The sequence below is a fragment of the Anopheles cruzii genome, chromosome 3 (genome assembly GCF_943734635.1).
Source record: "Anopheles cruzii chromosome 3, idAnoCruzAS_RS32_06, whole genome shotgun sequence".
NCBI lineage: Eukaryota > Metazoa > Arthropoda > Insecta > Diptera > Culicidae > Anopheles > Anopheles cruzii.
The window spans coordinates 6,857,573-6,995,646 of NC_069145.1; the positions used below are offsets into that span (position 1 = coordinate 6,857,573).

Below are 138,074 nucleotides of genomic sequence, written 5' to 3' on the forward strand. Positions count from 1 at the left end.
GATCCGGCCCTGGTACGGAACGTGTTTCAACGGAAAGGAGGTGGAAAACATGAACGGTGGGGTGACTTTCATGCGACGGTGCAGGCAATCAGACTACGTGGACTGTCTTCGAAAACTGTCCCTCCAGTGTGTTTGACTAAAAAATGCATTAAAAGTAGGGTGGAAAGCGCGGCGTGTCCTTCCGCTATTACACTTCCTCTTCGCTTTCCACCTTTGCGCCAATCAAAGGGACAGATCGCTGCGGAAGAGCGAACACGTGTTCGGAGAGACAATAAATTTCATATTAAACACCCGGCGACACGCCGCCAGCCAAAACAACAACGCCGATCGGGGTCCTGTCCTGTTGCCGGTCCTGGCCAAACGGTATCAAAAGTCAGCACACTCTTGTTTCCTGCAAATTGTTATTTAGTTTGCGTAATGCGGGAGCGTGGCGCCGCTTATGGCGCACAACGCGATTAGCTCGATGGCTCGCTAGGTGCCACTTCCTTTGAAGTGAACGAACCAAGATGCTGACGATAATCGCTAATTTTCCACTTCAGGCCAAGGTGTGTCCGTTCTATGGCGCGCGTGGACGATCCGCACGCCCGCCGTTTGTTTTTAATTTTGTGACAAATCCGATTGAATCTTTCGGCAAATGAAGACATCCTGGGAATGTCCGTTATTTTGAGATTATCTAACATCAGGCATTTAATTGTGTTTTTTCCGTGGGAAAACTGCTACATAAAGTGCAACGTGTGCCCCGTTTAAGGCTCATATATTTGAGTTATTTAATCAACTTTTAAATATTCTTGCTCCATTAGGTGGAAGTAAACCAAATGAAGGGAAAACATGTCTCCTTCTTTTCAACAAAATGTCTTTCTTCTTCGTCGGGAACAACCGCTGAGCGGTCTTATCCTAGTTCCAGAGACAATGTTAATCTCTGATGCTCGCTGTAACGGTTCATTTTTACGGGCAGGGTTGTTGGTCCTGCGCCAACCCTCCTGCCACGCCGGTATCGGGAATCGAACCCAGGCCGGCTGCGTGACACCGACGAGCGTTACCGACTGCTCTATCATCGGGGGTATGTCTCTCTCTCTCTAACCCTATGTCTCTAACCCAAAATGTCTCTCTAACCTTACGTAATCCTCCAAACATTCATTCCAAGTTTTAGAACGGGCTGTTATCAGTGAAGTCCTCTAAGTTTGTAGTAAATTGTTGATTACCTAACAAAGATTTTCAAATTTGCAACATAAACTAGCCCGTTGCAACTGCAAATGTGAATGTGTCAAAACAATAATTAAAAATGCTCCGATTTTCATTTTATGTGCGTTTACTTTCTGCGTCAACTTTCACGCGTTATTGGATTGTTGGTGATTGACCGGCACGAATATGGGAATCATCCGTCAGAAGAAGTTCTAATTTGACAACAAAAAAAAACAAAAACAATTCGTTACACTAAATGCGAATCGTCTGGGTGCGACTAATGTGCGTGCAGAATCGATTGACGTTACCAACGAACAATAGTGTTACGCCTCATTAGATTTGCCGACCCCAAGGTAAGCCTGCGACTGTGGTCCGTCCAGAGGACGAGTGTTCAGGACCCTTTACTGCGTAGGGAGTGTCTGCACCTGCCGGGTCCGTTACTGCTGGTCCTGCCTCAAGTACGGCACGAGGGAGAGCCACAACCCTCGCACGATGATCACCTACGATTTACGGCGTATTACGCCAAATTAGTCGTATCATCATTATTGGATTTGCTACAATCGGTTGACAAAATATTTTAATAACGCACATTCCAACCTCACTTTGCTTCTTCCGGTCCCGCCCGATCCGGTTTCCACTACGCCGGGTTTTGCTGTTCTTCCTCCCTGCGCTGGTCACGCTTTACGGAGCGGTACGTGGCTCAACGACCCTCGACGGACGACCAGCAGAAGTCGTTCGTCAAGTTCTTTGTTGTTGGCCCGTCGACGCCAAGGACACTACCTGCTTCCGGCTGCGGCTCCGGCATTCTTCGTTCTTTTCGCTCTCATGATGACGCTGCCGGTTGGGTCGCCTGGATCCTATTCGAAGCCGAAGCGAGGGAAGAGCGACCCCACATTAGTGCACCCCAAATTGGCTTCCTTTTTGTTGGTGTTTATCAGCGCGACCATTTGAGGGTGGGCCATATAGTGTGATGATGGGAAATCAGATTGAATGTAGCGCAGATTATGTGTTTTATGCTGCGAATTATAATGAACATATTGAAACTGTTTGCTCTCCAAACTCTAACTAGAATGGTAAAAACCTTCTTTATAAAACGTGAAACGTGAATTCCCGAACGCAAGTATTACGCCAAATCGTTGATCGATCAAATCGTACCTCGAATATTGAGAACAGAATAACATTTCATCTCACGTCTTATTTTCTACAGATTTTTAGACAATCGTGACTTGTCTAGACTTGTTTCATCAGTCGAATGGAATGGTACGAAAAATATTTTTGTACACTCACAAGTAATTTAAAAATAGTACTTTAAGTAGCCCAATGATTTTGCTTTCTTTCGTTTGGAATAAATTTGAATTTATTACTTTCGGAGGAAAAGCATTTTAATATTTGGGTTTTAATAATTCTAAAATGTTCAAGCATTTGAAACAATCGTTTTTAGAAGCCGCCAGGAATCTCCGTTATGTTTTCTGCTCTCGATGGACACTATTTTGCTGCGTTACTCTGTTAATCCTGCGCACCGCCCACTCTCGAACGTTAATTATTTGTTTATCAGCGTAATACCCTCATCGTAGTCATTGGACTCGTTCGTAGCCGATCGTTAGCCGGCGTGCCGGGCGCGTAAAATTATCTATAAAATTTTAATTAAACTTTGCGATATTAATTATGACAAAATAACAACATCAAACCCATTATGCTTTTCGGCAACCCCCTCTCGGCCGACGAAAAACCGCACGAAGGAAGGGACCACCAGGAGCCGCCGGGTATACAGTCGCTAAAACAATAGACAGGATCCATAGACCATAGACGCTTACTGCCGGAAATGGTGCCCGCCGCCGATGAGGCCGATTATGAACAACAGCTCGTGACCAGATCGGTCGAAGCATGGCACGGGACGGCATCCCGAATCGCACTCCCCGTTGCTACCCTTCTTCCCGGTGACCGACGATCTCACGCCGAATTATCGTCATCATAATGGTGATAACAATTACCGGCCCCGGACCCGTCACGACGCTGCGATGCTGCAGGGGCAAATTTTAATTAATGCGTTAATTAATTACCGGATCGCTTGGGCGCGGCCCGTTAGCGGGTGTCCTGTTTGCGTAATGTCACCATCAATGGATAATTTATATCTTCCGCCGAGCGGAACGCCCCCCGGATGCCGGAGGATGGCGCCAGACCGGTGCCCCCATTCGCTAATGGGATAGACTCGGCCTCCCGGGGGGACATAATAATAAGCTGCCGCTGGGTCAAAACAGGTCCTGGCTGCGCCCGGAGGATCGGTGTGTGCGCACCGAAGGACGAATTTTATAATATAATGATGCGAGCGCCATAATAATGCTTTCGAAAGCGATTAAACTCGGGCTCGGTGGTTCATTCGATGGTTCACAGTTTGGTGAAGCCGGCACACCGTGAAGAGAGAAAGAATGTTCTGCTGCTTTTCCCGTTGCTGGTTTCAGTTTTTCCACATTTAACAACCAACTTATAGCGGCTGCAAAGAAGGTCCGTATTTTCCAAATTATGTGTTTTAATGTGATTTTACCAACCCTGTGGATTTTTTAAAAATGTTTACACGGTATTGATATTTTGCGTAGAATGTAAATAAAATCATTCATGTGACATGCAGTAGATTTAGATTTTATGATTAGATTAGAGGGTTTCGGCTTCCCGACTCAATGTTTCCTCAACGTATTCCACGGTGGAACTGCCGTTACTAACTTACAACAAATTAAATTTTCTCATTTTCGGTGGGTCCCTGCGCTCCATCGTGTCCAACGTCCGAATACTTGCCAGCGTCCCTGTCATAAAACGGCACATTTTATTTTACGTTCGGAATTTTATCACCGCAAAATGCTGACACAGGCTTTCGTCGATCGAAAGTTCGTGGCCGGTACAGTAACTCTACGCGCCTTGAAACTGTTGTTCAGATTTTCAGCCATTACCGTACGGAACCCTCGTACTGGAAGGATGAGAAAGAAGCGAAAATTCTGCAACGAGCTATCAAGTTTATCATTGCCGTGGCTGCGGATTCTTATGAGGAATGGAATCTGTATCAATAGGATAAAAAATAAGCTACTATAAAGTTGTTTATTTGATCACTTACGCTGTAGCCCTATAAAAAATATCGAAGGAAATATGAAATTCGAAAATTAAAAAAAGAACATTGGAAGATGATCGTTTGCATATTAAGGTTTACTTCAAAGGAATAATTAAACGGAATCGTTCAGCAGGTGAGATGAAATGCCAGACAAAACATTATCATTGCCACAGTTGGCCAGGCGCGGGGGTTTTCCACTCAGTGTTATCCACGTTGCACCCGGAAGGATGCGCGCGGAGAACCACTATCCATTTGTTTTCATTTAATGGGTGCTTCTGGTGGGCCCCCTTCCTCAGGTCCCCAATGTTCATTACTCGTCCTTCTCGTCCCAGTCCGAGCTGAGCTCTTTTGCGACTGAAAACTTCAATGACCACCACCGGGGATTGGAACGAAAACATCAAAACGCAAATATTCTTTCCCCACTTCCTGGAGCGCGCAGGGTCGTGGAGGTGGCGTAGGGTCGGTCAAGTGGTGAATTTCACAAATGGATGGTCGGTTGCATAAATTGCTCCTCAGCCGAACGGACGGTAAACGGTTGGTCGGTCGGTCGGTCGGTGGCCCTCTTGCTGGACGATGGATAAACGAATAAAATGGCGCCGGAACTACGTGTTCGAAAGACAGCTGGGGGCAAATGATACGAAAAACAAATCAACAAAAGCGCAACAATGCCCTCCGGCGGGGTGGGTTGTAGTGTGGTCCAAAAATTGCAATTTTATTATTAATTTCGTTTCGGCCATCCTATCACGGCCAATTAGGGGGTGGCCATTCCCGGTCAGACCCATCCCTCAGAGCTCGAAGGGCTAATTCGTTGCAAATTAATATCATTCCCACGAAACCCAGATCATCGTGCGGGGTTAGGCCGATTGAAGCTGGTGGAGGTTTTTGAGGCAATATCTATATCCGCACGAGAAGCACCCAATGTTGCTCCGCATGCGGTTGTGCACTTTTTGAATATATGTTTCGAATTTGTTTCCATATCGCTCACCTTCCCCACGACCGGTTACGAAGCGGTCGGAACGCCCGGTTGCGTTCCGCTCTTCTGGTGCACAGTTGTTTGTACTAATTGTTTGAAATTAGATTTTGATTCACCGGAAGCGTATATTTTCCTGCCGCTAGGCTGACGGGCACGGTGCGCTGCGGAGTCCCGAGTTATTGCCACTAATTCATCACGGTTGATTGCATTAAATATTGTAATATTCTTTTGCCGGTGCACGGAGCCGCGTGCCCCTGGGGCCAATCCGCAACGTTTGAGCGACGCGCATCGAAAAAGGACGCGAACGATTGTAAAAGAATGCCGACCGCAACCGACCGGTCGTTTGATGTTTCAAACAAATTGATACTTGAAATATTCGTTAGGTATTCGGACGAAACGGAAGGACAGCGCGCGCCGAACAGTGAAACAAAATACGATCGTTGAATGATATTGGTTATCCACCGAACGGCCGAACATTCCGTTCCCCGTCAATCGGTGGCGGCGAATCGAATGCCTTCCTGTTCGCGGACCGTTCGGAAGGTCCAAACAGCCAAATATGACGGAATTAATCGCTACCAACAACTTATGACAGGTGGCCTTTGCATTCTCGCAGGTATAATCTCTAAATAATGAAACAATTCCTATCGTCCACTCTCTTAGCCTCGAGCGGTGTTAATTACTGCGTCTCTTTCGGAACATCAAAAGGACCAAATCACAAGGACCAGTACCAGAACCGGTGCAGCATTTTAGTTTAGACAAACAGCTTAGGGAATTCATTAAAAAGTGCTCTACTGTTACAAAAACAAACGGAAACACCTCTCTGGAGCACTGGTCAGGCTGAGCGAGCAAAGGGATTATTAGATTTAATCGCCATCGCCGGCAGAGTGTTGTCCGAGCCTTGCTGGAACCGATCTCGTTAGAGGCGGCTTCCGTTTCCATGGCTACCGAAATTCCCGGACACTGGCGATTTTATCAAACAATCTGTAAAAATAACAAGCCTCGTAATGAGATAAGTGAGTCGCCGTGGCTTGACCAGTTCGTTGGGAACAATGTCAGCCGTGCGGGAATGGGTTGTTCCACTCGTTGTAAATACTTTGACTTCTTCGGTCCCATTTCAGATCATCTATCGCCTGCTCGCGAGCTCATGTTCGAATTAAAATCACTGTTGGCCCTGGTACGGTTTACTCGGGTTTCAGGACACTTGTATGGTCTGGTCTCGTTATTAATTTAAAATTAAATAGTAAACAAGTTCATTTATGTAGAATAAAATATTTGGTATTCAAAAAAATGCTCAACAAATGTTTACAGTTTCCAATGGATTCGTTTCTTGCCATTTTGTTGGTTTTTTTTGCTTCAATTCTCGTTGCATATACATAGATACATATATAGGTTGCGTACATTTGCATATTTTATTAAATTTTTTCTACTCCAATTACACTTTAATACACATCTGAATTGATGCTCAAAATGATCGGCACGAATAAGGACCACCACAGCGACGGCAATACGACGGCTGATGGAGTTGTTATTCCAATATAGTTTATTTAGTGACAGACCTTAAAGGCAACGATGGGTACCACAATCGCGGCCCATTACAGCGCGAACATTACGCGGGGCATTCGGGAACATCAACGTCCACGGCTGTCCGCCGTACTGCTCTGAAGACGGCAAAAGGTACACTGAACGCCAAACGGTGCCTCACCGCGGCCGCAGCAACCTCCGGTTGGTAATAAAAACGTGGGCGGAGCTAAAACCACGATAGAGGAATGGCCATTCCACCCCCTTCCGGTTGCGGGCGGAAGTAGGAAAAATCGTTGATCCATTTTCCTTCCCCGCGGAGCAGCTTTTCCGACGGCCATTGCGACGAGATATTAGCGCTTGATGGCTTACTTTGGGGGCGACGATATCACCATCATCAGCCTGTGTCCTGGTGGTGGTGGCGGTTGACGGGCAGGTCGCGTGTATGAACGTTTTATGAAGACACGCGTTTACGCGCCATCATGAAGCGTTCGGTTGTTTGTCCATTTTTGTGGCGCCATTTGAAAATGGTTCAACGAGTTTCACTTTTTTTTGGCTACCGGAGCGAATGTGTCACCCGACGCCGGCCCGGAATTAATCGGACCGGAATGGCATTTCCGGTTCCGGGCGAGGGTGTTGGCGACTTTCCGCTGCCGCAGTCCGGCAGTCGATGGATGGAGCCTTAATGTGTGAAATCTTAATTAACTCCACCGCCGGGCGGTGCAGCCGCTATCGGGCCGGCTATCGATTGCAGAATGCAAAATTAAACCCCCGGAGCCGGCTGCCGGAAGTTCCTTCGGGAGCACTCGCGGGTCGGTATTTAAGACGCAGCCGTCCCACTCAATTGGCAGCTCAATTGGACCGCCGGCAATTAGAGTAGCGTGAAGTGCGAAGAAGTGCTACACTGCCGCACCGCGCTGCTCGCTCCTTACCTGGCAGCCACCCCCGCCGGGGGGAATGTCACCGTGTCCACCGTGCGGAATGCTTCTCCCGCAGCGCGGTCGGCCGGCGAACGATTTCTTGTAATGGCGCGCCAATTGTCGAAGACGCGCAATGCAATTAACGTCCGTTTGCCCAGTTCATTTGCTTCCTGCGGGCGTCGTTGCGGGTGGGTTGGTGCTTCGCCCGACGGGACGAGCGGCGAATTTCAAGCGAATTTTCCATCCACCCACCCTCCGTCATTGGGGCCCGCCATGGAGACGCCTGGTCGGCCATCGGGTTCATTAGCCCTTAGGGTGCCAATCGGTGCCTGGGCACACAACCGGTGGCTTCGGTTACTCTGGATCTCTGCTGCCGTCGGCAAAATGGACCGGTTCGGTGCCGCGAATGGCTCGTCTAGGGAACGTCGCCATTTTTGCCCGCCCGGGGAAAACGTAATCTTTTTACTTTTAAGAGTCAATGAAACAACTCGTAACTATACCTATTTCGGGTGGCCAAACACACCCAAACGACACCGATCCGACATCCGTTTGATTTTACACCGACGGCGGTGACCACGGCAAATAACCCGTTTGCGTACAGGAAACGCAGCATGAAAAGTATTTCAATTCGAATTCCTTCGGAACTCCATCGCCCTTTTTATTACGTACAACCAACCGGCGGTTGGTGGTTCGAGCGAACGAAGGTATGACAATGTGCTGTTACAAGGTTTTCCCTTCTTTTTTTCATCCGTTTCGCATTTAAAAGAAAAAGTTAAACTGTTTTTGACCTGTATTTCGGAACTTCCTTGGAAGTGCGCAAAATGCTCTTCGAAACAGCTTCACCGTTGGAATCCCTCGGAAAACGGGGTCCGTCTTTTCCGTCGGCGGTCGCGCTACGCTTCATTTAATTTAGCCTTGCACTACCTCACACACAGAATTGGCAGCCCCATCTTCCGTGTGCGTCTGGCGAAACCCGAACCAGGCCGCGCATCTCGCTGGGTTCGTCCGGCCGGCATCTTTCGGTTGTTCTTACTGTCAATTAAATTTCCGTTAAGAAAATGAGCCCGAAAATTCGCAGCAACTTAATCAGCCCGCCCCGCAGCCGGGGGTGGGCGACCGAGAAGGGTGCTCTTAATGGAACCTCAATGGATGGCCAACGATGTGCCGTTCCCGCCTGTGCGCCTCGCAGGGACTCCGCAGAATCTTCCTTTTTTACATAATCAGCTCAATCCACAGTGGTAGAGAGAGAGAGAGATAGAGTAGGAGAGAACGAGAGACACACCGCACGAACTGGGTAGAGAGCGAGATGGCACTCGAAAACAATGTAATGGCCGCGCTCCCACTTTCAAGGAGCACCAGGAGCACGGGAAAAGAGTTTCCATCGGTTCCAGCTCCGGGGTCTGGTAGCTTGAAAAATGGCCGACTCGTCGGGAGGGTGACCGTGTGCATGTGAAGCGGAAGTGGCACCGCGCATGCGCACTTCCGGAAGGGACATTCGGGCCCGGCGGATCGTCAGGTCGTCTCGTTCGCACCACGCCAATGGGCTCCCGTTTGGGCGACGCGCTGCTCTCTGTCCTCCGAGCCACGACCCGGACCCGCGGAGAGAGGGGATGGAAATCTGTGGCCCGCCGAATAGTCCACATTCTGGTGCTAATATTGTTGTCAAGTGTTATGATTTTATTCCAGCTTTCCATCCTTTTCCCTCGCTGAGCGACGCTTTCAGGCTGCCTTTCGCCCTTTTCTCGCTCACACACGGAGCACCGCACCGCATCCTGCCACGCCACGCGGGATTGTGGTTGCTGCGTGGGTTAGAGGGATGTCTGTGCGGCGGCCTCTCCCCTTGCCCTCGGCCGGCACGTGGCACGTTCTTGTTGATAGTATTTTCATTGGCCTCGTTCCGAGTTACAGCACGGCCGGGTGCGAGAGTGAGCAGGGAGGTGGTTTTTATTTATTGCTCCCGCGGCGGTCGGGGTCTGGATTGTCTGGTCGAATTAACGAAGCCTGACCCGTGAAGCCACGGCGGGTTGGGATGGTGCGGTGCGGTGGGTAATCCACCCTATCTGATACACCTGCAAGCACAACATCATCATAACCACCTGCCTTCGCCAGCCGCTGGTAGGTGGTCCTGCGAGTGGCACGGGTCGGGGAGGTGGCCGGGATCGCCAGGATCTTGCCACCGTCATCAGCATCATCAGCGGCAGCGGCCCGATAGCCCAAGTCCTGATGCTGCTGCCCGTCAGTCAGTTGTTGGCATTGGGCCGCGCGCTATCGTCCGTTTCCGTTTCGGGCCGAACCGATTCGAATTAAAGAGAAGAATCTCAGTTAATGAACCATTGACAGTCCGAGGTGACAAGTTTGTAATGAAGTCGGACAGTCCATCGGAAGCGACACTATTTGGTGAGGTGCGTCCTGCGCAAACTTACTAGTGTTGCCCGGTTTCAAGCCGTCGGCAATCGCGTGGTCAACTCCAAGAAAAGAGCCTGCCGTTAATCTGTGCAACCAAACGACATCATCGTCGAGCCATCAGCAGCCGCTGAGGGAACCCCTTTCGGAATGGAAGGCACACCGTTGGCTGGCCTCGCATCGACGGTTGGAGGATAGGGTGTGTATCAAGTTACTGGCTGCCCGGTGTCGGTGCCTCAACGGCGAGTACCGGGGTTCTGACCGATCTGCAGCCACCGACCGTGGCTAGTTGGGGTTCGCTTCTGGAACGTTGCAGTAATTAGCAGCTTCAGGTGGGTCCCTACCGGGGGAGTCGATAGCCGTTGGACTGACGAAGAATTTTTCAAAACATTCCTCATTAGAAGGTGATCAGTTGGTGGAGCGATGAAGATACTTTAAAACAAGTGCAAACCAGTGTCGATCGTGTCCTGAATGTCAAACAGAAATTGCCATGAGGTGCCGCTCAGTGTGTCAGTAATTGGAGCGAAGTGTGCTCTACTTTTAACGGCCTCAAGAGGCCGAAGCTCTTTGGCGGTCGATACCGCAGTGTGTGTCGTGTGTGGCATATGAGTGAGATTAAATTAATTCATTTCATTTTCAATCCGGCCGGCAGGTGCGTATCGAGGTGCCGTGTGCAGCAAGGGTTTGGTTCTGAACACTTTTGCACAATTAGTGAGTCTGCGGTGAACTTTTACCGTGTCGGAAAAACATTCGGTCGCTTTCAATCCAGTCAGTTTGCGGTTTATCGGTGTTTGCGTTTGCCTCCTTCGGAATTTATGGTACCAGACAGAACGGGGTGATCGATTGTATACAAGAGATTGTATTTTTGCGGTAACTCACCGCATTTTAACAAAACAGGTACTTTACTAGTATAGCGTAACATTGGAGCACGGAAAACATGCCGTTTTCTTGAAGAGAATTAGAACACAAAATGAATTAATGTTATTAAGGTATCAATGGAAAATATTGGGAAAATATTCGTCGTTTGTTATTAAAATGCTAAAACATTACTACAGACAATAAAAGGTATTATTCACGTTTTAGTGTGTCGATAGGAAGACGAAAAAGTAGCCCGTAAGGGCTTTCAGTAAGGTTGATTGGCTGTTTCTACAATAAACATTCGACGAGTCTCAGTCTTTCTAGTTTTAGTCTTTTTTTTTAAGTTCGCCAATTCATTAAAAGGCCCCGTATTTGTGAAGTCAGTGAAGTCTTCATGGAAAAACGTTTTGGTGCCTTTCGTTGAATTCCAATTATTTGAAAACACGTTTATTAAAATTAATAATATTTGATGTTGAACGTTATTTGTTAAAGATTATTTATTACTCCTTTAATTAAAAAAAAGTGGTATAAACACTAATCTATTTTTTCATTTTATTTTGGTGAAACGCAGCCCAGCCTTGTAGCGACAGTAGTTTTGATCATTGACAACACTAAAATCGAAGGTTATACAACAAATAATCACGGCCATAAAATCCATGTTTATGTTAAAAGATAGAAGCTCTTCATCGTTTGACAAGGCTGATTCGGAAGATTATTAATTTTCTCGTTGAAGTAATGGTTTTCGGATGGACTCAGACAATAACACGCCATTTGCAGCTTTTAAAATTTTTGCACCCATTTGTTGCTCATAACGCATTGAAAGGTGATAGGCCGCCCCATTCGGAATCGGGTTTCTTTACTTGCCTCGTTAGTGCACCGTGCACTCAATTGCAACCATATTGAATGACATACGCTCTGTACGAACAGATAGTTAAACGGAGCATTAAGTTTCAAGCGACACAATTTAAGCCGAGATTTGTTTCCGCCTCCGTCACGGTGGCCGATCGCATTATCAAAGAGCATTATGAAGCGGCTCTGCATCCTCAACTGTCGGGCTTCATCGCAAGGCATGCCTCGCGTAGGATGACACAGGTGGTGGTTTATGCCTCCAGCAGTGATCGGTTGTCGAGTGCTCCCGGTGTCCGTTGACCCACGATTTTTCTCGACCGTTAAGAAGCACTACAGTCGATCAACAATGGTGATGTGGTTTGTGCGGGCCGTTCCTGTTCGCGTATTGTTCCTTCATATTAAATTTCCAACCAACCACACTCTCTATCGCTGGAAGAAGCACAGTGAAGCTAAACGCACCAAAGAGACCCGAGCAACCTGAATTTGCATCTTTTATAACCTCGATAGCATAACATTGCGCCAGTGGACCGGAAGTATGCTGTCCGTGCTGAACAAAGGACTGGTGGTAGATCATAAGTGACCTCATAAAAGGGACATCTGATACAGGCCACTGGTTGACTGACTGGCTAGACTAGGGTGTGTGTAAATGTATCCCAATCTTTTCTCTTTTTGGGTTTTTAAATAAAGTGCATAGCTGTACAGTTGCGTATCAGACACAGTGAAGAGAGTAAAATACGTTCCGCACACAAGTATAGTTATTTCGGATTGACGTAAAAAACGTTGCTTTCGTTCGTTCGGACTTATGAAAACTTAATTTATTCTTTAAAAGGATACGAATCTCGAGCAATTCTGGTGACGCTCTGGCTGGCTCATGAGCGACACTGGAGCACCTTTTCCACTTCGCTGAACCGGGGGATAAAAAATGGCTTCGGAAGATGTGTCCCTCCTCTCGCGGTCGTTCGAGTTGAACCAAAAGTACTCCTCGGTCGGCGGTTTCGAGAGATAGTAAATTAAGTGCAAACTACACATCAACTACAGAACCCCAGAAGGGAGGCGTGAGGTTCATTAAGTGGGGTTGAAGATGGGTCTGCTCATCGATGTGGTCCCCGTGGACAGCAAGAGCTTGGTTGGCAAGAGTGCAAAAGTTTTGCTACCTAATTTGTCATCCACCTAATGTCCACGAGAGACACCATCGTAAAGAGCTCACCTTGGCACAGTGGCGCTTCAAAGGGTAAAGTTTGGGCTTTTTTTTCCCTATAACTTTTTTCCCCGAAAGGTGTCGCCATTAAAGTGAACTTTCAACCACCAACACCACATTGAAGCTCGTTCAGCGTTCGACGAGCGTTCGACCCTAATCTTCTTTTTTGGCGCTACAACCGCTGAGCAGTCTTGGCCTGGCACCAGAGACAATGCTAATCTCTGATGCTCTTCTGTAACATTTAATTTTTACGGACGGGATTGTTAGCCCCGCGCCAACCCCCCTGTCACGCCGGTATCGGGAATCGAAACCATGGCCGGTTGAGTTACAACCGATCCCGGGATTCGAACCACGGCCAGCTGCGCTGACAGCGAAGAGCGTTACCGACTGCTCTATCAGCGGGTCGACCCTAATAGTGTCCGATTTTTGTTCTTCCTTTCTATCCTACAGATCGTGCAGTGAACGTAACGAAAGGGGAACTGTAAGCTAATCGGTCCTAATTCCGTTGTCATTTGGGAGCCACACGCCGAGGCGATTAAAATGATCCACCATCAGCCGACAAAGTATCACCATCACTCCGCGAACCCTTTGAGCCACTTCCTCAACCTGCACACAACGCATGCGACGGCGGCGGCCGCTGCTGCCCTGGCGCTTGCCACCGATGGCTTAGGACACGGCCACCCTCACCATTCCCACCAAGGGCCGGTGGGACCAACGGCACCACCACCACCGCAGCATCATCAGCACCATCAGCAGCATCAGCATCCACAGCAGCCGCCACAGCTAATGACTGGCTTTGAGCCGCTCCGAGCGGATCGTCGGGCGACCTCCGTGATTGACCACCGCCGGAGACCTTCGCATCGATCAGCAGCGGAAGACGATGAGGAGCACGACGAGAGCAGCAACGAGAAGAGCTATCTCGGCGAAGTGTCCAGCGTCCGTCGAGAACCCTTCGACGCGCTAACCGAGCCAAGTCTGGGCGAGGTCAGCGACTCGGACCCCAACATCGACATCGATGTCGACGATCGCCGGGATGGCCGCGAGGATGAGAGCAAGGACGACGAAGAACGGAGACCGGCAGCCGAAGGTGGTGTGTTTGAGCGACTAAGTCCAACGGAAAGGCACGACCACGACGGGGAAGAAATCGCGATCGAGGAGGCCGATTACAAGGATACGGTAGAGGAGCACGATCCCACCAGTCCCGGGGCCGCCGATACAACGGCGGCCGTTCTCGATACGGACGGGTACGTGGGGAAGTCATTCACAATAGCCGCCATTTTGGGGCTAAAGAAAAAGCAAGACGATGCGGCCGCTGCGGCCGTCGCCGCGGCCACCGAGTACGGTGACAGAGTAATGAACCTCTCGACCGGCGCTGGCTACCATCAGCAGCAGCAGCAGCACCATCAGCAGCGGGTGGCGGCTGCAGCGGCTGCTGCCGCCGCCGCCATCGGTAGGTTGCCGCTCGTAATGGCGGCCGCGGCAGCCGGTATGGAAAAACGTGACCGGCCGGACAGTGGCGACAGTGCCGACACGTGCGCAGGACCCCTTGGGGGTTACGGCGTGGGACCACTCGGCGGAGGACAGCAACAGACGGCGATGCAAAATCTGCACCAACTAACGGCACTTCATAGTGGAACGGGAAGCGGCGGGAGCTTTTCGGCGTTCCATCCCTCCTCCGGTGGTGGAGGCGGTGCTGGACATACGCTCCACCCGGGCACACATCACCACCACGGACACGGACATCATCATCAACACTTCGGCAACCACCACTTCCACCATCATCACCAAGCTCAGCAGCAACAGCAGCAGCAGCAGGGACAACAGTCGCACCAGCACCATCATCAGCAGCACCAACAGCAAACCCCCGGCGGACACCACATGGCGCTGGGCCCTCATCACCATCACAGCCATGGCCACAGCAGGGAGAAATTTAAAGGTAAAACTAAAGCGCTTTTTTGTTGTTGAAATGTGCTCCTAAACTTGCCCCCCTGTTTTTGTAGAACTGAGCAAAAAGTCAGCCCTGTCCTCGTCGGCGGCCTCCCTGAAGAGCAAACGGGTGCGAACAATATTCACGCCCGAGCAGCTAGAACGGCTCGAGGCGGAATTCGAGCGGCAACAGTACATGGTGGGCCCGGAACGTCTCTATCTGGCGCACACCCTGCAACTGACCGAAGCTCAGGTGGGTATTCGGGGTTCCGGAGTCCTAAGCGTCCTTCTAATCTGCCTTCTCCATCTCGCAGGTCAAAGTATGGTTTCAGAACCGACGGATCAAGTGGCGCAAGCACCATCTGGAGATAACGCAGCAACGGCTGGCGTTGATCCGCCAGAGGCAGCTAGCGAGCGGTACCGGTGTTCCGATGCCGACCGTAGCGCCAGCACCCGCGCCGGTTCATCTGGGTCAACAGCAGGTGCAGCAAGGTGGCCTGAGCGGTGGCAGAATGGTCAACCCGATCGAGTCACCCGAACTGACGATATGCACCGACTCGATGGAGGCGCGCAGTGGCAGCGAGGGCGAAGACTAGAGACGAAAGCCGACGTGGCGTCGTGTGGATGGTGCCGGGCAGTCTATCATACAGGGAGAGCTAGAGCTAAACATATATGTATATCGCCAACATGTATACAACACCGTAGTTCCTAGGGCACGTGTAGTGTAAGCGAAGTAGCGTGTGAAATTGTGCGGCTTTCGGGTACGCAAAGTAACCCGAAGTGAGCCACGAAACATTACCCACGACAACGACAAGCAAAGTAAACAGGCTGTTAGAGCGCTAGAGCCGTAATGAACTTTTTGTAAATATGTTGTGTATGGACAAAAATATACGATGGCACGTCCGAAGGTGAGTGTGACTCCAATAGGTGTGTTTTTGAAAAGACCCTCGAAAATTAACTTTTGATTTGAATTCAAATGTACCACAGTACATTCCCACTCAAACTCACAGCATCTGACAGCACACAGCTGAGTGCCACAGTTGACAGGCCGTTTGACAGCTCCGCAGCAGATTTCTGGCTGTGTGTGAGTGTGCGTGCGCTTGAATCCTTGGCATTCCGGGTTTAGAGCGTACGCAAAACACAGAGTGGGCATAGAGTGGGCCCAATGCGTGTCCAGACGGTGGGCAAAGCATTTCTTGCTTCTTCGCCAGCCAGCCAGCCTGAGCTAGCTCTCGTGTGTGTGGTGCATGAAAACAACAAAAACTTTTCAACGACCCTCCGGGACGGGCGTACGCGACTCCCGTGGTGGTGACGAAAGGTAGTGAAACACTTTTTCCACCGCAGTCAGCCTAGTGTCCGTCTCACTATGGTTGTACTCCGTCGTGAGTTCACGAGTGTTCTTTCAACGGGAGTTTTGCTAATGCAGTTCGCTTGTTTCTTCAGCTGCCGTCGCTGCCATCGTGGTGGTGGTGGTGGGGCTGGTACGTTTCAATTCGAGTGGTAGTGCGGTGGCAAGCGAAAACGAGCTGCAATGCAAAACAATCGCCAAAGACCACAGCGCGAAGTGCACGGATCCTGGGCGGATTTCGCCACAAATCGCCACATACACTCCGCCCAGCCCTCCGTGGATGGGGCGACCTTTGCTGTCAGTGCGAAAGGGGCTCTTGTCCGGAAACCCGTAACCCTGGCTACTAGACCTCTGCTGAAGCCACTACTGCAGTTTCTGTGCATTTTACAACCCAATTCTTGGGCGTTGTGCGAAGGGAAAGTTCTCTCGGGGGGCGCTTAGAAACCAGCACTTTCCAGAGGTTGTCACCGTGATTCGTATTTGTACACAGCTGGCCGTGAGTGTGCGTGCGTGTGCTATGTCTGGAGTGTGCGTGTGTGTGTGTTTATCGGTGACCCACCCCCCGCGTACGCAACAAGCCCTCACTCGCTCGCGCACAGGGCAAGCTGTGATAACACGTCGTTCCCCCACCCCCCCTTCTTGGGACGCTTTTGTAGTTTTGTTTCGGACCCCCCCGACTTCGGCGCCCGACCCGTTCCGAGTGACGTTTACAAACGAACGGGACTCTGGCGGGACAAGTTTCGCCGTCCGTTTGGCCTCTTTTTCAATTTTTGCACAAACGTTCAACACCTTGCCCCCCCGGCCGTGGTCCGTCGTCATACGCCCAGACGCAGCGATACGGTATGCGCGAAGCACGTTCCAAGGGGGGTCGGTACACTTTTGGTCCCCTTTTTACACTCCTAAACCTATTCTAGAATGGCCAGGGAAAATGGTGTTGTGCGCTGTCATTCCAACAGTTTTCGGCCTACTGTGGCGTTAATCCTTTCGTGGAGCTTCTTACAGCCAGCAGTAGGCGCAGCTCGTATATTGTTATTGTCCCCATCGCTGCTACTATCAATCCGTGGAAGGACTATCAGTGAGACGGACGGACAGCGAAAGAGTGGGATGGCTGTTGAAAGACTGTTTCCGGTGGAGCCAAAGAGGATTATTCGTTTCATTTTAGGTTCCGGTGCCGACCGAAATCTTTGTACCATTCTGTGCTGGGCTGTTTCGAAGATCTGTCACATGGCGCAACTTGCAACAATCATTCCCACAGAGAAGGAATTTGTGTCAATACTTAATTCCAAAAGAAACATTTTTGCTCTAAGCTTTCCGGCCCGGTCACGTTTCTTAACGGGACCGATCTTCTTCATTCTAATGATGGTTCTACAACGCAGCGCTTTTGGCTCTTCTTATGGAGAGCGATGATTTATCACCAATTAAAAGGAATCGATAGTGGCAGCTAATTGCTGTTTTCTCGTTTGCTTGCGTGGTCTGATCTGATTCCTTTTCTTTTCTTTCTTTTTCCCCTATCTCCCGCCGAGCAGGGCGCCGTGCAATGGATTAGATTGTACGCTGGCTCGCTGGCCGTAATTAGAAATGAAAACAAAAAATAACAAATTAGTGTAGCGTTAACCCCCCTTGGTTTACGATTCGAATCGAAAAGTGAATTTCCGGTCATCAGCGGAATTGCGGTGAACAACAGTGCACGACACACAGAGTGAAGGCAAGCGGGGTGGCATTGTTAAGAGCTCCGACGGAAGCCGTCCAGACGACCGAACGCGAAACTGGATGCGTCCGAGATCGGGTTGAGAGAAATGTCGGCCAACCGGAGCCGCTCGATGCTGTCGGTCAACCTCGAGGCGGCCGCAATGGCCAACGATCCGCTGCGGGAACTGTTTGAGGCCTGCAAAACCGGTGATCTGGTGAAGGTGAAGAAACTGATCACCGCGCAAACGGTCAACGCACGGGACACGACCGGAAGGAAGTCGACGCCACTGCACTTTGCTGCCGGTAAGTGTGGGATTTGCCCCCGTTTATAGAGTAGTAGCTGGCCTCCTCCCGAGTTGGTTCAATTTCCGAATTCCCGAAACAGTAAGCAACAGAGATTAACAACATTGTTTATGTTGCAGGCCAAGACCGCTCGGCGGTTTAATTGCCGGATAAGAAGAGTGGGATTTTCTTTCATCAGATCCGTGAACCGGATGTTGGTTCTGTGGTGCATATTTCAGCCTCAAAAATCTGGTTCCCAGCCACTTTTCATTTCGCCTTAATTGGGCCATTGAAATGCTGTCAAAGGTAGCATAAATCTGACGCAGATTAGTGCGCGAAGCGGTTGCAAAATCAGGACCCAGCACACAGATGTAAACTACTGTTCCCATCGAATTGGGTCGATAGAAGTGACATTATTATGATGAAATTGTGGCAGAACCGATCGGGGGAAAAAAGCGATATATTTAATTTCATTATCCTTTCTTCTTTCTTGCGCAATAAGGATGTGCACTGGAGAAGCGATGGAAAAGAGTGCGCGACATAACGAGTGCTGGTGGCCGCCAAGCGCCCCGGTTCAGCTTCCGGTTCAGTGCACTACCCGGGAATGCATTGATAATCTTGGTAGCTTCCGGGTGGTGTGGCTCAGGGTACCCTTTTCAGCATCGAGGGGATGTCATTATCGAGAATATCGCGGTTGAATGAGAATAGGGACAACACATCATCATTACTGATTGACTTCAGTGCGGGCCGAGGCCAATGATAGCGCGACAAATGCCGTGCAGGCAATGAGCAGTCTTTTATGGAAAGCGGATTATAGAGTGTGTCGCCGTTCGGGTTGGGGAACGCAGGGAAAAGTGTAACGTCATACTAGCCCTGCAGTATTAACGTTGGCTCATGGCTGCCAGAACTCTTTTCTCTCTCTCTGTTTCAGGTCCCTACTTTACCCCTTTTTGGTTGCCTTCGCTTTTGAAAGCTTACACCAAGTTTCTTTGTTGGTCAAACCGCTGGGATCACTATCTATCATGGCATGACCTGCAATAGCCGCAGATATGATAAAGATACTACGGCTAAGACACTCTGGCCGTTCTGCTGCGACACTGCTGTGAAAAGAAAACGAAATCCCTGACATTGGACCAGTTTCTGTTCCCGGCGGAGAGCGTCGGGGAAAGATTTATTTACTCGCGCGATGTACCCGCAAATGGGAAAATGCATAATTAAGCTCCGGAACGGCACACACTTCGCCGCTGAATACGGGTCATCTTCGTCATCATCGACCGTGGAAAATCCTCCAGCTGCCCTCCAGCTTTAAATCAATAAGTTTTAGTGGACTGGCAGCAAAACTGAAAAATGGTGCAATACCTAAAAGTAAAAACACTGTATTTTAACCCTCCTATCCCACAGTTTGTAACTCGTTGCACGTAGCAACCGCACTTGAATTAACATTTTGCGATATTCAGCGACCGTTCGCAAAGTAACCCACCAGACCAGCCTGTCAGTGGTTGCTTTGCTGCACTTTAAACCGACCTCTCCCTCTTGAAGCGACTCTCGGACGATGAGGAAATTAGCCTACTACTGTGTACCAGCGATGTAACGAGAGCGCAATAGATGACCATCGGCTTCAATGGTACGTGCCGGATCGCCAAAGCTCAGCTGTGCTCCGCTCATTAGCGCTCTTCCAGCGCTGATGAGTCAATCCAGCATAGGCGCCGGACAGAATGAATATTGAATGGCCTCCGTCCGAAGTGTCTTATGGTTCCTTGTTTGCCTTTCTTGTGCTCATTCGGCAACTCTATCTCTCTCTGTCTGCGGCGACGTGGATCGGAAGCTCACTTGGTGGCGGCTAATTTTCGTCACTTATTGTTCATCGCGGAGCCCATTGTTTTGCTTCTACATGGACACAAAATGGACGCTGTGCTTGAAGTGAAGCAAGGAAAAACTTGCCTTTAATGTTCTTGAAAGTGAGCCAAGCTTCTAGTGTGGCCTGCGAAAGTGAGGGCCATCCCCTCCAACGGCACATCCCCACCAACAATCGTAGTAGCTTGTGGTTGTGCCTGAGAAGTGGCGTCTCGGTCGGAGGATAATTTCTCGGCGAAAAGGCGGCGATTTGGTAACAGATTCGTCGCGAACGCGCGGCTCTTGGCAAGCAAATTGGGAAGAAACAAGAAAAATGCGCACAAGCGTTTGCTCATCTCGTGGTGAGTCATGCTTTTTCATCATAAGCCGTTGATGAGCGTAATACGCGACGGAAAAGGAAGCTTCGACCGTAGGGACGCCTTTCAATGCTAATTTGTTGATTTGGTTGGCTTGTTTGCCATTTCCCTTCGCCAAAAGCGGCACAGGGTACCGGATCTATGTTGGTTGGCTGTGTTGCTCCGGGGCGGCTGTAATATGTAATATGTTGAACACGGATCGCGCGCGGGTGCGTGTGGTTGCGTTATGCGCCGTGAATCATATTCGTCGATCGAGCCGCGCGATCGCGCTGATGATCGTGCAACGCTCGAGCACGCCAAGAGTTGCGTCCCAAAGGTCTCGATCGGCAATGTTTACGAAGTGTTTTACATGCTTTCGGTGCCTGGGCACGATCGTGGCGTATTTTTTCATCATTCGTACAACTTGTTTAACCGAATCATTATCGAATCGATTGTCTACTTGTGCAAATACGGAAAGAGCCACGCACGGTATGGTTTCTCACACAAAGTCGTTTCAGTATTGAAATGACGTCGGTATTTAACAAATTCTACCAGGGGAAAGACTCTAAAGTAATTGTTCAACACTGTTTTGTCACACAAAAATGGCGATGGGCCGGCAAAGTGACCAGCAGAATCTGACTTCCTGCTGCTTATCATCTACCTGGTCACGCAGAATCGATAAGCAAGGTCGGTATTCCTTCTCGATAAGGACGGCTGGCCGTTGAAAATGGGGTTGGGTTCCCCAATTCACTCTGTCCCGCGCTGCCGTACGTTGAATTTAAACTTGGACCTGGTGCGCGAAGTGAAATCGAAACGAAACGTGTCGTTTCGGTTCCTCAACCGGCGCAGCAGGTCTCGATCGATCATTTAGGTCTCGATCGCCGCAGCGCCGAGGAAAAGTTTTAATGAATTATTTAGTATCTACTGCCACACCGCGTCGTTCGGCCAGCAAACAGCGATCAAACAGCTGATAAAATGATTATTCATTAGCCGATCTTCGCCGCGATGCTGGTTTCCCGGGAGAAAATTCGCGTTCGAAATTATGATTGGTGGATTGGTGGGTTTTCTCCTCGATGACCGGCGAACCGGTTGGGAAATTGTGCCGAAATTTGGCACCATGATTAAGAGGATCCGCCGCCAGCTTGCTAATAACAACCGCTTTCTGGCCCGACCCATGATTTCCTCCATAAAGCAAAAGCGGCAAGCGTTTTCCTTCGAATATCGAATACGCTTTTCCGCCTGTAAGTAACTTGGCCGCAACATTTACCCCGATCACCTGCGTTTTGGCTACTGTTGCGCTACGGTTGAGGCAGCAGCTGGTCCTAGAAATTTGTGGGCTTTTTAAATGGCTGAAGGTGGAGTCGATCGTCGAAACCTTCCCAGAGGAGCGAACCGGAAAACCAGAGCGGCAATCAAGAGCTTCGATTGGATTCGATCCGCGAGATGGTCTCGCTCGATCTTCCTTTGTGGGGCCAATACACCGCCAGCTCGCAGCAGCTGCCGCGGGGTCTTTAGGAGGAACTTAGAGAATAGGAGCAGCAACATCGATGCTTTGGAAATAGGGCAGCCGAGATCCGTCAGTCTGCTCTCTGCCATCGGTGGACCCCTAAGTAAGTGGGGGCCTGCTGTGAAAAGAGTGAAACGAAGCCGCGACCCCCCGGTGAGGGGTCTATAAAAAATGCACATCATTGTGGTGTGCGGTGCCGTGGTTCGTTTGCACAGACGGGTCTCTCGCCGTCGCGTCCCAGGCATCGCTTTCCAGCTAGTTCTCCGTTCCGTTCCCAGCCAGCCAGCCAGCCAGCAGATGCTGCTGGTGGTGGGCTGGGTTGATGCAAAACTTCCTCTGTCTGCCTGCCGTCTGCGGAAGATGGGCCAAAACGATAAGTTACCGTGAGGAAAAACAAATAATGGCAGGAAAATTACCACCGGTACTTGCCTTGTGGAGAATAGCGGATCTGGTTTGCTGGTCCCTCTTCGCCGGCCCATTCGGGTTGCTGATGCTGCGATGGCGATGGACCCCAATCTGTCGAAGCCCATGTTCCATTGTAGGTTCCGAACTCCCTCTCGAAGCCTTTCACTATCAAATCATGCCGCCGCCGTGATCGGCTGCCCCATCACAGCAGGGTTATTATGATCGGTGCGATTTGGGGAAGAAACCCTGTTCGTGATTTGAGGCACGTTTCGATCGAAATTCCTAAGCGATACGCGACGACGGACGATATTTACTTCTTCACTTTTTAGAACCCTTCTTCATCAAAAGTCATGTATTTGTTACATTGCCTTGATTCATTCGACAGCTTGTAATTTTTTACGACCCTCTGGCTTCTGGCTTATTGTTTGTAAAATCGTTACTAGAAGTTGCTTCATGGTCAAAGAGGCCCCCAATCAGGCTTGGCAAAATTTATCGCACAGATTAGATTACTGGCCAAAATGGCTTTTCGGTCTTGTGCGCCATCGTCTCGATCGAATTCGACAGATTTTGGGCTCTAAACTGCAAGATAGTAACGGCTCCAGCAATGTTTTGTTTGCCAATCATTGTGCAGCGAACTGATTGTGGATAATTTGCCCACTTTAGGCCGGCCTTGTTCGAGTTCCCGATTAGGTCTTTCTTCCAGACAACTGCCGTTTCGTTACCTTTTCGGAAGCGTTAAACGTCATTGTAAAAAAGGTTGCCCCCTGAGTGCGGCAATCAAACGCGGCAATCTGAAAATATTTTGAGAGATTAATAAGAAACCGATTAAAAGGCGCGACCCGCGGTTAGACCTTCTTTGCTAACACAGCGCAATTGACGGCGATGAATTTGGGGCGACCAATTGCAGCTGTTGCTGCAACTCCCCGTCAAGAATTGCCCGATTTTAATAATCAAAATTGCTGCCCCTTCGCAACTGCTGCCCCTTCGCAACTGCTGCGATTACGATGGCCGCCACCAACACTGGCCAAAACGAGCCTATTGCACCGGGGCACCCTGCTCCGAACGGTCCGAACGCAAACGGTGGTCTCGTTGCTAGCGAGAGAAGGTTAACAAACGAAACTGACAACCGACGGAGGACCCCTCTTGGGTGGGTGAGTGGTCTTAGCGCCCGTCGTGGTTGCATTTCGGGTTTGGCCACAACCAACACCATGAGCACCAGATTGCAGAACTGCACACCAACACCAGGGGCCAGCCACAGCCCGCCGATGGTGTTGCGTGGTGCACACTGAGCTGAGCGGGTGGAGGCTCTGCGTCCTCGGTCGGTGGCTTAGTGGCGCTGCGCAGCGCGTCGTCGTGACCTGGTTTCTCGTGGCGCTACTACGTGCGGAGATTTGTGAACAGAAAAATGGCTCATTTGGCTGGCGCTATGGTGCATGTTGAGGAGAGGAAGGTTTGCGCATCGCGAATGGCCAGACGCTTTCGCTGACCTGAAGATGAGAAGCCATTTTGCTGTTGCAATTGGTTTTGCTCTAACCCGCATTAAATGTTTTGCTTCCACCACACGAAAAAAACGAAACCTCGGACTTACGGCCCCGAATCGGAAGGTGTTTAAAGTTTCATGTAAACCACCCGTATCGCTGTGGACGGAAGCGAAACGGTGGCCGATGCTGGGCTTTCGTCGCACCGCACCGTTGTTTACTATGCGCAACTCGTCTCGGCGAGGCCAATCCCTATCCTGCTGTTATTGGCCATCCATCGGGCCGAGGGCAGCATCGGGGTTTTCACTTGGACACTTTCCAACGGCGCTCGGTTTCTCGGTTTCATGGACAACGACCACGCCGTGTGCCGCTCGATTTATGGTTGTCACGGACACAAGGGTCTCCAATGGCGAAGCAGGAAAAAAGCACCCGAAGAAGGCACGGGCAGCCGGTGTGACCTTCCGGGCACAACGAGCGGAAAGCGGATTTCGTGCCCCATGCCCCGCACCAGGGACCATGGATCTTCTAATTATCCCAGCCCAGCCTTCTAAATTCGATCCGCGGAATCGAATTGAGAAACGAATTAAGTTGGTGGGGCCACCAAATGATGACGATGTGTTTGAGGTGCGGCAGTGTGTCGGTAAATTCTTTGGTTTTTAAATACTTCGCGGAACTTCTAGATTCAGTGGGCCTCCAATAAATCTCTTTTTTAGATGGCAGATGGATTGCGAAAAATTCAAATGAATGTTATTGAGTGATGATCACTAATGAAATGTTGATTAAAGGTCGATTTGGTTCGAACGTTTTACTCTACACTTGATGAATATTCGACTGTTTTAGGCTTCCCTTTATTTTCATTCGCTCCGCGTTCCACAGATCTCGTAAATTTTTATTTTTAAACTCCAAGAGTGCTTGATCTTCTGGCAAAATTGCGAAACATGACAATTGCATACTGTCTGTCGACCTGTCATCGTCACCTCTGCTGCGAGTGAAGCTTACGGCGAAACCGACATAGTAGTCATAGCCGACCCGTCGAAAAAAAACAACCCACAAAGGCTACAAAATCCGAGCTTTCCGCATGGTATGTGGCATCACTTCCTAGGCGTGCGTGCTCACGCACTAATCGTCATTATTCATCCTCGGCCCCCCGGGCAGGCGGCAGTGGAAAAGACAATGCGTTTAATGTTTGATGACATCATAAACAACGGGCAACTCCACCTGGCCAATTGGAACCTTCCCATGGGGGGACTGTGCAGCGGAGCGAATGAAGTGCACGTTTACGCGGGGTCCAAATCCGGGCTATCAAATCTGATGCCGAGCTTTTTTGGCACTGCGGGTTGATAGGAGCCCGAGCCCCGGCACACTGCACTCTTGGTCGTGGTCTTTTTTCTTCCCAGCTAATGGAGCGACAGCGAGTGGCCGCTACATAATACTGTGGGTAACAAAAAAAGGAACATTGACCACCGTGCCGCGGATGCCACACCTCACACACATGGTTCGGTGGCGCGGCGCGTCGCGGTTATAACAGCAGCAGAGAAGAGCTACGCCGCCCCGTCGTGTATAGCGGTTGTTTCGCAAAACTTAATAACGGCACGCGAACCGCCACCGGTTGGCAGTGGGCCAACCGGGTTGTGCTGGTTGGTCCTTTTGCCTACCGCGTCACTGGTGGTGGTGGTGGTGCCCTCTTATGAAATGGTTTTTTCTGGCGCATTCTTTTTGTTCTTCCTATTTCTATGTCCCGTCGGAGCCTTTCATCCGGGTTTTCGTGTACAATGCGGGCCGCGATTGTAGAGAAATGACGTGATAGCCGTTTTGAAATTGACCGTAATAAATCATCGTCGTACCGCGGGGAGTGCATCGGGTTGCAAACGCAGCATGGAGAACCGTGTGTCGAGTAACCACGAACCCGGGGCTCTTGCTTCCGTTACGAACCGTCACGCCGTCTCGAAAAAGGCCCCCGAAAACCAATCTTCTAACTAATATCACCGTTACTGTTCTTTCTGACTGTTCATTTTAGGTTACGGCCGACGGGACGTGGTCGAGTTCCTGCTCGGTAGTGGAGCCTCCATACAGGCCCGCGATGACGGTGGGCTCCATCCGCTGCACAATGCCTGTTCGTTCGGGCACGCCGACGTGGTGCGTTTGCTGCTCGAAGCCGGCGCCAATCCGAACACGCGCGACAACTGGAACTATACGCCACTGCACGAGGCGGCCAGCAAGGGCAAGATCGACGTGTGCATCGCCCTGCTGCAGCACGGGGCCGATCCGAACATACGCAACTCGGAGAACAAGATCCCGATCGATCTGGCCGACCCGTGTACGCGGCCCGTCCTGACCGGGGAGTACCGCAAGGACGAGCTGCTGGAGGCGGCCCGCTCCGGGTCGGAGGATCGACTGCTGGAGCTGCTGACGCCGCTGAACGTGAACTGTCACGCCAGCGATGGTCGCAAATCGACCCCGTTACATCTGGCCGCCGGCTACAACCGTATCCGCGTCGTGCAGATCCTCCTGCAGCACGGGGCCGACGTGCACGCGAAGGACAAGGGTGGCCTGGTGCCGCTGCACAACGCCTGCTCGTATGGCCACTTCGAGGTGACGGAACTGCTGATCAAGCACGGGGGCAACGTGAACGCCAACGATCTGTGGGCCTTTACGCCACTGCACGAGGCCGCCTCGAAGAGCCGGGTCGAGGTGTGCAGCTTGCTGCTGAGCGAGGGCGCCGATCCGACGCTCCTGAACTGCCATAACAAATCCGCGATCGATTCGGCACCGACGCGCGAGCTGCAGGAGAAGATTGCCTGTAAGTGTTTTGACTGTGCCGGCACGGCGCGGCCAATTCCCTTTGGCCCTTTGTGGGTTCTAATTTTGTTTTTCCATACTCCGCTTTCGCTTTTTAGATGAATATAAGGGCCACTGCGTACTGGATGCTTGCCGACAGGCAGATCTGCAGCGGCTGAAGAAGAACCTCACGACGGAGACGGTCAACTTTGTGCATCCGTACTCCGGTGACACCCCGGTGCACGCGGTCGGCCAGTCCGTGTACCCGAAGCGCAAGCAGGTCCTCGAGGTGCTGATCCGCAAGGGCGCACTGCTGAACGAGAAGAACAAAGACTTTCTGATGCCGGTCCACATCGCGGCCGACAACTCGCACTACGAGCTGATGGATGTGCTGCTACGGCACGGCGCCAAAGTCGACGGGCTCGATGGGCTCGGTCAAACGGCACTGCACCGGTGCGCACGGGAAGATAACATCCAGGCGTGCCGGTTGCTGCTGTCGTACGGTGTCGATACGAGCATCGTTTCACTGCAGGGCTACACGGCCGCCCAGTTGGCCACGGAGAATGTGCTCAAGATCCTGCAGGATCTGCCCAGCGATACGGTCGACCTCGAGTGTCAGCTGCTGGAGGCGGCCAAAGCGGGCGATCTGGACACCGTGCGGCGGATCGTGCTTTCGAGCCCGCTGACGGTGAACTGTCGCGATCTGGATGGGCGCCACTCGACGCCGCTACACTTTGCGGCCGGCTACAATCGCGTCCCGGTGGTCGAGTTCCTGCTGGAGCACGGGGCCGAGGTGCACGCCTCGGACAAGGGCGGGCTGGTGCCGCTGCACAACGCCTGTTCGTACGGTCACTACGAGGTGACGGAGCTGCTGGTGAAGCACGGCGCGAACGTGAACGTGGCGGACCTGTGGAAGTTTACGCCGCTGCACGAGGCCGCCGCCAAGGGAAAGTACGAAATTGTTAGGCTTCTCATCAAGGTAAGTGACGCGGGGGTTAGTGCGGTTCCTTCCCTTTACTCAATCTCGCTTTACGGACTCTCAGCACGGAGCCGATGTGACGAAGAAGAATCGTGACGGGGCCACACCGCTGGATCTGGTGCGCGAAGGCGATCAGGACGTGGCCGATTTGTTGCGGGGCAATGCGGCCTTGCTGGACGCGGCCAAGAAGGGCAATCTGGCGCGGGTGCAGCGGCTCGTGACGCCGGAGAACATAAACTGCCGCGATGCGCAAGGACGCAACTCCACGCCGTTGCATCTGGCCGGTATGATGGGCGATCGGTGGTGGTGGAGCGCATCCGATCGCTGATCATACTATGGTTTTTTTCACTCCTTTCTAGCCGGTTACAACAATCTGGAGGTGGCCGAGTACCTCCTCGAGCACGGAGCGGACGTGAACGCCCAGGACAAGGGCGGTTTAATCCCGCTCCACAATGCCTCTTCCTACGGGCATCTCGATATTGCCGCGCTGCTCATCAAACACAACACGGTCGTGAACGCCACGGACAAGTGGGGTTACACGCCGCTACACGAGGCCGCCCAGAAGGGCCGTACGCAGCTGTGTTCACTTCTCGTATGTATTGGCCAACGTCACTATTACCGTGTGCGCTACTACCATTTAACTGCTTGTCTGTCCCTTCGTTCAGCTCGCTCACGGTGCCGACCCGTTCATGAAGAACCAGGAAGGCCAAACCAGTCTCGATCTCGCCACGGCCGAAGACGTCAAGTGTTTGCTGCAGGACGCGATGGTCGCGTCTCAGGGAACCGGCGCCGGCGCTGGTGCAGCGGGAGGTTCCAGTTCCGGTGGGATTCTGGGCGCGAACGGAGCACACCTGTCCACGGCCTGCTCGCCGACGACTGAAACGGTCACACTGCCCACGGGAGCCTCCATGACGCTCTCCGTTCCCGTTCCTCAGGTACGCTCAGCGGGCGATAGGGATCCTCAGGGAGCTTCATCTCATTGGCCCGGGCCGTTTAGCTTCCAATTCGCAGTTGCCTCAGCCCGGCGCAGGGCGCCGAAGCGAACGTCGACGGGATCGTGGTCGATCACGACGACAAGCTGCCGACGGTTTCGATCGAATCGTCCGTCTCGGTGTTCATGGGCAGCCTGCAGCTGGAGCACCTGATCGAGCTGTTCGAGCGCGAGCAGATCACGATGGACATTTTGGCCGAGATGGGCCACGAAGACCTGAAGCAGGTTGGCGTCTCCGCGTACGGGTTTCGGCACAAGATCCTGAAGGGGATCGCTACTCTGCGCGCCACGACGGGTAAGACAAACGGGACACACAAAGCCCGAAAGCAAAGAAACACTGACCCGACGCCCCTTTTCGCTTGCAGGTCTTGGCTTAACACCGAACCCTGGCACACTGCTGGTGGATCTGCTTCCCGACGACAAGGAGTTCCTTGCGGTCGAGGAGGAAATGCAAGCCACCATCCGGGAGCACCGGGACAACGGCCACTCAGGGGGCTTCTTCACACGCTACAACATAATGCGGGTAAGATGGGGTGATCTTTTCGGCTTCTGATCCGTTTTAACATCCGTCCATCCGGTCCTCGGGGTAGATACAAAAAGTGCAAAACCGGAAGCTGTGGGAACGGTACGTGCACCGGCGGCAGGAAATATCGGAGGAAAACGGTCACCAGGCGAGCGAGCGGATGCTGTTCCACGGTTCGCCGTTCATCAACGCGATCGTCCAGAAAGGGTTCGACGAGCGGCACGCGTACATCGGGGGCATGTTCGGGGCGGGCATCTACTTTGCCGAGCACAGCTCGAAGTCGAACCAGTACGTGTACGGCATTGCCGGTGGCATCGGTTGCCCAACGCACAAGGACAAGTCATGCTATCAGTGCCATCGGTAAGGATCCGAATCCTGCCGTTGTGGTGTTATTGGTCACTAATCCGGTACCGGGTACAATATCTCTCTTCCCTGCAGACAACTGCTGCTGTGTCGCGTGGCCCTCGGAAAGTCATTTCTGCAGTTTAGCGCCATGAAGATGGCCCATGCACCGCCCGGTCACCACTCGGTGATCGGGCGTCCGTCGGCCGGTGGTTTGCATTTTCCCGAGTATGTTGTCTACCGTGGCGAACAGGTTCGTGTGTCCGCGGCTCTTTTCGATTCGGTAACGCTCACACGCATTCGACCTTTCAGGCATACCCGGAGTATTTAATAACGTACCAAATAGCGAAACCGGACGACGGGACGGCCGGCGAGGAGCCGGCAAGATGATGGACGATTTCAGCCGTTAGTAACATCAGCCAAAACAACAACATTCTCGTCTCCGTCGTCGATGGTGATGGTGATGGTACTAATGGAAGTGGCACCGGCAACACTGCCGGCAGTCTTATGGGTGGAACGGCCAACAACGGTAACGGTGGTAACGATGGTGGTGGTGGTGGCGGTGGTACAACATCGCCCGGCTCGGGGACTCCCGGTGGCGGTGGATCCAACTTTACGCGCATCCGGTCGACGACCCGTTCCACGATGGCCAAAGCGACGGCGGTGCGTGTTTCGACGGGCAAAAAGTTTAGCCAACTGCTGATCATCACTCCGGCGGTGGCCATCGACAGTAACGGGCACGACGATTACACTGGGCCGTTCAATTCTTCGTCGCTCGACAGTGGCTGTGGTGGTAGCAGCGAAGGCAGTCTGTCCGATGAGCCCGCCAACGGTGCCGGTGGTGGTGATCGGCGTAACAATAACGCAACCCGCTTGCTTCCACTGCTCGGTGGCCGCGCGATGGGCACAGGGGATCAGGGGTCATCGTCGCAATCCGCGGGCGGCGCAGGCGGGACCGCCGGCGGATGGCGCTGGTGTGGACTGATTTGTTCCGCGGTGAAGTGTTTTCGCGCGGCAGCCGGTACATCCGGTGGCGGCGGCAACCGACAGCGGTCGACGACCGGCAGCGGTGATGATCGACAGCGGCAGTACAGTGCCACGGCAAGCACCACGGCCGCGATGCGGAACCCACGGAAGGGCACTCGGTTCAGTAGCGATCGTGTTTACGAGTACACGATCAAAAGTTATCATCCTCCGCAGCGTCCCCGCCGTTCAGCGGGAGACGCGGTCGGGAGCCGCTCCGGTTCGATATCTTCCTCCACGTCGGTAGCAGGAGGAGGAGCGGGAGCGGGGGCCACACACGAGGCCGACCATGACCATATCAACAACAATAGTGCGGCGACTACCGGCAATGGGAACCTTTTGCTCAGCAGCTCCACCGCGCTACTGCCAGGGTCGTCGGGTGCGATCGTCGTCACAACGGCCACCGGTGATGGTGCCGCCGCCGTCAATGGATCGACCGGTGGGGGGGTACACGAGAGAACGAACATCATGTATAAATTGTGACCAAGCGGTTGTCGTCTGCAAATAACGATCGCACTTATCGCGGATCGTTCGAACGAAGCGATTGTGTTCATCGGCGAAACATTAAACTTGAAGCACCAAACGGTGTTCCACTTCTTTTCTTTCTCCGTCTTAACGCGCGTAACATAACCTCTAAGCGAGTAGTGTATCTTCTTTTAGTGGAAAACTATGAATTAGCGAATTCGAGAGCCACTAGTATCGTAATCTTTCTCCCCCCGATAAGCTGAGCCGTGTTCGATCGTATGCTTAATGTACCATTTAAAAATCCCATATCATTACCAACTATCACCATCGTACCATTACCATTAGCCGTTCACGAAGAAATAGACGGAAAAAAGAATAAAAGACCAAACGGGCAAAACTACGAACGTGAACCGTGAAACAATAAACGCGAACGACGAGAGTGGCAAGCATGATGGAACGCGAGGCTTAGGGCCGCGGCGTCGCACGAAACAGAAGGGATGCCGACCTATCGATGGAATAATATTTCGAATTTAAGCGTGGTCAAATCGTGTACGCCACCGTGAGTTTGTGATTCATACGAAAGAGGGAGAGGGTGCCGGTGAGAAAGACCGCGGCGGGCACGACACTTATACATCCTACACCTTTTTTTACTATGCTAAATAAAACGAAGAATTACCGAACAGAATACCCCGAGTTGATGTTTTCTAGCTCTAACGGAACTAGCTGAAACGATTCTCCCTGGCGATCTCGAATGGAATTGCTTTCAAACATTGGGCGGATTTCAAAATTCTTCTCTGTCCGTCCGTGTCCGTTGGAAGCCGATGCAAACGCTTCCGAGCGCGAAACGCTTCAAGAGACCGCGTGCGCGAAAACCTAATCCGCGAGAGAGCGAGAGAGCGAGAGCGCCACAGAACGAAAACGCACTCGCAACAACCATTGCGAGGCCAGCTTTAACCAACACCAGGGCAGATTGCGTTGAGAAATAGGCAAAAACAAAACAAACCGACTCCGACCGAACAGTTTTGACAGTCGCACTCGTGCTGTTCTAGTTCTAGTCTCTTCGCGATAGTTTCTCGAATCTCCGCTTCCATCGCTTGGTCATTTGTTTATTTTCTGTCCGATATTAGGACGCCCGGACGACACAGTAGCTTTGGTTGTCTTTCAACTCCTGTGCAAGTACTTCCTCGTTTAGAAAGTGTTTTTTTGATGTGGAATTTGTCACCGCCAGTGCGCTAAATGTAATGCGTTATTTGTGGACCAGTGACGATCGTTCTGCTTGCGTGCCACTTCCAAGAAGAATCTGTGATCCGTTCCTTGGCAAAAAGTAAATTTGTTCTGCTCTGGCTGACGAAACATCGAGGCAAACCGCGTAAAGGTCACGCCATCGTCAGTCGCTTAGAATAACCGCGGTGTCGTTAAAGCAACAGGCCGTGAATCAGTCTGGTGTTGTCGTGGTGATAAGCCTACGCCGATTCCAACTAAAGGAGGTAATAATTGTAGTTTAATGTAGAAACGGTTTTTGTGCGGGACCCAAGGTGCGGGACACTTGCAGGGCTTGACTCCGTTGTCCACCGACAGAAACACTTGCCCTGATATCGGATTACAGAAGCATCATAGCAGAGTACGGAAAACCCGCATCGGATCGGGGTGCTGCAGTTAGCAACCTCCTTGTTCTTTTGATAATTGGAATTCGTCGCATGCGCATAACTCTTGGAAACATTTTTCAAATTCGTTGCCATCCTGGAGCAACCTGTTGCATGCCACTCCGGAAGTTTCGTAAAACATCACGATTTTTTCCACTTTTGTCTTCAAAGTTTTAATTCACCCAGACGGAGGGAGTTCTGGTTCGTTAATTTCGCAAAATGCATTCATTGTGGCAATTGTTCGCAGGTCAGTGGAACACGTCAGTTTGGAGTGCCACACCGAAGTAGTAAATGCCAGAAAGTATCGCACTTGTGGTATCGCTTATGGAAGAGCACTGCTTTTTAGGATTAAGTCATCATCAAAGTAGCGCTTGAATTGTACACTTTTGAACTATTTTTTGCAATTCCATCTCATTCCTCCTCCTTCGTTGTGATCCGGTTTACAAGCGAATTAGAGCGGTTAAAGCTGCTTTTTGTCGCGCTGTCCAATTTGTATTATCACCATCGTGAAGTAAACGACCGTTTTATTGCAACAACACCAACTGGCGAGGAAAGAGGACGACCGGCCAGAATTTAGTTATAAGTCGAACTTCAATGTAGACTCTGCTTGATAGCAATAGTTTTGGGTCATCGCAAGTTCAACCCGCTTATCAGTATTTCAGGTCCTATCGAATCCTCTTCCATAGATATTGATTGTGCCATTTATTGTGCCCCACAGAATCTACCCGCGCTGCACTGAAAATGGTCTTCCCGACGAGCCTCCAGCAAGCGTCTCCCGAGTGGCGTCGCACATTCGAAACCATCAAAGCTGGCCACGACGAAGCGTACCGTACGATCGAGCGTGCGATCAAGCTAGAGGAGCACGAACGGCCGGATCTGGCGCTGCAAGCGTACAAGGACGGGATCCGACAGATCGACGAAACGCTGGCCCTTCCGGTGGAGGTTCCGCAGGGCCCGGCGGACGTCGGCGACGGTAGCACTCGGCAGCTGACGAGCGACGAAAGTTGGCAGCAAGCGATCGCAATGATACACAAGATGAAGCGGACCCGCGGTGAGGTGCTGCAGCGTCTCGGTCAACTCGGTGGTGGTGCTGGTGATGCTGGAACCGAGGACGGCGGAACTCTGTCAACGTCAGCGGGACAGCGCCCGTGGACGTACACCGAGCTAGCGATGGCACTGCGTGAAATGTCTGCCTCACGGCCACCCGAGGACGATGGCGAGGACGGATCTTCCGCGTCGTCGTCGTCTTCGTCGCCGCACCTGGAACTGCTCTTCTCGTGTCCCGGCGTCCAGGTGTACTACATCGAACCCGATGGCGTTGTGAGCCATTCGATGGCCGACTCTACGCTGCGCATCGTGCGGATCGAGGCCGACGAACGGCGCCGATTACAGGAAACCGTTTTCCTGCAGGTCATCGAGACACGGGCCGCGACACGCATTGAATGCGCCGAGGAACCACTTCTGGTCGAAGTCGAGGAAGTGCAGGAAGCCACTACAGATCCTCCTGCGGCCCGTGTCACCGTCGTTGAAGAAGTGTCCGAAGAGAGAGAGTGTCCTCCACCGGCAGCTTTTTTCCTGTATCCCCTCATTCCGGGCGTTTCGCCCTGTTACCGGACCGAGTACGGTGCGTTCATACTGCCCGACCTGCAGACCACCGGCGGGGAGCAGGACGGCCGTGCCATCGGGTTGGTGGTACCACCCGGTGCGGACGAAGTCGTACTGGAGATTCTGATCGCCCTGCTGCACGGTATCGTCACGCAACCGAGCGATGCGCGCATCCGGAAGCGGTCCCTTGGTCTGCCCGATTCGAACACCGTGTCGGCGGGGATCATCCGGGGCGCTTACTACGTGTCACGTGGATTGGTCCGCGGTGCGGAACGAACCGGGCAGCTGATTGCCACCGGCACACCGTACGTTATATCGAAACTGGGCCCGAAAGCCACCGGCCAATCCGCACCGGAGGGCGAGCCCACCGTGCACGTACCACCGACGGTTCGCACCGGCATTGAGATGGCCCGCAGCGTCACGGGGACGGCGGCCGGCGTGACGAGTTACGTGGCGGGAAAGGTTGGTTCGGCCACGATGGCACTGGGGCGCTTTCTGGCACCGCACATCCAGCGCCACGGGAGCGCACTGCTGGCGTACGGTACCGGAATGAGCGAAGCGGCCGCTTCGGAGCGTATGAACGGAGCGCTTACGATCTGTGCCGGAGCGGTCGAAGGATTCGGAACGGTGTACGAGGGCCTCGAACGTTCGGCGGGCATTCTGGGGAAAAGCTTAAGCTCCAGCACGGTACAGATCGTGGAGCACCGGTACGGCGAGGAAGCGGGCCGGGTGGTGGGCAGTGGGCTCGATACGGTCGGCAACGTGATCAACGTGTCGCACAACATCAACTACATCACGCCGAAGGGGCTCGCCAAGCGGACGGCCAAGAATGCAGGGAAAGCGCTCGTCGCCGGCTATCGGCCACCGGTGCCGGAAGTGGATGCGCTACTGGTCGAACCGGGATCGAGCGGCAATGCGATCGCTTCTTCGAGCGCTCCGGCCATCGTCGGTGCCAGCAGTCAGTCAGTCACCACCGTGCCCGCGGCCGTACTCTATCCCGATCTGGAAGGGCTAGCGAAGCAGATGCGCCAGCTGGATGGCATGTAGAACGTGGCCAGTAAGATGCAAGACAGTAGAATTTAACTTACCTGACAGCCTGACAGGAATCTCCGAACAGAATCTGAGCAAATATATACATTGTTATTTGTGATTGTTATCGTCGCGTGTGGTGATCGGAACACTGAGAATCTCGGAATAGTGGAACTCATATGCTTAGCCTTTATCCATTCGGCCCTTTGGCACTATAGGAGCGGTCGAAACTCAATACAATAAATAGTGATAATGTACAACACACAAACTGAAATAAAAGTTAACCACCTTGGATTTGATTTCATTCTATCCTTTATTACTGTCCTCGACTGCCTCCACTTATGTCCACACAAACAAACGCCGTTTTTTGTGTTTTGCTCGTTTTTGTCACATTCATTCTCTACTTTCTTGCTTCACAATATCTGTTCAATAACCCCACCTCACGGTGGCCGGCACTATTCGCTATTCGCTGTGGACCTAACGCTGTTCGCCGTGTCATCCCGGGATATCTCCCCCGCGGTACTTTCGTGCATGTCATTCATCTAGCCATTCGTCGTGTCACGTGCAGTGTTTTCTTCTTTTTTTATCGACGGGGATTAAAGTGTTTTATCGAGCCTTATCGAGTTGTAACATACTTCTCTTTCTTATCAACGGGGTCCTCCCGAGCGCCACGCCACGACGTGAGCGATCTGTTTCCCGTTGTTTTGTTGGTTAATTTAAATGTACACACATCGTAGGGGTTGCGCTCCTGTACGATCGGATGATGATGACGATGACGATAACGATGATGATGGGGTGTGCGCACGTGCACGTGGATTCCCCCCGCACACACACACGCACTCACATTAGTTATGCAATAAATACGTTAATCAAGGACGAGTTGAGAAGTATCGAGTATCGCCCATAAACGGTCCCCAGAGAACAGCGTCTGCAGCAGTGTGAAAGGGGGATATCTCACTCTCTCTTTTTCTCTTTCATTTTTTTTCGGTTCCTTTCCTCGTCCTTGTCAGTGTTTACGAGAGCAGTTTATAGCAGGCTTTGCTTTTCTAATCGAATTGTTTACCGATCCTGGTTCGATTCTCTAAAGTCCAACGCGCCAAACGTTGATATCCCGGGTTTTTTTTATGTTGTTTTTGTATCAATCAGAGGGGGGCGGCCGCGGCGGATGATCCGCTTTAGTTAGATAGTGCTTTACACGGTAATCATAATTACAGTAATAATCATAGTGTGTAATAGTCATAAAAATAAGTCTAATAACAGTCCGATTAAGCCGCTTCCACTATAACGTTTACTGTCCTGCTGCGTGTGTGTGACTGTTTTTTTTTCTTCCCGTTTTTCTCTCGCCATTCCGGTAAAAGTGTACAATCTACGACCACGACACCCCGACGACGACGACGTGTTTCTTTTCTCTCCCGCTGTAAAATCCTTGCCCGGTGTCAACGTGTTTTTACGTCTTCCCTAAATTAGCGCTCCCCGCCGTCCTATGTGGCCGCGTGCGTATCCCTCGCGACGTATTATTCTTCTGCCTTAATTTACCTTATTCCTGTTTATTTATGGTAAACAGCCGTGTTTTCTTATTCTGTGTTTTTTTTGTTGTTGTTCAATAAACTATGAGATAATCAATACAACCCCACCCGACACACACACACACAACGGCGCCCGAGCAGACTGAGACTGAACGACCGACAGCGAATTGCACAAGGGCGTGGGGCGCGCGCACGATTTGCCATTTTCTTCTTTAAGCTAGCTAAAAGTGAGCCACTACCGCCATGCACTGTTGGCCACTCTCTCATGAACACACTTGCCTGCTTTGCTTGGTAGCGATCAATTTGTTAGGCTGATTAAAACACAAAATCTCACATCCCGCTGTGTGTCCGTTAAAACAGAAAACGAATAACTGTTGAGACTTGCAGTGTCCAACACTTTTGCCGGATTCGGGTTCTTTCAAAACGTTATGTTGTGATGCACATGTTTTCATAAGCAGAACCGAACAAAGAACCAGAACCAGAGGGCCGCCACTCAAGCGACTTTAACTGTGGATTCCTACAGCGGAGGGGAGAGAATGGTGCTGCACTGCGCGGTGTGTGTTGGATCGGAACATTCCGTTTTATTTGCTTAACCTTATTTCTTACGCTTAATCAGGGTGCTGCCAATAAAAAAAAGAAACTACAATCTGTTTTGAGAGGGGCCGCGCGATCGGAACACAATCGAACACAGTTCGGTGGTACCGAGCGCGCTGCCCTAGAAGAGGAATTTTGCGCTACCAATGCCGTCGCATTCGCCGTCGGTCTGCGGTCGTCTCGTCGCGGTGCACTTCGTCTCTCCCGGACCCACCACACTCGCCGGAGCCGTCGTCCGTTTAGTCACTAAGTTCATCGTTTTGATGGTTGTTGTTGTTGGAGTTGTTGTTGTTGCTGTTGCTGTTGTTGTGGAGATGGTTGTTCTGGCCACCACCACCGTTGGCGTTGCTTCCGGCTCCAACAGCGCCACTGGCACCACCGGCACCACTCCCACCGCCACCACCACCACCTCCACCACCAACGCCACCACCCATGCTATTGCCGCTACCACTACTGCTGCCACTGTTGTTGTGGTGGTTGCTCTGCGTGTGAAGGGAAAGGAGAAAGAAGCAAAAAAAACGGAGAAGTCGCAACGGATACGACGGAGGATTGCGGTAATTGCGATCACCGTCACACCAAAGAGTCTGACGATGTCAGGCGTGGCCTATGCACCTGCACCATGCTGCACGACTGGGGCGCCGTCAGGTCCTCCTTCTGCGAGCAGTTCAGGAAGTCCCATATCAGAATCGTGTCGTCGTGCGAACTGCTCACGATCTGGAATTCATCGAACTGCAACCGGAATACGCGACCGGTGTGTTCCTGGAGGGCAAACCGAAACTATAGACTGGTATCAAACCGCTCCTTCGCTAGCCTTCGGCCGCCACCGCAACGGGGGGCCTCCTCAAACACACTTACCACCAACGTTTTGAGGCACAGCGAGTTGGTCTGTGCTCGGATGTCTAAGGCAGCTTGGAGATCCCACACTTTGATTTTGCCATCGTACGCCCCGCTGACGATGCGCTTCGAGTCGAACCGGATGCAGCGAACGAGCTCCTCGTGGCCCTCGAGAATTCGCAAGCACGTGCCACATTCGATGTCCCATAGTCTAACGAAAAGAAATCGTTCCAATCAAGGTCCTTTTTTCCGGGGCCAGGTCCGGGCACCATATTTTACCTAATCGAGTTATCGGAACTGCCGCTGACCACCAACCGGTCGCGGTACTGCAGGCAGGCGATGCCCCGCTTGTGGCCGTTGAGCGTACGGACAAACTCGCACGTCGACGTGTTCCACACCTTGATCGTCCGATCGCCGGAAGCGGACACGATGTACTTCTCGTCAAAGTCCACCACATTGACGGCCGCCCGGTGCCCCACCAGCACGCGCCTCAGGGCAATCTCCGTCGGTGAGGTCATATCCCACACAGCAATCGAGCGATCCTGCCGCCGGGGGGGGAAAAGAAATGTTACTCTGCTGCCTGGCCACTTCGTCCGCCCTTCCACCGTACCGTACCTTTGAGCAGGTGACCATCATGCCGTTGTTGAAGCGCAGATGCAGAACCGCTTCGCAGTGATGTATCAGCGTGTTGACCATATCGCCCGTGTTCACGTCCCACACGCGCACGGTCGAGTCACTCGACCCGCTGATGATGACCTTGTCGTCGTACTGCAAACACAGCACCGATCCCGTGTGCCCCGTGAGAACCTACAACGGCACGGAAAGGATTAATGGGGTACCAGTACCGGGGGCCGCGGGCCGGGGGGACAACCGGCACCAACCTTGCAGCACTGTAACGTCGAACGGTTCCAGATCTTGATCGTGTTGTCGCGCAACCCGGACACAATCTTATCGTCGTCGTACTGCAAACAGTAGACACCCTTGGAATTCTCTGACCGGCAGTTTATCCGCTGTAGGTTGTGATTGCCCGTGCGCCAGTTGTTCTCGATCGCCTCGATGTCCTTCATGATTTTCGGGAAGAGCTCGCGGTAGAATTTGTGTTGCCGGAGCGTCACGCCCGGTCGCGGTATGAACAGATATTTGATCCTGCAAAAGGAAAAAGGACACAAAACAATAGTGAGATATCGACCGGAACGAGGTCTGCTGTGCTGTGACTTACCATCCTTTACGTTCCGCCAGCCCTCGCCACAGTGAATCGGTGCGGACGTTTCGCTCGATCAGCTTCTTCCACAGCATGCCCTCGGAGATGACGCGGGACCACTCCTTGCACACGCGCTCCGCCCGGCAGAGCGACTTGGCGTCCAGATAGGAGAGAATGTTTTCGGCCACGTGATCCAATCCTTTTGCTGCTTTTATTTGCGTGCGTGTGCGTGAAAACGAAAGACAAAGACAAAGACGGTACACCAAAAGAGGTTATAGACAATCACCAAATGGGGCGGCGGGTTGTGGCCAAGAAGAGAGACATCGATTTTTAATTTGTCGCCCCAGCGAAAGTCGCCGTACCACCGAAGGTTCCGCCGACCGGTTCGATTCAGCGGTCACGGACCAAGAGCAAAAAGAAAAAGAGACCCAAAACCTTTATCCCTTGAATAATAGATTGCCCGGGAGGGAAGATAGAGCGATAGAGAGCAAAAAGGATATTACTTGTGTCTGTACCAGACACTCTGCAATCGGAGGTGATCACCTTCGCCGGTAATTGACCAACCCCTCGGGGCACAAAACCGAACGCCGTTTGTGTTTGACCTTCTTGCGGCACATTTCAGGATCTTCGGGCTTTTCACGGGGTGGACGGACGGACAATTTTACGGGCGCAAAAGAGAAGCTTCGTACTCGGGTCAAATGTCGGATCGAGATACGCTTAGCCAGCCAGGGACCCTGTGGGACATTTCTGCACAAAAGTGTCTCAAGAAAAAGGGAAAAACGAAACGAAACATTAGAAGAACCACAGTGACTGCTGCAGTGAATCGATTATTCTGGAACCGTTTTACCATCCTTCGCCTTCTCATCCGGCAACATGTGTCAAATAGTTGGCCAGATCTCGATGTGTGTGTTCCATAAATCACCTCTGGCAGACTGGCCAGAAACACGGACAGAACATGAACAGTGTGCCCTGTTCGTCATCGCGGTTGAAGTTGAACGAACTAAAAGTGTCGCGCCGCGAGGGGCAAGGTTTCACAAACTCTTGCCCGTGCGACTGTTACGGTTCTGGTCGTCGGACACAGTCGTCTTTTCACACGCCAACTTCGTGCCGCCGCCGATCGATCCGTAGCCGTCCCGTAGAGAGAGATTAAGGTCGGCCATATGGTGGGCAGTTTAAAGTGGCGAAGAACGGTTGTCGGCCGGATCAAATTCAACGATGGCGGGCCACGAAAAGAAAGTGGAGCCCAGGATTATCGGTGACCGCGGTTAATCCTTCTGTCACTTCAAACGGAGCGCAAGCAGTTGCAGTTGTCTGTGCAATGATCAATGCGAATTGTGGTATGAATCAATATGAATCTCATGTGAAGCAGAGGCGTGTAAGCGATTGACAACCACTTTCACGTTAATCAGTAGATTATTAGATTGTTGACCACTTCTACTACTTATTCGCGCGCTGGGCGACAACACTGGACACGGCTTCGTCCGGTTCCCAGGCAGCAGCAAGTGGTGATAAGCTGATGGAGGATGACACACCGATAAGAAAGGGAGAGAGAGTCCTTCCCTGGCCAATCCATGATTCATTTGCAACGGTCAACAATTACGTCGCATGAAAAAGATCATTCTTTTCGCTTTGCTTGATGAGCCAAAATAATGGCACTCCGCGCGCCATCTTGGCATCTGAGAAAAGACAGAGAACAACACGCGGCGGCGACAAGTGTCACGAAAACCTCAATTGCCAAACGGTGCGAAAACCTGATCTTAGCTTATCATCTCTCTCCCTCTCTGTTATCTTGGTTCTGATTTAAGGTTAGGCCTCCATAAACCGGTAGAGACCCTAATTGGAAGATGGCGGCGCTGACCAAATGAAGCAATTAGTTAGACGGCATGGCCCCGACGTCGTCGCCATCATCGTGTCTGGTGGTCCCCCCGTATCATCGGTGTCAGTTTTGTTGAAGTATCGACGGGAATGAGGCACTTCTTTCTTGGCAGCTGTTTCATGCGGCAAAATGGAGCAATCGAGCGTACTGGGGCCAAGTCCCAAGGGGAAGCAGCACCCCAGAGTTCCCGTTAGACACCCTTTTGGGCCGCCGGAAGCCACTGCGCCGCTCCCCCAACAATTGGGAGGGTTAATTGAGCGTTAAACGTTCTCTCAAATCGGCAAGCAAGAAGCGCCGTCGGGAGGTGGAACTCGGGAATTTCCCGTACGCTAGCTAGTGCATCCATTAGAGCTACGGTGTGCGTATTTAATCTACGTTTAATCAATGGATGCGAGCGCATTAAAGCAGAGAAACACGGTCCCATCGGCCGTCGGAATTAAGGATCTTGTACGGAATCACTCCTGAGTGTTCCTGAGTCTGACTCCTTAACAAATATTTGCAGAATATTCCACTTTGCATCCAAATCTAGTGCCAATCGGAGAGACCGGAAGCCAAAGCCGTACTGTGTCGTAGCACCCTAGCCCTAGCTACCTGACCTAAAGCCGAGAAAAGGTTGTGGTTCCCGGCCCCGCCCGGCGGGACCGACATAGGAGTCAACGGCGAGTGAGCGGCAAAGCTTTGACCTACTTTCCAGCAGCAGGAATCTCGAACCCCGCACGCGCATCCCTCTGTCTCTCTCTCTCTCTTTCTCTCTCTCTCTTTCTCTCTCTCTCAGTCTCTCGTTGGGCGTCGTGTGTGCGTACAACACAATGACGAATTGGGAACGGGAAGTGACAGTGTGGGAAACAAGTTTCACTCGTTCGCAAGAGGTTCCCAAGGCGGCAGGCCAGCTCCTCGGCACACCATCATCATTAGAGGGAACAGTTCCTGGTTCCTGGACACTTACTGGGCAGCAGTGTGATGAAGTCGCGCTGGAGCATCGGTTTCAGGTAGGCATTGATGTGTCCGTGCTGGTAGTGGCACATGCGGGACAGGATGTGCTCGACGTAGTTCAGCTGGTCCGCCTCGCTCCACTTGCCGAACACTGCTAGGCAGGCATCGCGCTCGGTTTGGTACGACGGTGACGGTTCTTTCTTTCGCGCCGGATCGTACATCAGCGAGGTGGTGAACTGCAATCGAAACGAGAAAAGGGGTGGTCAGACACATATGGTTGGAAGTTTTCGACTAAATTATTCAATATCTAACATGGACCATGGTGTCCAAGGGCCAAGAATAAGAATTCCTGTACGACGTATAAGGCTCCCCGGGGGCAACCATCATTAGACGAGAAACAATGTTGCTATCGTGTGCTGCGGTCTCGTCGTACGGTTGGCACGGTTTAACGATTTTATGGGCCTCGCAAACTCCGCACAACCCAGCAGCAGCGGGTTTCTATCGATTGGCGGCATATAACATGAAAACGCGGAAACTGCATCATCGCGGAACATCCAAGTAATCGTACGTAGTAGAGCATTGATGGCATAACTCGTAGCTATGCGGTTTCGGTCGATCGATCAAGTACTCATCGACGGTTACACTAGCCATGCCGACCGATAAATTACCACCTTCAAAATCAAAGTGCGTTGTCTGAGTATCAATATCCAAGAACCGAATGAATTCCATTCAAAAGAGCTCAAAATTAAGGGACAGGCAGGCGCGTTTTGCAGCATATTCCAGTTGTCTAGCACTGGCACCAGGTATGTCAGTCGGTACAATAAATTAACACCATGCTTCGAACGAGTCCATAAGGCAGGCTCTTCATAAGCACTTTTCGCACAAAGCTGTCGAGTTTGGTGACGGCGTGCAATCTTTGTGAATTGCACCGTAATATGTTCTTCTCCATCCTGTCGTTTACGGCCCCTGTCGATGGGACCCATGCGCCCCACCGTGCAGCGATTGAAAGTTTTAGTGTTTTATGGTTTATTTAAGGTCTTCGAAAAGTGGAGAAATTTATCGTTTATTGAGGGCGGTAAGAAGAATGGGGAAGAATTTTGAAAGTTCAACGGAAACACCACTTGATAGGTCGGCCTAACAATATGTTCGAAACGAAGAAACTTGATTTTTTTAATTTCTCTGGATGAAAAGCACACCTTGTCTATCTTCATTTCACTTCTCTAGTGCCACTTGCAGAGAACGTTTTACGTCAAACGCGAAAAATCTAAGAGTACTTGATGAATATTTTGGAAACTAGGCAACTTCATGAGTGACGAACCATCAAGATCCGAAGGGTTAATGCGCACCCTTCGTTCGACAGCTCTTCTATGTCAGCACCAACCCTTTGAAGCTTGCGTAGTAACCTTTGTAATCTCTATTATGAACCATGCGATGGCCATTATTTGAACATCGTTAAAACGATTTTTTGGAAAGAACAAAATATGGCACCAACAAAAAAACACAACAATGAAAATTAAAATGCAAAGCTTTTATGTTTTCTAGCAATTTATGATTAACGAAAAAAACGCTAGTTGAACATTAAATTAGTCCACAACAAAGCGGCATGGTGCCGTTACAGTCAACGACCGCAAAACCCTTTGGCAGGGAACGCGATTTAATTAACAATTCAAATACCAAGAGCTGCCGTCATCATCATCAGCAGCAGCAGCAGTAGTGGCAACTCGACACTACTAAATCACCATGCGAGAACCCCGCGGTGCGCGTTGGGGTCACGATACATACACACACGGGCAAGACGGGTCCAACGGGGAGGCCCAACGGCAAAGAAAAAAATCGATAGAATCACAGAACGAACAGCGAATTTAACAGCCACTTGCTGGGGGCTTTTATGTGACCATTCCCCCACCGATTTGACCAATGTGGTCCATCTGCCATGGACCAGAAACATTAATCCCCTTTGCCAGATGCCGGAAAAATGAACCGATGCGACCTAAAAACAAGTGCCGGTGGGTGACGCAGATGAAAATGGTGTTCACCCACCATCCATCCATTCCACCCCGAAACTGCGCAAACTGCTGCACCATCCGCGAGTTACGGTGCCGCCAGATTCGAAACCAACGGATCAGGCATCCGGCGGGGCCTCTCCACCGAAAGCTCAATTGTGGCGCGTGACATCATGTGAGCGCTACTAGCATCATCACCATCTTCGTGAATTGGGCGGCCACCGGTGCGCAACACCGTCTGTGGCATAGTTGTTGCACTTTTGATGATTTTCGATAGCCGAGACCATCATCCGATGATGATGATGGCAGAGCGTAGTGGCGCAGCACCGCGTTGGAATTGATTTTCGTGCGTGACCACCACAAAATGGTGCTCAACACAGCGGGTCGGAAGTGGTCCGGATATCGATCGCAGTGAAAGTGGAGTAAGCGGGCAACTTTTGGCAACCGGCCCCTTCGGTTTAGCTTTCTTTCCGATTCCTCGCGCATCGATCGACACTAATTTGAAAGATCAAAAAGTATGAGGTGACTCATGTACAGAGGGACCCCCGTATTTCGACTTTTCAGCTAACGGAATGATTTTTTGTTCCCGCAAGATAGATGATCGCGAGATCGCAAAGTGTTACACAACCCACTGGGCGCGAGTGGCGTTGATTCGTTGCACGCCCTGTAAACACAATAATTACACGCGGCTGCGATTGCATCAGTTCCCCGTCGGGCAGATCGGACCATCGGCCAACAATCGCCGATCGTGAAATTGTTCCCCTTTCAGCAGGACAATTTGTTACCGGTCATCCGGTGAATCATCCACTGGCCACAACAGGTTGTTGTTCCCGCCGCGGGGTTGCTGCACAAAACCTTGTATCCGTTCTGATCCGTCCGAAAACCCCCCTGAGTGCCGTGCCAAGCAATGTGTCCGAAGTTCCAACCAGGTGGATGTGGCGGATCGTCTTCACGTTCTACGGTAAATTGGTAACCAACGAGGTGACGAATTCATTACCGTCAGACAGGCAGCCAGCCAGGAGCCAGCAGAGCATATGATACTTTTAATGGGTGCAGAAGGGTTTAGTTTTTGATTTAATTTCGCACACGAACCCAGCGGCCCACCGTGTGCGCCAGAGAGACACCATCACCCGGACTGACCTTGGTTCACTTTTACGTGCGGCCGCAAAATATGCAGAACGCGGCACCAGCATACCGGTTCTCTCTCCCTCTCGCACGCGGCCGTTGTTTAATGTTGTTTTAATTTCCAACTTCTTCGCGCCACGACCAGAGAGGCTCTGGAGGAGTCCACACGACACCTTCGCTGCGTTGCTGGCCCATTTTTGTTTCCTCCAGCAACAGTGCGCGCGCCCCAAGTTGTTGATCCACGCATTTCGACGCGGTTCGTGTGTTTTTTTTTGTGCGCACCAAACAAGGCCAATGTCACACCACAACGACCGTGCGTCCGTGTGCGTATGTGGGTCGGTCACACGATCGGAGCGGAAAAGAAAGTGGCCACGGAGGACCGCGCGCGATGAACATTCTCCGATCGCGGTTGGGGGGTTCCAGGGAAGCAGCAGCAAACCTGTTCCTACGCAGCACCAACGCAACAACAAAGAAACGCACTCCATTCTACAGACAAAGCCCAACATCACCAGCAGCAGCCCAAGAAGTGACGAAGAAAGAAGAGCGCGCACCTGATTTGGCAGGTCCGGTGACAGATTTGGTAGCCAACAAAGAACACCCAAAGACGATGACGAATCTGCTATTGGCGGGTCAGAATCGATCGGTCTTTTAAGAAAGTAGCAGTTTCTGGCACCATCTTTCAGAACACGTAAATTAGCGTTTGACGATCAAAGGTTGAGGGATCGATCGGGACTCATTTGCATGACGATGGCGCACCAATAATGTCAATGTCAAACTTACATATTTGACTACGGCATTCGTCTTCAGGGTGTGAGTAAAGATGGGTTGCTGCTACTCGATACTTGGGTGATCGCACCGAATGATAAAGAGATCTACACAGTCATATGTGGGTCACAGTAAAACGTAAGCGGATTTAGAGTTGTTGAGCTGCATGTCTTTCATCGTTTTTTTGTTATTAGGAGAAATTAAAAAAATTCGAATCATTGACCGGACACATTGCAGCGATACCGGCACATAATTTAAGAGACACCGCCGGTTACTCGTTCGATCAGTTTTTTGGACTTAGTTAGAACTGCTTCTCGGCGTATGTTATGCTTAGTATACGTGAAGGATCTATTTATCTATTCAGTTATGAGTTTATAAACAGGGTGTTCCATCACGATCCATACTAAAAAATCTGGCTAATTTGTTAAAATCGACTGACAAATAGCAGAGTTATTTAACATTTAAATAGTATGGATCGTGATGGAACACCCTGTGGTAGTGATATACATTTTATTCTGACCTAACCAACCATTTAACCTATCGCCAATGATAATGGTATTGAATTATGCTAAAGATAAACCAACCAGGTTTGATGGCCAAAACGAATTAAGACTTAACCGCGCGTGTTAAATTGGTTCCGCTGACTGGCTCGAGGATTTGAACCATATCTTTCCATGTTGAAGAATAGTTGTGGGAAATAATGGGGATCCGACCGGTACCGACTTTTACAAACTGGTTTTGGTGAAAAAAGAAAATCTAATCCGGTCTGGACCGGCATGATCTGAATGTTGTTAAAATACCGCTCCAAATCTTGTTTCTTTCTTTTCGCGTGAGATTAAAAACTTTACATAAGATGTTCCGGCATGTCCGAGCTGGGCCAAATATGTAATACTATACCGGTAACTGTATTGTATTTACGCCTCACAGTAAGGATGACGCCGATCCAGCAACGGCTGCTCCAGGTGAATTTTGATCACAAACCATGGACTGGAACCGATTAATTAACAAGAAATCGTTGCGAACAAACCAGTCATGCACACGTTGGCACGCCACGTTCTTACATCACAGATCGCCACCCATTCGGCGGCGTGTGGCGCTGGAAAATGGAACACGAAAAACAATGCTCGATCGGTACGCGGGCAGGAAAGTTGGCAATACCAACAACAGCGCACGGAGCGTTAGTTATGAAGCCGAGCCCGGGGTCCAGAGCAGCTCGTGGTGAGAAAATGGCGGTTTCATAAGGCTGCCAGACGTCTGTCGTGTGTTGTCATTGAAGTGTTTTTGGTATTTTTTTCCCCATTTCGGTCCCTATCATATCACGTTATGCAAATGATTTAATGCATTTTATTTAATTAAAAAAGATGACACAATTTTGCCCCCATCGGCCAATGCAATTACGATATCGCTCTTTTCTCACACCTCCTGGCGTAATTTAATTTATGGCCACCAAGTCACGGAGAGAGGACGCGAGCGGGCGCGCGCGTGCACGAAAGTGAAACTCTGCCGAAACAACGCGTATGCCCCGTCGCGATCTTCGACGGGGTAGAAATGTGGTTAAAATTCATGAACGGCACCACGCGGCACAAGATCATGTCCACGAACGGTGGAACTCGGTGCGATCACACAGGTGGGCCACAAACCGGAGCGCACGCAACCGTTTATGCAAGTTAACGCGTAACGGCGCGATGATAACCGGCGATGGTTACTCTATTAGTGCCCACCCGAAAGTACCTACCACAGTAATGCCAGCGCAACTTCTTGTAGGCCTAAGCCCCAAAAAAGGAAGGCTTTCTAAAACGGTTGCGGTTATAAAACGTAGGCTCGGTTGGTGGCATTCAAACAAGGAACGACGCACGCCATAGAGTTCGTGGAGCATCGCCCGTTTTGCAATCGAAGAAGCGACCCCAACTGTCGTCACATTGACACACCTCGACACGGTGGTGCTGCTGGGCGCCTTCCTTTCCGATGCAGCCCCCTGCATTTCCAACAAACCGCAAACCCCGCCGGGCGATCGTCAAGCAATTTTTGCAATCAAAACCTGATCCGAAACCCTGTTTCGGTCTTTATGGCGGAGAGCGCACCACGCAAATCTGCTGCATGGCTTGGGGGGATGCCCTTTTGAGCGAAAAAAAAAAATATGTCTTCACTTTGGTATGTCGAAACTAATGCATCGTGGCGGTGGCTGCGGCTTCTGTGACTAATGTGCGCTGGCTGGAGTTCAGAATCTTGCACCATCATTGCCCCCTTTTTTCTTGGGACGATCGGGAATGAAGCAATCAAATGGCCACAAAAGGCACTTTGCACTTTGCTAAAAGCAAACGCACCCGCAGTAGATCGCATCCCACACGATCGCACAGCTGCCGGCGAGATGAACTCCTTCAGAATGGGGTCGGGTAAATAGTTTTTAGCAAGTTAAGTCTTGTAAATACAGGATGGTCCATTAAAGATGTTTATTTTTTCATTTGATTATAAAACAAAGAACGGCTTTATACTTTTCGCTGGTTGAACATTTAATCGAAAGGTTCATTCATTTAATTTTTTTATGTAAAACAATTTTGGTAACATGTCCACCACGGCCGGCTTAGCAGTAACCCGTTCGATCGACCTATTTTTGAGTACATTTTCGACTATCTGTGGTCTTATCTCGGCAATGGCAATGTGAATTTCGGTCTAACTATTAAGCCGTTTTTGTTTTATAACCAAATGAATAAAATATCTTCAATGGACCAGTACTTTTCTAGCCTTTGTTTATAATGCTGATGAAATTCTGTGCCATGTTTCACACAGCTAATAATCAGGAATAGTTTTATCTAAAAAGAACCTTCTCATCGATTTTGTCGTTTAAAAAAATTATTGACCTCCTCTCAAAGTAGAAATGAAGCGAAGAGAAGCGGCTACCATTGACTACTTCCGCCGAATCCGGTTTGGGTGCTGACTCTCCTCTTGGGTGCGCGATGTTCCCGACCCGACCGACGAACGGACGGACGCACATGATGCCGAAAAGTCACTGGCAGTGTCTGTGTCCCCCGATCCGTTAGCTGGTGTTACTGGTTTTTATCTGGGGTCGTTTCCTGCTTACGATCCCTATCCCCATTCACGCCAAAGCGGAAAAAGCCCGATTTGCCCCCGGCCGGGTCGGGTCGGGTCGATTTGGTGTTTGAGGTTTGAGGCAAACATCTAGGCATTAATGTGTCCGAATGGAGAGTGATTTTATCCTTCAGAGCCCGTCCCGACGACGTCCTGCGTTTCGGTTATTCTTCCCACCGTCATCGTCTTGGGTTCGAAAAACGGGTTTTTCCTCCCGGTGGTCCCGCCGTGTCTTTGGTAGCGTGTTACTGACTGGTAGTGGAACCGCTTCCAGTTGTTGTCGCCCGACTGGCAGCTGAAGGTGGCATTGAAAGGGCTCTATCGTGCACGGAACGGGACACCAACGCAGGACAGCACAACAAATGGGGACAATTTTTCAATGCGATGCATTTCCCGTACACACGGGTGTAATACACGGACTTCGGAGTGCGTTAGAAGAAAACACCATTTTTGGGGGCTCTTGTAGTGAATGGCACACGTACATTGATTGGCCTCGGTGTCACTGTAAACTTTTCGTAAATGTATTTAAATCTCAACTTAGGCGCACGATAACAAATGCAACGATCGGATGGACAGGTATCGGGTTTCCTATTAAAAAAGTATCTAACCGGTAGACTGGCAGAAAACATAATTAATCACCTACATCACAAGTTAACCCGCAGCCATACCAACCAGGTTCCGTATGGAAGGCAACTTCCTCGTGAGCAGGTTGTCGGTGGCGACCACCACACGGCGACGACTATGGACAATGATGCTCGCCCCTGCGCCTGCACTTTCCATCATCCGGCTGACCTCGATTTCTCGTCCAGAGTCCAGACGGTGAGCGCAGGCAGCGAATGAGGTCGCCGGGGCGACCTGAAACCCAGAGCACACAAAGCATCGGCCGCCGGAGCATAGATGCGGACGCGCACAGGTGAATGTTTGAAGGTTTTTCCGAACCCTTCCCCGCTTCCATCCAGCAGAGTGTGTGTGGCTCGGGCCGGAGTTTCAGGCCGCCACGGCCGTAATAGTGTGGCGAGAAAACAATTTCTGAGCCTTGCTGCGGCGGTTAACGATTTTGTTCCCGGAGTAGGATTCTGACATTTGGGGTGCCTTTTTTACCGTTACCTTAACATGGCACGATCGTTGCTATTTCTCCTGTTGAGTAGATTGTTACTCAATTGAAAATTCCTCCTCAATGCCTCCTGTTGAGTCACACTAATGCTTAAAAGTAACGCACAAACATGAGTGCATGAGGGTTGTTGGTACTACTCTACCCTCTAATTGAGCCCCGCATTTTCGTTGAAATGAAATCAAACGAAAACAACGATATGGCACATTCGGTGGGCCGCTTCTATCACACGACGCGGCGACGCATTGCACACCTCCGGCCCGTAAATTGATTTATTTTTGGACCACGAGGTCAGTGGGTCGATGATGATGATGATGGTGAGGCGGCCGAGCGCCTCACGCGACGAACCGTGACGCCGCGGGCCGAAAGCCCGAGAATGCAACTCTCGCCTGCACGACGGGCCCCCGGGCAATTGTGCACCGCGCCAAATGCGATCCTATCACTTTCCGTCCGCAATCTGATTTGGTGTGACAAAGTGTTGGCGCAATCGATCGAAAATTCCGAATGCGAACCGAAACGGGGCTGGTCGATGGTCGTGTGTAGATAAGCGAAGGACTGCGCTGCCAAATTGAGTTGGGAAGATACGCATCAAACTGTCTGATCTGAGATGTTGAAGCACCGGATCTGGATGATGTGCGTCCTTAAGTCGGCAGGCGGGTAGGTGAAAGTGCGATAAAGAGGGATGGAAAAAGCGCACTGTCAATGCAGGCGCAACTGCCGCAGTTAATTAGTTATGGACAGTTTTGCTTTCATTCGCTTTCGCGTCTTGCGTTTCTCGCACGAACTGGAGGTTCGTCATCCATAACGTTCGGTGGCTTCCCGTGTTACCTGCGCCGTTCGGGGCTTTTCAGCGGCGATCGCTTTCAGGATCGGACTCGGACCGCTGCACTTGTGAAACCGACGGCCCAAAAATGAGGAAAAAGTTCCCATTCGGTTTCGAAATGCAACTGCATTACTATAAGGGCTAATCCAATTTCGGGTCCGATTTGGAGAGAAAATTCGAACCTACCGCAACGTCGGTTGCAACGTTCGATTGCATCACTCACAACCCGAACCGACATCCCGCCGTCTGGGACAGGCGTCTCTGACTTCCTCTTTTTGCAGTTCGCCTTTTTGGTCATTGAAAGGGCCTTGACAATCCGCAGAGAGCGAGAGAGAAAGGGTGTGTGTGTGTGTATGTTGTTTTCTTAACGTTGGCACGTTTGGCTGCCCTCGAAACACACACAACGACCAATCGATAGAACCTTTAATGTACTTCGTTGCATGTTTATGTTGCACTTACGGTGAGCAGCAGCAAAAAAGAAATCGAAAACTCACGATCACGCTATACTCTTGTGCTCGATCACGACGGGAAGATAATCGAGTGAATCGAATGGCGACCATGAAACCGGAACTGACTACGACCGGAGGTCATACTTCCGGAGTGCTTAACTCGAGCGATTCGCAGTTCTTGACCCACCACGAACACTCCACCAAGGGGGCACACATCCATTTCCGGAAGCTACGGCGAAAGGAACTGAAACAGATACCGGATCTCGTGCATGTGTGTGTGCCAGACCAGCCATGCTTACCTTGCGCGGACCATGCGGTGACAATGTACCCTATTTCGTCGACCGCGGACCGCAAGGATGAATGCCGGTCGAGCTACGCGAGGCACCGTTTAAAACATAAGGTTGGCTAAAAAGTAATCCATTGTTTTTTAGTGCGTCAAATATGCATCGTTTTGTTAGAAAGTTTGTTGCCTTTTTAAAGGTAGCTTCAAAATGGCTTTCTCATAGATGGAACACAACATCTATTTTTTTTTTGGTCGATTCTGGCCGTTTCTGATCAATCACTAGCTTTAAACGGTGCTATTGTTGACGGTAGAAATATGAATTTAGTGTTTAGCCACACGGCAGCAACTCATAATAAACGATTCCTTTCCAGTCCCACCATAAACCCAGTAGAACCTTCCTGGCCGTGAGTCCTGGTTTGGCCATCGGTTAAGCTGCTTCACCACGCTTAGACCACGATGGTTTTCACACAGTATTTTCGTATGTATCCCACTTTTCATTCCCAGTACATGGGTACTGCCGGATGGCCGTTTAAGAAATGGATCGATTTCGTTCCGTTTGGCAAAAACTGCACAGATAGCAATTCGATCCTTATGTTTTTTGGTGTGGCACCCAAACATCGAGCTTCTTTGTGAATCCAGCTTTGCGCAAATGGCTTAAAACTGTTTGCTGGTTAATCTTCAGCTCCTGATCGATGCTCTGACTACTGACATGCCGATCAACTTTGATGAATTCTGTCATTTTATCGAGATTTTTGCAACGGGTCTACCTGTGAGAGATGCATCTTTAACATAAAAAATCATTGAAAACGGTCAATTAAACCAACATTTTACGTATCTTGCTGTTAGAATATCGGCACCAAAAACACCATGCACAATTTCAGCATCACTGGGCGCCTTAATCGATTACTAAATGACTTTTCGATGTACATACGTACAGTTCGGTTGGGTGACACTGACGGGCAACATCGATCGATTCAAATTGAAAAGCAATTGAAAGCTTCGGAAGGGACGTGTGCTTGGCTGTTCAAAAAGGCATCATAATCAAACTGCATTTATGGCAAATAACGTTATTGGGCCCGTGTCGGGTGTGGATCATCGCACTTGATGGGTGATAGAGAAAAAGGAAACATTGGCGCTGGAAGTGGGTCAAAACTAGCGCGACAAGCGTCGTCTGTCAAGTTCAACAAAAAACCAAGTTCCCACCCGGGTTAAACATGCAAATGAGCAAAACAGCTTTCTCTTTTCCGTCGTCAAGCTGCGTTAACGGGTTTGATTTCCCGGCGCGAAGGGCGTGAAAAGTGAATGAAAATCTTCAAACTAATTTACTGTTCGTTCGCTTCGACCACACACACACACCCGGACACGGTAGACAGAGTGGCAAGAGATTTGATTCATTTAAAGGCTATCGAGCCTCGTTAAAGCAACATATTTCTTGTTACACGGGTACGAATTTGTTTCATCGGCAAAAAAGGTCCGCAAGGGCCGGTTGCTAATCGACCCGTGCACATGTGTGCAGCGGCGGGGCACGCATTTCCGAGAAAGTTCAGCAAGCGCCGTGCGTGGCCGCGAAAAACGCACAGGACGGAACGGAAATTTATCGCCCGCATTGGAGCGGGCAATCGCGAAAGAAAGTGGACGAAAGGAAACTTCGCTGCAACCTGGGGTGCGGGGTGCGGCCAACTTCCTCTCGGCGGTTTCCTTCCTGCCGGCGACGATGAGCGCTCTTCGGTCCGGCCATGAATGGATGGACGCATTATCGGATGGACGATTTGTGGGGTTTTCCCGTAGAAAGTGAAACTAATTTCATTCCTCATTTTCAATTCGCTTGCCAGCACTTTGCCGGAGCCAGGCTTTATGGGGGCAACCACCAATCCGAGCGCAACACTCTCGGGCTCGGGCATAAAATGTGCACATAAACATGAAGGCGGGCGTTATGAAGGAAGCGCGCGCAATTCGCTATCTTGCCCCGTTTGAGGTTGATGGTTGAAAAAATGCTGCCTTTCTCCGTAAATGACATAATGATGTGAGTTGGATCCGACGTTTGGAATGCAGCTTCTGGTCTGAGCCAAGCTACCGGGGTACGCTAGACGCTCCCCAAACGAGGAAGAAGATCCCGTGGATCGTGGACGGATGCGAACCTTACCTGTGTGTTGCTGATCGCGTCGTCCATAATTTTATCCGTTTCCATTTTCATCATATCGGTATCCAGTTTTCTGTTGCGAATGAGCGAGAGCGCAACGATCGATCGAACGCTCGCTTCAGAAACGCCGAAACGCTCTAGGCAATTCCGATATTAGGGACAGCGGCAGCGAAAGGGATGTGCGGATGAGGGTCGGTTGTTGAGTGCGCTCTTCCGGGGCTAATATCCTACGAATCACTGATGTAGCACCATAAAACTGTGTTGCGTTTGCGTACGATACACCGCGTGTGTGTTTATTCCACTAGCGATCGCGGCACTATTAACTAGAGATCACGGCAGAAGATCCTGTCTTCCGTTAAGCACTAACGAATGAATTGAAGGTTAAAAATTTGATCTTACATTTTTGTTTAATTCCAACAACAAACAATGCATTTGTAAAAATAAAACAACCATTCGACGATCACAATGCTAATGTTTACCCCCGATCGCACGGCAATCGCTAACAGCAAAAAATATAAACAAGATCCCAAAAGCTACTACAAAGCTACTAATAAAACAAGTCGATTCTCCGACACGGTTGGGTGCGATAGAAGATCATCAGAAGGACGTTTGTACAGAGAGTGAAAAAAACAAAAAAAGGATCCGGTCGACACTGCGCCAGCTGCACGTGTTGTCATTTGAAGTGCGTCAAAATGCGCTGCAGAGGCCAGTGAGAGAGAGGCGTCCTGTAGCAGCTTTGAGCCCAAAGATCGCTACCGTCGTCTCACTTTTCCTCACAACAAAGCTCACTATGGTGAGGTAGACGCGAAAAGTCTCACTCGGGCTCATCGAAGAGCGAGCGGCGCACTTCTCTTTCTACCATTTTGCTCCACCACAGCAGGCAGCTCGCGAAAGATGCTCTCTCATTGCTTTCCTTTTGGTCATTCACTTCGAACATAAATTAGGATGATTTTTATGCTTATTCGTTCCATTCCACACACAAGAACTACGTCGAAACGGCTCGTTATCGAACCACCGATGGCATCTGTCACCGCCGGGCATTGGAACGAGGGAAAATTTTCATTCTTTTCACGAGACCACAATGCTCATTTGGCACGTACACACACACACACACACGCACAGTTGGCGCTCGCTCGAAAAGATGCTTTCATCTCGCACAACACAACGTTCTATGTATTTATGCTGTGAGCATAACGCACGCACAAACACACGCACACCCATGCACATAATCATGCGCGCGCACTCACACCGAGATGCACTGAACGAACGATGGTCGGTCGAAGGCAACGGTGCTTTGGTAACCAAGGAAAGAGGGAAGGCAGGCCCTTTAGACTTTGACTTTGTGCGATGCGGGCACTTTAAAAGCTCCACCGAGAGGCTGGGCTCACTCCGATGCACACGCACCCTCACGATGCGATGCGATGTTTTGGCCGTGCCAATTCATCAGCATCAGCTCCTCGCGTGAACACTACGGTTTGCGCTTTGTTTCGATCCGTACGAAGGACGGGTTGGGTTATATATTGTTGCACGACCACACCAAACACTCGATGATGATGATGATGATGCACCTGATCAGCGAAACGTGGACCCGGGAACGTCCAGTGAGCACGGATCGTGCAGCACGATGCGCGGCGAGGACAATCGATAAAACGCCACGGACGGCGAACGAGCACACACCGTGGACAGACAATGGCGGCGCGAACACCTTTCTTGCCCGTGCCGTGCCGAGAGAGCCTCTCGGATTAGAATGTCACCTTAGCGTGCAGCGGGCTGGCGGCGGGCCCGTGACGGACGGACGGATGTTGGCTGGCCGCATCGCACCGCAACTCACCTCGAACGGCCGAACGCGGCGGACATGAGTGATGGATAAATGGACTGCTTTGCTACCGCTCGAGAGGAAAAAACACACATTTGCTTTCGCCCAGCAGCATCGGACAGCAGCTGAGGCACACGAAACGCGGAGCAAACGACACCACCGAAACGAGTGACGTCAACTAACTGCGAAAATGGAGTACGGCTGAGCGCAGCGACACCACGGCGATCGAACCGTTTCCTGAGTCGAACCCCACGAATCACGTGAATCACCTGCCGTCGTTGTCCCTGTTCCACGCACGCCCGCCAGAGGCCAGTGCGAGCAGCACCACCGATGACTGGCACTAACTGCGATAGGGCTGTGCGGCAGAAGCGAATGGAATGTTCGAAACTGTGAGCGGTGTTCGAAACTCAAATTGGCTCACAGTCAGCCAAAGTATTGTGCTACAAACAATGCTGGGCAACCTATTAGCATCCCCCGTTCAAACTAAAAGCATCTTTATATAAAAGACGAAACATTTTGAAATTCCGCCATGTGCTCTTCTCCGAGAAACGGACTGCAGGGAAAGTGGTGCTGTCAGTTTTGAATTTTGACGTTTCGCTTGGGTAACTTTTCGTTTTGAGTCACTTTTGACGCTTCGAGCGAGTGTGTTTTGGTTCGCAGAAGCTGGTGTCTAGCGCGCGCCAACAACCTCCGGATTCTGCTGGCCCGTGGCACGCGACAATCCCGTGCAATCCGTCAGTTAACTAGGATAGTCGCGCGTTCAAAGTTCAGCAATAGCAGTGGCATCTGTTTCGGGGCTGCGTTGCTGTTACTTATCTTCAAAACTTCAAACGTGATAGCAGCTCGTTGGTCGCTGATAATCGAACCCTTCCGAGAGGAATCGGCGCGCGAACGAACGGACCCTGAAGTTATTTCTTCGCGCGGATGAGCTCTAAAATAAACCACGCTTCAAGGACACGACCAACCCTGTTTTTTCGGTGAAAACCATCGCGTGGGCAGTGAAAAGTCGGTCATTAAAATCCTAGTAACCTAGTGCGCGGCCCAGTGCGGTTGGTGTTGCTTTTTCTCTCTCTCGCAGTGCAACTGAGATGGTGTGCGTGTGACAGCGAGTGAGCGAGAGCGCGTAAAGGACTGGTGAGCAGTGAGCAAAGAGGAACGATAAACCCACAGCACTGCCGGGTCGACGGGAGCAAGCGAGACGGGCAGAGGTGCCAAGCGCGAGATAATCATAAAAGGATACGATCGTGGTCTGATAAAAAGCACGACCAAAACGACGACGAATTTTGCACAGCAGAGCAGAGAAGAGTTTCCTTTGGGCCGCGATTTGCCCAAGTCTGATCTCCCCCCGGTGCGTGTGACCGTTCTGCTCACGACGTCGGTGGAATTGCAGTCATCTTTATAACTCTCGTTATCGGCCGGACCACAGCGAGGGAAGTCGGTGCGGTTAGGGGGGCGGTGTACAACCTCAACCCCCCGGGAAGAACGGATGAAGGTCGTTGTCTTCGTTGCCGTTGCCGCCGTCATCGTTACCCGTGACAGACCGTGATAGGGCCGGCCCCTGAAGGATCGCCAGACGGTGCGCACCCACTGGGGACTTCCTTCCTTAGGTGCTCGATACCAGCATGGTGGTTAGTTCCGCACTTGCGTCGACATCCAGACGTTCACTTTCCTGTGTGTCCACCAGTTGACAGTAGCGCCACAAGTGAAAACAGAGAAAAAGAAAAAGGACACACGGAAGCAGCTGTTGCTGCCGCTGCCTCTGGCAGGTGTGTCTCTAATCCGGGATATAATCGCATCAGCGCGCAGCCCGGGAGTGGTGGTCGGGCGTTGCACTCTCCGCTGTGGTCACGTTCCGGCCCCGGATTCGCTGGACCGCAAGTTGTTCGACGAGTAAAAAAAACATTGCCCCCAACGAGATGACAACAGCTGCGACCGGTAAGAAGATGCGCGTGGTGGCGCTGGTGAGCGGGGGAAAGGACAGCACGTACAACATGATGCAGGTGACGGCCGAAGGTCACGAGGTGGTCGCCCTGGCCAACCTGCACCCCAAGGATCGGGACGAACTGGACAGCTACATGTACCAGACGGTTGGCCATCAGGGCATCGAGAAGCTGGCCCAGGCGATGGAACTGCCGCTCTACCGGCGGATGACCCGGGGCAACTCGATCAATACCAAGGGCCACTACGAACCAACGGAGGACGACGAGGTGGAGGATCTGTACGAGCTGCTGGCGATGGTGCAACGGGAGCAGCACATCGAAGCCGTCGCCGTTGGCGCCATTCTTTCCGACTATCAGCGCGTCCGCGTTGAAAATGTGTAAGTGTGTGTATACATGCATGTGTGTGTGTGCTAATGGCTTCCGATGCAACTGCGTGCGTATGTTTGTTGCGTCGCTTATCTTATCACGACGGATCATCTGGGATCGAGGCAAATCTCTGCATCGGTGTCTCCGCTCTCTGTCTCTAACAGGCACTCTCTCGCTCGACACGATGCCCGCATATTTGTCTTCTTTTATGGCGCGGCGTCATGCACGTGCTCTATACCAAAGCATGCCGTGCGTTGCGGTTCCACAAATTGTTGAGACACACTCGTGACCATCGTGAAGGCTGTAAAATGTGAATCAAAGCAATCCGTGCTAGGGTGATGAATTCCTCGAACGTGATGCGATTGAATGAAAATAGCAAATCATGCGCGGTCCGGAAAGATGGTCACTTGTTTACTTTTTTTTTGTAGTAGAATAGGGTATTGTAATAGGTGTACGTTACAGCTACACACTGTCTCGTGTTGCACATATTTTTTGTGTAAATCATAGTTTCTTTGGATGAGAAAGTAAATAGCTGCAGAAATATATAGCTTTACAAACTGCGCATATTCTATGTTTGCAATGAGTCACCTTTTCAAACGGCTGACTTTTGAGAGATGTTGCCCTGAAAAATTGCCAAGCGACACCAGAAAAGCCTGATTCAACATGTCTTGGTCGGTTTACTTCTCAATACAATGTTCCACCTGTCGCCGGTACAACGTGTACAACGAACACGGTCCGTGGAGTGGCGTGCTGTTTATGACCGGCCGTTATCTAGCCGGTTTCAATCAGCCGGCTGGCTTATCACCGGAGATACATTTGCTTTGCTTTGCTGCTGTAATCACTAATGACATTTCACTACATTGTTCTCCATGAAAATGTTTCATTGTCGTTTGACCCCTCCTCCCCGGCACAGATGCGCCCGACTGAACCTTGTCTCGCTGGCATACCTGTGGCGCCGCGACCAAACCGAGCTGCTGCAGGAAATGATCGATTGCCAGGTGCACGCTATCATCATCAAGGTGGCCGCCCTCGGGCTCATGCCGGACCGGCATCTTGGCAAATCGCTCAAAGAGATGCAGCCCCATCTGCAGCTGATGCGGGACAAGTACGGGCTGAACGTGTGTGGCGAGGGGGGTGAATACGAGACGTTTACGCTGGACTGTCCTCTGTTCCGCTGCCGGATCGTGGTCGACGACGTGCAAACGGTGATCAGCTCGGCCGATCCGGTGTGTCCGGTCGGGTATCTGAACTTCACCAAACTTCGCTTGGTGCCGAAGGAGCGGATCGAAGCGGTGGTGATTAAAAATTCGCTCGACTTCATCCACGATCTGAACGAGTCGAGCTACAGCGACCTGAGCGATCCGGATCTGAGCGAGACCGAGCTGGAGCTGATCGAGCGGAACAGTTGTAGCGGTGCTGCGATGGTGGCGGCCGTTTCCCGTGGTGCCATGCGCAACTCGTTCAGCAAGGATGATCTGTGTGGTATTGGCGGCGGCGCCGTAGTTCTGTCACGCAGCAATAGCATCACGAAGGAACTGAGCGGTAGTGGCGCTGCTGGAAGCACAAGTCTCGAGGCGTCAGTGGGCGGTTCAGTGGGTCTTTCCCGATCACCCGTGCGCATCATCACGAAAACGCGAGCGAGCATATCGACCAGCGAGGTGGGGTCCGTTTCCGGTGATGGACCCATGCCGGAACTTCCCCCCTTTCACTACGCCCGCGAAAGTCGCCCACTGACCAACACTCCGCGGGCGATCGTCAACTCGAAAGGCTGGATGTGGGTCGCCGGGGTTCAGGGCAACGGCGACGAGGATTCCCGCGAGGCGATGGCCAGTGCCCTACGCACCTTAGAAGGTACACCGAGTGGCGCTCACCGGCGGTCGACAATAATAACAAAGCTCCTCTTGTTCAATAATTTTTCCACAGAAATGGTCCAATCGCGTGGGTTCACGCTCCGACAAATTTGCTACATTACTCTGTACGTGCAAAATATGGCCGAGTACGGTGCGATGAACGAAATCTACTCGACGGTGTTCGATTTTGCCAACCCTCCGACTAGGGTTCGTTTCGACAAAACTCGGTAAATAAGGTTTACGGTGCTGAATAATGTCCTTTGTCCATTCTATGCTTCGCAGGTGTGTGTCGAATGTCCCCTACCAGCCGATTGCGCCGTCGTTCTCGAGGCCGTTGCTTACAATCCCATCTCCAGTGGTAAGTGTTTCGCGTCCGCCAAATGCCAAATAGTTCTCTGCTGTGCTAACGGAGTGTATCGGTCCCGTTTTTGCACCTTGTTTGCAGCTTCAGAGATCGAGCACAGACGCCACACGATGCACGTGCAAGGAATTTCTCACTGGGCCCCGGCCAACATCGGAACCTACAGCCAATCGACGAAGGTAAGCACACACATCACCGCCTGAGATGAAGATATTTTATCCCCGTACTACTTTCGATAGGTTGGCCACATAACGTACATCTCCGGCCAGATCGCGCTGGTACCGGGTAGCATGACCATCATCGAGGGTGGTATCAAGCAGCAGTGCAAGTTGACGCTGCGCCACCTAAGCCGGATAGCGAAGGCGATGAATGCGCAGGGTGGCCAGCTGCGGGACGTGGTGCAGGGTATCTGCTTCGTAACGCACCCGGCCTACATCTACGAAGCGCGGCGCCAGTGGGAACGACGGACAGCGAACGCCATCATCGACTACATTGTCGTGCCGGCGCTGCCCCGTGGCGCCCTGGTCGAGTGGCAGGTGTGGGCCCACTCGCATAACGATAAGTTCGATTGTAAGTTGCGTGGCATCGTTGCGTCTGCTTTCGGTCATCATCCATAACTTTCTATCGCCCCCTTTCTGCCAGACGAAGAAACGGGATGTTCGATCGGCGAGTACTCGATTTCGATCCGGCGGCGGTGGAACTACGAAAACAACTGCTCCTCGATCGTGTGCTACGTTTCGACCGGTCTCGCCACATCGACCACCAAACTGACTGAGCTCACGGATGACTATCTGCATCACCACGGGCAGCTGGCGCAGCGTATCAGCCAGGAGCAGATTCACGATACGATCGCGTATGCGTTGCGCAAACTATTGCAGGACTACGCCGGCCACGGCACGGCTAGTACGAGTCCAACGGCCGGAGGAGCGGACAGCAGTGGGCACAACAATCCGAGTAGCACTAATACGACGAACACTAGCGACACTAACACGAACGACGACTCGGTGGCTGAGCACCGCAACGACGAGGAGCAGCCCCAGCAGCAGCGGCCACCACGGGAGCCGACACCAGTAAAACCAGCCGTCCATTTACGCGTTTTCTATCAGGTTGATGCGATCACATCGGTACAGTTTTTGCTCGAAGCGATCGAAAGCTTTCTGCAGTCGCCCGCGAACGTGGCCCGTATCGCTTACACGGTCATTCCGGCGTGCCATTTGCAGAACTTTAGTACCTTCATCTCGATATGCGGTCTGCGCCATCACGAGTAGGAGATCGATCAGGGCCAGCTGGGAGACGGGCGAATCCTGAAGATTGTATCGACGGCGAAGTAGGAAGGGCGCCAAAGACAAGACGACTACTAACGGTAACACCGATCATACGATGATCACAGCGAAGAACGGGCAGATGCTCATAATCGACGAATGCCAAATGCGAAGTAGAGCGGGGAGAAGGAGAAACGATGAAATTGGCCAACCACCAGAGGCACTAAAACATGGACAGATAGCTTTTTTTTAATATTGCAGGAGACTAAGGTACTTGAAAAGTGTAGAAAGACATCGTAGGACAGATAGCCAGGGCCAGCACAAGTGGCTGAAGAACGAATGATGTGTGCAAATGTGTGTCTGTGTGTGTGTTTCGTGTGTGTGCGTGTGCCGCGGGAGAAGCTTCTTGTCCCCGCACGCACCCTGGAGGTGCACCGTTTTACGTAAGATTAGGCAATAAGTACAGTAGCAGAGCGACATAATCTATCACATTGTTGTTGGCGCGCATGGCGGAAGCGATTTTTTGTTGTAAATTGTTTTGTTTGCTTCTTTGGAGTAGTTAGGAAACGAAAACCCACTATACCGCCGTGACACGGGCTGAGGGGAGGAAGGGAGTACAGCGGGAACGATGGCGCGCGCCGGTTCGAACGCGACGCATCGCCCTACAATGCGTTAATCAGTTTTAAGTTCTCGAAATACAAACACTTTGGATTGCGTTAGAAATAGGGACAACAGAGACAGCGGAGATATTACAATACAAACGAAGCAGAATATGGCCAATGAATGCATGTTGGGTCATGTGAGGTCTTGTTTGATTGAGAAATGTATCTTAATTATTTATGGTGAGCATGTTCGCGCCCGTGTTCATTAAATTTAAGTGGGTCAAACGTTGCTCGTTCAATGCATCGTTCTTAGCGGACCGGTTTCCCTCCGGCGGTTTGTAAAGGCGGTCAATCTCATGGCACGGTCCCCCCCAGAGGGTGCCTTTCGTGTACGCGCGTGTATACGTCGGTGTGTGTGGCACGATAAGCATAGTTTTCGTACACAAATGCATCGCGCACAGTTCTTATCATGTCGTGCGAGTGAAGCGACGAGCAAGAACAACCCATTGAATCCAGTGAATCTCAGAGAGGGATGCTAGGATTGATGGAACGAGTTGGAGCCATAAAGTATTACATGAAGCAGTGCCAATCACAGTTCTCGTTACAAACCGTCGAAACGTAGCAACAGCTGACAGCAGCTGTGGGCGATAAAACGATTGGCAAGGGGCTCGCTTTGCTGACCTCCCGCGGAGAGTGTGGAGCAGTCATTCCGGTGTTGTACGTACAGCCGATTCAAAGTGAACCGTTCGCCCGGTGTTTAAAACGTCATCCAAGATGCCTCCGACTAAGTTCTTCAAGTCGACGAGAAAAATCATCGGTGCCGGTGTTAACTACAAGTAAGTTGGCGGAATTTAGAGCAACAGAAAGGCGGACATTGTATCCGTGATCTGAAAGATGAACCATTTTCATTATTGGCTATTTCAATGTTGGAACATTCATGGCACGCTCAGGAAGCTTTAGAATGAAGTTTTTCTACAACTGTGCTATGTTGACGTTAGCAAACGAAATTCAAAAATGGAACAAAAGCTGCCATCGCGCACTGGCGATGTTCGGGGTGATAATCTGATTGATAGCTTATCAGTCTCGACTCGAGCGTACACCTCAGATACAAACGATGCCTTCTCATGGTCCTATTTACCCGACTCTAGGAATATTGTTAAGTTTTTGTACTCAACACACTGCTGCTATGGACACTTGGGATGGCGCTAGTTCATCGAATTATTTGAACTTTTTTCCGTTACGCTCAGAGAAATTTTGCGGCTCACGAATGCACCGAAGCCGGAAGCGCCGGTGATATTCTTTAAACCAATCTCATCCCTCCTCGACGGCGATCCATCCTCTGCATCCGGTGCACCGGTGATTCGCGTGCCGCGTGTCTTCGGTGGTAAAATCAACTTCGAGGCCGAACTGGGCGTCATTATCGGGCAGCGGTGTGCCAACGTTACTGCCGAGCAAGCGATGTCCTACATCGGTGGCTACTGTCTGGCCCTGGATATGACCGATATGGACTTCATAGTGAACGCACGGCCCCGCGGTTTACCGTGGTGTTTGGGAAAAGGTTTCGACACCTCAACACCGGTCAGTCGGTACGTCACCCGCGAAGAGCTGCCGGATCCGCTTTCGGTGCGCGTGTGGTGCGATGTGAACGGGGCCCGCAAACAGGACGACAACACGGCCAATCTGATCTTCCCAATCGCGGAACTGATCTCGTACACGTCCCGCTTCATGACACTCGAGGAGAACGATCTGCTGCTGACGGGAACACCGGCCGGCGCCGGTCCCGTCGGGCCCGGTGACGTGATCGAGTGTGGACTCGGTGATGGCATCGTGCGAATGAAATGCACCGTGGCCAACGAAGAAGATTCCTAACACCGGGATGTTGTGAAGGGGTTCTTGGTTTCACTTTTGTTTTGTATATTTCTGGATGAAATGGTAAAAATAAAATTCGTTAACACATTCGGAACAATGCGTGACCGAAAGGAGGGAATGGAGCTTCACAGCATCTGATGGCTTGTGACGTTAGTAACACAGTTCGGTTTTGGATGAGTGGATTAGATCCACTTGGCTTCCTTTTGGTCAGGGGTTGGGGACAGCAGGTGCCCGGTTTCGCTGTCGGATCCCTCGTCACCGGCACCGTTGGTGGAGCGAAGCGTCTTGTAGCCGGACGGGCCATCGCTTGGCGGTGATGCCGCCCCGGCCATGCTTTGCTGTGCGGGCCGTTTAAGACCAATGGTACGGTTTGTGCTCGAGTGGGACGGAGAGTTTGGTTCCGTTTGCTGTCGGCCGTAGGGCAGATGACAGTTGCGCTCGCTGAAGCCGGGATAATACTGACGGTAGCAAAGGTAGGACAGGGCGGCCCCGATTAGCGAGCCCACCGTTACATCCTGCCAATGGTGATGATAATCGCACGTTCGACTGATCGCAATCAGAAGCGCAACGAAAGAGGGCAACCCGGCAGCAATCATTCGTACCGATCGACCACGGCCACGCTCGTTGAGTAGGTGCAGCTTCCCGATCAGGTACCAGGTGAGGAAGCCGAGTCCAACGAAGGCAACTGTACGAAGAGGCACGGAAAGTCATAAGTTAACACTGGCGCCGGTACCGGTAGCAGGACACTTACACGACGAATGTCCCGAGGGGAAACTTTTGCGCCCGTCCGCCAGTGCCCACTGATCGGTGCCGGTACAGTGGAGCTCTTCGTTCGTCACACCGTCCGGAAAGCATCGCCAGAAGAAGTCGGGCCTGGGGCGACCGACCGCAATCTTCAGCGTGCTGGTCAGCACTCCGTTCAGACCGAGCCCGAGCGTAAAGGCGAGCACGGTGCACCGAAGATCCTGCCGATCGCGTGACTGTAGGTAGTAGAGCAAGAAGATGAACCCGGGAACCCCCAGTACCACTGGCCACAGCATGGTCAGCGGGACGTAGCTGTTGGTGCGCGGGTTCCGATACATCCACAGTTCTTCCGGTTGCACTTTGCGCATGAACGGGGCCTGAAACTCGAGACCACTAGAGGCCCGTAGATGGGAGCAATGAAACGATGACGGTAAGGATGGTGGGATGCTCTGGCCATAACTTACATGTAAATGGAGGTCAACACAATCCGAACGATGGTCTCCAGCGTAAGATTGAGCCCGGCGGGTTCATTGCGCAGATGTTTCTTCGGCATGGCTGCGGCAGTCACACCACTTCCGTTACCGTAGGGCGGATTCATCGTTTTAGACACTGCTGAAGTCATGCCGATTGCAGGGTTAGCTATGAGATTAGTCAATGATTCCGTTCGCGGCAAACGGGGTGTACTTGTGGCTTCACTTTTCGCGGTTTCTGATGAAACATCGTCTCATTACGTGTATCGTTCGATTCTACCTCAAGCTGGCGCAAGCATGGCGCAAAAAGGGACAACCAGTTGCTCGCCAGCGCTACAGAGTGAAAGAGTCCAATGGTGTACCCCCGGGTGTGTGTTTGTAAACACAATCCGTGTGCGCAACGTGTGTCACGTTGGGTCTCATCCACGGAACACGGGACGGTCACGGCTCAGCAGGCGGCTATCATATCGGAAACAACTCAAACAACACAGAACGCTGTAGCCTACTACTGTACGGATTTACGTTTATTCAAGATCGCAAACACATTCAGGTAGCTGCCGAGCGTGGCTCGGACATTCGCTCGTTCGACTATCGCATCGAGCGAACGGGCAAACTTGTCGCGGGCACTGTTCAGCGTTGGTGGGCGCAGGATGCCGAACCACGAGGCTGGATCGATACGTTCTTCCGATGCCTGGACCGCGTGACGCTCCAGCGTTAGCTGCGGTACGCCCTGGTTGTCCGGGGAAACCGCCACCGTGCTAAGGGCTCGGAACGGGTTGTAGTCTTCAGTCGGTAGCTGCACAACGCTCACCGCGTTCGGGCCCTTCGTGAAGCGGGTGTGTGCCAGATCGAGTTTCCCGTCGGCTATGAGGCGGTTCGTTTCTTGGCTCAGCCGCACGTCTTGCTCGATTAGCTCCAGTGAGCTCAGCAATAATTTGTCCAGCAGCGCACACAAATCGTCCTTCCCGATATCTTCCATCGTTGCTTCGATTTTCCGCGAACGACAATTCTGCTCGGCCCACTGTCACGTGACTTTGACAGTTGGTGTGCCAAGTCAACGTTCAACTGTCAAAGCAGTGGTCCTGAATTGGATGCGTGTCTTGTTTGGTGGCGGATACAATTTTTCGTTACCACAAACTCGTGAACCACAATGTCGAAAGGCGAAAGTAAGGAAACCACCCTACGGCAGCTGTACACGGAGCTCAACAAGCACTGCGGTGCCTCCGAGTTCGACAAAGCCTTGAAGACGGCAAACAAAAGTAAGTCCCTGGGAGCGGAGAGCGTGGCGCGGGGCATCATTTCTCAAACACCTTTTCTACACTACATTTCAGTCCTCGGGCTCGACGCGTCGGAATGGAAGGCGGCCAAGTGTAAGCTCGTGTGTCTGATACAGAGCGGCAAGTTCGAGGAAGTGCTGAAGTTCATCGAGCGTGGCACGCCCATCCCGGACACCACGTTCGAGAAGGCGTACAGCGAGTACCGCCTGAATCGGGCCGAGAAGGCTCTGCGCACCATCCGGGAGGCGGCGGCGGCGGCCGGGGGTGCTGGTGGCGCCGGTGACTGGGGTTCGTTGGCGGCGAACCTGAAGGAGCTGCTGGCGCAGGTCCTGTACCGGCTCGAGAAGTACGACGAGTGTTTCGAGCTGTACCGGACGATCATCAAGAACACGCACGACGATTACGATGACGAGCGGCGCACGAACATGAGTGCGGTGGCCGCGAACCGTTGCATCGTGGCCGGTGGCCCGGTGGAAGCCGCCGGTGCCGGTGCTAACCTGCCCGAGGACACGTACGAGCTGGCGTACAACGCGGCCTGTGCGCTGGCCGGACGGCAGCAGTTTGGCGATGCGGAGCGCAAGTTGCGCACGAGCGAAAAGATGTGCCGCGAGTCACTGGAGGAGGACGGGGCCAGCGAGGAGGACATTATCGACGAGATCACGGTCATCAAGGTGCAGCTGGCGTACTGTCTGCAGATGCAGGGCCGGGTGAAGGAAGCATCGGCCCTGTACGCGGACGCGCTGCGCCACAAGACGAACGACGCGGCGCTGACGGCGGTCGTGAGCAACAATCTGGTGGTGATCAATCGCGATCAGAATGTGTTCGATTCGAAGAAAAAGATGAAGGTGGCCAGCTCGGAGCAGGCGGAACAGAAGCTGACCAGCCGTCAGCGCAAGACGATCGCCTTCAACAACTGTCTGCTGGCGTACTTTGCCAGCCCGTCCGAGTGCGGACTGCTGGCCAGCCGGTTGGCCGAGGCGCACCCGGAGCTAGAGTTTCAGGCGCTCCTGGTACGCGTCAGCCAGCTGGCCCGCGACAAGAAGCACCGCGAAGCGATCGATCTGCTGGAAGGGTACGCCAAGCGGTTGCCGCGCGATCGCACGATCGCCCTGCTGCAGGTACGGTTCGCTATCGTACAGCTGCAGCTGGTGGCCGGTAATCGGAAGGCGGCGATCGAAACCCTTGAAGCGCTCGGGGAGGCCCGTTACCGGCCGGGCGTAGTGTCGGCGCTCGTTACGCTGCACCTTGGGCTGGACAACAAGCAGGCGGCTTCGGAGATCCTGAAGAGTGCGGTCGAGTGGTACAAGCGGCAAAAGACGGGCACCACCAACGCCGGTATCAGCGATGCCGATCTGAGCGATATGTGGCGCCAGGCAGCAAGCTTCCACCTGCGGGGCGGTGAACCGGAAACGGCCGCCAAGAGCCTGGAGGAGCTGCTCCGGACGCACCCGAACGATGTGAAGCTCCTGGCGCAGCTGGTCATCGCGTACGCCCAGTTTGACCCGAAGAAGGCGCAGCAAGCGAGCCGCCGCCTGCCGGCCCTCGAGACCCTGACGACGGTGTCGGAGATCGATGCGCTCGAGGCGACGAACTGGATGATGATCGCGAAGGCCGTCCGTCGCAAGCAACCGACGGCGGGTGGCACGGCCGGATCCGGAACTGCTGGTGGCCGCGGTGCTGCGGACCAATCCCCGGGCGCAGGCACACCGGGGGCTGCCGAGCAGCAGCAGCAACTGGCGGCCGTCCGCAACCAGAAGCGCAAGAAGCGCAAGGGAAAGTTGCCGAAAAATTACGACCCCAGCGCACAGCCGGACCCGGAACGGTGGTTGCCGCGTTACGAGCGAACCGGATATCGCAAGAAGCGCGATCGCCGCGTAAAGGAAGTCATCAAGGGCAGCCAGGGAACGGCCTCCGGACAGGCCGATCAATAGTAAGACTACCCAGGGGCTCAGTAGCTTTTGGGATCAGCCTTTTCACACGCGTCGTTTCCGTTTTTCCTCTTTTTTCAGTGACATGAGCAAGGCGTACAACCAAACGAAGCAGTCACCGGCGACGCCCGGGACGAGCGGTGGGGTATCGCAACAGGAGCAGATGGCCGCCGCAGCAGCCGCCACCCGCCAGTTGCCCCGCAAGAGCCAGCACAAGAAGAAAAAGGGCAAACACTAGGAGAGCAGCGCCGGCAAACGGATCTTAATAAAGAAAACGGTGCATTTTATTGGACACAGTTGATTACATGTAGACCTATGCTAACCATTTCCCTTCTCGGGTGTCGCGTACAAAGTGGTCACTCGTAGATTCAGGCATTTTTACGCCACGGCTGCCTGGGTTTCGGGGCACCGTTGGCCGTTGGTTCCTTGGGGGGCCAATTCACGGCCATGGCACTCCTGTTGCACAGATAGATGGAACCGCGCCAATCCCGACCACGGTGATGGTGGTCACGGGAGGGTGGTAGCAGCTCGACAATGATCTTTGCATAGTTGCGCCGAAATACGATCGCACAGCCACCGTCCGAGGTGCGCTGTATTTTGCCATCCGCTTGCTGGAGCAGCTTCGCAGTGCCGTTGCTCAGCAAATCCTTCAGCGTTTGCGTGATCTGAGCCCGTCCCTCCTTATTGCGCAGCGCGGGCACGAACTGCAACCAACAGGCGGCCCGTTCCGCGGGGCCAAAGGGGAACTTGAGGAGCGAAAAGGGCGTATGCTGCATCAGCCCTCTGGCCATCGCTATTAGCTCATCGTGCAGTATAGCATCGGTACTGCTGCAAACACCTTCGTTTTCTGAGTCCGCTTCTTGGCTAGTTTGCGGAACGAACGTAAGCTGGCTATAACCGTTCATACCAATCTTGGTGCTATCCAAAAGAAGTTGCCGGAAACGGGCGGCAAGTGCTGGCCGCTCTTCAGCTGTCCGTTCCTGGGCCCTATTGAGAGTTTGACAGCTGAAAAGAATGTTGTAGTAGACCTGGCCGACGGTGGCGCCTTCATGGTCCAGGGCGTGATCCAGGGCTTCGGCCAAGGTCAGCGGTTGGGTTTCGGCAAACAGACCGCACAGCAGATCGATCGTTTCAAGCTGCAGGTGGTCCTTGCGAAACGTACGTATCCAGGCGTCCCTGGCACGGTCTAAGAGAGTCGTGTTCTCCAAAGTCGATTCTAGATCTTTACACAACCGCAAGAACCGCTGGTCGCGCAGAAACGTGTTGCTGCGCCACGTCTCACATTGCAGTACGTTACGATCTTGCACCCGTATCGATAATAGTTCGTTGATAAGAATATCGTTTCCATCACCGAAGATGATCTTTTCTTCACCCGTCAGCTCGGATATTTTCAGCAATAACTCAAGACTCGCTCTGTACGTGAGCGTGTGTCCGTATTCAACTGGGCCCGTTATCACCAACCAGTTCAGGAAGGTGGAGTCGTCAACTCTTCCACTCGAGCGCAGCTCGTTCAGCTGCGCAGTTTGCTCCTTGTCGAGATCGACCAGGGCTTTCAGCAGTAACGTGCGATCGTGGGTTGGCAGGTTCCACCAGATCAATAGTGTTTGCACCGTGAACTGGTGACCTTTGCCAAATCGGATGGTTTTGCCCAGCTCGACTGCGGTACATTTGATGTCGCACAGCAACTTGCACAGGTTCGTCACAGCAGTCAGCACTTCCATTACCACCTTGGGATTGTTCAGTATCGTTTGAGTATTGCAAACCGTTCCAACAACCGTCGCCACAGTAGCAGCACCCATCATCAGCTGCTGGAACAGTTGCCGCAGTAAATCCTTGTCAATGTAAATCAGCGTGTGGAACTCAAACGTGTGACCGAAGATCGTGAGCGTAGTGAAGTCGTCATCCATGCTGAACTGGACACCCTCTGAAATGTAGTCCTCAAGGATTTTACGCAAGCCCAAGCATTGATCCAAACGGGGCAGGATCTTGTTTTTCAGGTCGGAAACGCTGGACAGGATGTTGCGGCAGATTGTTTGAAAGAATTTTGCCACACCGGTCGCTTGCACATCGTTAAATAAAAGTACTGCCGTGGCCGAGTGGTAGCTAACCCGGTAAGCCAAACAGAGATTCGCCGCCAACCTCAACCATTCGCACGGTTCGAGCTTCTGCCAACCGGTTGCCGAACTTATGACGGCGGCCACAAACTGCGTCGTCGTCACCCCAATGCTGACATCTGTAACGGGATGAAAAAACGGAAGTAAAACGATAACGCTTCAACTCGGTTCGAATCGCACACTTCGAGGTGCTGTTTACTTTGCATGACCGCTTCAGCCGATTGGAGGTACTTGAGCTGCCCCACTGAAAGCATTTTGCGCACCCGTTCCACCTTCACGGCCGCGATCAGACCGACGTTCGCGAAGGTGACCAAACTGGTGGTCAGTGCGAATCCGCGAACCGCAACCACGGAGGGTCTCTCGTGTCGGATACCGTCGACCAGATCGTTGATAGCGAACCCTACCATTGGCCCGGTGGTACCGGCAACCACCAACGAAGCGGCCAGCGGTGCGAAGGGAATCAGGACCGTTCCGGCAATGCCACCGACAACGCTCCCGACCACCGCAATCGTCTTCAGCGTATTAATCGGGTGCTTGATAACACGGCTGTCGATGCACAGTTTGCCCTCCTCATCGTATTCTTCTTTGCCATCCTTGGGGTAGTGGAGCGTGCAGGCCGGCAATCGGTTCGATTCCAGGAATTCATTGAAGCTCTTGTACCTTCGCTGCGTGAAATCGACGTACTCCTCGGTGGTCTGCGAAATGCGCACCCGGATCAGCATCTGCATCTCAACGCCCTTCCCATCGTTGCGAACTATGGCCAGTGGCAGCAGACAGAACTCGGTACTGCGCATGCACGCCACGATCGGTTGCAGGATTTTTTTGCACTGTGCCGCATCAAACAGGAGGGTTGCGGACCAGTCCGTTTTGGGGGTGGCCGTTTCCAACTGTTCCCAGCCGAGAGCGAAGCCAAGCATATTCGTTACTTCTATGTCGTTGCGCGCCGTGAAGAATTTGTTCGCCAGGTTTCGCCTTTGGCTCAGTTCCATCGGCATGCTTCTGTTGAGGCACTTCTCCATCAGGGAGGCCAATCCATCGGTGGACATTTTGCAAAGGGGCTGGTTCCGCGCAATGCTTCGTCAATTGTAACCAGTACGAACTACCACGGATCACGGATCCTTCAAATGGTCAACACTTTACACGTAGACGCGTGGCACAACACAACAGCAACAATGTTATCGCCAAACGATAAGGTTCAATGTTCATTCACGCTAAGTGATAATCCAGATAAATATTGTGAACTGATAGCAGATCCAAAGTGGCTTACGTTCACTGTTGACTCTTTTTTTCGGGTCGAAACTGCTGCAGGTGTGTGTGCGTGTGTGAATGCAATGGTCAATCGCCAGTGCAACTGCAACACTGACCGTGGTATTCGTAAGCGCAGCCTAAACACCGTACTGGGAATCTGCTCGTTTGAAAGGAAAGTAAAAAAGGTTACGCCGCTAAGAAGACCAAATGGTTATGAGACCAACATAGCGGAACATAAACATCCGCTGGCACGTCGGTCAATAAGCGCCAGCGATATCGTGCCATGGCAACATAAATCGGCCTTCAGCGCTGGTCAACACATCAACAGAAATCCGCAGTGGCAATAACGTCACCCATCGGCGGCAAAGGAAACAGGAACGATCATGAAGATCGATCGTACTAACTCTGAGTCAAAATATTGAATATAAAAAATGTTGGTTTAAACCAAGCTTACAAAACACATTCATAATCCGCAATTCGGGAATTCCGATACCAAAGTGGACTGGAAGTCCGATGGTGAACTGGCTTTCGTTTCAAAACGCAACAAATGCACATGCACACGACAATCCGCTCCAACGAAAGATAACATCCTTAGCCCTCGGAAGTGGCCCAAAAAACATCGTAAATCATTTGATCATCAAATTTTTATTCCTATTCGCGTCATTTCCCAAGCAATTTCTCGTGGTTTATGGACAATCGTTGTATCAGCCATCTGTCATCACAATGTAAAGAACACAGACAAAAAATATTGTTACAATAAACATAGAATGCCGAACGGATCACGCGGAAGTGAACAAAACGGAGATTGGCGCTCTCGCCATTGGGAATGAAACAAACGACTCCTGTTTTCACGGTTCATTAACACACCCTTTAATTGCAACAAATGACGGCCGGAAAGGAAATCGAAAAACCGGAACGAACCGAACGGGGCCTGGCGGACCGGCGGAGGTTGTTGCTGGCCCGCTGTGTCCCCAGCGCTCGTCGGCCACAGGCGCCATATTACCGTGCAATGCACACAGAAATGCAAATGTCTCTAGACTAATACGCGGCTCTCGCTGCCTTACGGCGACTTGGAACTGGGCACCGGAAGTGCGGCAGCGGTCACGTCCTCGGTTTTGCGCTCGGCGTCCGTATCGTTCGCTACCGGCCGCCGACACACGATCAGTCCCTTCTCCCACAGACTGCGGATAAACTCGAGCCGTCCGTCGACCGGTAGGCTGCTGACGAGCACGTACGACGGGTACGTCTTGATCAGCAGCTCCACCCCGAGCGCCGTCTCGTGGTCGAGCTCGAGAAAGTTGGCCTCGTACTGGTGGTACTCGCGCGAGTTGTCCGTATGATAGTAGATGCGCAGCTTGTCCTCCTCGCTGACCAGGCGCAGAATGTTGCGCCGCAGCAGCCGCACCGACGAGTGTTCCTCGATCGGTCGCACGCACCGCACGGTGCCGTCCGGGCGGAACTCGTGGTTACCGCCACCGTACACCGTGTCGTCCCACTCGGTGTAGTCGACCATCGGTGGCAGGGCGTCGTGCTGGAAGCGCTTGGCGAGCTGGTCGACCGCAGCGTCGATCGCGGCGTCCGAAAACAGCCGGTCAAACATGGCCCGGACGCGCACGATCAGCCGCCGCCGTTCGCTGCTCAGCTCGTCCGAGTGCACGATCCCGAAGTGATGGTGCAGGTCGAGCGGTAGGCCCCCGCGCAGCTGCTGGTCTTCCTCGGCCGCGGCACCTAGCGCGAGCGGGAGCATTTGCTCGAACAGGTCGACCCAGCTGTTGCGCTGGTACACGCTGAGCGTCACGTGCAGCGAGTGGCTCCCCGACACGGTGGCCGCCTGGTGGATGCAGCCCCGCGGAAAGTACAGCAAATCGCCCGCCTCCAGCACCACGTCCAGCAGCGGCGCGGCCAGCTCGTCCTGGGCCAGGTTGTCCGAGGAGACGCGCGCCAGCACTTCCTGGGGCCGGCGCGGCGGGTACAGGCGCCAGCGCTTGCGGCCCTCGATCTGCAGCACGAACGCTTCGATGTCGTCGTAGTGCGGCGCAAAGCCCTGGCTGTTGGGCGGGGTCAGATAGAAGTTGGCACCGGTCATGCAGTGGAAGTACTCCTGCAGCTTCACGTTCAGCTCGTAGATCGAGCGCAGGTAGGTCTGGGGGTTGAGCATCCGCACGCTGCAACCCTCGCCGTAGAAGTGCCACATGTCGGGGGGTAGCACGCGCCCCTCCGGGTTGTGCGTTTCCCGCTGCCCGTCCGTGTACGACGTGATGTCGATGTTTTTCGTGTATTCGATGTTATTCGTGCGCAGCATTTCATCGATCATGGCACGTGACAGCAGGCCGGCGTAGTAGGCCCGATCGCTGCGTTTCACCAGCAACGGTTTGCGCTCCCAGTAGGCGTGCATAAACTCCTCGACGGTGATGGCCCCGATGAGCCACGCGAACGTTTGTCGCCCGATCGTGACACTGTCCAGTTCGGCCGTGATCAGCGGGGCACGCTTGGTGCCGCTACTGCTTCCGCTTCCACTGGCCATCGCGTCGTTCTGGCGACCCGCCGCAACCGGTGTCTTTGGTTCCTGCTTAAGGTGCAGCACCCGCTTCAGGGGCGTGAAACTGGTCGAGGGAGGCAACGTGAAGCGGCTCGATGCCGGCTCGGTGCCATTTTTGGTCCCCGCGGGTGCGACTTTGGGACCAGCCTTGGTACGATTCCGCTTTGAAGGTTTTTTGGCCGTACTAACCGGGGTGGTTGGAGCAGGCGGAGCAGACGGAGCAGGCGGAGCAGACGGAGCAGGCGGAGCAGCCGATTGGTCCGCTTCCGATGACGGTGGCGGTGGTGGTCCCGTGGTCTTACTGTTGTTCGCAGCTGTTTGTTGCTGTGGCTTGGCCTTCTTCTTTTTCGTTACGCTAGCCGCGGGGGTCGGAGTGGCCGCCGGTTGTTTCGGGGGGTACAGCTTAATCTGGAACCGGACCTGTTTGGCGAGTTTCTTCGGTTTGGTCTTGCCATTGCCGTCACCGGCAGGTTCCGCGCCTTCGGGGCTGTGTTTTTTCTTTTGCTTTTTCGCAGCCGGTGCCTGCTCACCCTCGGTACTGGCAGTGCCGGCCAACGGAACTGGTACTGGTGGCACCGCCACCGCTCGGTCGCCGTTTACTTCGTCCGCGATGGCATTCTGTAGAGGAAGGAAGAGGGAATAATAAAGCCACGCTGAGATACGAGACAACGGACACCTACCTCGCTGGGGTTTGTTTTCACTTCCGCCGGTGACGATTGGGCGTCGCGACTGATGGCCACCGTCGTCGGTGCTGCCGAAGGGGAGGATGTGGCCGGTTTTTTGCGTTTCTGCGGTGCCTTCTTGTTGTTGCTGCTGCCGGTGCCCGGCTCGGGCGTTGCCCCGGGAATCACGAGTGGCGTTTCGATCACGACGACCGGCGAGCGGGCTTCTACCGTCGTCATCGTGGAAACACGGACACGGGGACACACAGGAACGGTACGTGACACAGGGAAAGCGAAACCAGATTTTAGCACGCGTTTCACGGCACGCTTCGTGCTGCTTCTTGCTGCGTGCTTCTCTGCGCCTACTGAGGATGATGGATTTGTGGTTTGTTGTGACGTTACGCTGAGTGCCCATTGGGCACTCACGAAAGCGCGCGCATATTTTGAAGCTATGAAAATTAATTTTCATCAATCGAACAGTCTTGCTGCATATTTCTGTGCACGTGCGGGCACTACAGTTCTCGCTGAGGGATGTTACACAGTCGGGAGGAGCACAAAAACCACATCAACCGCAAGTGCATCATGGTTGTGCAACGTGCGTGTGCCCAATGGTTGTGGCCAACGGAGTACCGTCAAAGCAACTGTCACTTTGCTGGTGCCATTGGGATTGTAAACAAACTGCTCGCACGTAATCTGATTGTCCGCACGCCAAAGAAAGTGAACCGATCTTCGAAGCCCGGCAACATGTTCCTTACCAATCTTCTGCTGAAAAAGGCCAAGAGCAAGTAAGTAACAACTTTTCCCCTTCGTGCTTAAGCCCATACTTGGTTCAAGCAAACCATTAATCCCCGTTGTCCTGGTGCCTGGTGTGGATTTTCGTTTCCTTCAGGAATGTCCTCGTGCTGATGGAGAGTGCTGTTAGTGGCCACCAGTTCACCACCATCCGGGAGCGTTTGGCGGAAAAAGTGGAAATGTTGCGCTTCGACCCGTACAGTAAGTTGGTCCGAGGAGTGCAAAACGGAGCCAAGTCCGTAACGCAACCCTTTTCCTTGTTTTACAGTTCAAAAAACCTCTCTGTATCGAGAGCGTAAACGCTTGCGGAGCTTAAACTGAACTGGGGGACGTGGCGTGCTAGACATCGTCGCATTTGGTGCTGATGCTGATTGTTTGCTTTTTAGTCCTAGTTTAAATAAATAACTTAAACACAAAACTACAGGTACTCTTGCCACGTCCAGTGATCTTCTGCATGAATACGTCAATCGAATCGAACGGCTGTTTTACGTACCTTCATTCGTAGTTCCAGAATTACTGCCTTGTCATTCGTTTAGCCCGGCCAAATTGTTTCCGGTTCCGTGCGAACGTGATCGAGTTAGTTAAAGACCATTCAAAGTAGGCTTTGAGCGAAACTATTCACTATGAGCCGGAGCCATGAGAATGATTGTTTTCCGTTTACAGAATCATCAGTTACCTATTGGTTCCATAATCCGCATAGGAGAACGCAGAACGAAACGACAACTGATTGACACCGCAGTGTTCAAAACTGGTTGATATTTGTTTTCCGTTGGGGTTTTTATTGATCATTTTTTGTTTGTTTGCTTGACTAAAGAATAAAATACTTCATGTCATAATGCATAACTTTGGAGTTTCCTGCAGATACTGCTCCTGTACACCTATATGGCCTTTCTTTGCTACGCTGCTTTTGTCACTTTTCACGGGCGTACGATTTCGGTCGGGTTTGCTTTGTAGTTTTGTTTTGTTTGTTTGTTTGTTCGTTTGTTTTAGTTTCAGTTCGGAATGATATTATATTGCATTATTTATGGTTGTTTCATTTTCGGCCCGTACCGTCAGTAGGGGTTTGTTGTTCCTTTCTATGGTTGATAATATTTGCCTATTTGCTTCACTACCCACTTCTTACGATACATAATAACATGGCTTAAACGTAACGACTAGAGTGTGTTATTGTTGACGTTGCTTGCGTTGAGATGGACAGATGAAACGAAGGCGCAAACGCAAAGACAGACACACGGGCCACTTCTCTTCGCTCTAAGATTTATATCGATTATGATCCTTGTTACGCGATCCTTGGTTTCGTTTAATTGTCTTCCTCTAAACGATAGTCGGAACAAACAGCAGAGTGCAATTGTAGGAGAGTGTGTTGTGAATGAACAAGGGGCGTGATCCTGCAATCTATCGGCCGAATCCGAAGCACCCTGGTTCAGGGATTTTTTTACGGTTTGCGGCGTGTAGGTTGCAGGACACGGAAACGAGTCAATCGAACCATCCTCGCGGTGGAAGGGTGGAACGTGATTGACTCGAAATAGGCACTAATATGACTCTCATTAGCTCACCGCGTCCGTTTCGGGCGCTGAGCGTTCGACGAACTGCTGTTTCATGTTTGATTTTAAAAATAACATACACACCGTGGCTTGAGTGTTAAGAGGAACACTAATAAATAGTAAAAGGTTTACGTAGGTCAGCTGGGGCTACTGTTGTTACAATTTACCCTAAACTTTTTAACGAAAATGTGATCCTCGTTATAGTTTTTACGCCTGGCGCGTGGACACTGTATCGCAATCAATTCGAAATATTGTGAACATCAAAAAGCGCGAGCGCTGCTTTTCACTGGACCGAACTTCTCCTTTCGATAAAATAGGCTCTACACTTACAGTAGCGGAAGTGGCGTGGTTTGACAGTGTTCTTAGTGTTTTTGCTACCTTTTGCGTTTGATTGTGTTCTTGAGTAGTGGCTTTTTCGATTAGGACCCAGCGTACGTCTGCGTTGTACGATTATTTGCCTGCGCATGCCACGTGCAAGGGCGGACAGACAGTTGAACTACGGGTTTTGGAGATTATTTCTCTAAACTCTAACACTTCTTTACCTTAACGCGGTACTGACTGGCCACAACGACGCCCACAGAGAAGATCATCTAAAAAGGGAAACAAAGTCAATAGGTTCCGGTGTGTTCGACGAGTTAAGGAATCACGTTCGGAAACTAAAGTCCTCGGGCACAGTGTTTCAATAAACTATGCCTATCACGGCAAGTGGTGAATACGTTTTTTTGATTTGGTTCGATGCGATACAGTAACATTGAAGATGTGTGATGTGTGCAGAATGCAGTGCGCATTTAGCGTGAGTTTTGCTGCATAATCTTTCCCGACTGTTGTTGCTTAATACTAGTGCGGTTTCCTATTCGCTGTTTTGGACTTTCATACGTGTCCCACGATGCTCACGATGTGTTGAAGTTGATGCTTCAGCGGGCTGCTAGCGAGAGAGCTACCCCATATATGGTACAAACGTGAAAGAAGCGTCTGTCCCGTTTCGGAAATAAATCGGAAGAATCGAAATTATGATCCTTAAACCTTTACAACTTTACTAATTCGCGATCTTTCGTTTGCGTCGACCAACAAAAGTGCCACCAATGCTCGGTTTCAATTGACAGGATTAGCTAACCGTAACACAATGTCGAGAAAGAAAGGCAAAGTTCAAACAAACCTTAATAAACTATTCAATAGACCAATAAATAGCGCCAACCAAAATCTTCAAAGATCGCAACAACATATAATCTTACGAAATGATGCCGAAGAACCTGAATGTGCATTACCTATTCTGCTAATTACTATCTTACCACGAGATTGGTCGCAAGCGGTTTTACATTGTTCCCACACATTCTCTGGACAGTGTCTTCCTTCATCTCGTCCCTAGTTCTGACGACCGCTCGGCAACCCCGGTCCAATGCTCCTATTCTCCTATTTGGTCGCCTACCTTACTTTGATAATTCTCTGCCTCCTTGATGTGTGTGATTATTTGCGTATTGCGTTTGTCTTCACCCTTTTTGAAATTACCGTGCTCATTTGGTCTCCCGACTGCATTGAAACAAAAACCGGATGTTCCAACTAAGGCTCCGACTTAGAACGTTGGGGTACTTTGGCGCCGTGCCTGAGATCCAGCCAAATTCCGGGCGCCCCGCCTTCGCGACTTCCTGAATGATTTGTCTGTGGTTTGAACAGCTTAATGCAGGTTGTTTTTGAATCCGCCACAATCCGCCAACCATGAGCCGAACACTTCGTCTGCCCAAAAGCTATGCCCTTCGGACGATGCGCGGTACATGAAGGTGATTCAATGACAATAAAAGAAACTTAGGTTTATTTATTTTCCGAGATGCCGTTGTTCCCAACCAGCTTCGATAGGTGCCCCTGGTTTTATGCCGAGGCGCGTGAGTCCCGTTCTTTCGATGAGATGGGTTCACCAAACGGTGCTTAGGCGAAAAACTCATACTTTGAGGCCAGCTTGTATTCCTCCTCGTCCACTTTGTACATTTCGATGAGCTGCAAGGGTGGAACAAGAGGAAAACACAATCAATTATGCCAGCAGTATCGTTACTGTTCGTTTACGGCACGATGGGTTAGAACGACAAATGCGTGTTAGTAGTGTGTTCACAACCTTTACGATATTTCAATGCAGTCAATGCTTTGTTTTAGAGAAATAAAACTGGGTACTCTAAGTCCGTTGAATACCCGGCGCCACGGTGTCAGGCCGACTTCTTGACCGGGTTTGTAGTTATGTCTAAAATAATCGCATTTAGAACTCGCGTGACTAGCAAAGTAATTGGACACTAATTAAATTACGAGACTGTACGTTTAATGAAATAATAAAGAAGTTCTGACAGCAATGTAAGTTGTGAGAAAAAACGATGAAAAAAAAGTAGGAAACAGTAAAAAACGTAAAATAGCTTACATTTACTAAATAATACTTTTTGGGTTCACCATAACAACACAAGCCACCACGCGTGGTTGCTCTCGCAGGCTGGTCGCAAGCTACCCTGGGATCATACCGCCCGGCGGCACCCTTGTTTTCCTATGGCATTGTTGTAGTTCGGCCCATCCGGGTTTCAGGAGCAAATGCAAGGACACTTCTTTTTCACATTATCACGCTTCGCATGGTTGACCGCAGCCGCGGGCTGCCGTAGCAATGGCTGGGAGACTACGGTCGCAGTTTGATTGGTTTGGAATGCTGGAGTGATCGTTTCCGGTAGCGTCCCGCCATGAGTTGCGCCCGTCGTAGTCGTCCCCAGTTGCCGTGATGGATCGTGCTCCACGGGAGAAGGTATCGTTGAGTTGGATTTGGTGCTGGTAAACTTTGCAAGCAAGTGCTCGGTGTCACCCGTACCAATATCCGCCGCGCTACTATCACTACTAACAAGCCTACCGTCGCTAATCGTCAACTAGGTCGGTAAAGGAACGTTGGGGAAAGAAATTTAAAATATAGAAAAACAAAGAAAATTAAAACTCAGATCGTTCGATAGAATGGAATCCAACAAGCAAAGAAAAATAAGAAAGAAAAGAAAATGAAAAACAAAAATCATAAGTCTCACAGAGAAAAACATAAAACATGAGAAAAGGACTAACCAATAAGTATCGACTATTCGAGGAGCGTTCTTTGGCGAAGCCCTAGCTTGCTCGAGCTCGCTAACACACATACATACACCCTACACACATGCAGCAGTAGTAGTAGTAGTAGTAGTAATTGCTAGGCTGCTACGATCGAGGCTTTATCAGAGGCCTGCACCGCCGCACGAAGGAGACACTACCGGAGCAAGAGCGTGAGCTGCAATGCTTTCTTTGATGGAACAATTTTGCCAAAAGAGAAAAGATTTCTGTAAAATGATCGTGGGCTGAGCGAAATGGCTGCAGACACAAACACACACACACACACGCACGTATGGTTGCGTACGCGCGTATACAACAACACAGACACTACTACACAACGGTTTCCATGGTAAGGATCTCCCAGCGGTCGGATGGAGATACCTTTTGCACGTCGTTGGCCAGCTCCTCTAGCTGCTTGTCGTGGGTAACCTTTAGCTTCTCCTTTTCTCGGTTCTGCTTGATGGTGGCAGTCTGAAAGGCGAACAAGCAGAAGAGCGGTGCGGTGAGTACGCTGCCGTACTTGCCCCCATTCTGCCTGGCCTCGGCTGGGGCGCTTACCTTTTTCTCGTCCATGAATCGCTTGATGTTGTTTTGCTTCTTCTCGCGCAATCGCCGATCCTTTTCGCCCTTCGTCTTGAGCGTCTTGTCGTTGTTCACCTCCTTGGACGTTTCGACCGAAATCTTGGCCTGGCGGCTGTTTAGCTCCTTGATCTCGCGCTCGTGCTTCGCCTCCAGCTGCTTCATCTGGCCCGCCTGCGTCGTTTCCATCAGCTTGCGCAGAATGTCCTGCTGGTCGGCGAGCTGCTGCTTCAGGAGGTCCCACTCCTCCTTCTTGTGCCGCTCGGCCATCTCCGTCCACTGGGCGTTCTGTTCCTGGATCAGCTTGCGCACCGCCGGGTCGGCTTTGATCTCGTCCTTGCTCTTGCCTTTGATCAGCCGCTCGATGGCCCCATTCTGCTGCTTCTGAACGCCGGTCCGCTCCTTGGCGTGCTTCTTCTTGACCGCGTCCAGTTCCTTCTGCTGCTTCTTGGCCGTCTTCTGGAAGCCCTTCTCCTGGCGCAGCGAATCGACCGTGATCGGGTCAAACACGAGCGGTGGTTCCGTAACTTCCACTTTCTTCGCCTCGGTTGCCCCGCCACCGCCGCCGCCCGTCTCCTCGATGCCCAGCTTCTGCATGTTGTCCGACCGTTCCTTCGCCGCGCCCATGAACGCCCGCGGATCGGACAGTGCATCCATAAAGTCTTCGAACCCGTCCGGGACGTAGATTTTCAGCTCGATGTTACAGAACAGCATGGGCAGTGACATCGGAAAGTTGGCCTCCGTGCGCAGCGAGATGTGCCGGTAGCCACCCTGCAGACCATCGAGCGGCAGAATGCGCTGCCCGAGCAATTTGCCGTTTTCGTCGTACACCCCGAACCGCAGCACGGCCAGATCGGGCAGCACCACCTTGCGGAACAGGAACGGTTCCTCGTTGTACACCGGGTTCAGTCCGTTCGCCGGGACCATGCGCGTCCGGAACTCTTTGCGCACCGTGTCCGATGGCAGGCCGTACATGTCCACCTCGACGTACGTGCCGACCTTCTTATCCGACAGAAACTGGCCGGCGATCACCTGTACGGCGCACGATGCGGCAATCACCCCGTCGACTGGCGCGTCCGCGAACGGGTCGAAGCTACGATCGGAACGCCGCATAAAGTCCGGCTTCAGCAGGTAGCCACAGTTGCCGTTGTACTCGAACTTGCCCTGGTTCAGCTGCATCGGCAGGTCGGACGTCTGGAAGTTGAGCGACACCATCTGGCAGCCGGCGTTCCAGAACACCTGCGGCATGTAGTTGGACGAGTCGGCCCGCGTGCCCTTCGGGTAGATGCGCGACATCTGGCGCTTGTTGTAGTTGACAAACTCGATGGCCTGCGACTTTAGCAGATTCATGCCCGTCGTCTCGGCGAACGACGACATGTTGTGGTGCACGTTCTTCTTGTCCGCGTAGTCGAACGACTGGAACTTGACTGGCTGTGCATAGTTTACCATTGACGAGAGCCACGGGTGCACGTTGGTGGTGGAACCGGTGTACTGGATGGGGGGCGCTTCTTCGCCACCATCCTGCGAAGCGGCCGCGGCCGCTACCGGTGCAACGGCGGCCGCACCCGCCCCACCACCTACCGCAAGCTCTTCGATCTTCTTCACATCGACCACGGCACTGGCGTCCTCCTTGTCCTCGTCCTCGATCACGAACTCGCCCTGCAGAAACAGTTCCAGCTCCTTCTTCTCCACCTCCGTCTTGAGTCGCTTGTTCTTGATCAAAATCTTGCGCTTCAGGAAGGACGGCGGCGGCAACGCTGCTCCTGGATCGAGCGGGTAGTCCGGGATCGGTTCCTTCAGCAGCAGATCGCCCAATATTTCGTCGCAGTACTTGGCCAGCTTGTACTGCTGCGACTTGCAGCAGTGGTTTTCGAACGACAGGATCACCGGGTAGTCGGACGTAACGAACGCCGTATCGCGCAGTGCGTAGATTACGTCCTTGAACAGGATGTCCGTGCACATGGCCATCCCGTGCGTGATGATCGGTTCCTCGTCCTCGCCCTTGCCGTCCCAGCAGTCGAGCTCCACGCACCGGCAGCCGGCCAGCAACGTCTGGCGGTACATCTCGACCGAGCTCTTGCCACCGAACTGCCGCCCGGACAGGTACGTGTTGTGGGACGAGTTGATGTAGTAGTGCGACAGGGGCTGATCCATGTCCATGTAGATGTCGAGCCGATCGAGAAAGACGGGCGCATTCTCGTCCGACATGAGATACCGGATCAGTCCATCTTTGGTGAGGGTTTCTGCGGGGTTGGGGCGGCCAAAAGAACACAGTAGCTTTGTTTACGGGCCCGCTCAAACTTAGCAAACGACACCGAAACTTACTCGCTTCCCGGGCCTCATCGTTCTGCTCGTACATGGTGATGATTTCCAGGGCACGCTTCTCGTCGTACAGCGGGTACAGGATCTCGTTCAGCCGCGGATCGCGCTGCTTTTCGTTCAGGAAGGTGATAAACTGGTCCAAGTTGATGGAGTTCGCCTTTCCCTGCGTTCTGAAAGTTCAGCGAAGCGATTAGCTTGAGCCTGTCAGGACATCTAGCCTGTGGTACTTACATCGAGCGGAAAAGCTCCTCGATGTCGTTACGGGGACAGATCTTGTGGTACAGCTCGTAGAACTTCTCGAACGTAAAGTCAGCCTTTTCGATCGCATCGTTCTTGCCACTGGGCAACCCCAAGTCGGACAGGATTTGATAGACTAATTTTTCCGTTTTACCTGTCGTGCGAAAAAGGGGAGGATTAGAGTATGAGCAGTTGGCGCTCACTGGTACCAGCTTACCAGACGCGAATGTTCGGGCGACCACCTTTACCGGGACCTTTCCTCGAGGATCAACGAGAAAGCCGAGCCGCATCCAACTGAACGAAAGTGCAAGTTAATCAGAAAATCTTTAGCATATTCATAATGTTTTTGGGGTCGTTTATATCGAAAAATGAAAGCGGTTCAACATGCAAGTGATACAGAACGTGTAAAAGGAAGCATAAAAGATGGTGCGGATATCAAGTACATAAGAGAATAACGTGCATGCTTATATTACAAATTAATTAAATAGCTACTGCGTGGTTAAAATGAATGCATATAATAAAAATTAGACATTTATCTATACACATAAAGGGGGCTCACTGGACGTGACGCAGAATGAGTGAATAGTTACTAGTACAACAAAGCAACGACAAACTACAAGCCTTTTGCGTATAAGAATGCGAACATTTCCATAATAGCTTTAGAGCTAGCAATCTAAGTAATCTATGGAAGATGTTCACTGCACGTCATTAACGGCGTTCTATGGTTTATCAATTTTTGAACTGAATTGGTTAGCGGAAACTTATACCTAGGAAAAGCAGATGTCCAACTATGAAACAGATATTTCATAGGAACATTCTCACATAATTTTTCCCGAGGTTCACAAGTCGATCACAGAAAAAATAGAACCATTTTGAAGCTATCTAACTTTTCGTTCAGGATTTAGGTTATTGGGCTACGCGGTCTATAGTAGGAATTTTCTTCAGCAGCAGTCATTTTGCCATAATCCAGAGCTTAACGACGAAGGGAATTAAAGCTAAGGGATCAAACTGATCAAAAAAGAAACTCCACGATCTCTTCCCGACTTAATCCGATCCTCAATGGCTTGTGGCGGCGCTACAACCACTGGCGGTTAAAATGGCGTTCGCGTGATCGAGATTGAATTACGGAATTACTCATAACAGCAAGCGGTTTGTTCAGTACGCCGCCACGCCAACCCAACCATACTTTACGCGCAGGCGATCAATTTTCACTTTGCGGTGGCAATGAAGTTGCGGGAACGTGGACAAGCGGAAAAAAAATAGTAATAAATTATCATATGTAAATCCCGCTGTGCCGCTCCCGTGGCCCGTGCCGCTCCGAGCACGTGCTCGGGTGGTGGTGGATGTGTGGCTGGTGGCGGACATAATTGAGTGGCATTGCGTTTTAAAGCTGCCACGCGGCGAGCCGAGCTGCGTGCCGAGAGAAGGTGGCCCTCGATTCGTGCCGGGTACGTTGACTAGTTTTGTTCTTTTTCCTAATTCGCGAGGCTCCCTTGCGGCACGAAAGCCGTTTTGTGTTTTAAATCAACTTCTCAATTAAACCCTTCAACTTGCGTGACATAAATCGGTAAATTCCGTCACTTTAAGCGACAAATCGGCGAACGCGCCCCATTATGATGAGATGATGCGGGTTCAGTTACAGATCGAGCGAGGGGAGTTGGGATGAAATTGGTCGGGATGAAGGTCTTGATGGAGGCGCATGGTCGTTGGTGTCTGGCTGACCCGGAAGAGGCAGGCAGGCAGCAGATTGTTTGAGTGTTTGAGCAGAGAGAGAAAGAAAGGGAGAGAACGGCAGTCAGTTGAAGGATAATTGAATTTTGCAGTTCCGCAAAACCGAAACGGACCCGCGTCGGCGTCGCGCTGGCGTTGAACGGTTCGTGAGGTACGCTCCGTTCCGTCGGTAAGAAGGTGTAAATTCAATTAAGAGTGCGACACACACACACACACACACACACGACTCGTTGCGTTGTGGTCAGTAAATGTGTGTCACCCTGGGATGGCACGGGCACGACGGGCACGTGTGCCGATGCGCACGGTGCACTGCTAGTTAGCCCCGCGAGCGCATAATGTGACTGAAACTGATTGATGCGGTGGAGGGCCCTCGCTTACGAGTCAATCATGCTCCATTTGCAACACGCTTGTTACTCGATTTAGCACCCTTAGAGCGGATCGCTGCTGTGTGGCTTTCGTTGTCGTCTATTATTTCTAAGGGTGCAGAATATTACAAGCGCAACAATACTGGACGTTGTTCTTACAAAACAAACCGGATGTTAGTTAGCGCTCGATCTGAGATGATAGAACCACTGCTACAAAAAAAGGCTGGGATTAAGAACTTACTGCTTCATCAGATTCGTGCGGACACACACGTTGTTTATCTTGCTGTTGTGGGTAATATCGCGAAGTCCTTGCTGCCACAGCTTTCGGTTGCGTTCAACAGAAAGTGATTGAAGTATGGAAGCCAAATAAATGCATAGTATAAGAGAAATTAATTGTGCAGCTCGTCCGTTCGTTACAATTTGTCGCCTGTGCTTAAATGAAAATTAGTCCTGCAAAGGTCACTTGCGTCACCTATCTTTTCTGGCCCGCAAAACAGGTCAAGGCCTGTGGGAAATGAAACGGATAGCGGGAACAACGGCGTCCTGTGCCCAGCAAAATTGGGGCATCCCTGCCATGATGGGTTGGCTCGGTCAGCACCGGAACTGCCGTTCCCTCGGTCGTTCGGTTCCATTTGGCTGCAAACTTTATTACAACGAGTGAATGAAACGAGCCACCGTTCGGCGTGCCCGCCCGACAGAGCGTAGGCTGGAGTTGGTTTATCGCAATGCCCGCCAGCAGGACTAATTGCTGTTCCGGTGGAAACAAATTGGTTAATTTTGTAGAGAAATGTTTTAGAAATTGAACTGCTGCTGAACGGAAGGCTGAGCACAGCAGCTACGACGGCAGCGGCACTACGTGTATGAAAGTGTGACACGCTCGAAACAATGGATAGTTTATCATTCTATGGCACCAGCACACAGAGACAACATAGCGTACCGGAACCGAACGTTTCAGGGGGCAACTTTATAGCCAGCCGGGACGGGCCACTTCGGTGCTCTTGACATTCCCATATGAATATTAAATAAAGCCACCTGCTGGCATCTTCATCGTCCCATCATCATCATCATCGGTGGGGGCTTTTTTTGTCTGACCACTTTTCCGCCGTTGTGTCGAAGGTATACTATTATACGACAATTTACGACGGCCTCGGGTTCGGAGGCCGGCAGGCCTGATGGGGCTGATTGTTTTTCGCTCCATTCTCGTGAGAAATTATCATAAATTAAACATTTTTAAAGCCACCCTGGCCTGGGGAGGGGGGCGAGGGTTAAAGCAAACAGAAGCGCCTCGGCACTGGCGGAAAGGCGGAACAATTTAATTTACACTATGTCCTTCCGGTAACCTCGAGTCGTTCAATCGATCAGTTGGCAAGCCATCGTCGTCGGAGCCGTCACCGTTGTCGTTGTTGGTGTGTGACAATTTGCGATCCCATTGTTCCGAGGGGCACGGGAGTGGCCAGCCAGTTGAATTTGTCTACATAAACTATGCGGCCACCCATCAGCGGGGGGTGGGAAGGAGGCCAAAGACAACTTCCGATTAGGCGGTTGATTAATTGATTCCTTTTAGTGGCCTTTTAATTTCCTCCCATTATGGCCCCGATAAAGGTGAAAGGTGGCAACCGGTTGCGAGCTAATCATTTTCGATAGCGGCTTCGGAAGCACGATAGATAAGCGCCGTGGACCGTGCTGGAATGGCGGTGTGTCCTTTGGAATTGCCCTTATTTCCTGAAAATCGATTAAAACGATGGTACGATGGCAGACGGTGCCAGTCTCATTTTACGCCGGCAGAATGATGGATTTACACTAGGGTTAGGTGGTTTTAGTTTTTATATTAACAGTGAACATGCCATGCCAACGCAAGCTTAAGCCATGCAACCCCGACACCGGTAAATCATGCAAGAAATAAGAGAGAACCATCACCCTTTTCGGGCCATTCCGAAAGCGAACATAAAACAAAAAGGAACACGCTTCGATGTACATCGAAGTACCAGAACTTACTGCTTCTTGAGGGCGGTCATAGGGCAGAAATTGTTGGCCTTGCCGTTGTGTGTGATTTTGCGTAAACCATCGACCCAGATCTGCGCGTTAGAAGAGACCGAATGGGGTACAGTGTTTAGAAAGTGGCAGAGATCGGAGGTCAAGCCCGGAGGATTAGCAAATTAACTGAAAATGGTCGAAGGCGAATGGCTACAAAATAGGTGCTTCGCTTTTTAATCTTACACACGCGACCCTCGGCACGTCAAACTGCAACTGCTAGCCAGAGTCAGAAGGGGCTCGGCCAGTACGCCATGAGGAATGGCGAATGCTTTCGCCAAAATAGTGACACTTTGCGAATTAGCACGTCTTGAAAGTCGCGCGACAGAGATATATCCTTCTTCGGTGGTTTCCGTCACTCAACACCATCCGTTTCGATGATGCTCATCGACTCTGACGCGCCACGTACTCCGTAGCTCCGTGACCTCCCGGGAAGAAGGATGCCAACGGGCCCCGCCAGGCCCAGCCAGTTGACAGTTGATTATTGGCAACATTTGAAAGGCCATCCAAAGGGTCGGGAATGAACTCATCCTTTCGTCGCGAGCGTGTGGCTTGGTGATCACCTCCGGTTGAAGGACCCTGCCCCGTACACGGTTCAGGATACGTCGGGGTCGTGAGTGCGTGCTTCGGCTGGTTGTTTCGCTCGCTGGAAGGCTGGGCGCGTTTGGTTGACTGGGCAAATCATCTGCCAGTGGGTATTAATAAGAGCGAACCGTGATGGTGCTGGCGAGGGTGATGTTGTGAACAATGTTATCATCGGGCGAAAGGAGCCACGCGAAAGGATTCTCCCGCACGCAACGCTTGACTTGCAGCGGCTCACCGTCCAACGGGGCGTAGCCTAATCGCCACTTGGATCCCGTGTGTGTGGCCCGCATGAAAGCGTGCCATCATCGTGTTGATCAACCTTCTGACTGGAACCGGGCAGGGTACGGCATCATCTTCCAGGAAATCGCCCGATGTGCATATGACTCCCGGAGAATCCGATGCACACCTGATGGAGCCGTCGCTGCCGTCTTGTCGGTGTTGCCGAAGCCGACGGGTGTGTCACTAATGAACCGAAGGCATCGAGTTTAACCTTCGGTGTTCGGCTTTCAGGGCGTAAATTAGCGTCTAATTAATGTCCGTTCGATCAGGCTGTGGCGCCCAACGTCTTGGGGCCACTGGACACCGTCGTCGTCATCAGACGCAACACGAGACCTTAATTGTAGCGTGCCCGGTAGCCAGCGCAGCAGGACCGTTCGGACCGGCACCAACAGGTCCTAGGGGCCGTGTGCTGGATTCCCTAGCTTCGGTGGCGCCGAGAGCTTGGCGGTACGGTTGGCAGATTGTCAACGCGAAACTATAAACCCAGCTGGAGTCCGGGCTCCGGGCAAAAGGAGAGTTGGCTGGAAAAAAAACTTAAACCGGGCCAAGCAACCGATGAGCCGATCCCCCCCTTCGGGCTTACCTTCGCTGTCGCCGCATCCGGGCAGACGACATGCTGGTAGTTGATGTTGATGTAATCCGTGCCCGAGCAGATGGTCAGCGATTTCTCTTCCACGTTCTCGCCGTGCTTGTTGCACAGCTGATTGTACAGCTTCATGTCCTGCGTCGTCGTCGGCCACGGAGCGGTGTGTAAGAAGCAAGATAAACAAACGATTAGAGTGACACAATCGAGCCGGTCACGGACGTGGTCCCAGCAGCAGTAGCGGCAGCATCAGCGGCCGTGTTCTCCCGGGCACAGGATCTCGGGCGCCTTGACGTCAAGAGCAGGCACCACCGGCCACAAAAATATTTCTCAGGATGCGCGCCAACAGAAGCTTGATTTAAAGTATGCAGAACAGTATAGAATGTTGCTCGTGAAGTTTGCTGACTCGCATTTTAATGTGTCCAAAAGCTCTGAAGAAAACAATCCTTAGCCAACTATGGACTCGTCTTTACCAATTAAGACAGCAGAACACAATGCTCAAGGTAGAATACGGTAGAGGAGGTTCCAAAAGGTTCCAGTGCCATTTGGTGCACTGATCTATGGTTTTGAGTAGAAAATGGCATCTGAAACAGTGACTCAAGACAACCGCTTCATTTCCTAGTAGATAACACTGGGCCATAAACGCACGCACCAACAGCACAGACACTGTGAGGAGTGTTTTCTATCGCAATAATGGGCTATGTGCGGACCCCGCACCTAACTGAGCAAGGATTTCAAATTAAATTGCATGCCGCGTTGCGTGACGCAAGTGAGCGGACAAAAAACAAAACCTTATCATTTATGATTCTCGGCCATCAATTTTATGGGCCTCATCGGAGGGTTATTTGAACGCATAAAAAAAAGTCACACACAAAGCCACAGACACGGCCGTGATGTCACTTTTCCCGGGTAACCCGAAGCTATCGATGGCACGGATTATTTATCTCGCGAACCGTTCGACGTTACCGAGGTGCCAGATAAAGCGACACGATTAATATTGTATCGGTCAACACTTTCCGTGCTTTCACCCATCGTCGGTGGGGCGTTGCGTGGTGATCCAAGTAATCGATGGTGCATTTTCGCAGTGTCAATATGCCTGTTGGGTCGGATCGGACGAATAATATGCCGCGTTTGAAAGAATGTCTTCGTCACAAAAGTGAGAAACGTACTATGCTGCGTCAATTATATGCGTGCTCTAAGAAAAAACTAACTCAAGAAATGAGTAGGAACTCATTTTCCCAGATGTCGTAGACAGAAAAAAACATTTCTTTTAAACCATTGTCGACTGGCGACAACAGTCGCCGGCGTTGCACCACAAAAGGACGCGCGGCAATGTAATTATTCCTTCAATTGCAACGTTTTCCCTGCGACTACGACGGAAGGATGCGACCGTCAGAAGGAGAAAAATCCTTTTTGTGAGTAAAAAGCTTTTTTTCTTCCAAGCGACACACACAATTGCTTCTTGTCGGTTGGTAGCGACATCCTGTGCCCCGCGAAAGGACCGCCGGTCGTGGTCTCGTCGTCGTCGTGTGTTGTTACCGATGCCGTTCTGCTTCGACTGCTGACCGCTGAAGGCACATCGGGCGGCGGCACTTACCTTCGGCATTCCGCCCGCTCTGATATCGCTGACTTGACATAATTCAATAACGTCACCTTCCTGTCAATTGGCGGAAGAGTTGCAAAAGAGAAAGAGAGAGAGAGAGAGAGAGAGAGTGGGGATAGAAAAAGAGATGAATCGGAGTAGGCGATCGCACCGCGGAAGGATAATGATAGAGGCCGTGCCCGACACTCACCCGTCCTTCGCTTTTCCAGTAGATGAAAAACCCATACTCGTCCACCTTGAACGTGCAGTTGGGTTCCAGCTCATTGTTGTCCTTCTCCTCCGTCCACCGGTCGAACACGCAGCCCGTCAGCAGCGGCTCCGGGACCGGAATCTGCCAGTTGAACTCGAACTTCTTCGTCATCGTGCGCGAGGAGCGTGTTGCCTTTGCCGACCTTGGTTCTGCCCTGGCCCAGGTTTATCTGCAAAACACGTCGTGTCGAACACGGTGCGCATTAGAAGGAGTGACACTAATTTGCTACTTTCGCAGGCACCAACAGCTTCTGATTTAAAAAGCGGCCCACCAACAGCGATAATTTAATTTCTCCCCCATTGGCCAGGTGACCGTCGTCGTGGGGGAGAATTTTTATTCGCCAAACAAGAAGCCTCGAGGAGTGGCGGAGTGTGGCAAGACCATAAAACACCCTCAGAGCTCTCATTTAATGGTGGCGCCACGCGTACGGACACAGGACAGATTCCGGTCCTGCTCCGGTTGTGGCTCGTCGGAATCGATCCGTCGTGCCTCCACACCGTGGCCACCACCCGGACACCCGGGCTGGTGTTTGGTGGTGCTGCTGCCGCTGCTGATGGTAGATAATTAAATAAATCAAACAACATTTATTAAATTAAGTGCCACCTCACTCGTGCCACGTCAGCTCGTGCGCGCCATTCGCGGCACATGCCACCGCGCGGGTCGATTAGTGCGACAGCGGGCACACACACACACACACACGGACAAGACGCTCATTACGTGTACGTGTGTTCGGTGGGGAGGGGCACGTGTCTCGGTGCCGCGGAAAGTGCAGCACTTGGGTGCAGTACTGGGCCGTTTTTTCTCTCCCCATTTTGGACAAAACATCTTCCGAAACAGGTTCCCGGGCACCCCGGGGTTACCAGCGACGCACATGTTGACGCTGATTGATTAGAGCCCCGCCGAGAGTGGTGGATAGCGGACACCATATCTGGACCATAGGTGCAAACGAACGTAGGCCAAGATGACGGAGCCAGCGAAGGAAGGCTTCTCGGAGATTAACGCCACGCCAAGGCACAGCTCCGAGTCGGGTCGGGCGAACGGATTTAATGAGCAATTTGTGGCACTCCGCGACTGATTGGTGTGTTGATGTTTTTTTTTCGAACCCTCAGCCCAATAAGAATTCAATTACGTGAGCTGTGGTTCCGATTCCAGTTACATTTACTATTTTTAAACAATTAGTGAAGTAACCTAAAGCAAGTGCGTCCTTCCCAATTCACGTCCCAACCTAAACTCTCATTGTTTGCGGTGGTTTGAGGATTTTGAAATGCGCCAAAGCCAACAGTGACTAGTCAGCTGGAAAAGGGTCCCTTTGCTTCGGATTCCAGTGTTGGAGGCCGCAACGCAAGGCCTCTGGTTGGGCGCCAGGACCAGGGTCTCCGTTGTGCCATAATCTGCACCACTTTATTTTACACTTCGACTGTGCCTGCTGCCTTGCGCCGGGCGACAGGGAGCGAACGAGCGGACGAGCGAAAGAAAGTGGAACGTTGCGGGTGTCATCAATTATTCGCAATCTGTAATGCCATTAGGTCGATGCTCCGCCGTCCCGTGCCGTTCGAGGCCAACGGGCGACGACTTCAAAGCAAGGACTTCCCGTACCCCACGGCAAAGCGTCCGTGATATTTGCTGGGCGCCCTGGGTGCTCTTCTTTTTCGCCAGCAAACCGGGAGTCTGTAAGTAGGACAACGGCGGGCTGCCCCTACTCGGTCCGTATCCGCTGCCCAAAAAGGACCGATCACACCGAGGGGCATCACTGAGGACAGACTCATTTGTCTAAAAATAGACTCTCCATATTAACACTTATCAGTCAGGGTCGGTCGGGCGTGTAGGAGGTCGGTTCCAGGCAGGCCGGTTTTGCGCGTCAAAGTTAGACAACCGAACCGGATGCTTCTAAATTCCTTGCTTCCGTTTCCGGTTTCCACGCTGACAACAGATGGACCGTCGGCTCCGTCGTCGTCGTCGTCGTCGTCGGCACGGTACGGTGCTGGCCTCCAATCGGAAACGGTGCCCCAGCCGGCAACCGGCAACCGGTGGCTTCGTTGCCGAGTTGGTCGCCACGCAAGAGTTCGATTAGATTATTTACATCATTTCACACCCGACGCCGAAGACGGAGACAAAATGACGGCGAAAAATCAGCAAACATCAGGCAGACCCGTCGAATCAGCAGTGCCCGTGGCGTGTCCGGGGCTGCTGCCGAGATTAAGCATCGAAGAACCGAAGAGCGCCTTCGGTTGGCCTCTTGAGACGGTGCAAGGACGGTGAGCTAAGGATAACGCCCGGCGCGCGGATCGGAAGGCGAATCGGGGGGCTCAAAACACATAAACAACGTGTTGACGAGCGCGCGCTTGGTGGTGGCTCGGACCGGACCGGAACAGGCACGAAATCAAACGGATCAAAGCTGATCGATGTTAACATTTCAATCGCACCGATTTAGGATCCGTTTGAAGAAGCGAACGTCAGCCAAGTGACGCACCACCTCGCACCTTGGTGTAGTCTCCTTCAACGGCATGTGTGTTCACCGAGAGAAAATCATCGGGAACTAATCAAAATTTATAGCACCATCCCGTGACGGTACGACCCGACGGTACGGTACGCCAGCAATTGCACACCACGGAATCGGTTGATTCAAGTTAAAACGATTCCACACGGCTCGGTCCTGGCGCCAGCAGCAGCAGCAACAGAAGCCAGGAGCATAATTTCCCCTCGCTCTACCGGTCCCGTGGTACGGAAATAGATTTCAGCTGGACACTGGCAGGACACGGTGGACCGACGGTACAAGTCGAACGAAGTCTTGTTCCGAGACAGCACGCGAGAGAGAGCGGGATAGAGTGAAAGGTTGTGTTTAGTCAGGTTATAGTGGTACCGAAGTGGCAAACCGCACAGTCCTGTTAACACCGCCGGCCTTCTCATCATCATCAACACACTATATCGTGTTTGGTGGCTTCATGTCGATCCTATCACGGCGTGGTCTGGCGAACAGGTTCCTTTCGAACATGGTTTAATGGGAAAAACTGAACACCTGAACACAACATGAAGCGGATTTTTTTGCGGCCATTAGACCATCGGTTGGTCCAGTAACATTTGTGAGATAGAAATATGCAACAAAGAACGAACCGTTCTGTTTAGCGGGAGGGCTTTTGGACATACGGACTGATTGAGAGACCCTTCGAGGGGAGGGCTAAAGTGAAAATCTATTCCCCCTATTTCAGTTCAGTGTGCTCTTCTGAACGATTTGTTTGTTTTGAAGACACATTTATGATGGGCGTTTAGGGTGCTTTTCATAGCACACGGTCAGGAGGTGGTGACAGTAGCCTTATTATTAGCAAAAGTTTGAAGTCGTCTCAAGAATCACCTATCCAGGGTCAAAGGCAATACGCATCTGAGAAATGGATCTTCGAGAGGAAGATGCCCAGATTGGTATTTGGCCTCGTATGTGTGGAGGGACAATGGAAAAGTCGCTATAACAGCCAGTTGTACGCACTGCACACTGTGGCCAGCACACTGTGGCTCGCCAGGCTCCGGTGGGTTGGTAATGTCATGAGGATGGCGGAGAACGATCCAGCCCCCAAAGTCTTCTTGGATCGTACAGATCAGTGATGTGACTCAAGTCGAAGTCTAATTTTGTAAGAAACCGTGTTCCACATATTTTCAGTCACGCGATTCTTTAACCGATGTATTATTTTCCGCGATCGATCAAATTGAGCTGAGCGTTGAACTCAAGTCTTAGTTATTCTCTCTCACGTGGAGCCATTTATTCAACTACACAATTAACTTCAAAGAATATTTCTGTTATACATATTTTGTTTTGTTATGCAACAAAATCGCAATCTTACGACTCATTGTCGTTAGATGGACACACACACGGGTGCAGAAACTAAACAAAACATGCTGCTCACTCGCCATGGTGTCACTATGTGCGGAGGGTGACGGGCTGAGGTGCTACTTTCTTCGCTTCCACCCCTTTTCGACGACTGCTACTGAGACTGCTAATGATTGACCAATTAAACGGTTCAACATCGGCGAACAACACCTACTTCGGTGAGCTTTGTGTGCTTTTTAAGGCTATCCCCATGGTGACTCGAAGCCTAAAGCCTAGAGCCTGCTTAGTGGTCGTTTCTTTAGAATGAAGAGCTTAAATAATGTTGCCCACACACCGATGCACACTGCTTGACCTGAATCACACGGGGGTGGCCACGCGAAGCCCAAAACTAATGCCAATCCAATGGGGTACCTCTTGCGCGCGGTCTGTTCCCGCTTTCCGGTGCACCAACGGTAGAGCAGCGCTAGCACTAGGGCAATGGCAAGGTACGCCAGAAACAACTGCATCTGCAGAGCAAAACTCACTGCGCGAACGTTCGCCGCACTCAAGATCGCTTCCTTTCGCGGTTCTTCGAACCACCGCGATGTAGCTCCCGACGTAGCCTGCGGTTGATGCTCCTTTTCCTTCGGTGTAGCTCCTTGCCACTTTCACCCAAAGCAAACACACACACACGCGCGCCCGCGGCACACTTTTTGCACGAACGTCCGGGAACTGTCTGCCGGCGGAACAGCCGGTGACCGGTGGTTTTGTGAGCCACCGGGCCGGTCCGAAGCCGCCGCGTAGTTTAAGGGTCCCTTTGGACGGCTTCCTGCGTCCCCGTGGGAGGCACACAGCTCCGTTAACTTAAGTACTTGTGGGAATCGGGCCCCGAATCGGGTGGGTGGGTCCAGTGCAACATTTGTGCAACGATCGTCTCCTGTGTGTGTGTGTGTGTGTGGTTACAGGCTTCACGCCGCGGAACAAGGAAAGGTTGCACAACCTTATGGGCTTTCCGCGGTTTTTGCCGTTGTTGTTCTTTGCCCGTGGGTTCGTTTCGAGGGTTCTCCCCTGGGTACTGATTGAAAGGTTAATCCTGTACCGGGTGCGCGTCGCGGAGGTACAGCCACGAAGGGGCCACGAAAAGGTTTCCGCGGCGGCCCACCCGGGTCGCGAAAGTTTCGATTAGCGAAACCCTGCAAGGTCCATGCGTGGCCGGCTCCTGTTCCGGTGCTCCGAAGTGCTCTCTCGCCCAATCGACCGTCGGCCACGGTGCACGACGGACGGACGGTTGCGTTTCCTTCGCCAGCCGTTCCGATTCACTCGGGAACTTCAGGAACATTTCGCTACATTCCACGAGGGCCCATTCCGCCGGAGAGCTGGTACATATTTTAAAACCAGTGGCACAGTAACATAATAATTTGACTGGCTGTCACCGAAGCCACAGACACCGAGAAAGGCCGGTGCGCCGGTCGTGAGAAGTAAGTGCTGGCTGGCGGCAAACACCGGGAACACGTGAGCGACGGCCCAGCAGCGGCACCGAACAACGGCGCCACTTACGCGACACACGGTGGACAATGTTGCGCCGGTCCCGCCTTGGGTTCGGTATCGATTTTTCCTGAGGTCCGTTCCGGAAACGGTGCCGTTGTCGGTGCCGACAAGAAGCATAAGCACGTGGCGTCGTTGGTTGGCTGGCTGGCTGCGTGGCCACAGCGAAGAAGGGAAAAACGGTCTTGCCAAAGTGTTCGGCAAGCAGCACAGCAGAAAGGATGCACAAATGGTTGGGCGGCCTTTCGAAGTCTAACCTCCCTCCGGCATAGGTTTGGGGTTGGCGCTGTTTGACGTGGCTAAAACTGGCTGCAACGTGTTGGTGATTAAATTACTTTCTCTGGGTTTTTCTTGTCACACTCTGTACAAATTTAGGCGCGATGTGAACAAAAACTGTAACGGAAATTGCAAGCCAACAAACGGTCGGTAGGTTGCAGTTGCTGCGTAAACGAGTGGCAAGGGATTGTGCCAAATGTGCGCTGATAAGCGCACATTACTTCTATTCACAAACACGAAGTTACAGTATCGTTTAACTTTTACCTAACATTGATGATCGATGAATCCATGCAACATAATAACTATTACATTCGAGTCATCATCTCTCCTCATGTATTGGGTGTAGAAGTTAATTCCAGCGGTTTTTATTCGACATTTGTGACCTAACTACAACAACAAAACGTATGACTACCTTAATTAAAGTATTATTCGTCGTTACCTACTTCTTTCACCCATCTTTTAGGTAGTTCGTCGATTCCGTGACGATGGAACTTCTTATCTGTATCAGTGATCAACTCAGAGACCCATTTTTCAATAATTTCATAAGAAGTGAACCGCTGGGCTGCCAAATCGTTACTCATCTAACGGAACAAATACTAGTTCGAATGAGCAACATCTGCTGAATAGAACGGGATCGTTAACAGTTCCCGTCCGACATTTTCGAGATAGGTTTTGACCGGTTTTGCCATGTGAGGTCGAGCGTTGTCATTCAAACGCATTAATTGTTGTCGATTTTGTTGTCCGTCTATAATTTCATTAGGTTTTAAAAGCTCAAAGTACACCACACCTTCCATATCCCACCATATGCACAGGATGGTTGCGATGGACCTGGTTCACCAGGCTGTATCCATGCCTTTTTGCGTTTAGGATTCTTGTGGTAACTCCCCTTTTCATCAACAGTGATGATTTGGTACAAGAACCCCTTTTTTTCAGCCACGGAAGTAGAAACTCGCAAACGGTTTTCCTTTGATCAATGTCTCTTTCTGGAGATTCTGGATTTCTGGGATTCACGAGGAACCCAATAAGACATTTTTCTAATCATTCCCATGGCACTTAGGCGTTTGGAAACTGTAGTGCGGTCAACTCCTAACATTTCTGCAAGTCCTTCTTGCGCCTGACATGGATCCTGATCGAGCAATGTTGCCAATTCTTCACCTTCAAACTTTTTTGGCTGTACAGGTCGCTCTTGGTCTTGCAAGCTAAAATCATCATTTTTCAACCGCACAAACCAGTTCTTACACATTCTCTCACCGAGAGCACGTTCATCATAAACTTCCATTAAAATTTGATGACTTTTGGTAGCAGTTTTCTTCATATTGAAGTAATGAAAAAGTACTCCCCGCAAAAAACACTTTACCAGAAACAAAACATAACATGTTCAAATGCTTAAAATAGGTGTTGTTTACACTTTGACCAAACAATTTATACTGCGATAGATGCGTAATGATAGTAGCTATCAAACACATATTTCATTAAAAAAAATTGTTATATGTATTAAGTGAGTAACGTCAACGCCAAAACCGAAACAATTAATTCACACGCCTAATGGTTACGGATCAGCAAGATGATCGTGATCGTGAACCGAGCTGGAAACTTGCGCCCGCAATAGGGGCATCGCGACCGTCCCAAACCCAGACCGTGTCATTCAACAGATCTTTCTTTAAAAAATCCATCTTTCCTAGATTCGCTCCCCGCCTCGCTGCTGCCGGCCAATCCCGCGCACCGGGCCGCACGGCCGGCAGTGGAATGTTCGAGATGATTTATTTATGCTACACCCCATTACGGCATCAACAACATCACGATCAACATCTACCTTTGCCGCCTTTGCTGCCGTCATTATTGATCATCGAAATAACCGTCCGCCGTCGGGCGGATCGTAGCAAAACAGATGCAGTTTGGCGTGCCCAGGCCGTGCCGCACGCTACAGTACATTCCGATGCAATCGGTGCACCCGCTGCCGTGTTTTAGTTGGCCACAAAGTTGGCCCCCAATTCCGGGTTTTGTCTCACAAAACCCGCGGATGCGATCGGCATGCCCAGCACTGTGTGCCGAACGCGCCACGCGGAACCAGAACGAGCATCTCGCGGGCAATTTATTTTCTTCGCTTCCTGTTTGGCAATTGTTTATTTTCCCTAAACCTACCTCTAGCTTTGATTTTCCCCGGGGCCAGTCCCGGGCCGACAGTTTGTCGGCCGAGTTTTGCGAGATACCGACGATAGTCTTCGGCGCGTTGCCGCTCTCTGGGTCGATTGATGGGTGTGTGTGTGTTTTTTGTTCCTGGGAATCCTAGGAACGGAGCACTACTGCCGCCGGCTCAGGAATGTTAAGAGCAGTCCCGATTCATCAAGCTGTTTTCCGTTCCGCGACCGGCGATCTCTGCGGTGAATGAAGTGCGGACGGATCGGAAGCGATTAGCTACGTAGTGTTTTTGTACAATTCGAACCCTTTTCTTGTGCGTTGTTAATGGTACGATTTATTATACCGCATGTACAACCGACAACCGGAAGTGTCGCTACAGCCCCAGTCAACGATGGCCAAACACCTCCCAATTGCTGCCCGGGACTGTCGGTCTCTTGATTATCTCTCTGATGGCTCTGAAAGGGCTGACCGTTGGCCGATTTATTTATACTCCACGGCTCCGCTCCGTAATGGCCCTGATTCGGTGAACCCCTAGCCGGTGTCCTGGCGGGTACATCGGACATCAAATGTACGATGATTGGACATTACCTTATTGGATAGAGAACCCGGCCACCCAAGGCCACCGTTACTGTTACCGCACTAATAGTGCGACGCTGTCTGAGCGGACAGCGTATACTCGTCGATTATGTATTTTGAGCACTCCACAGGACAACCAGAAGGGGGGCCAGAGGGCCATTGTACAGGGTCCAGCCGGGGGGGATAAATTTAATCAACACATGACCCATTTATGTCCGGGGCTCTCTCTCTGCTGGTGGAATCCCAAGCCGAGAGTGGTGCCCGATGGAATCACACCTCCGGGAGCCGTATCTGTTTGTGAGTGGCCGGGGGACGGGACTATATGCTACAGGAATGGAAACAATTGAATTTATGACACAGCGACTCCCATCGACGATAGCTTTCCGGCAGGGCAGGTTCAAGTTCTAGGTCTTTTGGGAGCGTTGTTGGGGGGGCCACAATTATGCCTCATCCTGCAACCTTGACAGTTGCGCGTTGAGGTGGTCTCGGGATGAGCCGGGCGTCCTTAAGGGTGCAGGTGGCACCCTAATGCACCACCTTTGGCCTATACCGTCCCCGGTTGCGCATCCATCCTCAACCTTAGCACCCATCGTTCAGCGTGTTTGACGTCAGACGATTATCGTGACGATTCTGGTGCGCCGTACGTCAGAAACCCACCCCTGTCGAGCCCTGTCCGTACCAGTTCCCGAGTGGAGGCCAGTTTTTGCCGTTTTCCATAGTTTCATGCCCCAGTTATGGGCCGGTTCGAGTGCGCCGGGCGCCAAGGGAATACGGAACATGTACAGGGTGGTCAAATAAGCGTTCTCTTTTTCATTTGGTTATAAAACAAAAACGGCTTAATATTTTTCGATGCTTGAACATTTATTTGAAAGGTTGATCATCAAATTTATGTGTGAAAAACAATTTCGCTCAAATGTCCCCCTCGGGTGGCTTCGCAGTAGCCCAATTGGTCGACCCAATTTTTGGGCACTTTTTCGACTGTCTGTGGTCCTATCTTGGCAATGGCAATTTAAATTTCAGTCTTGATGTTGTCAATAGTTGCTGGTTTGTTGTCTTTCACCGATCCCCAACAGATAACAGTCCAATCGTGTAAAATCGCAACACTTTGGAGGTCAATTCACAACACCATTTGTACTGATTATTCGCTGTCCGAAGACGCGGTGCAACCAATCGATCGTGGCTGTCGCTGTATGGCAGATAGCCCCGTTCTGTTTTAACAAAATGTCATCCAAGTTCTCAGCTTCAATTTCGCCAAAGAACCAATCAGCCAACATGGCTCTGTAGCGTACGCCTTCGACGGTTACGGCGGCTCCTTCTTCATTCATTCATACGGCGGCCGATGATGCCGCCGGACCGAAATCCGCACCGAACAGTCACTTGTTTTTCATGCATTGGCTTCTCTTGCACGACGTATGGGTTTTCCGAACCCCAAGAACGACAATTCTGCTTAATAACATAGCCACCGAGGTGGATATGAGCTTCAACGAAATGAGCTTTTCAAATATCGTACCGTTTGAGATAAGACCTACCACTTTGGAAGTAAGTTTTTAATATTTCCCAGCATTGTTCAAGTGTTTAGCGACCCATTTCGTAAATTTTTAAGTGTTTACTAAATGTCTACTACTTCCAGAATCAAGTTTGACGTTTTAAACGTCAAATAATGGGTAGTTCAAAAAGAGAACGCTTATTTGACCACCCTGTACTTGTAATTTGATTGCATTTCTACGACAGGCTGCAGCGCACTGCATGGCGCTGGTGTGGCGGATGGTTCTTCCACATCATCTCGTCGGTGCATAATCGAGCTTAGGCAGCAGCAGCAGGAGTGTCTGGAAAGTGTGCGCGAAATGTGACTGGGACAGGGACGACTGAAAACATAAGCCGCAGTTGACGGATGTCAAGTTCCGCGTCGCGTAATCTTCTAACCGCGACCGCGACCAGTTACTGGTGCCCTTCGGTGGTAAAGCCGCACCGTGGACGGAACGTGCGGGTTCCCCGGTGCCGTGATCGAATGTCGGAGCCACTCAATCTGGTGACGTGCGTGCTAGATTGGTCCCGTCATGTCCCTGCCCCCTCGCCAGTCAAGGGTACGGAAAAAACGGGCCACACCAGCGAACCGACGGGCAGAGACTTTAAAAAGCATGCGGCTTGCGGTTTGGCGGTCCGTGAAACGCGAGCCCCGGAGAGCCTTGAAGTATGCGGTAAAAATCGAAGGCAATCAGAAGTGCACCACCGGTTCTTGTTCTGGGTAGTGGCGGAGAGTGTGCCTTTTTGTGCTAAGCAAGATGCTCCGTAGGGGACTAGAAACTTAACGGCTAGCCGTCAGCTACAGACCGGCACAGCCGGGGCCTGTGTCTCAGTAAAGCCTCGGGAAACAAAAGAATAGGAAATGTGCGGCTTTTCAATGGCTGGGCATCAAGTGGTGGCCACAGTCGCCGGTCTCAATCCTTTCGGAGGAAAATGATGACACGCTGCAAAACGAAAGGCTGAAGGAAAAGCCCTGGACGTGCAGCGAAACGGTTCATTCGGTTATTCCCGCAGAGCGATTGATGGATACGTTTACAACGCTGGAAAACTGAGTCTCTTTTTGAGAGCCACATTTTTGTGCCCCACTTCGGAAGCCGGCCCAATGTTTACTTTGATGGGCTGCAGCATTAAAAATGCAACGCGTCCTTGACCCTTGCAGCTTACCCGGAGACTAGCGTTGGCTCCGTTAGCCGGTTTACGGCTCACGGTTCCAGTACGTTTGGGAAGTTGCTGGCGCAGCTCATGATCGAGGAGGGCCCCTCGAAAGTGGCACACGGAACAGGCAGAAATCATCCTGTCGGCAACCACAGCGAACGACACCCCGCAATCTTGTGGCCATCCGAGAAAGTATATAAGAAGAGGCGTTAGTGCGATGCCGTGCCGCCTTTCGGGTTAGTTGCACCATTTCACCGCGACACAGCTGCCGGCCACGGCCATATGCGCCGGTCAGGGTTCGGTTCGGTGGTGTGGATTTATTAAAAAAGTTTCTGATGCTCCCACCCGGGTGCCGGCGGTTAGAAGCTAGTCGTGCGCGAGGAGAGAAAAATCTCGCCAACGCGCGCGCGCACGCCCGCGAAATGCTAAATGGGAGTTGCGAAACCCCGCGTTCTGGCGTAGGACAAACATTGTTACAAATGTTTCCACCGTCCAGTGTCGACGGGCCGTCGTCGGTCCAGGGGCCAGCGGCCAAGAAATAGTGGATGCAAGTTTCATAAATCGACGAAGTACAGTGAAGAATTAATAAACATTTAAGCGTCAATTCATTTTAGAATAAGAACCGAACACACACGGGCTGAATAGTCCCGGGCCTAAGAAAGAAGTCCGGGGCTTGAGATTCTCCAATAATCTCTTCATTCGAGCAAACTTGCTTACCGGTGAGCCTTACCATATTTTAAGTAAGTCAAAGGTTTATTCATCTAGTATTGCCATCGTTTTGATTGACTTATGCCACGGTGCGTCTTGATGAAACATATTTTTTTCATTGTCATATGCTGACGTTTCGTTACAACTACCTCCTTCGAACGCTCCAATAACGCTCCTACATAATGTTGATGAAATTTCTCTTCTCAAGATTGTCGATGAATATTACACCACGTGCGTCTCAAAATACTGAGGCCATAACCTTTCCAACCGATTGTTGTGCTTTCGGTCGTTTTGAATGAGGTTCACCACTTGCTCTCCACTCAGATGACGATCATTTCGATTCCGAAGTGAAGTGATGGATCCATGTTTCAGCCATTGTCACATATCGAACGGTTCCGGCGAACCAAAAAATCCGGTATTTTACTGTTGGTCAACAGTGAGAAAACTCGGCACCCGCTTTGTACAGAGCTTTCTCATAGTCTAATGTCAAATACATCCTTCTGATATCGTTGCAATGTGAGCTAATTCAAGCACCTTAACTTTTCGATGATTTCAAACGGTGTTGTAGATTTTTAAAAAATATTTTCTGGTGTTACCGAGTCTTTTGGACGTTCACTGCGTTCTGCATCATCGGTGTCTCGACGACCTCGTTTGAAGTAGGCAAACCATCGTTTTATGGTTGTTTCTGATGGAGTGCAGTCGAGAAGCAGTGTAAAATTTAAACACGATATTGTTTTAGATCCTCTGTTTCGAAATAACAAAAGTAGTGTCATAAGTCACGAACTAATGACTTGAATTATCATTAAATTTTAACAGCTTGTTTAAGGAACTAACTGAAGAAGTGGTGAATGCAATAAGTCTAGCGCCATCTACGTGTTCGGCCCGAGACCTTTCAGCCCATGTGTTACTGTAGGGCGCTTCACAGAGGATTACCTGACGGGAAGTGTTTTTATTTCGTCTGCCACCGGGGCCACCGGGTCTCCATTATAATGCCCCCGGCCGTTGGAGACCACTCCCCTCTTACTGTAGGAGCTATTTTTAGCCGCAGCTTTCATGGCACCGTGTAGTTCACGATCACCTTCATCATCGACATCATTATCGGTGTGAAAGAAAGTTTCCTAATGGCGGTTAGAGTGTGTCCTTCAGGTGACGATGTACTCCGCCCGACGGATGGCGGATCCACGTACGTCGGGAGGTGGCGATGCGATGCGGAAGATTTATAAATGGCCGGTCGGCCCCCGTAAGGTCCCGATTAACGACTAAAGATACACCGACCGACGCCCGAGGCACCGGGGGCCCACACGTAAATGGACGGCCTGGTTTGTATCGAGGGCGCCACCCATTGAACTAGGACACCGTGGTGTCCTGGGGGCAAATGTCCTTTGTCGCTGTAGCATTACAGGCGCATCACCGATACATGGTCTGCTTTTACAACGCAGTTTTCATCTACAGTTCCATATTCGATTTTCCCGAGAAAGTGTTTCCCGGATATTTTTAAAGCATCAGTCCGCGAGTTTTTCCCCTCGCCGCGGGTAGAGCAGGTACAACGATCGGAAAACGATTGCGCCCACTCTCGAACGCAAGCGCTGCAGCTGCACATCAAAATGGGCGCCGTGCGTGCGGCCGCAACCGAAATTAAGCAATAAAACGCGCTCAATCAGGAACTCTTCCGTTAGCTTGCCGGCGTTTGATGGGCCGCGGTGGTTTGCGGCCGACATCCAGACCAGACCGGGCGGATCGCGCTTCTTTCGCCCTTTAACGGCTGGCCTTGGCCGGTGGCCAAGTCGCGGTTCGGGTCGAAAGGAAGAAGCTGTTTACCGCTGCGCTCTGTGCGCCGCGAAAATTAAAATGTGCACCCAGATAGCCGGAGAGTTCGGCCGCAGCAGCAGCAGTGAAAATATCAACACACCAACAGCAGAGTGTTGCGCGCCCGTTTGAAGTACCGGATGCATTATTATTTATTCTAAAACGTGTGTTACATTTTATTGAACCCGTCACGGGGCACGATCGGTCGAGTCGAGTAGACGAGTACACTTCGTGCGAGGACATATCACCATTTAGTTCATCGGAAAATGAAACCCACCATTTAATGGCTCTCGCCCGAGGGTGTCCTTGAAAGCTCTAGCGCTCCGCATCGGTGAGCGAAATTAATAAAAACCCACTAGCCGTGCACTGCCGGAATGCCGAGAATCAAGAGCCCGGAAACACTTGGCCACATGGCCTTTTTCCTGCCCCTGCTCCTGGGCGGCGTGGCAAATCAAAACGAGCCGCTGCGCGAATTGCACGAGCTGCTGCAGTTCTCGTCGAGGGGCGCACCTCACTCGAGCCCGGGCCCGGTGCCTCCAGGGGTCCCTAGACCGGGACCGGCTGAAGCGTGAACTCGTTAAATCCAACACTTTCTCCGTGGAGGTGAGCCTATGGCCCTGCGGGAAGAGCGTCGCCACGGCGACGTGTCAAACGTATTCCATTCAACCGGGCAACTGCGGAAATGAGCCAGCGGCCGGCGAGCGTCGTTAGCGTCAGGATGATGTTGTCGTTTCTTTGGCTGGCTGCTTGCCGTAGGGTGCGTCTTGCACTTGACTCAAAAGAGGATCACTCTTGAAAGCCTCTCGTGTCATTGTCCACTGCTCCGCCCGGGGGGGTGGCAGCGCCGGGAACTTTCGGTTCATATTTTATTCTTTCAGATTGAGACATAAACACACTAGGGCACTCGGCCACCATTGTCGGTGAAGAAGTCCTCTTCAGCCATTAAATTAAACATATAATGGAGAGCACGACGCTGGACCAATGGCAAGTCAACGGGCACGCAACGGGGACCAAAGTTTTCCGGTACTGTGGAACTGGCGCAAAAGATATGAGGAGTATCAGGTTCTGCGCTAATCTTATTAAAGCGCCCAACGAAACCACCGTGACCCAGTTGCTGGTTCCATTAGTGGCGGTATGGTTTTTAGTAAATCAAGTACGTCGAGTTTAGCACCAATCCCAATGCTTTGCCTCAACAACCAAACGGCGGCCGCCTTCACCAACTGACGTCGTTCCGTTCCGTTAGCATCAATGAGCGTGATTAGCACCGGGAGCCCGGGTTCCCGGTCCGCTTCGCTACGCTCCGCGATTATGATTGAGACGCTCGACATGTGGAGTTTCCCCAAAATAGCGCATCCCGCGAATTAGCATTGTGATGGCAACACGTTTCTGGTTTGCCAGGGCAATGCGGTGAGAGGAACGCGCTATACAAGCAGCTAGACCGCCGCCGACGTGGTCTTATCAAGGGCCGACAGCGGAGTACAGCAAAAATGACACATTAGCAGCAGCAGCAGTAGCTGTCAACTTTCGCGCGTAATTCAATTAGAGCCTTCGGTGACATAATTTAATTGGCACCGGTCACCGGAGCAGATCGCGGCACTCGCTGGTCCATTCAACTCGGCGCTCGGAGCAATCGGGCGTAATTGGCTCGAATCAATTTCTTCGGCGTGCGCCGCGCAGCCGACGGCGGCACCGATGCGCGATCGCGCACATTATTTATACTGATTGCCCTTCAACGAGGTCAGAAACCAGCGGCCGTCGTGCCTTGGCTTTGAAGATGCTCCGCCGTCTGTATGCTGCTCCCGGTGGGGGGGCTTCATAGATCATCAGTCGAGTCCGGGCGCGATTTAATCAACCAATAAAAAATCAATCAGTAAAACCGGCCGGCCGGCTCGCGGAAGCTAATGGCGATCAGCTAGAGCGCGTACGCTAATCACTTGCCGGCCGATCACGTTTGATGCGCCGAGAGTAGACTTTGGCCGTTTTAGACAAGGCGCCCGCCAACGGAAAAAAAGGTCGTCCCGCGAACTCCAGTGCAACCAGAGGGTGCGCAAGTAACCGAAAACCGGCAAAAGTTCGTTGGTGACCCCGTTGGCGCACCTTTTTCTCACCGTCGCCAAAGCGTCTTTCCGTCAAAAGGAACGCGACTGTAATCTCCAGCGTGTGGACGCTTGTGGAGAACCGTGTCCGCGGGGAGTAATTGGATCGAATTACTTAATTTGACAACGACTCACCCGGTAACTCGCCTCTGCTGCACTCGACGGCGGCCGGTCGCCTGTGGGGCGATAAGTATCCGTTCCTTCGGCCAGTAGATAAGCCGATGAGGAGCGCACCAAAAAGAGGCCCCTGTTGGCCATGGGCTTTTGATTGGTTAAGTGTTCTTTATCAGCGGGCATGATGGCGGCAGCACATGGTGGTAACATAATCTGCCGAACCAAACCCGGATACTAGCGGGGTGGGAGCGGGGCAGATCGGCAAGACTCGCAAGACCTCCACAAAAAAAAAACCCGCACAAATAGGGCGCCGCTAATTTTCTACTGCAAACGGCTGCTTGTGAATCATCGTGTGGCAGAGACATTAAAAAGGGGCAGAAATAGAAAAAAATCCCGGAACTAACCCGGGCTTTTTGCACCCAGACACCCCACACAGAGAGCCCCACTGTTCTCCGGGGCAGCGTCTCGCAAGACACGAAAGTAAAACGTTATCAGCGTTATGAGCAAACACCTGCGCGCATCTTACGGTTCCGGTGCCGCGTTTTGTTGGGGTTTCGGTTGTTAAGTAAACACACCCACCGATACACCCACCGACGTCCCCCGTCCCCGGTGGGACACACACACCCCGTCTTGGCGGGCGGCGATTGTTTGTTTTGCCTTTGCCACACTGCCACCGGCTGTGGCCGTGTCCGCAACCCGGAACGCGATACTGCACCGTTCGACCGTTTTTCCTTTTTTCCGATTTTCACATACATCTCGTTTTTGTTTTGTTTTTCTGTTTTTTTTTGTGTGCATAATACACTGCTCTGGGCCCCCAAACACACACACACACACAGGGCCCATGCGTCGGAGGCCAATGGAGCAGATTATTTACCTTCGTTTACTAGAATAACTTCTAACAAACAAGAAAAACACACACACAAACACACCAGGCGGTCACAAAAAGGCGTCGGGCGGACTCTAAAATTGGTTCCACCAGCTTCACCGGGCGACGCGAGGGCGAGGAAAACGCAAACGAGTGTGTGAAAAATGTGTTGTAATGTAAACTCACCGAAGCTGCGCTTAACGAACTGTTGACGTGTGACGTGAAGTGCGCGCGGTGCAGCCCTCGCAAACTCGGTGCTCGAAACCTTCTCCTGCTCCTTATGTGACGAAGCTTTTCCACCGAATTCAACGACGATTTTCCACGCGCATAACGGCCGGCCCCTTCCGCCCACTTGGCCCACCGCACCGCCTTGAAAACGGCAGGGACGCGCGATCACAGTTTTACGATCACAACACTACCCGAACCAGCCCGTCCCAGCCCACCGGATGAGATGATGGATTCTCACGGAAGCAGCACCTTCCGCGGGGTGGTTCCGATTCGCATCGGGGTTTCTGCTGTTGCTGCTGCCTGTCTATTTGGCGATCGCGTGAAACCCCGAACCGGACCTTAGCGGATCGCGGGCGCTTAGCTGTCAAACGCTCGTGAGATGTGCGAAAAAAGGCGACGCGTTCGAATCCGGAGAGATTCTGCTCACAGGTTGCTGTTTTCGGGTTGCTGCGATTGCCGCCAGCTGCATGATGATTGTGCGCGGCGTAACGCTCAGTTCGGCGATAAATTTTCCACTAAAACTACCCGCCCGGTGCGTGCTGCTGGGCTGCCTCGGTGAGATGATGATGGTGGTGAGAAAATGAGCGCCCTCAAACGAACGGCGCGGTGAATGTGAGACTGAGTGTCGCGAATGGTGGCACTCGCCGCCCAGTATAGGTGGTGGGCCGTTTCGGCGCTGCGCCGGGGATGAAAACACACGCCGAGAAAGGGGGGGGTGGGCACCACACACACAGAAATTTCCGCGAGTTAATCAAACTCACGCACGCACACACACACACTCACACAAACGCGAACCCGGGAGCTCGGGACACGACGCCGCCACACGCTGGGGAAAAAGTCTGGATTGGAATTTGGTTCCACTTTTTTGTTTTTTGGGGTTTTTCATTCAAGTCATTCTTGGCGAAAATAAGGAACACCACCACCAACACCACCACTGGGTTCGCGCTTTGTGCGTGGCCCGCGCACGCCCTTTTCGCCCTTTCGTCCTGTAGGTGGTTTGGGGTCCACCAGGCAGCACCGCGGGCGCAGAACGAATCGGTGGAAAAACAAAAGGAAAACCGGACGGACACGGACACGGACACGGGGAACCCCACACACGCGCCTACGTGTATCACCGCACTGGTATTGTTGCCGCCATCGTGTGGTGGACGCGATTCGCACTCGAGCACCAGCCCAGGCAGCCAGCCAGCCAGGCAGCCAGTGGAAAAGTGTCGGACGAGTCGGCTGTGTGTGTGTGTGTTTGCGCGAAATGGAACCGAAATATACCCGTGGCGTGCGTTCAATGATCCATTTGACAGCACGTCCGCTCCGCGATTGCACACTGGCGTGAGCAACAATGATAACAACATTGGAGCAGCTCGGTCGCTCGGTATCCGTCTCTCTCTCTCTCTCTCACGTCGCCGTCTAACAATTTGGCAATTTTGGGGTTTCTCACCGCCGCGGTGCGTAGCTTCGGCGCTATGGCGGCGGCCAAGAGTATATACCGACGCGAGACGAACGACCCAAACACAGCACACAATTTTTGGTGGCGAGAGCAGCAGAGTGTGCGACCGAGACGGGAGAAAGAAGGGAGTGAGCGAGAGCGAACGGGTGATTGCTAGATAAGGGGGGCAGATAGGAGAAAAGTGAATCGTTGCGAGACGTTTCGTTCCGTTTTTTCTTTTTTGCTCCCTTTTTTCTTTTCGTGCGTGCGTTGTGAGCATTCAAAATTGTCGATGATTCTAACAAACACTTCAAACAATCGGTTACGATTGTTTGTGTCGCTGCCGAGATGAAAAGTTGGCATCACGAGCAGGCTGCTTGGATGGGAACACTTGGAACATCGGCAGCTATCGGGAAGATGGCTTTAGCCTTAAAGGTGGCTCCAACGAAGGGCTTGAAATCGTCCTATTCAATTGTGGGCTCCGCGATTCGTCGAAGCCTCCCAACGAGGTTTGTCATCCACGACACCATTGACTCATCTCAGCGGGCCTCACAGCGGTGAGACACAGCCTTCAAAACATTACGCTTATTCACCCGCATAAAGGTGCATTTCGATCTATTTAATACTTCCGATTCGACGCCGACCAGCACGAAGTATGGCTCCTGAAACAAGTAAAATGGTTTGCGTTTTGTCCCACTACCACAGCACCAGAAGAAAGTGCAGCTTGCGGCGAGCTGCACCCAGGCACCTTCTGACCCGTTTGGCGTAGCCGAGAATTTCCGATCCGCCAATGGCCGGGGCCCGGGAACCGGCCCTGTGCGAACAAACGACTTGGCCGCAAGGTCGTTCCGGTACCGCCACACGCCATCGACGACCGTTTCGGATGCACCGTTTTCACTCACACACGTGTGCGCAGCTTCTCGCTCACTCGTACGCCCGTTCTCACGGTCCGATGCTTTGGCACACGGACCACGGACTGTTGTGGCCACTACGACGGCCGGCCATCCGACAAGACCTTGAAGTTTCCAACAAACGCCCCAAACGACCAATCTAAACGCTTCACCAGCATACGCGCGCCTTATCGCGACACCGACGCCGATCACTGCGCTCTCACCTTTTGCACCTGGGTTCGCGGGGTTGTCCACTTTGCCCACTGTGTCCAGCACGGTGGTGAGATAACCGGGAACGAGTCTGGGCCAACCCACACCGGCACACGCACCGCACCGTTGGCCCCAACACACGGATCGGCGAATTATTGCGAAGAACAGAGCGACGACGGCCACAAACGGGCGGACGATCCGCACCGACGACGAACCGTGGGAAATCTGTCAGTCCCGGAACCCGCTCACGAACGGCGAACCAGCTGCGCCACCTTGAGTGACTGCGAGCGCCAGTCGGTGCGGTGGTGTGCGTGAAAGCGGCGCAGTGCGAATCACTCCTCCGTCGAGAGTGCTTGTTGGGCAAAGGTTTAATCGCCCGCCCGCCCTGCCGATAGCCCGTGCCCGCAGACACGCGCTAGTGGAGACGCCTTGTATGTGCTGGTACGTGCGCTGTTTGTTTGCGGAAATTGGCAACCGCGGAGTGGGGCGCGGGAGAAGCAATAGACGACCAGAATGAGAGTGTGAAGTATATTTACTTTACGGCCGGCCGTGCGAGACGAGAGGCGGTTTTACCTTAAGCAACACGCTTCTCGTGAGGAGCTAAGCAGGCGGACGGTCAGTTGTTTAGAGAAGCGAACGAGTGGTGAGAAAATTAAGCGGCGAATAATCACGCCGCTCCGGAGAGCGCTCTAAAATCTCCCGAACTCGGCGCTCTCCTCCATTCTAAGCGCTCTCTCAGTTTGCCTAATCCGCCACTAACCCTTAGGTGCGCAGATACGTTTTGTGTTGCAGTGTTCAATGAGATTCAAAACCACTTGCAGGAAACATTTTGTGACATTCTTTTGAAACTCTAAAAAACATGTTTACTAAAAAAATATTCAGAAAACTTTCAGAAACTACTAGCTGGATTTTCGCGATAAGCGGCCATCTGGTAACCCGATTTAAGTTAACTCACAGGGTGGTTCAGTGGTGAGACCGCGAACGGGACAGTTTCTGCTCCGTTATGTACTCCTGTTACAAATCTGCGTTTGCGGCGTTCTGGACCCGGAGGCATACCATTTCCAGAGTACGCGCACTTCTCCTTACTCACTGTGTAACTCGTTCGGCCCACCTCTTGCGACGTTATGCGACCCTGTTACTGACAGAGCCAGCAAATTGTGGTACAAATGCCCGCACAGCTTGGACATATCAGGGACATATCGTCACTCTATCGTTTGTTGTTCAGTTTTGTCATCAAGTTTTAGGAAAGTAGTCAATAAAATCACATTAAACGATCTTTTCACCGGATTTTGTTCATCTTTTCACTCACTTTATTTTATCATGGTTTGTGTCGTATATCTGAAATTAGTTTTCATTCTTTCTATTGCAGTACATTTCTCTTTTTCCTTCGGAGGCTCTCGGTATCGTTTCCGTGTCCATTTTTACGTAATATCGTGCACTAAACATGTGTGTGTATCCAACAAGGAGGACATTTCTGATTCTTTCTTACGCGTAAAAAAAATGAAGTATTTTCCATGGAACGATCTGCGTTATGCTCTATTGCCATGCTTCTAGCGATTGATCATTTTGTGGATTGTGAAATACATGATAATCAACTCTTTGTCACTGGATTCTGTGCGTTACGTTGCGAGAGGAAGGCGGAGGGAACCGACTGACCGACCGACGGGAAGGACTTAAAAAACTCTCTAAAGGACTATTAGCACGCTTTGGCTTTTGGTTGCACCTGTTGATTAGCTTCTAGGCCATTGTTTTCATACTACGTCACACACACATACAAACACTCTTCTCGAGCACACAACACACACACACACTACTCCTAACTCTACTATCTGCGCTACTATCCTGAGACGCTTTGGGGGAAAAGGATAGCAAAAAATAACAGCTTCCAAAGTACAGCGCTACAGTACCAACAAAAGCCCGCCAAAAAGGCGGACACGGCAAAAGGTGATCTCAAGGTGTTCTACTTTTGGTGTCCTTCCTACGGATTTTTTCTACGGTTCTACAGGTCCCATTCCCTCCATTCCCGCCTTCCTCGAGGATGTCGTCGCTACTGGTAAACGGAATCAACTGTTTCTCACTGGCCGATTTGTCACACAAAACATTCAAAACCAAACAGGTGGATACGAGGGCCGGACGGCCTCTCGATCGTCGGGAGTTTCGGTTTCGGTATCTAAAACTTTATTACCTACACAACGGGGTTGTTGCGCCCATTACTGTTACTGCCAAAACAGAAAACGTTATATCGTTCACAAAAGTGATCTTTTCCCTTTCTTGTGGTTGTGTGTTTGTTCGTCTTTTACGTGTTAAGAAGTACGGTTATACGGAGTCCCCGATCCTCGTTACACAGAGATTGAGGTGAGATTTACAGTTCTTGATTTTTTGTTTTGTCTGCCCACTCTGGGAATTGGGGATTTTGTGGCTTACAAACTACGCTCGATTTGTTTTAGTATCTGCACGTCTATGACTAATAATTCGTATTCCTGCGGACGACCGTCTTGTATCTTCTTGCCCGTGACCGTGTGGGCTTTGGCCGCCGCTGGCCTATACTTATCATCGTTTAATATTAGATTCGTTTCGATCACAATGGTTTACTGTATTGTTATTCGGTTTTTATCTCTGCTCATCAGGCATCGTATTCTTCCGTGACTGTGGCTCGCTCAGCTCGAATTATCTGGTTGTGTGGTTCGGGTAAACTCAACGAAAGCTTATGATGATTTTTGGCGAATTGATTACAATCGAAATGATCGAATTCATGCTGTGACTACACAAATGACTGATATCGTCCACCGTCTGTGATGAGCTGCAGAAGCCATTAAACAGAGACATACATTTTTAGCAACCTAACTTGCGCCAGACAAAGTAACAAACCTGAACTCTTAATAAATAAACCGCTCGTCGGTGTTTTTGCCTACAAACTAGTGAATTTGGTTCGGGGTAATCGTTTTACAGCTCTTTCGTCCATGTATCGGGGCTTGTCGTTAGTCGTTAGTTGGTACCGGGCTTAAGAATAGGCGACAATAAATGCATAATTAATTTCATTTTCCTGTCCTTTTAGTAATGAGTACGACTAAAACTAAAATTGCTGCACCGTTGCTTTGGCAAAGTGTTAGAGTTAAATGGAGCAGCATCATTCGTTAGCAGTAACGTTGCAAGAACGTTCCAAGTGGCAAAAATGTTTACGTTCTTTCGGATAGTTAGAGGAATGTTTTAGTAGCACGCTTACACGGTAAACTTATTTAAATGATACTCTTTTGTCTATACAATGTCCCGCCTTGCAACCTGTGGTTTGTTGTCTCACAATACACAATACTCTCCTTGTCGGTGATGGGAATAAAAAAAGTCAATTTACACACATGAACGCGCACACACACATCTCATCTCATGGCATTTGTAGTGAATATCGCCTATGAAATCGAGTAAAAGTAAAGAACCAACATGCTATTAGCTGTACTAGAACGAAAATGTCCTCGTGGGACTACACGACTGTCGTCTTAATTTAATCACGGTGATGATGGGTCCGCTTAAATCGAGTGATATTTGTCCGTTAACTAGAAGAAAAACGCCCTACTTAATTTCTGATAACGATGAGTCTGATAAGTAACGACCGAAAGTGGACAATAACCTAGAATATGTAAGCATAAGCTCTGTAGCAGGGATATATTGGAGCCTGATAATGGGAGGCGGCGGCCAGGTGGCGGCTGCCAAGTGGTACCGGAACTCAGAAGAAAAAATCCTACAGCCGAACCGACCGGCCCGGTCGATCGATCGTTCACTTTAACCGCTGATGGTCCGGAGTGCTTTTCAGAATGTCGGGCTGGCCGTGCGAGCTGAGCGTGTGGCTGACGTGCGAATTGAGGGTGTGCGAGTGTGAGGTGAGCGTGTTGTTGGCGTGGGTGGCGTGGGAGTTTAGCGTGTTGTGGGCGGGCGTCCCCGTCAGCGAGCCGGGCATGGCGCGGGACCTGCGAATTGAGAAACACACAAAATGGGAAATGAAAATGGAGAAATGAATCAAACGAAGAAAACAAAAGTTGACTGCAATGCAAAGCAGAAGCGCACGCGCAGAAGCGGAATTCAAAACGTTACGCTAACATAGTATGTGTGATGGGAAGTTTCCCTACCGGATGCTTCGATGGCTGCCATTGCGGGTCAGCGTGTTCATCTGGGGCGTCCCGGGCAGGGTGTGCCCGAGGGCATTCATGTAGTCCGCTATGAGGAGTGTAATTTCGAGGATTTTCGGTTTGCTCATCGCGAACAGAAGCTTCTGCTCGTTGCTGACCGACTGCAGGGTGTCTTCGGCACTGACGACCAGCATGAAATCGTCCTGACACCCACCGAACGTCATCACCGTGCTGTACGGGTAACGGGCGATCGTCGCCATCGACGACAGCTCCAGCACACTGAGGGCGTCCTCCGAAACGGCCAACCAGGCCATCGCCTGATCCGAGTGACGTGGTTTCGCTTGGAAGAGTGCCGCCCCGAAGAACGGCCATTTGCGGGCGCACGTCAGATAAATTCGCACACAGTCTAGCACCGAGCGACTCCGGAGCAGGGTCCATTTGACCGACAGGAGATCCTGCAGCTCCTTCAGACCTTCCTGGTTGAGCGCATCGCGGTAGCGGTAGGGATAGAATTTGTCCAGCGCCTGCAGGGAAGTGGTTTTCGATTTGTCCAATGAAAAGTCTCCCATATCGATCTGCGCCATTAGAGAGGCCAGTTCCAGCGCTAGATCGCGCGACAGAGGAAAGCGTCCTTGCACCACTGGAATGAGGGTGTGAAAAAATTAATAACCCTTCCCGGTTTGGCCACACACAGTCATGCTCTTACCCTGCAGGTTGATTTGATAGCAGAACAGCAACCGCTCCTTTTCCGTCTCCAGCTTCGCGGCATGCTTCCAGTACAGGCGATTTTTGTACGTCAGCTGTATAACGCGCGAGTTTTCGAACTTTCCCGAGCCCTTCTCACGCAGTGCCGTTTCCCACTTCGAGATGACATCGCAGAGCTGCAATCGAGAGATATCGGCATGATTTCGGCCCATTCTACATTTTCGTGGATGAGCTTACCTTAGCCTGCGGGTCCAGGTAGTGCTCGAGCTCCTTCTCGATCGGATCGTCACTGAAGAGCGTGAAACCGTTAGCCGAATCGCGGCAACCGATCTCTTGCGCCAGCGTACAGTGGAACTCCTCGATCGTGGTGGAACCATCGAACGATACCACCTGATAGGTGGCGTTCATCATGTGCACCGGTATGGCGTGCGGCAGTGAGTGGTGGTACGGGTTCTTAAGCAGTATCGAGAGCACCTCCATGCGCGACGGCTTCGTTTCGCGGCCACCGTTTTGCATTGTGCGCTCGAGGGCCCGCTCGCAGTACGCCGCGTACTTACCGCACTCGGTTTTGGAGTCTGCGTTGCGCGAAAGGTGTAGCTTCAAGTACCAAAGGAGACTGAAAGGAAAGGAAAATGATTAATACGGCGATTCCGGTGGCGCAATGCGTCAAACTAGGCCAAACGACTTACCGACTATTTTTCGGCACAAACAGTGACACGGCCAGTGCAAGCAACTGCCATCCCTGGATGAAGGTGTAGGTTGGTGGATTTGATTTGCAGTCGATCGGGGGTACGATTGGAGCCTGCGATCGCGAGTTTGGTGAGAGAGAGAACACAATAATTAAAGTGTACCGACTAGAAACGCTGACAATTTAGCGAAGAATTTTCGAAGACGTATACGATGACAATTTTGAACACGTTTTTGTTTTGCAATTCAGCCAGAATCAAGTCCGATACGTCTTCGAAATCTTCATTACTAGCATGATCATCGATAAACCAATCAAACTGTAATATTAAGCGATCAATAAATTGCCAAAACAGTACCAAATACGATTCCAACAAAACCATAAAACCAAACTAGAAACGGCACAATGGTAAGTTATTGGTGTGTGTAGCTTGTGTGTAAACCGTGCAGGTTTGTTAGCACGCTGGTACTGGCCACTGTGTTGGAGCAAGCTAAGCTTAAAACTATCGAATTGGCACACACACTGTACGGTAAAGTAATTGTGGAACAAGAAACAGTAAGCCGAACTGATACATTCGAAACGGAAGGTCCTTAAAGCACCGCGGTCGGTACGGATGCGTTCCGTCAACGATGATGGTAATGGATGAGGATGCTGCAGCAGGTTTTTGAAACGCAATTTGAAGCACCATAATGCGCAAAAGTGTAATGTGGTGTAGATTAAGCGATAAAATGTAGCCATTGGAACCAATGTAGCTGTGAAACCAAAATGTGCAGAAACTAAACTTGATTCGTACATTTGTTGGTAGTAGCAAAAGGGAAAATATTCGAAAAGGCGAAATTGGAAAAAAACAAATGGAAAAGTAAATCGGCGTGTAGGATTTTGCTACAAAAATAACGTAACCAAATCAGTGAGAGGACAAACAACACAAAAAAAATCAAGCAGAAATCAAAGGCCATCCAACATCAAACCGAAAGAGAAAACCGAGGAAAACAAAATTCAAACCAAAACGGAAACCATAAAACCTCAAATACAACATTTCCTACCTGAATGGAAGTGGGTGAGCTCCCATTCGCTTGGGCAACGCTGCCCTGCTGCGTATCGCAAGTGAACAAACTCTGGGTTGCGCAAAGCAGTAGTTGCTACAGAGAGGAGAAGAAATTGCACGGGAAACAGTGGAAAATAGAGCCAAACCCAATCCGTGGCGGACGTGGAGGAAAAACGTAAAACAAAAACCAAGGTAAGGTTACGGCGGAATGGAAAAAGTAGGACACAATTTGTTGGTGGAAAGGTACATATCACACGCAAATCGCAGAACGAGGATGTGTGTGCGCAGGAAATAGAATCCGATGGTGTCGATACAACCAAATGAAATCGAAAAATAAAACGAGAGAAAGAGAGATAAAAACAATCGATTAATGAAATGTAACCGACTATGATTCATTTGAATTATTCCTACACCTACAGTTACACAGCTAGCTCTGTCTATTGCTGCTCTAAACATTGTTCTAAACAAAAAGAAGGGTTTGATGCAAATGGATGAAGCTGATTGCGGATGAAAGATATGTGAAACTAACTCAAAACATGCTTAAGAATAACAACACGAATTGTTAAAAAAGGTAATACAAGGAAGGCAACAGGAAAGTAACTTTGAACATAAGATAAAAATTTAAATAGAAAACGTCTTGATGAAAATGTTGAAGCATTAGAACAAACAATAGCATTTTCGTTCAGAACAGGCAATTTGAAGTTTAATCGAAGTAAAAAAAAAAGTTAAACAACATGTAGCCGATATTGATCGATGAAGTGAATTTCAAACTACTTCGAAACATTGAGCAAGCATTAGTTTGGGAAAACATGGAGCGTAACCGAAACGAAAACGAACCGAAAAATGTCTGCATTCAAAGAGTGTAAGCCAACATTCAAAAGGATTAAGAGAACTTTCTGCAAACTTTCTGCTAGAAGATGCAAAAATCGAAAGCTCACACACGGTGGACATAGTGAAGAAGAGAATATAATTATTTATGACTTCCAGTGAATCCCCAGACTCGTGTAATGATTGCTGGCCATTAGCTAAGGGTTTCGTTTTATTTCTTTTGCTGCTAGCGATAAAAGTAATGGTAAAACTGAAAGGGAATCAAATCAGGTCTAGGTTGGGAGAGAAACTTAACCAGTATGTGTATCACTCGGCACTACGGAATTGATGGGTTGATGGCCAAAAAGGTGGTTCTAGAGGGTGTATTAATTTTGTAACTTAAAACTAACTCCACATATCACGAGAGCTTCGTTTAGTTCTTGCTAGTAACAAGCTGGTATGGCTGGGTCATGAAGAACTACACGAAGTGATTAGAAAACAAACTATGCGCAACGTACAAACTAGCGTTTCGCACTAAGATACGAACAAACGACAAAGAATTTAGTGAAATAGCCAATCCAGGGAGGAGATGGTGTGAAGTAATCCGCTTCATACTGATTCGAACTCGAAGCAATATGATTAGATGCCGTAAGAAACGAGCAATCACTCTAACGAAAAAACACGCTAACGTGAAAGACCACACAAATGGGAACTATGGAACAGTCCAGAAAAAGAAAATGTGTGAAGAAAGGTTCAACAAAACGGCGGGTTGAACGGAAAACTAACGAAGAGTAAAATCGAGGACCATTAAACGTAAAGTTAGTTAAACGAGAAAGAAGATAGAGAATAAGAAGCACATAGAAGCGCCCTTGAGACAAACTTACACGAGCGGGTTTGGCCAGTTTCTTGTTTACCTGGACACCTACACCCAGCTTCTGGCCGGTATGGCGGGACGTTTGCTTGATTAGCGCACAGATCAGTTCCGACTGAAGCTCGGCCATGTCCAGACACTGCTGGAGGGCGTTCTGGGCCAGCACCACATGATAATCGATGCCCGGCTGGTTGACGGCCACCGACAGAAACAACTGGCAGCTCTGCAATGCAAACACGAGTTGGAGGTTAAGCTAGAAGCGTAAGAAGTGGCTTCCCCAGGTGTACCTTGAACAGTTTGATTGCTTCCGCCTGCAGTGTTTCGGAATGTAGGGAAGTGAGAGGCGAGGTAATGTTGTCCTTGGTGTGGAGCAGGATCGGATGTCGCCACAGAACGCAATCTGCCAAAAAAAAAAAACGGGCAAATAAGGATTAGGTCGAGGCAAACGGAGGCTTCTAAGGTGCCGCTAGTACTAACTGGGATCGCCGTCGGTTTCCATCAGCTTCTGAATCAACTGTTCGTACTGCGTGCCAGCGTTGGGCCCTCCGCCAGAAACCACCGTCAGGTGGTACAACCAGTTGTCCCGTTCCTGTTTTCCCGGCAGTATCAGATACGTTGGACCCTGTGGCAAGCAAAAGAAAAAGGGCGTTTGATGGGCGGAATCGGTGCGTTTTGGGAGGGATCACCATTCTTACCAATCCCTGGTGCTGAGGGTAGATCGCCACCGTGAGGCGGGCTTGGCTTTGGGCGGGATCTTCCCGTTCTTCCGAGTCGGAGTCCGACACGTGCTCTACCTCTTCCACTCGCGCGTCCCGCATGTTGATCTGCCCGAGAGGGTTCTGAAAGAGTCCAGTCGACACCGTTAGTGAAGCGAAAGATGAAGAACGTCGTGCCGATCGTAACCTACCGTTTCGCCCGGTGCTTTGAAGTAGAGGAACATTTTGCCCAACAGCACACACCAGCACTTCTTCGCGTGTCCGTTCTTCACCTTGGTCACCCAACCCTGCACCGTCGGTTTCTGGTCGTCCCGGCTGAGCAGCAGCTTCGTGGCGTTCCTCCGCTGCACGTTCTGCAGAACCCGGATCCAGTCGTCCATCGTGGCGTTCGAGTCGGCCGTCAGATAGTACACCTTCTTGCCCGTGTCGATCTCGAACGTGGACGCCCCGTCGGCCCGGTTGATGCGGCACGCCTCGTCGAGCGCGATCTGACCCTGCGGTTTCCGGGCGACATCGTGCTGGCTCTTCCAGTAGGTCAGCGATCCGTTCTTCAGCACAAACCACCGCTTGCGCCACGTCTTCAGCTTACCGCCCAGCTTCGCCAGGTGGCCGACCTTCTCGAGCGTTTCCATCTTCTTGTTCGGCGAGTCGGCGTACGAGGTGCGCATTAGCAGCGATGGCATCGACGCGTCCATGCAGGTCGTGTCGACCGCCGAGACCGCGTCCGGTGGGATGGCGTAGTCGTCCGAGAGGCCTGATTCAAACGACAGTTGCGACATTACTGCCAATCCCAAGCCATGTCCCGAGGGGCGTGTGTTTGTGTGTTCGTGTGTGTGGTTAGTGTTAACGTCGCAATCGCGCAACAGAAGCGTGAGGTGAAAATAAAGAAAAAATGGTAAAAAACAAAATGATAATCCAACAAAACAAAAAAATATAAATCAAATTAATTCGCGATGAGTAGAATGAATGAAATGTTAGCGCAATTAGCAGCTCGTAGCCACGTGGAAGGCCACCGATAGGCCACCATAGGATTGTGTTAGCTGGGTGCCGCGCGGCCACTTACCACGCCCTTTGTTCTTTGGACTTTCGGAGCCGGACCGCTTGGCCGGGCTGAGACTAGACGAGGTTTTGAGGCTCTTCGAAGGACTAGAGGCACTGCCGGACGTGCTCGTTTCCGTGTTGTCCGTGCTGGTGGAGTTGTGCGAGTTGTGCGTCGAGGTGGCACAGGTCAGTGCGGCCCCGTGGCCCTCCTCGCCGTCGCTGCTATCATCGCTGGAGTCACCCGTGAACGGCATCGATCGGATTTGCGACGCACGCTGCAAAAGGGAAGGGTTGAGGTTAGCAAACTGAACCCAGAACCCAGGCCCAGGCTCGTTACTTACTCCCTTCACGGTCGCGTACACCGGTACGCTGATATCACAGTAGCCCCCGGACACGGTTTGGGAGCGCGAGTTGGGTGGCCCGCCCACGCTGGACGTCATGCCGGAGCCGGACTCCTGGTCCTGGGGTTCGTTCTCGTCGCCCGCCGCTCCGTTGCCGGCGCCGGCCAGACCGTCGTTGGCGACCTGGTAGATCTTCGCTTCCCAGCTCGGAAACCGGTGCAGCGGAGGTGTCGGTGGCCGCGGCGTTCCCAGGTCGGCCACCGAGTCGGAGGTGGTCGTACTGGAGCCGCCGCTCGGCAGACCCTTCAGCCAGACCGGGGCCTTTTCGCGCGACGGCGTATAGATCTCGGCGTAGTCGTGCACCGCGTCCACGTCCGAGCCCGGGCTAACACCAACGGCGGCACCGGGCGGCGGTGGTGCCGGATGCTGGTGGTGTGGTGGATGATGCTGGTGGTGGTGGTGGTTCGAGGATTGTGGTTGGGCCAGCCCCGACTGGGACTGCTGTTGCTGGTGCGGTTGCTGGTGGTTGAGCGGTACCAGGTGCAGGCCATCGACGGCGGCCGCCAGGTCTCGCGCCAGTTCCTGCGGTTCCATCGAAAGGTTGCGTCGATGGTGATGGTGGTGGTGATGGTGGTGATGCTGGTGCGGGTGATGGTGCGAGCCGGATGCGGAGCCGCTCGTCTGGAGTGACCGGTGTTCGGGAGGATCGAGCGATTCGCTGCGCCGTCGGCCGCTGCGCCGCTTCACGTCCTGCACGTCCAGGCTAAGGCTCGTGCGGACCGGCTGGGCGGCGGCGCTGCTGTGGCGGGTGCTCTGCGAGGTCGCGATGTGGTTCCGCAGCAGCTCCAGCTGCTGGTTGCACTTGATGTTCTGCTCGCGCAACAGCTGGTTCTGTTCCTCGAGCTCGCGCAGCTTGTTCGTGACCCACTCCTTGATTTTGGCCGCCTTCGCCCCAACCTGCCGGGCGTCCTGCAGGCGCAGCTGCTTCTGCTCCTCGATGGCCGACTCGAGCTGACTGATCTTCACCGGATCGGTACCGTTGGACTCGCCGGCGGTTCCGAGACCCCCTGCTCCTCCTGGCGCTCCGACGGCAGCGGCCTGCAGTGACGCGGCCGGGTTGCTGCTGTTCGGTGACGGTGACGACCCAGTTAAGTTCTGTGACTTGGGCCAGTCACACAGTCGTTGCTCCATGGCCCGCACCTGTAAGAACACGGAGAAACAAGAGATGCTTAGAAGCGGTTTTTTCCGGCAAGTTAGCGTGGTCCCAACGGCAAGAGCAAATCCCAACAGCCGTTTTGGGGGAATGAATAATTTATGACATCGCTCCCATTTACAAACGGGCACGTGCCTGGTGAGGGTCACGTGCCGCTCGCGGATTCATTATCGCCGACAAACGCCGAGGACGCCGACCGAAAACATCTCCTCCCCGTGACGTGGTGAGTGGTTTACGCTGTCCATGAAGTGACGTATTAATCCACCAATAGGGATCCGCCAATTTGCAGTGTTTGTTTGGTGTTTGCGACCCTTCCGATACTCGAAAATCCGCCCCGGGGGAGGATTGAGACTTTTTTGGGACAAAGGGGCCGTAGCGTTGGCCTTTCTCTCCTGGTCGGTCGCCCCATTTCGGTCGGTTCCGATTCAATTTGTAATCCTTTGAGAGGGCCAAGCGATGGTTTGTGTTTGATTCAACAAACTCGCCGGAACAATGGGTGGCGGCTTCCGTTTTGCGAAGCGACATGCAACAGTTGCAGGACCTTCTGTTGGGGGGCACAGAAAACTCTAAGGAATATTGCCGTCGATGAAAAATGAGACATCAATTCCCGCTGGGGGCGCCGGGGCCAAGGATTCCGACAGATTTGCCATTGGTCTGCTTGGGTAAGTGTGGAAAATTGATTTAATTTTCCTCCCTCGGGCTTCTGTTGAGCGCCTGGGGCGCAACTAGAAGGGACCAACCTGTGGGATTAGGGAGCTGCGACTTTAAACATGATTTGTTGAACGGAACGACGATAAGCTCGGTGGCAGTGACTCACCATGTGCCGTCCCTTGCGCTTCCTGGTAAGAGACATGTCAGTATTTAGGCCTTTAATCCACTTCTGAATGATCCCGGGACGATGTTAGGGTTATTTTAAACTTGTTTGGGGCTTTTTGATTATTTTGCTCCCAGCAGGAGCCGTGGTCCTAATTAAGATTTAAAACCTTCCCGGGTACACGTAATGCGTTGATCTTGTCGCGCCGGTACTATGACTTTTGGGGGCCAGTCTTCAGGCCAGCACAGATGAGTTACCACTCCGACGGACGGTCCCAACCGGAAGTGTTTCCATCGTTTAAAAACAAAAACAGGCAATTCATTCCTTCCACCAGGATGCTTGAGAGGCATCCTTCAGAATGGCACAAAAAGAACGAGTAGAAACATTTATTTCGCTTACTCGCCACACGTTCGCATGATGGACGTGTTGTTTGTGGTGTGCAGCGTGTTCCCGTCGCCGCCGCCACCGCCGCCGTCGCATGTAAACTTCCTCCATTCCGAGCTCGCGAGTAGCGCGAGATGAAATATTGCAGATTGCGAAATTGGCTGACTGGGACCGCGGCGGCGAGCGATGGTGCCACAAGCCAGCAAGGAACCGTGACATGGCAGTCTGTCGGCCAACAGACACGGCGAGAGGGCGAAAAAAACGAAACACTAAAAAACAACCCGACCCGGGTCGGGAATATGATTGAATTTCGGTGTTTGTCTTTCGAGTACCACCACCTCCCGCGAGGCACTGTCCCGGGCACTGGGGAGCGGATGTTGATCCGCTGGCTTCCTATCGCGCGCATCAACACAGCGCCACGCCATGACTTTCTTTGGCCGACTCGGGATGATCGAGTTGTTTGGAACTCCAAAGGAGCTGTCCCGGGCGAACGAGGAATTGTAAATTTCGGACGAATGGGCGCAATCAGTACGGGGAAAACAAAGGCGAACATTGTAGGCCAGTTACCCGTGTGTTGAGCGGGCTGCATAGCCTGCAGGCGCTCTAGCGAGCCTTTCGGCCTTTCTGCAAGACTTGTAACAACACACTGGACATTCCCGATTACCGATTCGAAAGGCCCGAGTCTGATTGCAGGCGTTTGTTTCGTGTCAAGAACTATGACGCGTTACACAAATGAGAATGTCCCTGGTGAGTGAGGCCATCGGCCTGCGCCACACCGGAACCTGTGCTGTGTGTTATGCAAATAACCCGACGCAACCCAATTTGTGTTGAAATCGATTTCTACTGGAACTTCTTCCTCCGAGTTGCCACCGGATGTTCCTCCGGCGCCCGAGTGGCGAGAAAATGAAGAGTTTGTTGAATTAATCAACCTGATTTACCGGTGTTACTACCGGTGGCGACCCAATATTGGTCGGACCGGAAGTGCGTGCCACACCTCCCCAGAATGGACACACGTGCTCAGAGTCGTCTCGCGTCAGCCACTCCAGACACCGAACCTACACAGGCTCCCGAATAAACGACTTCGCAAGGCAATTTGTTACATCCACTGGCCGGGTCTGTTCTTGAGCGCTTCTGTGTTATCCAATTTCGCCAATCCCCGGAACGTGGCGGGGAGAACCATGCGGACACGGGGGGGCGTGATGTTCATTCGACGAAACTTGAATTACAAAAACTTACAAACTTTGCCGTCGACCGAGAGCGCGCGCGCCCCCGGCGTGGTGAAAAGTGCATTTTGCGTGAAGTTGAAATTTACGATAATTGCGAAACAGCGCGCCCCGGTGCTCTTCGAGGAGACTGTTGTGTTGTGTAGCTACGCGACGATGTAAGCGGGGTTCCGGACTAGGCGCCCAGAACTTCTCTTGACACACACACACACGCAAGTGGCCTAGGATTATGGACAACGTCGGTTTGCTGCATCGGAGCTGCAGCTGGATTCGCATGCAGCAGCAACGCAACCCGGGGTTTCGTCGTAATTTATTGGAAACGGTTGCCGGGGTTATAACCATCCGCCCCACGGTGATGGCAAAGCAAATGGCGCACACATCGCGTACGGACGGGCCGATCCTTACTGTGCTCCGAAATGTGGCGATTTAATTCAAAAACCCATTCGCACATGAACAACCCCTGAAGTGTGTGTCTGATGAAGAGCATCGTTGATAAGGAGGTGCTCTCATCCGCTGCGAAGTGCTTTGAGAATAAAGTCTTCGAGTTTTCCACTACGGCAACGTATTCGGTTCGATTTTATGATTAAAAGCACTGCCATTGTTTCAAATGGCGCTTGTCGTGAGAAGGTACCTGGAAACCTGGCAGCTTCGTGGACGATATGAAGACGTTTAAAGAGCGTCATTTGGATTGCCGTTCCGTGTGCTTCGCAAATATTTTCTTTAAAGAAATGTCCCCCCCCCATCGTTTGGCAACTTCCCACCCAGGGCAAAATTAGTTCTTCAAACGCGCATTCCTTGAATGCTTTCGCCCAATGCGTGCGCGCGGCTTCACCGTCCAAGAAAGTTGATCCTCCTTTGAGGTACTCTCCTCGGACCCGTCACTACTAGGGCTTCGGTGTCGCACACTTTGCGATGCAGATCATACGGCGAGCAGTCGCACTTGTGTATCTTCCTGTCTACCGTTACACGGGGCTTAGCGGGGGGAGCATAATTCCAGCGGGCCCGTGATAAGGAATTCCAATGTCTCGGACGTGGCGAAAGTAATTAAAGTTCGTTCGAAATGTATTAAAGTTTGCGTAAGAAGTGGTATCGATTTTCAGGGAACAGGCAACTGAACGAGCATACGGCGCGCCGATAGTGATCCCTTGTCAGACGTTGCGGTTTCAGCTTTCCGAGGACGATAAGAAAGTGATATTTATCTTCTTACGGGGGCTTATTTGTAAGCATGGAAAATTTGTTAATTTTAAGGATGTTGCTAATTTGATAGTTTCCGACGGACTGCCGTGCAAAATGGCCGTGATTTAATTCCGAGCCATGGTTGAGACGTTCCTAAACAATCCGCGTTATGGTTTGGACTGAGTACCGAGTATCGCCCCGTTTTATTTGCCCATATAACCAATAGTTTTGCTAATAAAAATTCACCATTAACCATCAGGTTTTTATGGGAGCACCATAATGAAGTCACCTGAGGATGGAGGAAGTATTTGAGGAAAACTTCTCCCATTTTACTTATTTAATGTCAAACTCTTCCACAATTCTCTACACACTCAACCGCACAGATCTAGTAACTTTTAATGCCCCTCTAAATGGAACACCGTCCACCTTAAACCCCGATGGAATGCGAAGGGACTGAAGTGGACCGAAGAAGTCTTCGGCACAAATCCAGCCGCAGAATGGGCCAAGTGCCGCCATGAAGCACGTCGTGAATCGCGACACGGATTCAATTAAATCTTTCACAACTCGCGCGGCCGACGGCGACCCGCGCGCGATTTGCTTTTATTTCCCCACGTTTCGCGCACACAGCGCGAAAGGTGGAAAACAGAAAATGGCCACGCCATTTCCGCGTGGAAATGGCTTTCGATTCCCGGTTTCTATTTCCATTCCGGCTGGCGCTGGCGCGTCGCCCCTTGCCATCGTCAACTTGTCGCCACCGAGGTTTCGTCTTCCGACCAGCGCGCGCCGAGACGTCCTCTATTCTAAGTTGTTCTAGGACGGACACGGCAAAGACGTGCGTCTTGAGGGCGAAAGATCATGGGTGGTAGTACCGTGGCTGCTGGTGACAGCGGTGGTACCGGCGACGCCGGGGGAGGTCTACTGACGCAAATGGTCTTGGAAGCGGCGGGCGGACCAACCGGACGGCGTGCGACGAAGGGCAGTGACAGCTGATGATGGCTCCAAGACGGCGCCGGCCGATACACGCCAATGGCAGCGAGGGCAATTCTCCCAAGAAAATGGGTGGACACTTTGACGCCAAGAGAGAAGTTAGAATTCTAGCATCGACCTACCCGGAGCCGGACCCGGAGCTCTGCGTCTGTCTCCATCTCGTGCTGCTGAGCATGCAATGGGGTGTAAGAAAAAGTCTGTGCAAAATGGGCAAAGTTTCGCCAATCTCTTTTTTCTGCGACTGACTGTGCGAAAGAATTCGAGCAGCATCGATTCGAGAGGGAAATAAAATTGTTCGTTTGGAATGCTCCGTACTCCGTATCTCGGATCCGCATGGTAACGGATAGGGATGGAAGGAACAAAAAGAAAAATCCCACAGATTATTATGCAAAATAATGGCTCCACGTTTTGGAGCTATTATTGCGCGTGGCCGAGCAGAGCGTTCGGTGGTTACCGCGTGGTTCTCCTGTGCCTGGCACGTCCTTGGGCGCCATCAGCGCGGAAACTGATCGTTACAGACCGAGATCCTGGTGAAAACAATGGCAATACTATTTGAACTGTTTTATTGCAGTAGAAAAATGAGTCCTTCGGCGCCACGTGATATGCGATACACGGTGGTGCATTCCGCATTCCACAACTTGCCACATGCCACATTTTATTGTTTTTCCCATTTTCCGGGATACCGTTGAACCGAGGAACGGGCAAAATGGGAGCTGATGATATGCAAAGCGGGAAAAACAGACAGAGAGAAAAAAGGAAACCATCCAAAGTATGATTATTTTTAAATTGCCTCTTTTTATGCTGCACAGCATAATGTGGCCGCGGTTCGGGGTTGTTTTTTGTGTGTGCCAGAGGAAACTCTCGCGTATCGATCTCGTGGTGAAAAAAGGAGTAAAACAATGTACATATCGGTGCGAAATCGTGTGTTGATATGCGAAAATAATACGAAAGCAAAATAGCATCGAAAAGCAATTAATTTGCCAACGAACTGTGGAGTGCACTGATTGCAGATAAGGACCGGGCGGGTCTTAAGTTGTAACGTTTAACGCCTCGAACGACCATAAAAAATATGGAAACTCAGAAGGTCCTTGAATTTCTATAAATGTGTTCTCGATTGTTTGACACGATCGACCACAAATCGATCCGAGGGCCACTTTTGCTCAAATTATTACTGCAAATGAAGTGCTGGCTCTCTTTCTGTGGAGTATGTTTATTGATGTTCGGACCCCCACGTGTCGTCCCACAGTCGTTTGCTTGACCGTCGTCATGTGTTAGCCCACAGAATAGCAGACAGTTAATAAGCCACAGAGGGAGAGTCGCAAACTAATCTGCCAGATGGTCAACCACCGATGCCGCCGTTGGTGGCAGTGGCCTTTCAGCAGTGCCCTTTGGGTTCACTTCCTACTCCGTTCTCTTTCTTCTGTGGGGCTTGCCGTGTGGGTTCTGTCGTAACTATTTACCCCATTTGCCAACGGGAACGCGCCTCACTCCGTCGTTTGATTGTGGTTGATTGATGTTTACCCTCGTCCCCCAGCGGTTTTCTGCTTGTTGCAGTTGTGTAGTCCTTGCTTGTTTGCAGTTTTAGTATGCAGTCAATAAGTAAAAAAAATCGATCGATTGAATCTCGTCGAACCGAACCGAACTGAACCTTATTGTTGGCCGGGGCGCCGCATCAGGTCACGCATTTTGAAACCCATCCCCCATGCGTGCGCGACGAAGACAGACTGCTCATGCTTTTTTAACTTCATATTTTTTATGTTTCATTTCTGAGATCGATCGCTCAAAGCGAGTGGCCGATTCTGGCGCTCCAAAGCGCCATAAAAATATGGGTGCGCCCCTTTATGGACGCGAACTGCGATTGACGCGTTGTTTGATGAGCCATAAATGTAAGATGGTCCGTTTCGCAGGGGGATTGGCCCCTTTTCTTCTCGTACCCGTCGACGGGGCAAGCATATTTTACCCAGAGAATTGAATATAATACGTACACAGAAGAAGCGTTTTGCTTGGCGCCATTGTGCTGCTGGTTTCCTGCGGTGCAATGTTGAGACGGAAGTTGCGCTTCCGCGCCGATCACGTGGTGGTGCGCAGTGGCCATGTTGCTGCTGTTACTTCAGTGTTGAAACATTATATTTTCGACGGGACCCCCCCAAAAAAAAGAACCGGATCCCGCACAACTCTCGGTGTCAATTTTCGTCGTTTGATGGAACTTAACTCTTTCTTAGGCACATCCACATATTCCACACCTTCGGGACTAGCTTCGAGCACGTGCGCAAATTTAACACATTCCCACTTCACTAGTAGTCACTAGTAATAAACTTTAAAAGAAACTATTTTTAATCATTTGCGCAATGGTGATAATGTAAGTCTCTTGAAAAGGCATCATCATGATTTGGATCGCAAAGCACTCCTCGCATTTTCCATTAACGGCACGCACTGACACGCGCACGCACACGTTGAAACAGACAGGACGAACGTGTGTTTGCTTTACTAACACATCCACACTGTCAACACACAGTGATTACACGGCGCCCCGTAGGACGAAGGACCCCTCCCTACATGGGTTGTTGCCAGGGTAACGGATTTAGATGCAGTTTCATTGCACAGCAAAAGTAAGGAACAATTTAAAGGGGGAGAGCCCGAGCCCGAAGCAGGCTGCAAGTCATTGTTCACCGTTCATCGGTGTGCGTTGCACGCACCAGAGTAGCGTCACCGTCAGCTGGCCCACGATTTCTGCCCTAAACCTGCCCCGGCCAAGGACTCTTCACACGAAAAAAAAACGAAGGGGGAACTCGACGACGGATTGTCATCAAATGCTTGCTGCGCCGAAAAGAGAGATACATTCTTTTTTCCTCCTTTCACTCACTTACACTCCCTAACGGAAGCATAAACCGTCGTCGTTTGTCAGTTTTTATGCGTGCGTTGCGCTCTACGCACCACGCGCGCGTCACACACAGCGAGCGAGTTGCGCAAGTGACAAAGGGCAACGCATAAAAAGCAGCATAAGCAGCAATGTGCCGCCGCCGTCTCTGTCTTGGGGTTCTGTCTCGCTTTCTTTAGCCCGTTCGATAACCGACGGGTGCGTGCGTTTGTACAGTTCCGACGTTTTTGGCAAATCTTTTTACAATGTTCCGTGTGGTCGCCGTGCGTTTATAAGCTAGAATGTTTGGCATATTTATTGGCCGAACACGGGAGTGGCTTTTAACGCAAAACACGAACGAGCCGCTGCCGCCGGCCGGCCTTTGTCGCACAAATCGTTCATTTGAAACAAGGCTGGGGTATTTTTTTTCTTTGGCTTCACTCCACTGGCTGTGATTTATAATTATGTTCGGTCTAGGCGAATGGCGAATGGAAAAGGAAAACACTTTGAGGTAGGACAGCCGTTACCGGTTAGCATGTTGATTTTATCGTGCCGGCCAAATAAGAAAACCATCGATAGATGAGAGTATTTCATGCCAGAAAACTGTTTGGCGGTAGAAGGAAACCGGAGAATTCGTACGTTGTGCTTCATATAAAAATGTTGATAAATTGGACATAAAATGTCACCCAAGCATGTGCCGGGATAAGAACAACTTTCAAATGAGTCACTCGTCACGGTGGATGACTAACGGGAACTAACTTCACTAACGTGACTCAACGGGTAGTAAACAGTTTCTATACTATTAATTGAAACTTTTTGAACGGCATCTGGAGCAAGGGAAAGATTTCGTGCGAAACTTGTTTTTTTTCTGCTTCTCAAACTCTACTCGCACTCCCAAAGCACGCCTTCAGCACGGAATCACGTACGGAACGAAGAACACCATACGTGAACTATGATCGAACGAGGCCACGCACTCGGGAGAAACAGGCGCCGATTACGGAAGGCAATGATCAATTAACTTGTGCTATCGTTTTCTATTTCCGGCCTACTTTGGTTCGATTCTTCAAGTGCCGGCTGTGTGGAGAGTAAATCTGAATTTTCCTGTGTGTGAAAACTGTTCAATTCGCATTCGCACTTTTTGCATCAGATCGGTACTTTCAGTACTAGGTACTTAGCATCGCTACGAACATTGAACAGATCACCGGAACCACGGAATGGGTGAATTTTCCACTAACCACATGATCGCACACAGGTTTTTCTCACAAACGGGATTCCTCTTTTTCTCTACACGTCGTGTGCTGCGTGATCAACCGTGCGCCACACAACCAGACTTGCTGCCGAAATGTGGCCCCCGTTTTGGCACGTGTTAATCACTCCCGATGAAAGTACTTTGCAAGCGTTTAATCCTTTTTTGCTAATTAATTAGACGACGCGCGGCTCGCGACGAAAACTCGTCGAACTGTTCGAATCGAGCTCTACGCAAAAACTGAATTTGGCTGCATGAAAAATCCCAGAGAAAAGGATGCCAGCAAATGAGAGAGAGAACGAAAACCAGAGAGCCAAAAAAAAGTGAGAGAACGCCCGAGAGAGAAACATCGCGTGAGAGAGCGCGACCGAGGACCTTATCTCAGAAAAGGCATACGTGGTCTGTTCAAAAAGCATCGCGACTTTTGAATTTCAACGGGTTGCATATATTTTATTTTCGACTTTTGACGTTATTGTGGCGTTATGTTTGACTTTCTAGTTAACAAAACACCACAAATTTTTTTATTGAAGTGCTTCGAGAAGTGAATGTATTACATCGCTGGCGCAAATGTATTATATCTAATGGGGATTACTTTAAAAAGGACAAATTGATGTTCATGAATAAACTAATATATTTTAAAACAACATAAAAGTCACGATATTTTTTAACAGACCACGAATACGGTCTCTATCTCTCTGTCGGCGAATGTGCGAGAGATGAAGTGCGTTTATGAGTTCATGATCGTCGTTCTCGCTGCTCTGTTGCCATCCTTTACACAGCATAGGATTTACAATAGAGAAAGAACACTTCAATGCCAATGCACACGCACAAAGTGGGTGGGAGGGCCGGGGTCGTGTCTTCTGTTGCGGCCCTCTTGCGTTAGAGCATTAAACCGAAACCCCCGAGCCAAACTAATAATGTCTGCTACTTAAGCCGCGTTAACCTCGTGATCGGCGATGCGCTTCTTGGCGGTCTTAACGTGAGTGGCAGAAGTTAATCCAAATGGATTACACACTCGGGAACTCGTGCTCCGTTCCTGTGTGGGTGCGAAGAATGCACTTCCATTATTTGTTATAAACGGATTTGGTTTTGTTGAGGAACAACGATCAATAAACAGTCAATGTACTCCCTCTGTTGATGGACGGTAAACTTAAGGGCTGACTAAAGTTATCGAAATAAAAACGATCACTCATCATAAGCAGAAATAGGCAGCAGAACAAACAAAGTTCAATACAACCGTTTTCCAATTTTCCCCGTGGTCAGGCAACCGGATTTCCGGATCTGAGCTGTTTCAATTATGCTCGCCAGCAATGCTGGCAACTTTTGCTAAACACTCATTAGCAACGCCATCATCGGTACCGGGAAGAGCTCTATTAGCGTTGGGCTATGTTTTCTCCGTCGCTAAAAGCTGCTGGTGCATCCTGATTCGTTACAGATCCTTGTTAAAGACGCTCGCATTGATTGCACAAAATCGACCAGTATCCCGATTGTACAGGGATCGACCCTTTAATGATTAGTTCTATAGTTTGTGATTGTATTGGATTTTAAACTATTCTTCCAAGCTTCGACATATTGTGGATGAAAAGGATAACTTTCCCGCCCGCCTGCTAATACAAACCACACCGCATCCGGGTCGATCGTGACCGCTTATTACCTGAAATGAGAAAGAAAAGTAAACGAAATTTAATAAAGGGATCGCACAGAAGGGATTTAATTAACAGTTTGTGTCCAGGTTCGTTTTGTGCCACTGCAAAGAAACACGTAACCCGAGAGTCAGGTGCAAACGCAAACGGCAAATTGCTCCCGATAGTCCATTGCCAACAAAGCAATTCTTCTGCCCCGGATTGCAATCCCGGAGACGTGTCCTTTTCTGCGGCAGGGCACCAGGGGTTCCAATCGCGCACTTTGTTGGCGTTTTCTTTCTCTGAAATCCCTTCGGAGTAATTTGAGCTGCAGTTGCGCCTGCAACGCTGCACAGCGAAGTTGACACACCCGGACCCGGCACCCTTTTCTTGAGCCACCTGTACCGGGGGATCGACAGATTCTTTGGTCCTCGGAGCCACCGAGTGTAATGAAGTGTTGGTCCCGCGGGTAAGTTTGGCTTTTTGTCAACGGCTCAACGGGTTGACGTTGCGCCATCTCCGCAAACTGCAATATGCAAAGCCGTTCGCCCGGGAAAGAGGCAATCCTGAAGGGCGGACTCAAAAGAAGGACCCACCAGTTTGTCATAACCAAATCCCCATGCAGTAAACTGGGAGCCCGTCAACTGGCCCGTGGGATTTTGGTTTGCTTTTCGAAACAATATCATCGAAACTTGCGAAATGAGAGAAAAAGTTGGATAATATCGGATCGATTCATTTTCCGCTCTATCCTTTGCCCGTGTTAAATATTCACCGGCACGGGGCTACCTTATGGTGTGATTTATTTAGGGTCCAGTGCAATAAATAAAACTTTCGCAATCAAGAAAATTGAGGAAAAGAGGAATGTGTTGAAATAAGATGGAGTGTGATTTGAAGTGTGAACAAATTTCGCCATTAAAGAAATGTTTCCGAGAAGGTTTGATTTTTGCTAGCAGAACTTTCGCTCGTTTGCAGCCATTGAAGATCCCATTGGTATGGGTAAAAAATTCAAATCCGTTGCCTCATCCAGCATGGGTTTTAAAAAATCTCCGAACCCTAATTAGGACCGGCCATTGATTGCATGCTAATGCGGAGCGATAGCTCAGCGGGCAGCTCCATATTCATCCGATAATCAAACTTAGAAAAGGCTCTTTTCGGGGGGGAGGTCGCTCGATGAGTGGAGCAAAACTTATGGCACCTCATTTGCAAGCATAAAGATGTTGATGTTCTTTTTTGTTTTTCGATTGCGGCATTTTGTAGCTATTTCACGTGCAGCATGAAATTCGCGTCCTGTTCGTGGGAAACGAGAAAAAGGTTCATGTCCGGTCGTTTGAAGAATTGCATGATTTGCCACCTGATTTGCATAACTTTCTGTCCGTTCCATTTCGGCACATTCGCGTTTTCGCGTTCTCCTTGCAAACACTATTTAGTGGTGCATTTCCGTGCAATGGTTGTGTTTTATTGTTTGCCTTGCGCTAAATGCGCCACTCGTTTCGATTGCATATTTTACAGTAAATTGTTTTTTGGCCGGTTGGCCGTTGCCCGTTGCCGTGTCTTGCGTATTCACTCATTAGAGCGCCCCGTGGGAATTAAGAAATTGAGGACCGGGCCTGGATTGCCTGTTGTTTCGCCAAGCCTCCGCCGTGTAATGGGAAATGCTGGCACCTCACTAATGGGAGTAAATTTAACACTTTATGAGCTCCAAGGCCGGACCGTGTACGGTGCAATTTTCCCCGGGACTCGTGGTCCCGGGGAAAAACCCGGAAATTTATGTGCCATTAATTACACGACCTGTGGAAAGGAAAGCGCTGTTCCGGGTCCGGCACTATTATTTACAGTCGGCACACATACTATTGTAGTTTTTGCGATTTTTTTTGTCCTTTCTGGATAAGGATTTACTTTTGCAGTAACACGCACGCCAGCAGAAAGGACACACATCGCGTGGAGTGGAACTTTTCACTCTCCGACGCCTCAAACCGGAAACCGGGACCTTATCTGTGTGTCTGTCTCCCTTCAGGAACATGAGATATTCCCACAAGACGCGCCGTGCCCTAGTGCGCCACCCGAAACAGGCGTGGTCTATCAGTCAATCCACTCTCGTCCGTTTTCGACCGGACCGGATTACCAACGTAAATCCTCGGATCCATTGTTGGCCACCGAATTGCGGTCCTTACCAGCAGCACAAAAGGGATGTGGGGTCGTTTGTACGTGTGTATGCGGGGTTCCCCGTTGGGCAATTTTTACGATCTTTGAAGATGTGCTTTTTTATGGAGCCAAACAGCGGAACAGTGGACTCTGGACGGATGATGTTTGACTTTTGGGCATCGAATTGTTGGCAGAGCGCGGGGCACTTTCTGCAGAAGGTTCTATGATGGTTTGTGTCCACTTGCTTAGTTTTCGTTCTTTTCCAAAAACCCTGAGCTGTTGAAATTTACATCAGAATGTTTGATAAAATATGTAACCATTCAAGAAAGTTCAATCCTTGGCTTGTGCTCTCCGTGTAAACGGAAAACAACTTATGATAAAATAACATTCTTCCATCACAACAGAAACAAGGATAATTGAGCGCAGACAATAGGGGAAAAAGAACAGTCTTCCAGAAAATCCTATTAACAAATGGTAGTCCCGCTCTCAGCAACCCGACCCGTCACATTATCACGGCCAACGGGTTGTGTCTATCAGGGGCGCCGTTGCACTATTATAGTCCACTTTACCGTTTTTAGCGGTGCGCTGTGCTGTGCGAAAATCCCGGCCTCGAACGACTTCACCGTTCGCCGTCGATCCTGGCGTTCCTCCGGGGACGAGCCCGTCAGGAAAATAAATACATCCGTAGCATGGAGGTGCACGGACTAAGGATATTACTTTATGTCCCGAGTTTTGCGTTATCGCCCGCCCGGTGCTGTGCCGTGCCGAGGACCGTCCGGGACCTGTGGGACCGGGCGCCGCTTGGCCCGCTTGCTGTTTGCCATCATTTTAATGGGACAGAATCAAAATGGAACCCCGGACCTGCTGCGCCGGAACGAAATGGAACGAAAGGAAGTTTCGCTCAGCTCGGCTGCTGCTGTCTTCGGTGCACCGGGCGCTGCAACGCCCGGGATTGCACCGAACAGGAAGGGCCAAGTTTGCCCGTTGCCGCTGGATTACTGCCGCACCACGCCGATATCACGAGAACCACGAGATGTATCTCACGTACGGGGGTTTGTTTGGCGCGGGAAAATTGGCCACCATCCGCACCGGTGGCAGTGGAAAAGTTGGATTTTCATCGTCAAACACATCGGACGTCTTCGGACTGTCGCCACCGACGGCCGTTTTATTTTCGTCCGCGCACGTCTCGATTTTTCCGGACCAAAAGCGAGAAAAATTGCCAGACGATTGACCGATGAGCAAAGGGCCGTGCTTTGCGAAGAATAAAACAACTTTATCGTTACACCTTTCGCTGTCTCACGGTGGTGCCACCTTTCGACGAAGACACAGCCCGCCCAAGACGATGACGATCTTGGCCAATAGCCGATAGCCAATTCAATTAAAGCAAATCGTTCGGAAGACACTTTTATAGGCGTCCACTCCGTTCGCAATTGAGAGATATTGGTCTGCTGCTGTTTGTGCAGACAAATCAGTCACCGATACGGTCTTCCATTTGTTTGGTGGAACTTGAATACTGGAAAATCGTACCCTAAAGCGTCAAAGTCAGCAGCATTGGTGGAGTTTCGAACATTTGTTTGGCCATCGATACACTCGCCGACCATCAACGGGCGCCGGCTTGTTAACGACATTGATTTATTCGGTAACAAATCCGATGGTGTGTTATGTTTTATGTTCCGAACGCTTACTCTCACTTTTTCAGCGCGTCCTATTCGGCCGTGCTGCGTCCCCGTTTACGATCCGATGATGAAGTAACACACTTGCATACGCAAACACACTTTCCGTCGTTCGATCAATAAAACGAATGCTTGGCGCGCTGAGTGTGATCAGGTTTCATGCCCGTACGCACGCAAATACGTGTTTCTAGGAAATGAGTCCCTTCCTAATTTTAGGTCGTTTTTCTTGCTGAGCGCCAGCGCCAGAAACCTGTGTTTGAGGATCTATCAACGATCGCATTTGTCAATTGCTTCAATTTAATCCTGTGCCGTTCGCGTTCTCGCGAGCGAGTGACTTTGAAGGGACACACCGGAGCATATCGGCGTAGTTCATCATCGAGCCGTGGAAGCATTGAGCAAAAGGTCAACATCAGGACTGAACGTGACCCATTCGTTCCAGAGAAGAAAAAAAAGTGTCGAGAATTGCCTCTCGGAGGGAAGTGAAATAATAATAATAATCACAGACCAAACCACAGACGCCTGCCAGCCAGTCAGCCAACCGGCGGTTGACAGGTTGGGCCGTCGCGGGGAGAAAAGAAAAGGCAACATAAAATCTTCGGGATCTTCGTCACCGAATCACGCCACCGAAATCCCAAAAGAAAAACAAACCTCAAACGGCGCACGACAGAGGGCTGCGTGTGTGTGTGTGTGAGAGAGGGAGAAAGCCAAAACGATTCAGAATTTATAAATAAAATCTTACGGAAAAGTAAATAGAGGAGTAAATTCGAAGGGACAGACGCCACAGACAGGAGAGCATAACTGTGTTGCTGCCCGACGGCCCGACCGCCTGGCGGCTTCGTCGTCGTCGTCGTTGGATGCGGCCAATTTTTATTCCCTTCATTGCGCGTAACTTTAGCGAAGTGACAAACATCCAACCGGCCGTGCTCCGACCCTTCTCTGTCGTATGACAAAGCACGCGGCGACTAATTCGATCCAGTTAGCGGGAGACGGCCGAGAAAAGTGTCACCGAGCCGAGCCATTAAGCCATAAGATGTGGTTCCTTCCCAACCGGAACCCGAACGAAGTGCGCCTGGCCAGGCCGGGTTTTCCCGACGATTCATCCGATGCGCTGCGCGCGGGTTTCACAATTTTGATCGCGAGAGAAAATTAATTTATTTCCACCCGGCGGTTTCGAGTGGGATGACGCGGATTGAGGCTGGGCCGGACTGCGTTCCGAGCAAACATGGTGACGAAACCTGGTGAGCGCGGTTGGTCACTTTCAATCATCGATGGTTTCGGAAAAATAATTAAAATTCGAGAGCCGCGGTCTTTCGCCACCGAACGCTAATCAATATTCATCATCGTCATCGTGATGGATGTTGAATTTAAACTGGCGATTTTTGACACATTTCCGCAAAGAACATGTAGCTGCAGCAGTCGGTGCTGCCGGGTTTTCCAGGAAATTCGTCCCCGACCTTTTTTTCGTGGTACGGTCCGCATGTAAATCATCGGTCTCATGTTCAATCCGGTGTCGAGTCGAGTTTCAGACGATCACCCGGGACGACAACACGTGATGACGCCACTCAACATTGATAGGATGATATGTTCTGGTTTGTGGCGAATCCTGCCGACTGCGTGGTCTGTTAAACAACATTTCAATCGTAATGATGTGTGATTTATTAATTAGACATCCGTGTGTCAACTTTTGGTTTTCGAACCGCAACCAAAAGACCCAAAGACCTCAACTGCTACAGAAGAAAAACTGGAAACCCTAAGTGGCGATGCTGTCTTCGTTTAGAGTCAAAACATTCGTATCGATCGACAACATCTCGGTTCGGTTAGCTTTCAAAAGCCCCCCATCTCCGGATGTTCCACATTTGCCGGCGCCAATCTGTCGTCAAGAAATTTCCATCCTTTTCAGCGCTGTTCGATGAGCCACTTGAGCCAGCGGCTGGATTAAGGGCGATTAAGGGCGCGGCGGGACATAAGTTTGGCCAATCCGAGTGCCGAGTAACGAGATGTTCAACACAGCACGATCATCACGATGCTGTGCCGCGCTGCTGATGGGCGAGTGACGACGATGCATACA

General features: G+C 51.2%; 15 protein-coding genes across 18 annotated transcripts in view; 8 read left to right on the forward strand and 7 right to left on the reverse strand.

The window, feature by feature from the left end:
• The first annotated feature begins 13,538 nt into the window (after positions 1-13,538).
• On the forward strand, positions 13,539-15,520 carry LOC128269739 (motor neuron and pancreas homeobox protein 1-like). The gene is made up of 4 exons (XM_053007140.1): positions 13,539-13,674; positions 13,867-14,934; positions 14,999-15,177; positions 15,239-15,520. The coding sequence occupies exons 1-4, from the start codon at positions 13,539-13,541 to the stop codon at positions 15,518-15,520; spliced, it is 1,665 nt and encodes a 554-aa protein (XP_052863100.1).
• Positions 15,521-18,068: 2,548 nt separating this feature from the next.
• Positions 18,069-29,874, forward strand: LOC128271833 (poly [ADP-ribose] polymerase tankyrase). Its single transcript, XM_053009488.1, has 11 exons — positions 18,069-18,264; positions 25,840-26,622; positions 26,720-27,579; positions 27,644-27,863; positions 27,939-28,171; positions 28,245-28,514; positions 28,577-28,865; positions 28,936-29,093; positions 29,161-29,453; positions 29,532-29,688; positions 29,748-29,874. The coding sequence occupies exons 1-11, from the start codon at positions 18,069-18,071 to the stop codon at positions 29,823-29,825; spliced, it is 3,537 nt and encodes a 1,178-aa protein (XP_052865448.1). The 3' UTR covers positions 29,826-29,874.
• Positions 29,875-29,942: 68 nt separating this feature from the next.
• Positions 29,943-30,941, forward strand: LOC128269740 (loricrin-like). The gene has a single exon (XM_053007141.1). It carries the CDS (start codon positions 29,943-29,945, stop codon positions 30,939-30,941), a length of 999 nt encoding a protein of 332 aa, XP_052863101.1.
• A 1,231-nt stretch (positions 30,942-32,172) lies between these two features.
• LOC128272433 (protein spartin) lies at positions 32,173-35,479 on the forward strand. The gene is made up of 2 exons (XM_053010240.1): positions 32,173-32,410; positions 33,285-35,479. Exon 2 carries the CDS (start codon positions 33,308-33,310, stop codon positions 35,216-35,218), a length of 1,911 nt encoding a protein of 636 aa, XP_052866200.1. The 5' UTR covers positions 32,173-32,410; positions 33,285-33,307; the 3' UTR covers positions 35,219-35,479.
• A 237-nt stretch (positions 35,480-35,716) lies between these two features.
• Positions 35,717-55,918, reverse strand: LOC128275679 (beta-TrCP). Its single transcript, XM_053014264.1, has 10 exons — positions 55,782-55,918; positions 53,954-54,312; positions 42,178-42,400; positions 39,374-39,560; positions 39,036-39,300; positions 38,770-38,961; positions 38,434-38,696; positions 38,176-38,365; positions 37,933-38,079; positions 35,717-37,802 (listed from the first exon to the last, which is right to left on the reverse strand). The coding sequence occupies exons 2-10, from the start codon at positions 54,005-54,007 to the stop codon at positions 37,560-37,562; spliced, it is 1,764 nt and encodes a 587-aa protein (XP_052870224.1). The 5' UTR covers positions 54,008-54,312; positions 55,782-55,918; the 3' UTR covers positions 35,717-37,559.
• Positions 55,919-57,039: 1,121 nt separating this feature from the next.
• LOC128275670 (uncharacterized) lies at positions 57,040-62,406 on the forward strand. 3 transcript variants are annotated; one of them, XM_053014253.1, is made up of 7 exons: positions 57,040-58,083; positions 58,986-59,923; positions 59,996-60,129; positions 60,205-60,462; positions 60,523-60,853; positions 60,926-61,209; positions 61,330-62,406. In XM_053014253.1, the coding sequence occupies exons 1-7, from the start codon at positions 57,683-57,685 to the stop codon at positions 61,549-61,551; spliced, it is 2,568 nt and encodes an 855-aa protein (XP_052870213.1). In that variant the 5' UTR covers positions 57,040-57,682; the 3' UTR covers positions 61,552-62,406. The 3 variants fall into 3 exon arrangements, with proteins under 3 accessions (XP_052870213.1, XP_052870212.1, XP_052870211.1); XM_053014252.1 differs by having other exon boundaries at positions 60,205-60,280; positions 60,368-60,462; positions 60,926-62,406; XM_053014251.1 differs by having other exon boundaries at positions 60,926-62,406.
• Positions 62,407-62,727: 321 nt separating this feature from the next.
• Positions 62,728-64,126, forward strand: LOC128275699 (acylpyruvase FAHD1, mitochondrial). The gene is made up of 2 exons (XM_053014289.1): positions 62,728-62,983; positions 63,395-64,126. Exons 1-2 carry the CDS (start codon positions 62,922-62,924, stop codon positions 64,014-64,016), a joined length of 684 nt encoding a protein of 227 aa, XP_052870249.1. The 5' UTR covers positions 62,728-62,921; the 3' UTR covers positions 64,017-64,126.
• LOC128275698 (phospholipid phosphatase 5) lies at positions 64,046-65,465 on the reverse strand. The gene is made up of 3 exons (XM_053014288.1): positions 65,225-65,465; positions 64,768-65,153; positions 64,046-64,701 (listed from the first exon to the last, which is right to left on the reverse strand). The coding sequence occupies exons 1-3, from the start codon at positions 65,380-65,382 to the stop codon at positions 64,199-64,201; spliced, it is 1,047 nt and encodes a 348-aa protein (XP_052870248.1). The 5' UTR covers positions 65,383-65,465; the 3' UTR covers positions 64,046-64,198.
• Positions 65,466-65,735: 270 nt separating this feature from the next.
• On the reverse strand, positions 65,736-66,244 carry LOC128269741 (coiled-coil domain-containing protein 115-like). The gene has a single exon (XM_053007143.1). It carries the CDS (start codon positions 66,207-66,209, stop codon positions 65,736-65,738), a length of 474 nt encoding a protein of 157 aa, XP_052863103.1. The 5' UTR covers positions 66,210-66,244.
• A 102-nt stretch (positions 66,245-66,346) lies between these two features.
• On the forward strand, positions 66,347-68,739 carry LOC128275028 (signal recognition particle subunit SRP72). Its single transcript, XM_053013401.1, has 3 exons — positions 66,347-66,489; positions 66,562-68,437; positions 68,517-68,739. Exons 1-3 carry the CDS (start codon positions 66,381-66,383, stop codon positions 68,671-68,673), a joined length of 2,142 nt encoding a protein of 713 aa, XP_052869361.1. The 5' UTR covers positions 66,347-66,380; the 3' UTR covers positions 68,674-68,739.
• Positions 68,696-71,831, reverse strand: LOC128275027 (uncharacterized). Its single transcript, XM_053013400.1, has 2 exons — positions 70,749-71,831; positions 68,696-70,668 (listed from the first exon to the last, which is right to left on the reverse strand). The coding sequence occupies exons 1-2, from the start codon at positions 71,593-71,595 to the stop codon at positions 68,804-68,806; spliced, it is 2,712 nt and encodes a 903-aa protein (XP_052869360.1). The 5' UTR covers positions 71,596-71,831; the 3' UTR covers positions 68,696-68,803.
• Positions 71,832-72,652: 821 nt separating this feature from the next.
• On the reverse strand, positions 72,653-75,334 carry LOC128269742 (bifunctional lysine-specific demethylase and histidyl-hydroxylase NO66). The gene is made up of 2 exons (XM_053007144.1): positions 75,017-75,334; positions 72,653-74,954 (listed from the first exon to the last, which is right to left on the reverse strand). The coding sequence occupies exons 1-2, from the start codon at positions 75,236-75,238 to the stop codon at positions 72,858-72,860; spliced, it is 2,319 nt and encodes a 772-aa protein (XP_052863104.1). The 5' UTR covers positions 75,239-75,334; the 3' UTR covers positions 72,653-72,857.
• A 331-nt stretch (positions 75,335-75,665) lies between these two features.
• On the forward strand, positions 75,666-76,738 carry LOC128273680 (39S ribosomal protein L33, mitochondrial). The gene is made up of 3 exons (XM_053011705.1): positions 75,666-75,783; positions 75,888-75,991; positions 76,059-76,738. The coding sequence occupies exons 1-3, from the start codon at positions 75,743-75,745 to the stop codon at positions 76,109-76,111; spliced, it is 198 nt and encodes a 65-aa protein (XP_052867665.1). The 5' UTR covers positions 75,666-75,742; the 3' UTR covers positions 76,112-76,738.
• LOC128273679 (1-phosphatidylinositol 4,5-bisphosphate phosphodiesterase) lies at positions 76,548-95,496 on the reverse strand. Of its 2 annotated transcripts, none has more exons than XM_053011703.1 (11): positions 95,331-95,496; positions 90,930-91,158; positions 90,734-90,793; positions 89,137-89,274; positions 85,900-85,979; positions 83,780-83,856; positions 83,557-83,716; positions 83,329-83,495; positions 80,983-83,246; positions 80,806-80,895; positions 76,548-79,323 (listed from the first exon to the last, which is right to left on the reverse strand). In XM_053011703.1, the coding sequence occupies exons 2-11, from the start codon at positions 91,098-91,100 to the stop codon at positions 79,255-79,257; spliced, it is 3,276 nt and encodes a 1,091-aa protein (XP_052867663.1). In that variant the 5' UTR covers positions 91,101-91,158; positions 95,331-95,496; the 3' UTR covers positions 76,548-79,254. The 2 variants fall into 2 exon arrangements, with proteins under 2 accessions (XP_052867663.1, XP_052867664.1); XM_053011704.1 differs by lacking the exon at positions 85,900-85,979 and adding an exon at positions 87,654-87,733.
• Positions 95,497-114,109: 18,613 nt separating this feature from the next.
• LOC128275265 (uncharacterized protein CG43867) overlaps positions 114,110-138,074 on the reverse strand; it is a 104,230-nt gene continuing 80,265 nt past the window's right edge. Inside the window, exons 4-16 of the mRNA XM_053013710.1 lie at positions 120,670-121,869; positions 120,351-120,603; positions 119,479-120,068; positions 119,267-119,410; positions 119,049-119,193; positions 118,859-118,971; positions 118,585-118,794; positions 116,892-116,987; positions 115,853-115,965; positions 115,401-115,779; positions 115,165-115,339; positions 114,459-115,098; positions 114,110-114,299 (exon numbers count right to left, since the gene is read on the reverse strand). Of these exons, the coding sequence (XP_052869670.1) occupies positions 114,110-114,299; positions 114,459-115,098; positions 115,165-115,339; positions 115,401-115,779; positions 115,853-115,965; positions 116,892-116,987; positions 118,585-118,794; positions 118,859-118,971; positions 119,049-119,193; positions 119,267-119,410; positions 119,479-120,068; positions 120,351-120,603; positions 120,670-121,869 (4,248 nt within the window). The remainder of the gene's footprint in view (positions 114,300-114,458; positions 115,099-115,164; positions 115,340-115,400; positions 115,780-115,852; positions 115,966-116,891; positions 116,988-118,584; positions 118,795-118,858; positions 118,972-119,048; positions 119,194-119,266; positions 119,411-119,478; positions 120,069-120,350; positions 120,604-120,669; positions 121,870-138,074) is intronic.

Bases quoted from the DNA above. Each gene is read 5' to 3' on its own strand.
- LOC128275698 (XM_053014288.1), bottom strand. From the start codon at position 65,382: ATGACTTCAGCAGTGTCTAAAACGATGAATCCGCCCTACGGTAACGGA. The intron at 65,154-65,224 runs GTAAGTTATGGC...ACGGGCCTCTAG, and splicing joins GTGTTGACCTCCATTTACAT to TGGTCTCGAGTTTCAGGCCC. The intron at 64,702-64,767 runs GTAAGTGTCCTG...CTCTTCGTACAG, and splicing joins CCCCTCGGGACATTCGTCGT to TTGCCTTCGTTGGACTCGGC.
- LOC128269739 (XM_053007140.1), top strand. From the start codon at position 13,539: ATGATCCACCATCAGCCGACAAAGTATCACCATCACTCCGCGAACCCT. The intron at 14,935-14,998 runs GTAAAACTAAAG...CTGTTTTTGTAG, and splicing joins CAGCAGGGAGAAATTTAAAG to AACTGAGCAAAAAGTCAGCC. The intron at 15,178-15,238 runs GTGGGTATTCGG...TCCATCTCGCAG, and splicing joins TGCAACTGACCGAAGCTCAG to GTCAAAGTATGGTTTCAGAA.
- LOC128275028 (XM_053013401.1), top strand. From the start codon at position 66,381: ATGTCGAAAGGCGAAAGTAAGGAAACCACCCTACGGCAGCTGTACACG. The intron at 66,490-66,561 runs GTAAGTCCCTGG...ACTACATTTCAG, and splicing joins CTTGAAGACGGCAAACAAAA to TCCTCGGGCTCGACGCGTCG. The intron at 68,438-68,516 runs GTAAGACTACCC...CTCTTTTTTCAG, and splicing joins TCCGGACAGGCCGATCAATA to TGACATGAGCAAGGCGTACA.
- LOC128269742 (XM_053007144.1), bottom strand. From the start codon at position 75,238: ATGACGACGGTAGAAGCCCGCTCGCCGGTCGTCGTGATCGAAACGCCA. The intron at 74,955-75,016 runs GTAGGTGTCCGT...CTTCCTCTACAG, and splicing joins TGAAAACAAACCCCAGCGAG to AATGCCATCGCGGACGAAGT.
- LOC128269740 (XM_053007141.1), top strand. From the start codon at position 29,943: ATGGGTGGAACGGCCAACAACGGTAACGGTGGTAACGATGGTGGTGGT.
- LOC128275027 (XM_053013400.1), bottom strand. From the start codon at position 71,595: ATGTCCACCGATGGATTGGCCTCCCTGATGGAGAAGTGCCTCAACAGA. The intron at 70,669-70,748 runs GTAAACAGCACC...ATCCCGTTACAG, and splicing joins GGCTGAAGCGGTCATGCAAA to ATGTCAGCATTGGGGTGACG.
- LOC128275699 (XM_053014289.1), top strand. From the start codon at position 62,922: ATGCCTCCGACTAAGTTCTTCAAGTCGACGAGAAAAATCATCGGTGCC. The intron at 62,984-63,394 runs GTAAGTTGGCGG...CGTTACGCTCAG, and splicing joins GGTGCCGGTGTTAACTACAA to AGAAATTTTGCGGCTCACGA.
- LOC128273680 (XM_053011705.1), top strand. From the start codon at position 75,743: ATGTTCCTTACCAATCTTCTGCTGAAAAAGGCCAAGAGCAA. The intron at 75,784-75,887 runs GTAAGTAACAAC...CGTTTCCTTCAG, and splicing joins CTGAAAAAGGCCAAGAGCAA to GAATGTCCTCGTGCTGATGG. The intron at 75,992-76,058 runs GTAAGTTGGTCC...CTTGTTTTACAG, and splicing joins GTTGCGCTTCGACCCGTACA to TTCAAAAAACCTCTCTGTAT.
- LOC128272433 (XM_053010240.1), top strand. From the start codon at position 33,308: ATGGTCTTCCCGACGAGCCTCCAGCAAGCGTCTCCCGAGTGGCGTCGC.
- LOC128275670 (XM_053014251.1), top strand. From the start codon at position 57,683: ATGACAACAGCTGCGACCGGTAAGAAGATGCGCGTGGTGGCGCTGGTG. The intron at 58,084-58,985 runs GTAAGTGTGTGT...TCCCCGGCACAG, and splicing joins CGCGTCCGCGTTGAAAATGT to ATGCGCCCGACTGAACCTTG. The intron at 59,924-59,995 runs GTACACCGAGTG...ATTTTTCCACAG, and splicing joins TGCCCTACGCACCTTAGAAG to AAATGGTCCAATCGCGTGGG.
- LOC128273679 (XM_053011703.1), bottom strand. From the start codon at position 91,100: ATGACGAAGAAGTTCGAGTTCAACTGGCAGATTCCGGTCCCGGAGCCG. The intron at 89,275-90,733 runs GTAAGTGCCGCC...ACGACGACGCAG, and splicing joins GAGCGGGCGGAATGCCGAAG to GACATGAAGCTGTACAATCA. The intron at 83,857-85,899 runs GTAAGTTCTTAA...ACTTTCGTTCAG, and splicing joins CGCACGAATCTGATGAAGCA to TTGGATGCGGCTCGGCTTTC.
- LOC128271833 (XM_053009488.1), top strand. From the start codon at position 18,069: ATGTCGGCCAACCGGAGCCGCTCGATGCTGTCGGTCAACCTCGAGGCG. The intron at 29,454-29,531 runs GTAAGGATCCGA...TCTTCCCTGCAG, and splicing joins TCATGCTATCAGTGCCATCG to ACAACTGCTGCTGTGTCGCG. The intron at 29,689-29,747 runs GTTCGTGTGTCC...TCGACCTTTCAG, and splicing joins TTGTCTACCGTGGCGAACAG to GCATACCCGGAGTATTTAAT.
- LOC128269741 (XM_053007143.1), bottom strand. From the start codon at position 66,209: ATGGAAGATATCGGGAAGGACGATTTGTGTGCGCTGCTGGACAAATTA.
- LOC128275679 (XM_053014264.1), bottom strand. From the start codon at position 54,007: ATGATGAAAATGGAAACGGATAAAATTATGGACGACGCGATCAGCAAC. The intron at 42,401-53,953 runs GTAAGGTTCGCA...TTTCGATTGCAG, and splicing joins ACGCGATCAGCAACACACAG to TTCACCACCTCGCTGATGTA. The intron at 38,697-38,769 runs GTACGGTACGGT...CCCCGGCGGCAG, and splicing joins TGATGGTCACCTGCTCAAAG to GATCGCTCGATTGCTGTGTG.